Source organism: Agelaius phoeniceus, chromosome 10 (assembly GCF_051311805.1).
Source record: "Agelaius phoeniceus isolate bAgePho1 chromosome 10, bAgePho1.hap1, whole genome shotgun sequence".
In the NCBI taxonomy this organism is placed as follows: domain Eukaryota; kingdom Metazoa; phylum Chordata; class Aves; order Passeriformes; family Icteridae; genus Agelaius; species Agelaius phoeniceus.
Genome location: NC_135274.1, coordinates 23,101,755 through 23,240,910, shown reverse-complemented (window position 1 = coordinate 23,240,910; position 139,156 = coordinate 23,101,755). Strand labels below are relative to the sequence as shown.

Below are 139,156 nucleotides of genomic sequence, written 5' to 3'. Positions count from 1 at the left end.
GCTGACTCAGAACCCTCGTGCCAGGAGCTGCTGCCAAGGGAAGGTAAGGGAAGAGTGGCCTGGTCCAGCACCAGGTTTGCTGCCCTCATCTTTCCCAGCCACATGCATCACACCATGCTCTCCACAGCTCTCTCCATCCTCTCTCTCCTGCTCTGTCCCTTCCATTCATCCTTTGACTTTGACCCCTCATATCTGGGGCAAGGGAATTCAGCCTTGCCCACACAGCTGGGAATCCCTCAGCTGGCACTGATGCTGTGCTGCTTGTGCCAAACATCTGTGTCACCCACTAATTTGATGTTGACTTTCTTTACAGCCAGGTGATCCACAGAGCCACAGGGACTGGCTTTAGGGCCAGACAAAATCCTTCAGAACAGACTGCACACACAATGGGCTGGAAGGACCATTCCCCAGGGAATGCCTGCCTGACCTGGAGGGGCTGCACACTTGGCAGGACAAGGCCAGGTTCAAAGCCAGGTTGGACAGGGCTTGGAGCAACCTGGGAGAGGGGAAGGCAGGGGGCTGGAACTGGATGAGCTTTAAAGACCCTTTGAACCCAAATCACTCTAGGATTCTGTGATAGTCTTGCAAGGGCTAGTGCTGGATGAGCTGGTTGTGTGCAGAGCTGTGTGACAGCCCCTGTTGTCACTGATTTATTATAGCTGTAAGAATTCCAACCTCTGCATATTCCAGCATGAGCAGCTAAACATGAACTATAGAATTCGAAACCATATCCTTTTTTTCAAAGCCAGAATTTACATTACCTCCTATTAAATAGTAGTGACAACAAGTAGATTTTTCCAACTACTAAGTCATATTGAATATGCATTTTGAATTCCATAAAAAGCAAGACTTATAGATCTATTGCACAAAATGTACATTTATACACACAGTGCAGATACTTTTAACACTCAGATATCAAGTTACTTCTTTTAAAATGGAGCTACACAAATGCAAACTTAACTTTCAGTCTCTATTACAAGATACTAGACTGATAGAGAAGATTTTCAGCCTGAAAAATTCTTTTTGGTTGAACTTCTGCCAGGATTAATCCCCTTTCAGTTAATCATTTACATGAATGGACAATCTGCAGAGTTCATGCAAGGCCTGCAAACTATATTAATTACTAGAAACCTAATTACAAATCAACAGAGTCATAGGATGAGTGTTACCTCCATACGGTACCATCTGGTACAATGGAGCTGGATAGTTCAGCAAAACTCCCCACTCCATTCTGTGGAACCTCAACCTGAATGTGTGTTGCCAGAGAGAGCAAATTTATACAGATATAAGAGCTGGTTATAAAGCATTTTTAGGGCCATCTTTAATGACAGCATCCAATCCCTGTATTCTGGTTGCTGTTTCAAAAGTTACTTCCAAAAAAGTATCTGTTCAACACTTTTCTTTTTGAATGTGATACCAATGCTGTCATAACTTGCCTTTCCACATCCAAAAATACCCTAAATCCATACAAAAGGTAATGAAAAAAATCACTAAACAAGAAAATATGAAAACATGTCTACCATAAAAAGCTTTCATTAAAGGTATTATATGTACTGTGATTTGCTTCACTAATTATTACTCCAATTTAAAAGCTATGTCCAGAAATTCCAAAAATGACAGGAACATGGCACAGTGCAGCCTCTATTAAAATTTAATTTTGCCAATACATTTTCTCTTTCAGCAAATGGTCAGTTTGAAAGTTTTGACCAAAACCTATCAATCTCATTTTATACCATGTAGCCATACAAAAATTCAGGTCTTTGAAATCTCAACCTGTATGGGTTTATATCCAGACCTTCAAAACTATTTTGATCCAAGGTCACATAAAATCCAGCATTCTTTCCACAAACAATGATTGGTCAATTGACTTTTCAAAGGAATTCAAATGAAATTTTCAAGAGTTAGCTATATTTCACCCCTGAGGTTCACTCATTGGAATTGAGATTAGCCACACTAAGTAAAATTGAGTAGTTTTGTCCAAAGTTTGGCTCCAGTTCTCCCTGATTAATTCCCAGATTTCCCTTGGGAATGAGAATGCTATGTAATCCACCTTGTCTCTCCAAATTCTCTCAAGAACAGTAGTAAATGTAATGCTTTTCCACTGAACAACCAATCATGTTGCAACCTGGTCCCTTTGCAGTGTCTGTTGACCTTGTCAGTGTGAATCCAGTACAGGGCAACACCAAAGGTGGGCACTTTTCAGTGTCCTGCAACTCAGGACAGAGCAAAATAACCTGCAGCCAAGGGGCTGGGGGAAAAATTAATTCCCAAGGAGTGTTCCAGCCTGAAGGACATTCTGCACAGCCAGTCCATTACAGTGACACTCACACAGCTTTGCCTGTTCTCTTCTCTGGTTTTCATTTTCTTGTGGACCAAGACCCCATTTCTAAGGCAGTGTGTGAAGGTAAAGTCTGGTGTTTGTTTCTAATCCTAGGACAGAGCTTCTGTTCAAGTTCATTCTTGAACTGGTCCCAGACTCTCTAACCCATCCATCAGACCACCCCCTCTTTACTTTGCTTCTGACAACTGTGCTCTTCTAGATTAGACCTTTCTAGAGGAAACATGGAAGGAAGTGAGGTTTAGCTAAAGAATCTGATATGTCTGAACACAGATCTTATGTTGGAAAAAGACAGGCTGACCTGTGATAAATAAGCCATTTATCAAGTTCTGTCTCTGTCCATTTCATGGTATATCTCTATTAAAGTGGAGATAAGTAGATTTTCATCTTGCTCCAATAAACTTGATAAGAAGAAACAGGGATTATCACTCTTCCACAGATTCCTCACTTTGGACAGACAGCATTTAGAAAGAATGGATTAAAACCTGCTTAGGTTCTAGTTTAGCAGGTTCTCTACTTCTACAAATCCATTCCAGCACTGCATTTTGGTAACCAACATAATTCTTGAACTATTAATTATTAGACAATTATTAATTATAAGACAATAAAATTGTCTAATACAATTTTTACTTTCCATTTTTGAAGGCCATAAATCTCATCAGCTGAGCTATGTCTGCCATAGATTTTGTAAAAAGGGAACCAAAGGGCACATCCTGGTACTTCAGGAATTGAGAAAGATGGGTAGCGGTTGACATTTCGATGGAAATTAATTGAGATAATCTCCTTGCTCTTAATTCAGCTTTAGAGTAGTACCCAAACTGCCCCAAACTCATGAATTTCTGTTCAGAACTAATTTCCTCCATGTCTCTCTGTCCCTCCTTTGGTGCTGTGCCATTTTTCCTCAGGTGAAGATGCCCAGCAGCAGCAGGAATGCTGAGGGACACACAGACCCCCGTGTGATACAGAAATGCTCTCCTGCCTGATGCCTGCAACATCCAGGCAAGAACAACTTGCTCTTCCCTGGAGAGGAACCACTGAAGCATCTTCATGAACTGTGTTTGCCACAGTTCACTACAGCATGCAGCAATCCTGCTTCTGTGCCAGAATCCAAGGGCTACGTGCCAGAGATCTTGTGAAGCAGTGTTTCTCTCTCCAAATTCCCTCACTAAGTAAAACAGGAAAAAATAAATATATAACCTTATTATATTGCTGAGTTTGTTTCTACCTCAGGAAGTAACTTTTTCTGATATTGAACTTTTTGTGGTTTTCCTGAAATGGGATTCACATGGACTAAAACATCTGATGAAAAATGGGTGCTGAGGCAAGTTCTTACTTTTATTTATTTGGCCAACTCCACATCTTACACAGCATTCGCTTCAGCCTCACCCAGACAATCTTGAAAAAATTCCAGTAAAAAAAACTTTTTTCAAGGCTATCTACTCCTTACATTTCAAGTCACAGGCAGCTACAAATTGAGTGGACTGAACACAAGATGAAAATGGTCTTTAAACCTAAAATGCTCCTTTGCTTCCTTGTCTGCCTGTACATGCAAAGATTTGGACAAACACATGAAAACTATTCTCAGTCAATTTTAACTGGTCTCTAATAATTTAATTTTTTCAAAGAAGACCTAAAATTCTTTTGTAAAACCCAGTAGTGGGTTTCTAAAGCAATATTTCTGGGTGATTTTCTTCTCTATAAAGTCCAGGCAGCAACAAAATAGTCATAACTGGATTTGCAACAAAAATATTTAGAGTCACAGTGACTTCAAAAATTTTAAATAATTCCACATTAAAACCAATATATTTTGTGTTATAAAAAAGAATTTGTTTTCTGTGATGTTGTGCAGAGATAGAGCCGAATTACATCCCTTTGCTAATGATAACACCTCCCTGAGAGTGATTTTCTGTAGGAATGAGCCCATTTGCCCCAGGTTCAGGAACTGTGTTAGTGTTTTAGAGAGGGGCAATATTTTGTTGTTGCAGTGAGCACCTGATGAATTTTAGGCAGGTGATTAAGAATTAACAAACACCCACCAATTGACACAGATACTGGAAGAAATTAAGCACTCCCTGACATTTCCAAACTTGCCATTTCCAGGCATTGGTTCTGAGAGCCAGCTGATGGCCAGTGAGAATTAAAGAGTAAATTGCCGGCTTGAGCAGTATAACCAACTGATCCCTGTGTTAGCCTCACAATATGCTTAACAGGATTTCCACCTTGCAGCTCCCCCCAATCCCATCAGGCACACAGCTCTGGGGTATCACACTTCTGGGATGACTCCTTGCCAAGTCAGAAGTGCACCCTTTCTAAAAATCAGTATAAATAGGCAACACAAGAGGGGAGAGCCATGCAATTCCAATCCTCGTCTTGTATTTCTTGTTGGAACAGGAAGATTTTAAGTGAATGCATCAAGCATCTTAAAAGCTAACAACGGCTTAGCAGGTTAAATGTGAAATAGGTTTATCAGCTCAGTGTAGTGCTCTTCGTGTAATTATGTTTTTACAGCCTGGTTAGGGGATGGTATTGGAGAAGAGCTTGTGATGTCAGAGTGGGGAGGGCTTAGGAGCAGGGATGAGACTAATCAAGACAAGTTCAGTTTGTATTTAAAGTAAAGTCAGCGTTAGTTAAGGCAGTTTTTGACATGTTAATCTTGATGTGTTTTAAAAGCTGCCAAACACATTAGTGAGGCAGCCTGGAAGGAAGGCTCATAGAGAGGGGACACGCTTGGATGTTCATGGTGGCTTCACTGTACCCAAAACTAACGTCTGCACAATAGATGTAAGTATACATGAAATACAAAGTGCTGGGGTTTTTTATGTAAATGGTGATGGAACACCTGTTAAATAATACCAAAAGGTGCGTGATTTTTCAGGTTAAATAGGAACGATTTCTCACAGCAGAAATGGAGCAGATCAAAGCAAACTTGTTTGTGGTGACTTAATTGAAGAGCAGCACTTGAGCGCACAGAGAAAAGTTAGGAATAGGCAGGGTGGTATAGAAGTGTAAATATGTGGTCAAGTCTATTCTGATTTCTCAGCAATCTGCTAGAGGTACTCTTATGGGTAAATAATTCTGCATGTTCAGGTGCAAATACCATATTTTTTATGACATAACTTGAAAATTTTAGAAATATTTTAAGATCTGTTTCGCAAACAGAGGATTTTATTTTGGGAAGGCTTGTCCTTGCATACTCAATATTTTTCTAGAAGACTTTAGATTCAGATTGTATTGCTTGTTATATATGTACAAATGTTTCCCTGTCTTGTCTGTCCATAAAGACGAAATATTCTTAAAAGCTAAGTGGTTGTTAATATATTTATCCTAATCTTTGTGCTAACTTATCTTTTAAAGTGAAACAGAAAAATCTCAATATTTTATAGTTATTTCCTGGTGCAGCGGATTTTCCAAATTAGCATGCAATCAGAAGTAATCAAGGCCATCATCACAAGATATATTTGGCTGCTTTAGTCTGATGTAACAATATTAGATTTAGCCAGTGAAAATTTTGGCTATATGTGTGTAGACATCATAACAAACTCCAGTGCTGGCAGCTTTGTGGAACGCTAATGTACACAGTGGGACAGATTTTTAAAAAATATCTTAAGGTAATAAGGATTCCTTACATTTTGTTATTATCTGACTATGTGGGCAGAATTAGCTGTAGACTGAGAAAGGCTTGGGCACTATTGCATTGTGTATGGACTGAAAAATTCAAGTTCCTTAGTTAGAGAACATGTAAATTTCCAGTCCTCCACAGTGCAGCAGAACATGGAAAGAGTAAGAGAGGGAGGCAATCCTAACCCAAGTAATTCTCTCATGGTCTGATACTTCAGACTGGAGCTGAAGATGTTCAGTCTGTTTGAGATGCTGATTTCTGAGCCTGTTCACAGGGTCAGTGTGCAATCTTGCATGCTAATCTCACAAGGGGCAGAAGTTGGTATTAAAACCTGTGACTTTATACCTGAATTTGGCTAATAATAGTGGGTTTAGTATCTGACATCTGTTACATATATATATTCTAACATACCGGCAAATATTTTTTAAGATGTGTATGGGCTGTATTTTGCTTTTTAATAAAGCAACCTGACCTGAAATGATTAATGATGGAAACCCACATCATCTTGATTTACCTTAATGGGAAGACTCATCAAATGTAAGGTTTTGGAAAATGCAAGGGATATTGCTGCAGTATTTAATATCCTAACTGAAAAGGGCAGGTACCAATGATTCAGTACAAATTTTCTAGAATCAAACTCCGAGTTAGCCAGTTAAGTTAAAGAATTGCTAAATTAAAATAATTTTAAATAGTCTAACTAAAACTCATTCCTCTTTCCACTACCTGGTTACTTTTGACATTGAGAGAGTTGTCATTTGCACTGACATTTCATGTAAAAGTGAGACACAAATCCCACTAAAATTCAACTGTGATTCATTTGGAAATACCAGCCTGGCCCTCCAATGATCAGAAAGCTTTCTGTCCCACAGTTTCCATTTCCAGCATTCAAAAATAAAATTAAAAAGCAACACATTTATTTGTAATGCTTTAAAAGTAATAATTATCAAAAAGTAAATACCATAGAGTTTAGTTTCCTTTTAACTGACCCCGCTTTTGCCATATTTTGCAATCTCTAGGCTTTTGAAAGAGTCTAAGAAAGAGGATAATGTTTCAAGTGTCATCCCTAATTATGAAATAAATCCACAAGGAAAACAAATTACATCATGCTTTTATCTCTGTGTATATAACTGATGTAATAGGAAGACCCATCCCTTGTAAACATCTCCCTGTGCCAGTTTGCCAGGATCCAGGGTGGGTGCACAGCGTTCTGAGTGCATGCATACACTTTCTACACTATTTTCATTCGTTCTTGCTTAGCTATTGTACTTAGTTTTTTAACAGGAGTTGTTAAAGCCCTCAGAATGATCCCAGAGGATCCTTTGGGTGCTGACACAAACACAAATAAATGTCAGCCCTGTGCTGTGCAGCGAGCAGTCCCGTGGTCACAGTGCTGAGCTGGGAGGGAGAAGCGCCTGCACAGTTCCCACCTCAGCTATGGACTGTCCTGGACCTCTGTGCTTCCAGTGCCACATCAAAGAGCAGGAATTCAGCTCCCTTTTCCTCCACCGTCTGTCTCTGTCCCCTCTGAGGCTTTGCAGGCCCTCCCTGTGTGTTTGTGCTCAGCACAAAGCATCTCCACCTCTGCGTTTAGCCCATGCTCAGCCTGAGTGCTGCCTTAGTGGCACACAGAATAAGTCTCCCCTTGCCCACAGCCATTCCAAGGGGAACAAGATGAGCTTTTGTTATGAACCCAGCTTTGTTCCTGAAGGATTGAGTGTGCCAGCACTAAGCCTTGACTACTGCCTGAGAACAGTGTGTTTAAAAAAAAGAGTGACTTGCTGCTCACCATTTTACCAATCAGTGGCTCCAGAACGGGCAGGTCTGTGTCTCCCAGCCAGTGTGAAGGCATGCAACACAAACTCTGCTGGCTGACACTCACTGTATAAATAGAGTTATTTTCCTGTCTTTAGGGAATGTATCGTTCTCAATCCAGTTTTAGGATTACACTCTAATCTCAGTCTCTGAGCAGTCTGGGCCCACATATCTAGGATTAGAATTCAGCCCCACAGCCTCTCCAATGGCACCTTACTCCAATTAAGACATATTTCATACTCCTATATGATGTAATGCCAGCATAATTGCCTTTTTCCTTTCCAAAAGTTATTTATTTTGCTGACTGTGGATTCTGGAACAATTACAATCTCTAGTTTTATGACCCTCAGCATAGATTCAGAGCAAGAACCCTTGATCCAATAACTATTAACATTAAGATTATTATAAATATTGGAATATTTATCTATTTTTTAAAACAGTATCTCATTTCTCAAGCAATCAGGTCAGCTTTTTCTAAAAGGGAAGCCAATGAAAATGCAAATGAGATTATGTATGTCTTCATTCACAGGTTTCTCTCATAAGCATGAATACATGTTCATATTGTGTGTTTGACTGATTTAGCAGATACAAATTTATCTGAGCATTTTAGACAATACTCAGCTTCTTCCAGTCTGTGGAGACACTGCTGTAGTTCACTAAACATGGACTTTAAAGAATGATAATTCCACGTGTTTGATGTAAATAAAAGCAGTATTTGCAAATGAAATCTCAATGCATTTAACTAAAAAAACAAGTCTTCCAACAAGTCTATATTATATATGACTAAACCATATTTTGCCAATGCAATTGATATCATCAACACATAGACTGCTATAGACATTTTGAAATTGTTGCATGATTAGATTTGCAAATGCTCCTGGTTCATAAAGTTCGTGTCTTGCCACTTCTCATCTAATAAATTGAGACAGAATTAGTCCTGGGTGAGTGGTTCTGCCTGCTGTCAAGAAGGGTTTGCTAAGGGTAAGACTCTAAAGGCAGAGATTAACTTGTCTTCATCCCTGTAATGTGCTGTACAGCCAGGATTTGTGCAATAGGATCAGAGCAGAGCCATATATGAATCTAACGCTGGACAGCTGGTGTGTATGAATTTGTATGAATCCTGATGCCAGATTTTGAGCTCCTCTCAAATCCCAGCTAATAAATGTATCAGAAGTGTACTTTCCCTGTTCCCTCACAGATCCTCCTCAGCTGGTGTGGTTTCTAATATGTGACTTGTTATGAAAATAGTATGAACCTAAACTACCCTAAATTTGACCTGCAGGTCAGAACCTCAGCTAAGTAACTGAAAAAGATGTTGTTCCAAATGGACTAACATGGATTAGTCAGGTTCAGTACTTCCTCCTGACACAGAGTTACATCCAAATCTTTATATTAGGTTATTAAGCTATTTATCCCACCTGATCATTTCAATACTTCACTAACAGGAAATTCAGGGAAATAAAGAAGTAATTTAATACAGATAACACACACACATACAAAACATGTCCTTTAAACTAAGTTCGAACCATATGGATATTTTGCCATTCAATTGCAGAAAGATTAGAATTCTGGTGGAAATAACATCTCAGCTTTACATCACAAATACCACAGTTATTTTTATGTATCTGAGAAGAAATTCAAGATAAGTTAGATAGGATTGATTGGCACACTAATGAAAAAACCAGAATGATTTCATGAAGCAGCTCCAGTGAAAACCTCACAAAGGAATCAAACCTTCCTTTTGGCTTATGATGATTCAAAACCTGGGTCAGTGGAAGCAGTAAGCTACAGCTTTAGTGGAAGAAGATCTCAAAGAACTTTTAAATCATATTATTCCATGAGTTTTTCAATACTAGATCTTTTCCTTGTGAAACCAAAAGACCACATTGTCTATCCCTTTGCAAGGATAAGTTGTTTATCTGATGCATATTGTCTGAAATGGTGGCCTGTGAATCTTGATCATCTGGTGGATAATGATTATCAGTAAATATGGATCACTTCACTGGGGATGCTGCTGTTATCAGTACCCTACATTCTGGGGAAAATGCCAACATTTAAAAGAAAACCTCATATTTAAATAGAAGTTTTAAAGAAAGTTGTTACATAGTTTCTGCTTAATCTCAGAAAGGAGGCAGTGTTAGACTGCCTGTCAACAGCCACTGGATCATCCTTCACATCCAACACAAAATCCAGACTTATTTTGGGAACAACAGACTACACAGAGCACACCACAGTGATACTGGTGCTACTGGTTTCTAACCACTTATTGCTGCTTGCTTTTGGATGGATGCCTGTCAGAACAGGCAGGGTATATGGGATCCCACAGGAGGGATTTGGGCCAGAACAGATGGCTCTTTTCCCACCAGGTTTTCCATGATTCTACAATTTAAAGTTGCATCATATAATTTCAGTCACCAGTGTGATTTTAGGGGGAAGCATAGAAGTTCTGGAAGGCCTGATGAAGAAAGTGTCTTTTACTTGTGTGTCTTTTTCCCACAAAGGGACATTTCTCTGGAAAAGAAACCACATTCATGACTTTGATTTAAACAGGAAACTGGCACATTCTAGCAGTTCCTAAAATGCAAAAGTGGTACAACGTGTCAATCATCTGAGAGACAAAAATGTGTCAGTATTAAAACTCACTATTAATTTTATTTTTTCCCTGATTTACTAGAATAAAAGGGTTTAAACTTCCTGGGTCTTTTTTCCATTATGCTATCTGAACCTCTAATGGTTTCTTTGCACCTTCACAGAATCACAGAACAGTTTGGAATGGAAGGGACCTTTAAGGCCATCTAGTCCAATGCCCCTGCAACAAGCACTGACATCTTCAGGTAGACCAGGTTTCTCCAGAAAAAAAGGGCCAGATAAAGGCCAAAGGCCAGGCAGTAAGAAGGGCAGCATGAAGTTTAACATTGCAGTTTGTTTTGCAGATTATTCAATACAGAGTCTCTATCCAAAAACAAAAAACACCTAAATGGCTCACTGAACAATATGGTATGGCAAATACCATCATCCCAGTTACCTATTTTTTTGAGCTGTTGAAAAGTTTAGTCCAGCACTAAATCGCTTTAGTCCTGAGCTTTAAAATGCTTTAGCAGCTCAGAAGCACTTTGGCAGCTCAAATGGTCTTCATGAGGCACCCAGCAGCCTAAATCGCTTTAAGTCTAAAGTGTCCTAAAAAAAAAGCCAATGGAAACATGTTCAGATACAAATGTCAAGAACAAAGGCCATGGTGCTAGTCTGGGATTTGACAGACTTGTCTGTTGCCAGGAAGACCTGAGTCTTGGCCAGCACAGAATCCAACATCTACTCTTACAAATGTTAAGCACTTTTTATTTTGAGGGAACACTGCTGGTATAGTCCAAGTTCAGCCTCTACTTTCAGTGTAAACTGAAATTACTCACTTGTTAGCTTTTGGTAAACTCATTCTGAGACCAAGCATCTCCCTCACACCACAGAAATGGTAAATTTCTTAGGCATGTGAATTAGATTGATATCTATCACTTAAATTATTTTAAACTCCTCAATTGGTCAAAGGCAATAAACAAAGTTATAATGATACATCTAATTTATAAATGGCTTGGGTAATGAAACACAGGACTTCACTTTTATCTCATTTTTGGATAAGGAACGTTGTTTCTGTCTTTGCATTTCCCTCACTGTTACCTCTACCAAATGCTGGCTGAACTCCTGGAGCTGTAACTCTCTATCTGCAGGATGAGAACACTTCAGCAGTACATTTTTCTTCTTTCAGAAGACAGAAAGAATCCACTTCATCAGAGCTAAATGGGGATGGAAATTCAACTTACTTAAAAAAAAAATTTAAATCTAATCATTTGCTGTGCAAGTCTAGTGTGAGATGAATGTGCAGATGCTCCTGATGCTGCCTTTGGAGCCAGCCTGCTCCTTCTGCCAACTCCTCAACTCAAAGCATTCCATACAGGATAGCTTTTTAACATCTTGGCTCTGGGTTACAGGACTTGCTTCCTTAACAATTATTAATTATGCATATATTGATTGCATATATTAATTTAATAATTAATATAAACATATAATTAATCTGAGTGTTACTGGTTTTATCACTGTTTTCATCACTACAAAGCATGTTCTTTTACCTTTTTAACTTCAATTTGGCAGCCTTAAGGGGCTGATGTCATTTGGAACAGATAATTTCTACAATTTATTTCCATCTGCTTCACTTAGTTTACAGTAGACAGGGCTCCAAACTGCTACAATTCTGAAATTAAACCAAAGACACCTGCCTTCCTAAGTATGAGCACATCACTGCTCTCAGACACACCAGGGGCTAAAGGAAAAGGCTTGGGCTTAATTACCTCCTTTTGAGCAGGTGTGATTTTCCAGCATCCTGATTTTCCTTGCATTGTAGGATCCAACAAGTCAGTGTAAGCAAGGGCAATATTTGCCTTGTCCTGAAAACTGGAAATTTCTACATGGAAAACAACCCACGGGCGTGGAAGGATCCAGCTGTGACCTGCTCAGCTGGGAAACAACCTGCATAACCTTCTCTGCTTCTCATTGTTGAATGTCTTATTCCTGTCTTTGGTGCTGCTGCTTTGGTTCTTTCCAGCAGCAGAGTTGTTGCTGTCTCCCTGCAGCATGACTCCCCGGGAGCACATGAGGAAGATGTCCATGCTGGGGGAACAGGGATCCCTGGAGGAAAAGCACCTGTACCGGCTGGCAGGCGGCATGGCAGCAGGAGGTGAGCAGCAAGGAACCCCACTGACTGTGGCTACAGCATTGCTGGCATCTACCACCTACAAGAAACAGCCAGCAGCGCATTTGATGTCTTTAAAAGGTTATTTCAAATTTATCTTAGGAGTAACTGCAGAAGTATTTGGTTAAGGTAATTAAAATTAACACAGAGGGCTCTTGGAATTCAGTATTTGATTAAGAGATGTTGAGCATCTGGAAGACAAGTAAATGGCACACAAGAACTCAGAACAAAACCCACAGCTGGACATTATGATGTTCTGGTTCACCATTGGGCTTTTTTTTCCAGAGCTGCTTTCTCATGACAATGCAGGTTCCACCTAGTATGATTTTTCTCAAAATGAACCCATATTGGAAATTAAAACCCTCTCAAGCAGAGAACTGAACATCCATGGCTATCTTCTGTTTCACAGTATTATGTAAATTATTATTCATTGTAATTTGTCCTTTGATACACTTGACTGAGCACATCCTATTTATTTTTACTGCAGTTTGATTGAATAAATCTACATTATTTAAACAAAGTCGTTCAGGTGCCAGTGAAAACATGTTTTCTGTTGCTGCTATTAAAAAAGGTGTGAATTGCACTAGAGGAAACAAAACAAAACCTTTTTTTTTCTGGTAAGGTTATACCGCAGCCAGAATCACTTCCTAACCTACCCCTCTGAGAGCAGAACCGTGTGTGCTTTGCAGAACTGCGGCAGCGGCAGGAGATGCTGATGAGGAACCAGCTGATGGCAGTAAACCCGCAGCTGATGGGGCCGGGCCAGCAGAGGATGCAGGCGATCCCCGCCCAGTTTGAGCCGCGACTGGTGGACAGGTACCGGGCACCGGTTTCTGTTCCAGCACTGCAGTTAATCACTGTGTGTGCTGTCCCCGAGGTTGTAAGGACCTTTGGTTATTCTTAACTAAACGATATCCTCTGCATATCTGAATGGGTTTTCTTCCTCTCAGAGATCTGCTACCTTCAACTGAAATGATGGCCTCAGCTGACCCCAGACAAATCCACATAGCATCCCACCTGGGACCCACAGTCCCACAGCACCCCAACATGCCAAACCTGCTGTCCAACCGTGTCTACCCAGGCCCAGGTAACAAAGCACCCTCTGCATCCTGAAAAGTGGGACCATGTGGATCAGAAAGCCAGCTGTACCTGCTAGTTTTCCATAGGTTTATTGGTAGAGTCAATAACAGTTTATTTTATTTAGAAGTCTCACTAAAAGGAGGCAGCCTGTGCCAGTTTAGGTCTAAGCATGTCCATTTTATCCTTTGTTAAATACAGTTCTCAGTCTTTTGCATGTTTTTGTTCCCTCCTTTTATTTTTGTATTTTCTAAGCACTTTAACACCCAAACAAAAGGCTATAGCTAAAAAAAATAGCTCCTCATCAACACTTTTACACTACAGTTTACTCTTGCTCCTATATGAGTATTGGCTGCTTTATACTGATCATATTCTCTAATGATAATACCACATGCCACTTAATTCATGTAGGGCAAATACAAGTCCTTTCAAATAAAGGCTCAAAATTAGAGGGCACAACTCCAAGGGGAAGGCTGGACATCACAACAATGGCATTTATGTCATGCTGCACAAAAATTTACATTTTACTTTATACATAATGAGCTCAAGAGTTTTTCTTTGAGATGAGTGAATGTATTTTCAATGTCACATCAATACACCAAGAAAAATTTCTGATTTCAGCTTCTTTCCCTGCCTTAACATGGATCTCAAGAGGAAATGTAATTTAAAATTACACAGCCTCCAGGCAAAGCAGTCTTGAAGGAGCAGGTTTGCTTTGCTCAACAGAGGGCTATTATTTTCTGGGCAGTTATATGTACTTCAAAGGCATATGGCACCAAATAAAACCACCCTTTGTGGTTAATGGCAGGTATTCCTAACTACAGATCTGATGCTTAAAACACCTGATGATGGACTTCATGTTCTTTCTACATATTGCCACCAAAACAATGACAACAAATAGGATTTAATTTGAAATCCTATCAATTTCCTGGTGAAGCCCACAGTTGAAGATTTACAAAGTTTTTAAAAGTGTCTCTGCACTGCTTTAGGGGTTGTGCATTTGCATGAGGAAACCAATGAATTTTAAAGATTTTTTTATTCCACTTCCTTCTAAGGATACAGCTTTCTGCAGCCAGAATCCATGGAAGCTGTGGCCAGAAGACAAGAACTGGTTCAAAAGCAAAATATTGCCAGGTAATCAATAGCAAGCTTTGCTCTGAGGTGCATGCCAGGATGAAAGCAGCAAAGTGATTGAGATTGTTTTTCAAGTCGCCCAAAGAAGCAGAGGGCCCTTATCAATTAAGGCCTGAAGCTACTACTTTCTGCTCACCTTATTTTGCTTTTATTCTTAAAATGATGTAACAAAAATAAACAAACCCCTCGGCTTGGTTAAGGAAAAGAACAAGCCACAGCCACAGCCCTTGAAGTGCAGATCCAAACATCCTGAAGTTACAAAAGTTCAGAAACAAATTCAAACTTTGCAGCTGTGTGATATCACACACAACACTTCAGGCCTGTAGCTGGGCCCTTGGGACAAGCAGCTGTGTCTCCACCCAAGCAGGGTGGGCAGCTTTCCTAGTTTGACCAAAGAGTTGGAATAGCAGAGTGACTGTAGAAAGTCCAGTTATTTGTACCAGTTTCAGTGTAGTCTGTAGCTGGTTAAAAGACCAGCAGTGCCCTTCCTCATGGCCTCACCATTTCCACAGAGGAGCTCTAACCTCAGCCACTCCTGCACTGAGCTACACTACTCAGTGGAAGTGTCCCTCACACAGTGAGAGTAAGAGCAAAGAACAGCCAAGTTCTGTACATTCATCTGAAAAAAAATTATGATGGAAGTGTTTTGAGCTCTTTAGTCAGCAAAGCTTGATTACTGAACTCCTCCAAGCACAAGATTTGCATCAGCAATGCATTTCCCATAGCTCTTGCCACTTGGCAAAAACCCTGAGAAAAACAAATGAAACAACAAGCAGCAAACATGGCCATGTCATACACCCACAGCCACATCAGAGCTGGTCCTACCTGTTCAAGCTCTTCCCTCAGCCCACTAAACAGCAAAACTCCAACATGAAACAGCTCACCTACAACTTAAAAACTTTTTACCCCAGCTTTCTGCCACTTTGACAATTTCCACTGTGTTCACACAGCTCTCTGAACCACAGGTCCCCTTTAGGGCTGCACTTGCTCCTTTCAGCTCTTCCAGAAACCCCATGCTGACAATCTCCTGCACTTGGTGCAGCTGTGTTGCTGAGCACCTGGGTTCAAATTCTTGTTCTCCAAGGGACTCTGCCTCATCCCAAAGCTCTTTTTGCTGGTCCTGACAGGAACACACTATCTCAGCTGGAGGAGGAGGCAGGAATGTAATGCTTTCTGCTGTTTATTGTCACCTCAAAAGCTGGGTGGGAGTAATGACAATCGGCAAAACGTACAAGGACACGGTACATAGACAAAACACTTCCTCTGTATCTCTGAAAGCAGAAAGTCAATGAGTTGGAGGTTGTTTCAAAGATTAAAAGAAGACAGAGAAAAAGCCCTGAATGATGTGATCAAATAATTCCTCCTCATACCAAAAATCTGTATAGATAGCTTTTGCCCAAATTGTTTTCCTGACAAATTTACACTCTCCTGAAGATCAGGCTCTCTGTGACCTGTTATACTCATTGCAGTGTTAAGAAAGCTATCTTAATGCACTTTAAAGTGCTTTACTTCACAGGCTCTTTTCCAAAGATGCAAAAATCCCACTGAAAGCTCCTCAAAGCTCCTCTAGGAGCTTTACCTTTCTGTTTGATCACTGGCCTGGCTCCAGAGAAAGGTGATGCCAGCAAAGGTTGCTACAGCAGAGACAAATACTAGTATTACAAATACAATACAAATACTTGTATTCTTTGTATCCCACTGGCAAGCCCTCCCATCCACTATGACAGGAGCAGGAAGCTGGCACAGACTCTGGAGCATTCATCCAGAAGGAAGGAGATCAGTTGAACACTTCCCACCAGGATCTCACCCTTTCACACTCTCAGGCACCATGCTCAGGTGCCAGGCACTGTGGAGGGCTACTCAAGAGACTTAGCATTAGCTTACTCTGAATAGATGCATAGGTTCCATAGATAATGTCATTCTTGTTCTTTATAATTTACAATATCACTGGGATTCTGCAGTTTTTGGTACAAATTTCTGATAATATAAATCAATTATTTTCTTTAGTTTTCAACCCCTAGACTCTGGAGACTATTTTCCAAATGTGAATATAGTCCTCATGTCTGGATTGCCAATATGTAAATAACACTTTTTTGTCTGAAGTGTTTTCCAGAGCCATGACATGGAAGATGTGTTTTCCCTTTCTTTTAGCTTACTATCTGTATCTGACAGCACATTAAATACAGCCAGGTTTGCCATTCCATCTGCAGTTTGCACCCTCTCACACACAGCAATATAGAGGAGAGACAGAACAAGCAGTACTCTTGCCCATTCATTTATCTGAGTTTTATTCTGCTGCTGAAATAAAATAAGGTGATGAAGGAACCGAGCTGCCCTAACTGCTCATGCTCTGTGTGTCTCTTAGAATGGAAATGGAGATGAGTGCTATTTTTCAGCAAAAGGAAATGGAGAAAGCCCATCGGAAAGGACTCCTGGGCCTGGAAGCCCCTTTCCTTTACCACGGGATGCCAGCGAGTCCCATTGCTTTCCGTGGCAGGCACAGGCTCCCTGAAGGGCACCTTGCCAACGACCTGTACGTCCACAGGACCACCCTGGACGAGATCCATGGCAACAGCATGCTGATGGCAGGCAGCCCCTACCCGCCGGTCACCACCCTGCAAAGGGAGAGGGGGCGCCGCCCAGGGAGGAGAGCTGGAAATCACAAAACTGCCGAGGGCAGCGCCAACGGCACAAAGAACCAGGCAGACGACAAATCCACCGACTCTGCCTCAGCTGCAGTGGATGAGGAGAAAGAGGACAAGAAGGAAGTAGAGGTGGAGACACCAAACAAACACGAGCAGAGCAAAAACCAGACTGAGCCAGCAGTAGTTGCCAAGAACTGCAAAGAGTTTGAACAAGGCTTGAGAAAAAACTGTGCTACTCATGACATTCCTACTGAAAGCACCAGCTGCAGCAACACAAACGAGAAGGAAGCCAACAGCTCCTGTGCTGCTTTTGATGACAAGTACCTGTACCCTTCTGCAATCCCATTCTCAGCATTACCATATGGATTTCCACTGCCCAACAACCCATTGCTACCTTCAGGTTTGTCAGTTCTCCAAATTAGAGTCATATATTGATATAATCTGGTTTTATTGATTTGGTCTCTCAATTCTTCCCTCTGTTTTAAGTGAATTTTTGGTAGAGTCATTGCAACTAAAAGTAGAATTCTAATGCTGCAAACAGTAATATCTGTATTCAGTTCATGTCTTAAAAAGGAATTTCAATTTAAAAAAACAAAATTGCTGAATGAAGTTGTGAGCTAGCCTGTCTTTTCAGCCCACAACTATTCTCTATGTCCTAACTCACAGTAGGCACCACAGACTAGCAAAGACTTGGATCTGTTCTACTGAAATATTAGTCAAATTATAGTAACAGTAAAGTCCAAAGAAGAAAAAGCACTGAATAATGCACCCATTAGAGGAAGTCCTGCAGCATGGTTTGTATGTGTAGTGACTGGTAGGTACAGTGCCAGCAGTAAACAAAAGAAGACACATAAAAAGCCCCTTCAGAACCAGATTCTTCTCATTACCTGGTGATTTTGTGTCTAGGACTCCTGTATCTGCAAGTGGCAACACCCTGCTGTTAATACATTAGGTTCTGAAAAGGTGTAAAAATTATCATGACAACAATAATTTCCTCCTCATTTGCCAGCAAAATTTTTCCAAGATTACTTCTGTGTTTCCTCCTAAAAAGGAGCCCATGGCCTGATCCTGAATGGAGAAGACATTTCTTCTGTCGAAGACATTCGCAAGTGGACAGTTGATGATGTGCACAACTTCATTGTCAGCCTCCCAGGCTGCTCAGATTATGCCCAGGTGATTATAAACATTCACCACATTTTCAGGTCTTTAGGGCCATCTAGATTTAAATGTCAGCAAGGAAATGTAAATGTAGGAGGGTAGTTGATTGTCCCTAAAGTTACGAGTATAGTTTTCTTTGTGCATTAGAAGATAAATACAAAGATAAAGCAATAAAATTATTATTTCTTCTTTTTATTGTTTATACCTCAGGGTTAAGTATGAAAAATAACAACCAAAGTCAATTTTAGCACACTATGATGTGTTTTATCATTTCATCAGATATTTAAAGACCATGCTATTGATGGAGAAACCCTTCCACTGCTAACAGAGGAACATCTCCTGGATACAATGGGATTAAAACTCGGACCAGCATTAAAAATCCGCTCTCAGGTACGATCATTAAATGTATGCCAAGATGGTGAGTCACAGAGGCATGGAAGTGCCAGAAGATGGCAGGAGGGAATTTTTGCAAACTAAAGCACTTTTTTTTCACTGGTAAATGCCACAATATTGGGAGAAAATAAATCACTCCAGCAAAGTTTTCTTTTGCTTCCCTGCATGTTACCATGGCACACAGAGAGACAGTAAGGAATATGACATTTTTCAGTAACAGACTCTCCCTTGCTGTTTGCAGTTTTCTGCCCTTAATTTCATCCACTAATATAAACTCTCTCTGTGTTTCTATTGTTGCTCGTTCTTTTTCTTTTTCTTAACCCCTTGTACTCTCTTACTCTTCCCTCATTCCAACCACTTGCCCCACTCCTGGCTGGCAGTTTGCCTCCCCTCTGCCCCTGGGTGCTGCAGCACCCTGGGAGCAGGAGGATCCTGCTGGCAGGCCCAACAGCCCTAAGCTGGGTATTGACAAGCTCCTTCCACAACCTGGGCCTAGAAAAATATAAGAGAGTGAAAATGGAAAAGATTTTTTTCACAAGAATTTGCTAACCCTTTGGCATGCCTGGGATGTCCCTGGTGCTGCTGCACCAGAGTCAGGCCTGATGTTTAATGGCTTTAACAGCAAGAAGTAATTGCTGCAATCGTGCCTTTGTCTTTAAAGGTGTCCCGACGTCTGGGCAATGTGTTCTACATGATGAATGTCCCTCTGTCCGTGCCCCTGCCTCCTGCTGCAGGGAAACCCTCAGAGCAGCCTTCTGACATGGCCTCCCCTCTGCACTGCAACAGCAGCGGTGACACCCTGGACAGTCCCTGCTCCCAGGACCCAGAAACCTCCCAAGCAGTGGAACAGATGGTTTCAGAAAGCAGGGAAAATCCATGTGACACAGCTGGATCCCAGGCTGAATTCCAGATGATTGCTTTCCAGAAAAGTTGAGCTAAATCCAGGACATAACATGTTTTTAATAATCCAGGAACCTCTAGTTACAAAGTGTTTAAGAAGAAGCTACAGCCTGAAACCTCTGTAAGGCTGGGGCTGAAGGAAATAAGTTGCCAATGCAGCCTACAAGTGCTGTATCTGAAAGGCATTCAGAAGTGCAGCTATAGGTTAGTGCAATTACTTTCAAGTGCAATTCATTGAAAAGAATACCAATAGAGTTAACAGGTAAATTGAATTTTTCATTGAAGTCCAGGGTTATCACTGAAAGATGTCAGAGACTCAGAGTGCACTGTATGTTGTACAATGTGTTCCAGTGGGCAGCTGAGAAACTGCTGAGAAAGGTCACAGCTTCCAAACATATCTGACTTCTGCTTCTGTTGAACAAAATTTATACAGAACATTCATATGGAATTCATTGGGACAGTATGGAACTGCCTACAGAATATAGACAAATATACCCCAGACTCAGCAGTTTGAGTTAATCCATTGCTGCTCCAGAGCTAAGCCTTTTGAAGTGCCTGGCAAGGGTATACAGCTTATAAAGACACACAGATTGAACATGAAAATACCATGTGTGACAGCAATTTTAATTATTCCAAAGCACTCTTATCACCAAGGCTGGACTTTGCTTTTCGTGACTGCAAGCTGAGGTGAGTCACCAGCCTCAGCCACCAAGGCCAGTCAAGGGACAGTGACACTGCTCAAAGCCACCTGGCTCCTGCCAGCCTCTGCCAGAGCACCCTTCCCATCAGCTCACCTGGGTGAGCATGGAAAGCCCTTCCCTCAGCAGCACCTTCAGTGTTCTTCACTCTGAGAGAGGCCATCAGTTTAGCCTGAGAGCTCCCTGTTCTCTGGAAGAATATGGTTTCCTCTCACCTCTGCTACTGATGAGTCATTATCTCACAGCAAAGAAGGACATGAAATAGAGCTTTTAGCTAAGGACAAATCCTCAGCATTTATTGTGATTCCTGTTGTGACCTATCCTTGCTCCCTTTTTAGGGGTTTGGTCCTACACTGGTTTTCCATGCAGACTTTGGAAGTTGGTACACTTCCACTCTCTTCCCTCAAGAACTCTTCTTTACTCCAGAGGACACACAAATATCTTTGACAAAATCTCGTTCTGAAATTGAGGGTTGGTAGATTGTGGACCTGCTGTATGTTGCTACTTTAGATTCTCTCCCCTTAGTTTAGTTTGTGAGGCCTCAAGTACTGAAACTCCAAGAGGTATGAAGCTGTTTAGATGGTGAGTGGCTAAACACAAGGAGGGGAATTATTTCCATATTCTATTTTTTTTACTTTAGCCAGAGAGAAATTGTTTTATGTCTTTGTTATATTTGTGCACTAGATCATGTGTGATGTTTGCAACAGCAACATTAGATGTCCATCTTACCATGCTGTCCAGACTTTGCAGCCTTTGGAGAAATGGCAAATATCTATATTCTTTTTAGCATATGAAAACAATTTCTAACTTATCTTTTGTACAATTGACAATCATGTTGACAATGTCACTTATCTGATTAAACAGAGGTAATGACTTGGTTTTCTAATGGCATCCTACCTCCTCTCTGTGTGAAATATTCGACTCAATCCACATGAGAACTTCTCCCCCCTGGGAGAGGAATCTCTGACACTGTTCAGGGGAATCAGGCCAGGAGATGTCGCTGCAAAGCCACTCGGTCACCCGCTGTCCCTCTGAAGGAAACGCAGCACACCTGAAGTACCAGGGACGTGTTAAGGGCAACGATATGAAGAAACTTTACTTGTTTTCCTAAAGTCACAGCAGAAAATATTGACTTCAAGTCCCATATGCCAGGGAGGAAGGATTGAAATGTGGTTCTGAAGGGTGTGATTATTTTTGTAAATGGGCCAGACATGAACAATGCCAAAAATTGAGCAAGTTGGAATGAAAAGTTTGCAGTCTTGCATTACTTCTGCAATTAAAAAAAAAAAACAAAAAACACACCAAACATACGATCCTTTGCACATACTGCCCAAAATGACAAAAGGAATTACTTCATAGCTTCCTGTACTGGGGGAGATGTGCTGCAGCAGCCAAAATGCAATAAGCCCTGAACAGTAAACAGCTGTGAAGTGAAATAGGAAGGAAAGGGATTTGCCTAAACAGACATAATTCTATTTCTAATGGAGGAAATACCACTGGTAATGAATGTTTCCTCCCCTACAAACACTTCAGAGAGAATGAAAATAAAAGGTAAAAATAATTAAAAAGTACACAGAATCAGTAGACAGACCAGTATTTCCAGAGGTTGATGTGTTTTCAGGAATTGTGTTTATAAGTAAACATTGAAGCCTTACTGATTCTCATGTTCTTTTTGGACATTTATTGTTTATTCCAGCTGCAAGGGGGTTCAGGTGGCAATCACAAGTACCTAAAAAAGCTAGCAGAACTCTGCTTCCTAATACCTTTCTGGTGCCTGTGCCACCACTGCATTAATTTTTTCTGCAATGCAACTAAAATCACAATGGGATGGAGATGATGTGTTTTAATACATGTTGCATCATTAGAAATGTTTCATTTAACATCTATTGCTGTATTAGTCCATAGCAGTGAGGCAGTTAACAGAGAAGAGAATGTTTTGAAGAGGTATTGTAGAAGTTCCTGATTTTGTCTGTATCTACAGTAAATGTCTGGCCTCCTAGGGATAGAGACTTCCATTTAAATTTATTTTTTTTTAATAGTGCCAACGTTAAAGACAAGATTAATAAAAAGCTATAACAAACATATTGCAAAATGGTCCTGTATCATAAAAACAGATTTAGAAAATTCCTGAAGAGGAAGAAATGGCTTGTCTTTCCTACAACAATCTGGGTTTCTGGTCTCATGTAGGTTGCAGATGATTATGATGTGGAATACAACTCACATGGACCTAAATAGATAATTCTCTGATCAATTTCCCAGGTGAATAATCTCTAAAATATTCTATAATATTACAAAAGTCATGCAGAATTCTCACCAGGTCCAAGTCAGACAGTCACTTTAATCCAGCACACAAACAAAAGAACAGGCACAGTTTCCCAAGGTGATGGTATTTCAAACTGACCCATGCCCATGCCACCAGCTACTTTATAAAAGTTTATATTCCAAGACTTTATACAATTGTGATTCTGCCAAAGAACAGTTTTCAGAATGTTAAATTATCCTTTGAATGTGAAACAGAAAAAATAACCCGCTCTGGTTTTTAAAATCAACTCTAGTTTTTAAACTCTCTAAAAATTCTTTGTATTTTCAATTTTCCAATTACCCTCATACAATGTTGATTGGTTGTGCAGTGTTTTGAGTCACCTTCAACATCAGAAATTTTACAGGAAATCATCCAAAACTAGATACAGCTCTTGTTTTGGTACCTTGCCATGGTAATGTTCTACCCAAGCCCTTTATTATTCACTGGAAAATAACAAGTCTCCTTTATGAGGCTGAGTGTTCATAGAATTACAGAATGTTTTGAGTTGAAAGCGACCTTAAAGATCACCCAGTTCCAAACTCCAGTGTTCATCAGGGTTCAGCTGCCTCTGATGGTTGGTTTTGATTAGCTCTCCATGCTATAATAAATAGCTGTAGCTTTATTGCTATGGCAATTTCAGTATAATATTATTTGCTATATTGAGAGAAAAGCTCACCTCTCCTTTCTCCTTTGTTTAGGCTTTGGGGGGTTACTGCAGTTGCCAGACTCCTCTCTTTCTTTGGGAAGGCTTTGCTCCCCCTACCACCTGTACTGAGGCCACAAGAATGACTCTGTTGATTTGGCCCTTATGCTGCCCTTTCCTTTGTCCATTCCCAAGTTTACCCAAGTCTGGTTTTTTCCAGACAGACATTAGTTCTGCTACTATTCCCAAACTTCCTGAACCACTAATTTCCCTGTGGATAAGGATGCAAATCTTTAATTCAGTCCAGAGTAAAGAAGAACCTGTTGTCTGTGTTATATGGAGAATCATGCAGTATTTTTCCCTACAGCACAGCAAAGGCTTGAAGAGACATTTTGATTTATCAAAATTTAAAACCACATACAGTGTCTGTGTGTGTGAATTACTGACATACAGATCAACCAACCAAAATGGCAAAACAGAAAAAGCACCACTGACCATGGAAAAAAAAGAAAGCACCAAACCAACCTGGTTCTTTGCTGCAGCCTTGGCTCATCAGCCAATCTTTGCTGATAATCTTTCTATTCCAAGGTTCCAACAGCTTTGCTGGAGGAGCAGCTGGGATTTGTGGGACTCCAGCAGTCCCTGAGCACTCTGCAGTGGAAGGTGCTCTGTAAAGCACTCACTGGCTTCCAGTTCAGCCTGTTAAATGGAGGGATGTAAACTCAAAACTTGCGTCCTTACATAAAAAAATATTTTTAACTCAAACACTTGCAATCATAACAACAAAATTATGATTTTATAAGACAATAACAGGTAGGTTTTTTAAGGCTATACCTTAAATATTGTAATTCTTATATTCTCCTCCTGCCACTGGCAAAAACAGATATAAGCTGGTTCTTCCAGAAAATATATAGATGTATTTTTCATTCAAGTGTCCATGTACATCCTCACTGACTCCAGCAGGGTCTGATTGACAGTGGTCTTTAGAAAGAGCTGATGTGCCAGCTCATATCAGGAGAGATGTATCCAGTTACTCACCAGTTACTGCTTAAATGAAATTATATTCTTACAGTGAACAAATCTGATATTAGAAATAGGTGCAAATTACAAAGAACCAGAGAAATTAGTTTTTAGTTCAATTAGAATTTTTGTCAGTTATATGTACCTAATAATTCTGGGTTGTACAGAAAGGAAAAGGAACTTGCAAGAGTGGAAGTATTTAAGAACTTTCTTAGTGAAAGATAATTATGGACATTTGTCTAATAAACCTTTGTTGTTCTGCTAAATTAAAAACAAAGTGGCTAACTAAATATTTATAAGCTTTTGAGATGGAAGTGACTCAGGATATGTCTACATTGGAATATGTTTCTGAGTTATGACTCACGTATTTGTGGGTGGATTTTATCTGAACCTTTCTTGACAGTATGTGATGCTGTGCAGTACAAAGCCCATATTCTTCATATTCTGAGCCCATTCAGTGTTGAAGCTGACTGGATGAAAAGGGAGGTCACTCCAGAGCCTGCAGCATGCTACCATCTGTAGACAATTGAGGAAAAGGCTCCTCACAGATTGCTGGGGAATTTCCTTCCTTTCCTTCTTTTCCTTCCTTTCCAAGGTGCATTCTCCCCTCCCTCCCCCAAATCCTTAAGGATAATCTGTGTGTCCAGAGGAGAAGCTCCTTGCAAGTTTGTTTGTTCAGAACTGACACTTGCTTTGCCTTTGAATGTCTCTCCAGTCTGTTTTGCAGAAGGCCCTGTAATTAGTGACATGCTTACCAGCAATTCCATTGCCAACACATGGCCTTGTCTTTCTGGTGTAGCTGTAGCTGAGGTAACCCCACATCATTTTTCTGGATCCAGGATGATTGAACCCAAAGCAATTAGACATAGCACAAAGGCAAGAAAATTGACAGAAGTGAATATAAGGGTATAAGAAAATATGTACCACAAAGAGTAAAACCTAACTCAGTGTCCTGCCCCAGAGGCCAAGAGAAGGTACCTAAATTAGAGCACAGGAACAAAGCAATAACGAATTTAGGATAATTCCTTTATTTCCAGGGTTCTACCTCCTAGGCAAACAGAGGTGATGTCTATATTTAATGGTAGTTCATTAAGTATTTTTGTTCCATCAGTGTATCCAGCTGGTTTTTGAGCCAAGCTTACAGCATCCATCCTGCTGTATTAGATCACACAGCTGGGGTGAAGAAGAGGGAAAAGGAGTTAATGAAATTCTGTTGGTTTGGCTTCAGTTGAAAGAGGAAACCACTCCACTTGTATGCAACATCCTTCTCAACAGTAATTCTGAATCTGTGATCATCACAATGGCAGTTGGCCTTTTATGGGCTGTGTCTTCACTGCCTAGTTCTGCAATGTTTCTTTTTGCAGCCTGCCCCACAGCTGAGACACACTAACATTAAACACAAGCTGTAAGAACCTTCACTTCCACTCCATGGCTTTCTTGGAATTCAGCCACTTGCTTCTCTCCTGCTCTGCCATCCTGATGACTGAAAGAATAAACTTGTTCCATGTGTGACTCAGTCATGATCTGCTCTGTACTCCAGAGTGGTTAAAATTCACCATCCAGAGCCTTACATGTTCCCTTGCCCATTTTCCATCCCTCAGTCCTTTCTTAGAGATCTGTTTGAAGTCATGGGTTTGCTCCCTGTGCTGCTCCATGCCCAGCTGTCCTGGGAAGAGCTCCTGCAATTTACTGTTTCAAAAAGGTGAATTAAAATTTCTATAGGGAAAAAAAAAAAGAGACATTAACCAGATATCCAAGGTGCTTTTCTGGCAGCAAATAGCTTGATGTACTGCAGATAACACACCATGCCAAAAAAAACCCCTGCAAAATGAATAGCTGAGCATTAAAGGTGTGTTTGTGAATCAGCAATAGATTCAAAGAGACAGAGGGCATAGAGGAGTAAGACCTAAGACTTTAAAAGAGCCCAAGAGTAGAAGTATGAGGGATGATGACCCATCAGGTGATTGCAGCCTTCAGGAGGAGGCCAGAGTGCATCTCCCATGGAGCAGGGAGAGTTTTACAGCTGAGGCTCTGCTTGTGCCTGTGCAGGGAGAGCAGAGGGGTCAGAGCTGCACCATGCCAAAGCCCTTACTGCAGCCATCGTGTAAGATTAGCATCTGTAAGTTACAGATGGCTAAAACTTCTTCTGCAAGAAAGCCTCCATGTCAGATGTGCTTTATATTACTGTAAGTCAAGCACATGAAATCACTGTTAAAATTATTGCCAACTTAAAGCATGTATTTTTTAATAAATGCAGTCTGCCTGCTTTTTATGAGGCATTGTTTTATTGTAACCATAAAAACTTCAGTTCCCTCTACCTAGAAGTTCATCTTTTGAATTACACTTTTCCAGTTCACTTACTCTGCAGTCAGTCAGCTTAATTTGTAACTTGTATAGATTTTCTGCCCAGCAACAGCAAAAGGAAAACATTCAACAGAAAAAGATGTCGTACCAGAAAGAGCACAAAACCTGGCACTGAAACTGAGGGGCAAATATGCTGCTGGAAGCTTTTTTAGGTTCTTAGTTGCCCAGTTTTCAATCTGAGAGTTCCAAATCACAGGAACAGAAAGGGGCAACAAGGTTTGAGGGGACTGGACAAGACAATGCAGCACTGTACATACTTTTCCATCCCAAAGTGCCAGGGTGTGGTTTGGAAACAAGAGCCAGGATAAATGATTATACGCTTTGCTAACTCCAGTGACCTCATAGCACAAGTATGTGGGACAACCTCTGGCAAAAGGCCCTTCTGCTTTATATAGGTTGCTTTCTGAATCTAATTCTGTAAGTATATGGGGTCTGAGTAATGAGTTTGTTCAAATAAGTACCAGTTAACAAAGGTGCTGTATTGAGCATCTTTAAGGCTTTACATCCTATTTCAGTGTATCAAAACTTAAACAGATTTTTACAGCCAGAGCTGGAGCAAGGCCAAGGGCTGAGGGGGGAGAGGGGCTGAGGAGCTCTCAGTGGTGCCCTGTGACAGGACAAGGAGCAATGGCCATCAAATAAAAGACGAGAAGTTCTACCTCAACATGAGGATTAATTTCTTCACATTGAAGGTGGCAGAACACTCGAACAGGCTGTCCGGGCAGTTTGTGGAGCGTCCCTCTGTAGAGACATTCCAAACTCACCTGGACACGTTCCTGTGTCACCTGCTCTGGGTGCCCGTGCCTTGGCAGGGGAGTTGGACTGGATGATGTCCAGAGTCCCTTTCGGCTCTAACAATCCTGTGGTTGTGTGAAGGGGGGTCGGTGAGGGGCTGAGGAACCGAGGCGAGGTGGTGAGGGCTGAGGGAGGTGGCGGGGGGTTGAGGTGGGATTAGGGCTGGGGGAGGCGCTGGGGCGGCATGAGGAGAACGAGGGACCGAGGAGGGATGGAGGGGACAGAGTCGGGGCGCTGCGGGGCGGTGATGGACCGAGGCGCTGAGGCGTGATAAGGCGCTGAGGGACCGGGGTAGAATGAGGCTTTGAGGGGACAGAGGGGAGCCAAGACGGGTCGCTGAGGGACCGAGGCGGGTCGCTGAGGAGCTGACAGACAGAGAGGGCACTGTGAGGCACCGAGGGGCTCGCCGAGGCACGCAGACGGCTCGCTGAGGGACCGGGGCGGGTGGCCGAGGGGCGGGGGGCGGTGACGGGCTGAGGCGCTGCGGGCGCGCCCCCTTCCCGCCCCTCCGCTCGCTCCCGCCGCCTCTCGCGAGGCCGCCGCCCCCCCCCCCGCGCGCGTCACCGGCGGAGCGGACGGGGACAACATGGCGGAGCGGCGGAGGCACAGGAAGCGCGTCCAGGTACCCGAGACTCCCCCTCCTCTCTATCTCTCCCTCCCCGCCCGGTGGCTCCCCTTCTCCGTGCTCAGAGCGGCTTCCCCTGCGGCCTTCCCGCCCGACGCTGTTGCGAGGTGGCGGCTGCGGGCGGCCCGCGGTGAGAGCGCCTCAGTCTCGGGGCGCCGGGAGCCCCTCAGGCCGGGGCCGGAGCCCAGGCTGGCAGGTTCTCCTCAGAATTTTCTAGCAGATTGGTAAACACTGTGAAAGCAGAATGGTGGAGCTCAAGTAGGAGCGTTTCGGGGCTGAGGGGCAGCCAGCGGGGCCCCCGGCACATCCGAGGCGCCCCCGCTTCATCCCCGTGGGCTCTGCGCCCTCAGAAGTTCTTCGTCTCTCCATGGCCAAAAAATTACACATGGAGCTGTTCCCAGTTTTTAATCGCCGTGTTATACTCAGAATCTTCCCGGTTACCAGTGTCGAACAATAGCTTAGCGAGGGTAACACCAAAAACACCCGGGAGCTGCTCCTTCACCCAGCGTGTCCGGCCCAGGGATCGTAAGCAGAAGCCGTGGGACAGATGGTAAAAGCATCTTAAAAGCAAACGTGCCCCAAGCAGGAAATGATGCGGGAAGGCAAGGAAAGGAAATTTGTGTCTGGAAAACATAAACAGGCACACCTATAAATAGACCTAATCAGCTTTGAGATCGTGTTAAAATGTAGTGATAATTGTGTGGTGGCACTGAGAGACAAACTGAGGGCTGCTTTGGTGTTTTCACTTACCTGGGAGCCTGGTATGTCGAGGTGTAATTTTTACATGGAGTTTTACAGAGTTTTTAAATGCATGTTTGGGGCGTACTTACAGTATCAGTGACCATAACACTCGTTACTGTTATGTGTTATCAACACTCGGCTAAATAGTGTTTGTTTGGGCTTTATTGCTCTGCTGTAAGAGCAGATAATATTCACGGGAGAGATCACAGAGCCATTCAACAATGCAAGCTTCATATGTCACCCTTCTGTTTGGCTGCCCCCTCTCCTTTCTCAGCCTTTCCTTTCCCAGCCCACTTTCCCTTCCCCCAGGAAGATGGAGATCTGCCTATACCTGTAAAAGTTCCTTTTTTTCCCTTTAATTCCAATTAGCGAGGCAGGGGGAGAAATGCAAGGAGTCATTAATCAAAATCTTGTTGAACGAGCCCTATCCATCACAGCATTCAATGAATTATTGCAAAACATCACATAATTATTCTCCTTTTAAGATTTTTATAGGTTGTCCCTTTCCAAGAATGACAAAGCACCCATCAAACCAAATTTAAACGTAATTTAATGTTTGTATAACACCCAAAGCCGTGGTCTTGCAGGTAGTTAAGCACATACTTAATTTCCAGCTTGTTAGCAGTAAAAGTATTTCCCAGATTGTTAGTAATTAAATCGATGTCTGGGTTTTAAAACTTAAAGTCGTGGCCTAAATTTGTGATATAATTATGCAAATAAATGTGTATCATCATAGGTTCCTAGTGCAGGTCAACAACAATGGGAAGACAAGACAGTGGACAAAGAATACTGGTGAATGCCCAAGGGGTGTTCTTAAGTGGTCAGTGAATAAAACAACTCATGGGTTTTGGATTTAATTTTTCTTAAGCTTTTTGAACTTTACTGGCATATTTGCAGTATGATTATCACGTTTTTCAGGCTCATGCTGCAAGTGTCTTCTTTTAAAATCAAGTGTGGGATTTTTATTCGTAGGTGCTTCAAGTGTTTTAGCAGTGTGTACTTAATTTAAGGTGATGTTGCCCCCCTAAAGAGATTATTTATTGTGCTGCACACAAGTCTGACATCAGAATACCCTGTATTTCTTGACAGGAGTGAGGTTCTTGGGAAAAATCAGTGGTTTTAGCTGTGGATGAGGCTGATGTAATGGAGTTCAATTAGAAAAACCATGGGCACAGAGCCTGGGTTCGGAATGAATTTTTGTAGGATTTCCTGCCTGCCATCAAGATTAGAATCATGGTAGTTATGTCAGATAGCTAGACATGAAAAAAGGCTCAAAAATAGTTCAAAGTTCTGTCTAGGCTGCTCCACATTTCCCATCGGAAGCAGTCACAGGAAGGATGTGTTTCATGGAATGCACTTTCAACAAAAGACACATTGCCCAATGTGTGTTGCATAGCTTAGACTCTTCCTCTGAAAGTTACAAAAGTTGCAAAAATTTTAACTTCGGAAGTTTGAACAAAGATATTTCAGAGGTAAAACTCTCCCAGTGTCATTCCTGATGGTAATTTAATTGTAATCAACAGGGAGATTAATTCAGACATGCAGGAGTGAAGGGAGGCTGGTCTGTAGGATGCAGATTGCTTCCCAGTGGCTCCCACGTGATTCAGATGTCTGAAATCAAGAATGCTTGCTGTGTATAAAGGACTTACTGACAGAAAAACAACATATGTTGTCTAATGGCTAGTTTAATCTTTTTATTTTGGACAAAATACATCTCAAAAGATGGGAGATGCCTTTGAATGCCTGCTACTCCAGCAACCTGATCAAAACTACTTCATGTCTTGGAACTATATTTTTTTCCATATGTGTCCTGAAATATTCACTTAACCACAGAGGTTCAGTGTTGTTTCCTTTGGGCCGGGTAACACGTGGCACTGTGCTGGCAGCTCTGCAGTTTGACTGTTAAATAGGCATTAAGTTTTCATTTCCTTGGCTGCATTCCACGGGCACGGTTTTAGTCTGCCCGTGTCAGGTTTTGGGCTGATCTTTGCGTTGGGATTAACAGCGCTTGGCATCGCACCTTGTTGCTATGTCCTGCACTCCAGAAATGTTAATGCACGTAAATACTGCTCCTGGAAGGAGAGAAAACAGCTCCTGGGCACTTTGGGGGTCAATGTCTCACTGCAAATTGATGGCTGAGGTGGCATCGGTGCCATTAATGACAGGTACTTTCCTTGTTGACTTTTTTCTTTGATTCGAGTTCTGAGATTCTCCTGATGAAGGACATCTACTAATCATTAACTCTTGTAGCCTACAGCTGGCTCCTGTTATGATTTGGGTTCTGCTGGAAGGAAAATGCACAGCTGCAGAGCTGCACTGCTGCTCCTGTGCTGCAGTTTTGTGTGAATGACTCTGAAAAGGATCTGCAGAAAGGACAATGCAATGGTTTTCCAGTAACGCATATTTTACTCCAGCTTGGTCATTTGGCTTGATTTTCTTCATAAATTCTAGTAAAGATGAGTGGGATGATAACAAAGGAGACTGGTTAAATTATGTCTTTGAAAGCTGGGTGGTATCAGCTGATAGAGGAGGAAGAAACAAAGATCAAAGGGGCAAAACAAAGCTGATAAATGGGAATGAAAAGCAGCAGCCTGAGTTGTCATTAAAACAAGAATCAGTCTTTTGGAAATCTTGAGTTACATTTTTGGAGGTGGGAAGGGAAAAAGTCAGAACAGCTGGCCTGGGGTTGGAAGGGGACTGAAGCTGGTGTGTTTTGGCTTCAAAACACTGTACATTGCTCCTTGGATCTGTTTTAGAACTCTGTATGTTTACAGAGTTCTGTATGTTTTGCTCAAAAAAATTAGTGGTTAAAAAGAAAGAGGGAAGAAAACAGATACTTCTGTTTTCATAGGATATGGACTGCAAAACATCTGCTAATCTTTTTCTGTAAAGAAAAGTTAATGTTTTGTGGCCAGCGCATGGCCACGGTAATCCAGAAGAACTGGTTTCTCCACATGGCTCTGCCACAGTTTCTTTTAAGAGACCTGGGGCTGTCCTTGTACTGGTCATCAGTGCAGGAGTCGGACAAGTCTGTGTTTGTTAGTCACTGAAGAAAGCTGGCATGTCCTAAGAGCAAGTCCTAGCACCCTCCTGGTGTGTTTGTTTCCCCCTCCCCACTCCCATCATGCCAATTTCTGCTTTTTCTTTGTCTATGGCGCGTCGGTTTATTTCAGGCAAAGTACAAATATCTCAGCAGCACCCAGTAACCTGCCACAGAACATCCCCTCTGAGATCCTGACAGTCCACAGGGAAGGGGAAAAGATAATCCTGCAGTTCAGCCCAAGCTGTGATGTGCTCAGCACTGTCAGAGTAGGCTGATGCAGCTGTAGGGTCTCTACAATGAGGGGTGTGGAATGGAACCTGGCCTGACACAGTGGCACTTTTGATGTAGCCTCTCAGCTTGAAAAACAGGCACCACATGATAAATGTGCTTAAATTTCTTCTTTTCTTTATCTGAAAACTGTATCAACTATTAGGCTTCAGCAGCCTGCTTTGAGGGATGGTGTTCTGAAAATCTAAGAGCAAAGAAATCAACTAGATATTGTTTCATTGAAATAAAAGAATTTTGATGACCTTTTTGAAACAGAGGAGCATAAATCCTTGTAATGCATTTGGCTGCATATGGAATAACTTGTCTTGCTAATGACACTCATCATTTACTCTCTTCTGATTTTCCAGAAACCCTGTTTATGTTACCAGGTTGTGGAAGGAAATTGGCCTGTCTTGGGTCTTACCTGTCTTCTTGCAACTGTGATGCAAAGAGGGGTTAAAATGATTGCAGTTTTCAAACCAGAAATGTGCTCTGCCCTTTTGTCATCCACTGAGTGTTCCAGGAGTAGGAAAACCTGAATAAATCATGCTTGGGTAGAGCTGAGGGGGAGAATTCAATGTCTCAGTTCTGATGTTATTCTGATGTGTTCAGGCCTCTCTGGTGCTGCAGTCCCAGCTGGGGGTTGAATTATGAATCCATGCACTGAAGTCCAGCAGGGACTGTGCTGTACTTTGATTTGGGAGATAATGGTAAGTTTGATTAGGACTTTCCCTTCACTTCAGTGAGTCTGGAAGGTCCCTGGGTTTGATTGTCCTTTTATGAATTCATATAGGACAGAATTGTGATTGAGAATTATTCTTAAAAATTTAAAATGTCTTTGCATTTCTAGCAAGTCACTAGGCTGAGCACTGCTTTTCCTGTCAGTAGGTGGAGTTCTGTCTAGACAAGTAAGAAATTTGGTTTGATTTTATTTTTAATGGCCAGAGTTTGTAAATCACCACAGATTGTAAATCTCTGAATCTTACATGCTGTCTGGTGACAACACAGGCTACTTTTAAAAATGAATACAACATTTGGTTGAACTGCAACTTTTAAAAGTTGTGCCTAGGGTAATGAACTTACCATTGCTTTGGTTGATTTCATTTATTGATGGAATATGTTATTTTCTGTCAGTCATTTATTTTCACATTTTAATGGAAGCCTGGCTCTGCAAACAAAGCAATGAAAAATGGGGATTAAATTGCAGGGGACACTTTCTCAGAATGAGCTCAGTTAAACTGTGGCAATCTCTCTCACTGGGAAGCTTTTTTTGTTAGGCTGTTATGAAACTACCCCTCACAAAGCAATAGAGAGAAAGGAGCAATAAAAAAAAGTCTCCTGGTGCCAGCCCCTGCCTGTGTAGTGCATCACATGACCCAGCAGGATCATAAATATTTTAGGAAGAAGGGGAAAAACCACCTTAGCAGAGGAATTAGCACTGATGAGAATATCTGCAGTTTCTCTGTCTCACTGTCCGTGCTCTGAAGAACATTTGCCCTGTGAATTGTTCCAAATTTCATTTGCTGACAGGAATTACTAGAAAAGCAGCGTTTCACACACAGCTGCTGCCTGCAGTTCCCAGTCTGCTGGTGCCTTATCCCATTGGCAATGATGGGACACAGTCACTTGTTTTATTTCAGTGCACTGGAGCCCCTTTTGTTGCTGTTCAATTACTCTGGTACCAAGTTTGGTGGCTTGGTTTGATTTACAGTTACTGGTACAGCTGTACCATGTCAGAGGACCTGAAACCACAGAACATAAATTATCTGCATACATGGCACTGTCAGGGAATAGTTTTCTTATCTGATGTTCAATGCAGATTTTTAAAATTTAAAAATTAAGAATATGGATTGAACATGCAGCAGGAGGTAATATCCATTTGAGGACTGTTAGGATCATCTGGCCTAATTTGGGTACATTTTTGAAACTACCTGGTGAGTGAGCATATTTCTTCTTCATATGGAGGATTTTTAAAAAAGTCTCAGAACTAAGGGCTATGGAGTCTTTTGGTCATTTGGATACCTTGTGTCTGCATTATTCTCTTTAAAATTCTCCTCAGACAGGAAAAGCAACAATCTCCTCTAGAGGGATACTCATTAACCAGTTGGTTTTGAAAGTTAGCTGTTGAAAATTAACAACTCCTACCGTCTGAAGCTTTTATTCTGGTGTAAACACAGCTATTTCACCTTGCATTTCCATTTAACATGCTGCTTGTGATATTATGATTATACACCTTAAAAGCAGTCATGGAGGTTGTATATGTTTATTGACCTTTAGGAATATTAGGTCTTTAAACAGACTCTGAAACTTTTATTCCTGTAAATGACCAGTCTGATTTGTGGGTGATACAATCTATTTCTTCAGGCAACACCAGAGGAGCAGGCACAGAAAAGGCACTGCACTGTGGAAAGCTGTCCTGTGTTCCTGTGCTCCTGAGCCACAAGTAGCAGAGGGGGTTGGACAAACCTTATGGATTAAAAGAATTTACAGAAAAGTATTTTGAAGAAGTTAGCATAAGTCAGTTTAATATCCCAACCTATGGGTTTCTTCAGATATGTTTTTGTGAAGCATGAACATTAGGAAGTTCTTCCATTCCCTGCTTGCAAATATTAGATCTAAATTTTACATAATGAAAATGCCCATCTCCATCCTTCTGCCTTACACATCTCAGAGTTCTCTTACCTCTCTGCAAGGTGGTAAAAGCACAGAATTTGTGAATGTGTGCAGACTAAGGGCTCCCTTCTCATCAAACATTGGTTTTGGTGTTTAAATTTCATCCTGCTGTGCTTTTATCCTGATGTTCTACTCTGTAGATGGGCAGAATCTCCTCAAGGGTACTCTGAAGTCTCATGCTGTAGTCAAAGTGGGCAAAGAAATTTTCTAGCCAAATCTTTCAGCTTCTTTTCAACTTGGTTTTCTCCTTCTCACATGAAATCTGAGCTGCTCTGTCAGAGTGCCTACATTGCTGTCATTTCATACACACTCATTCCTCACTCTGCTGTGTCTTTATTCCCAGCTTCACAACTGTTTCCATCCCAGCTGTGTACCTTAAGCAGCTTCCCATGTGCTGCTTTCCTCTTAGGCCTTCCTTTAGTTTGCTCTTTCTACAGGTCTGCTAAAGGAGTTTGTCCTCCTTACCTTCAGTTCATCCAACTTGAGATTTGCTGCTTTTTTGCTGCCTGTAGACAGAAAGTTCTCAGGAAAAATGACTTGACCTATTTTCATATCCTTTATATTTTATTTGTTTAATGTGCCATTAAATAATGAAGACAAGACTTTGCAGTATCTGATTTTTAAGCCCAAATGGGTGATTTTCTTATCTGTTTAAAACTGTATTAACAACTTTTGACTTCTCCCACTGTAGGAAGTTGGTGAGCCATTCAAGGAAGAGAAGGCTGTTGCTAAATACTTGCGCTTCAACTGTCCAACAAAATCCACCAACATGATGGGCCACCGAGTTGATTATTTTATTGGTAGGGTTGCTTTTAACCAGAGAATTCTGGTTTCTTCTAACATTGCACTTGGAGGGTGGGAGAGGCTGTTTTATTTTTATTAATAGTACTTTATCTAATAAGTACTGATCCTACAGTTTGGTTTTGAAAACTTAGCTAGGTATTAGGAAGCCATAAAATTAATCTCACTAGCCTGGAGTAAATGCAATCAACTTTTCACGCTGTGGTTTAAAGGTGTGGGATGTCAAGAGGAATATATTTCAGAATAGTGACTAGTTTTACTTGAAAGATTAAAAGGATGTGGAACATCACCAGAACAGACTGGTTATTGTTATTCAAGGAATATAGACTAAATGTTAAAAATAATGTTAATTTGAATGCATTTTTAATTCATTTTTCCCCTCCAGCTTCCAAAGCTGTGGATTGCCTCCTGGATTCTAAATGGGCGAAGGCGAAGAAAGGAGAGGAGGCTCTCTTTACAACCCGGGAGTCTGTAGTTGATTACTGCAACAGGTACGACCCAGGCTGCTTCTTCAGTGTCATCAATGGCTGCAGTTGTCCAGATGTCACAGTTATTTAGGAACCAATGTAGCTCGGGCTTTGTGCATCCTAGAACTTCAGGATGTATGCAAAAACAATGATTGTAATGATTTATATTGCTGTGTTTGAGGGTGGAAATGATGCAGTTTCATTATTTTTGTTCCCAGAACTCTCCCAGGCTTTCACTGCGCTGCTTGGGGCAGCAAGGTGAACCAAAGCAATTTCCTGAATTTTGCCAATATTTGAAGTGAGTAGGGTCAGTGCTCTCAAATCTCTGTCCCTGCTGTCTGAGGAGCAGGATTCTCTGCTGCTCTTCCTGTTGGGAATTTGGCTGTGCTCCTTTGAAGGATGTTTCTAGTTGGTGACAACCTTAAGAATACCAAGTACTACATCCTGGTGCCCTGCTTGCCATATATTTATATCTTTATATCTCCATACATAAATAGATACTACATGCACTTGCAAGAAGGTCTGTTTGTAGCTGACAGGAAGGGAAGACTTGGCATAGGTACCATAATTTCAACAGAGTCATTCTGTTCATTGTGCATCACTTACCAGAGACCTTGATGAGCTGTATGTCCACTTCCTTATTTTTGCTATGAAATACATTGACATGAACTTGAAAATAAATAGTGCAGGAATTGCATTAATGGGAAAGATAATTAAATGGATCTGGTGGGTTGCTGTATCCTACATCTTGTGTGTTCATTTAAATCTGCAAAATGCTGCCTCAGAAAAGTACAGTTTTTACCCAGTTTTGAACAGATGAACCAAAAAAAGCAAAGCAACAGGCAAGACATGGGATAAGTAGGTCTGGTGTGTGTAGCTGTAAATAGAGCAGATGATTGTGACCTTGCCTTTCAGTCATGCTGGTCATGATCATGTTAGAAAGATAATCTAGAATGGTGTCTGATAACATAATTGAGTGTAAATGTTGTTCTCCCAGCTGCACTTAAATGAATCATTTAACTTATTTCATTTTAAGACTCCTGAAAAAACAGTTCTTTCATCGAGCCTTGAAAGTGATGAAAATGAAACCTGACAAGGATACAAAGAAAGAAAAGGAAAAAGGAAAGGCTGAGAGTGGAAAAGAAGAGGAGAAAAAGAGCAAGAAGGAAAGTGGCAAAGATGAAAAAACAAAGAAGGAGAAAGAAAAGGAAAAGAAAAAGGATGGTGAAAAAGATGAGTGTAAGAAGGTAAGTACTGTGTGCAAGAGAAGAGACAGACCTGTAACAAATACCTCAACAGATTTTTAACATTGCACTGGCTCAGAAGTTGATTATTCTAAAATATGCCATGCCTTATTTTCCTGTTTCCATCTCTAAATTATGCTGCTTTTTTTTTTGTTGTTGTTACCTTTTGAATTTGTCTTATCTTGGTCTAGATCAAAAAAGAGGCTTCAGCTGGCCTTTGTGTACCTTGTCATCTTTGAATGTGGGCTGAGTTAATCAGAACCTGTTTGTCTCCAGGGGCAGCAGGCAGGGAGGCTGTGTAGATCAGCCACCATAGAATGACACATGTACATGTGACCAAACATCCAAAGCAGTGCAGCTGCAGCAGTGAAACAAAAGAGTTGTGCAGAGTTTGGTAACAGGAATGTTTGGAATGCCACATTCGGTATGTGGGGCCTGTAACCGGCTGTGTGACAGCCTCCATGACTGCCTGCATCCTGCTTCCTTGCACTTGAGCTTCCAAGTTTAAACTACAACTGTGGTACAGGTTCTAATGTGGTTTGGGTTTGTTTTCACTCCTGATTGGTTTTATTACATATTTATTATTAGCAGAACAGAATTTCTAAAGGAGAAACTTGATGAGTGAATATGGTGTTCCTTTTACAATCAGTGCTCTGAATAGTGAGAGTTAGTAGGATAGTGGGCCAAAGTAACTCCCATTCAAACATTCCTAAGTGAAATAATGGCACATCTAGTGAGAGTTACAGTCTGTCTACAAAGGTTTGGCTGTCCAGAGAAGCATAAATGGTGAAAAAAGGGTTATAAACAGGACAATCCCACTGCAGTCCCAGCCCAGTGTAAGATAACCCAATCCCTGAGGTACTGCAAAATGCTGATTATGAAAGTAACAAACTCCTCCATTCCACTGTCATCAGGGGAGGTACATTATTAAATGTATGTTAATTTTTAAACTAATCATTATTTATTGAACAGATATTTAGTGTATTATGTAAGCCAGTGGGTAGGAACTTGAATGAAACACAGGACCAAAACCACAAAGTTAATTTCTCACAATGAAGTAGGCAAAGAGAAGCAAACAGGAGACAGAGAAGAGGAAGCAAAAGACCCAAAAAAGAGATTGAGGAGGACAAAGAATAAATGGGCAGAAACTGATTCTGCCAGGATGTCCATTTGGTAAATATGGCACTAAAATAGCAAATAATTCTACCAAAGTCAGTGATGGTGAAGTGTTGTTCCCTATTCTTGATCCCTGTACAGACTTCCTGTATCAGCCCAGCTTTGCCAGGCATTTGATGCCACAGTGTAATCCTGAAGTCAGAGACTAGTCCTTAGGCACTAAAAATGAGATTTCTCTTTACTTACAATTTTCCTTGATTTTTAAGGTACCCAGTTGATAATAAATAAGAACAGGAGGAATTAAAGTATCTTTAAAAAAAACCCAAGAAGTGTGAACATGATCTTAAGTTTGTGAAAAGTGACCAGATTAAATATATTAACAGATACTATAAATTAAATTAAAATATGTTGTAAAGATCATGTACAATATGAAATATAAAAAATAAAACATTAGATTTTTGTAATTTTAATATATAATGGTTTGTATATGTATTTTAAATATAAAATATAGATAAAATATTTATGTTTGTCCTTAGGATGACACCCCAGGAACACCCAAGAAAAAGGAAACTAAGAGGAAATTTAAACTTGAGCCACATGAAGACCAGGTTTTCTTGGATGGAAATGAGGTAAGATTTAGAGGTGCTTTTCAACTCTAGGTGTCACCATGCTATTGTCAGACAATACTGTAATTTACTGGATTTCTGCAAACTCCTTCTTGACATGTTGAAAGAAAAATTAATGGCAATGTGATGGCTGATCTTGAAAGCAGATTTTCAGATACTTCAAGGAGGTAAAAGACAGGTAAATAGAGGATAGTAACTTAAAAAAAAAGAACCCAAAGAAAACTTCCTTACCAGTAGTTGAGGCTTTGGTAGCCATGAGGTGAAGTGTTTGTCCTCAGGGTGGATTCAGGGGCCGGTGGAGCTGACCCTGCCTGGGACAGGAGGGTGGGACAAAGACTCCTGAAGTCCCTCCAGCCCAGCTTATCCCACAGCCACTGCCTTGCCAAAATTGTTCTAAGCCAAACCAGCCTTCCAGGCCACCATGTTCAGAGACAGCAGGGGAAATAAAAAATACCTGCCTGGCTCTGTGATCTGAGCAGACAGGTGATCCTTTGGCATTCCTGAATGCTCATCCTGGCTTTGCCACTGAAATTGTGGCCTTAAATACTTCTGTGTGCTTTGCTGTTCTGGAAGACCAAGAATTTAATCATTTACCAGCTCTGTAATGTACAGAGTCACATTTGTGCTTCTCAAGTTTGGGATAAGTGGTAAGTTCTGCTGTGCTGTGTTGATGCTGCGTGTGGCTGTACTGGAATCTCCCCAGAATTCTTGTGTTCCTTTGGTTATAAAACATACATGGCAGCAAATTCTGTAAATAAATCACTTGTACAGAAAATGTGTTTCTCCTTTGTATCTTGATTTTACTTTTCTCAGTTCTTCTACACTTACTTTGCTCTGTTTCATCCCATCTCATGTGGAATCACATCCAGCTCTGATCCTCCCTGTTGTCTTCACATGAGGTGCCCATTCCAAATGAGGCTGCAGCACAGTATCTGCAATACCACAGTATTTACTGCTTGTCCTGACATCAGTTTATTAATGAGCTGACATTTTTTAGCAACTGTAATCCACAAAAGCTTTTTTTAAAGGAGTAGCTAATTTAGAGCCAATTCTTGTGTATTTGCATTAGAGCTGGGTTTTTCCCTTGCCCTCATTATTTTGCACTTACAAAGCTGGATATCACACACTTATTGCCAGTCACCATCTTCAGCTTGCCTGGGCTCCCAGAACAGCTGTCTGGCAGCAGCTGCACCTGAATACAGTCAGCTTTGGCACCCTGTGGGAAGCAGAATGTGAAATATTTATTGCATCACACGGAATCACCACTGCCTCCCAGGTGCCCTTCTGGTAGTTGGTATTGACACATCTGCAATGAGGGTTGCTGGTTTCCAGTAACCAGCAGCTTCTTCTCATAGTTAAAGCTCGGATTCAAACTCTTTAGTTTGCTAAGAAAAAAATCACAGATTTTCTAGTTCAGAAAACCCTGCACTTTACCAAGGAGTTTTTCATTTATGGCTGAGCAGCTCAGATTCAAATGGATCCACAGCTCTCACACAAACATTTGGCTTTGAGAGTTGCAACTGTAGATGTAGAGCTAACAGTGCTGTGGGCCAGAGGGTGCAGGGCCACTGATCTGAGCCCAGCACAGGGCCTGCACTGAGCATTCCAGCTGCCTCCCTTGTTCCAGGTGTGCAGTTTCTCTGTTTTCCTTTCAAAACTCAAAAGACTTTTTGTTTCCACTTAGTGGACTTGGGAAACTTTTTATTTTTTTGCCTTTTTTTTTGGCTTCATGCTGAACAACATTAATGAATAAAGAAAGATACAACCAAACCTTGATTCCAGAAATCTTTCATTTTCCCATCAGTTCTGCTGTCTGATTGTTTTCCTCAGGATTACATCACCTGTCAGTTACCCTTCCTAGGAATCAGGACCCCTTGCCCTGCCCGGGTGCTGACCAGGAGGCCTTTTGCTCAGCACCAAGCATTGCAGCCTGGCAGTGAGTGTTTGGGGAGGGAATACACGAGATGTTTATCAGAGAGCTTGTTCTGAGTGTAAACCTCATCATTTGTGTTGTAGGTCTACGTGTGGATCTATGACCCTGTTCACTTTAAGACTTTTGCCATGGGACTCGTACTCGGTAAGTCAGAGTATACACAAGTTGTTTATTTCTGTTGCCTTTAAGCTAACCAGTGAGTTGTCCAGTGGGCAAATGTGGGTTATGTAAAAATATGAAATATGTTACAAGTGATGCATTTCTAACCCTAGAACTTGTGTAGAATAAAACAAATCAGCTAATTTTATTTTTGAAAATCTAAAATAGTATAGATGTTAACTGAATCTAAGGCACTACTTTGAATGAGCAGTAAGCCTGGAACCTCTGTACATGTACCAGGAGAAACTAATGATGCTTCTCGTGCCTCTGTCCTGCCCTCCCTGCCCAGTGATTGCCGTTATCGCCGCCACCCTGTTCCCGCTGTGGCCAGCCGAGATGCGCGTCGGTGTTTATTACCTCAGCGTGGGCGCCGGCTGCTTTGTCGCCAGTATTCTGCTCCTCGCCGTCGGTGAGTGTGGGCAGGCGGGTCCGAGAGGCCGGAGGCGCAGCCCAGCTCCTCCCCGAGCTCGGGCTGGGCGGTGCCGCTTCCCGGGACGCTGTTCGGCCGCAGCCGGGCGGGTCCTGTGTGCGCTTCCCTGCGGCCAGCGGGTGTCACAGTTGTGCCACGGGAAGAGAGAGAGCTCAGGCTCGTGTCACCTGTCGGTGTTCCTTGTGTAGTGCAGATTCGTTTACTGCCTGTGTTTAAACAAATAAGTGCGGAACAACTGCACACAGAAAGATACTAAGAGGTGAGAGTGGTGTCACCAGGATTTTAAAGCTTTCTGTGGCAGAGGGTTTAAAAGTTAAATGTGAGATAAGATCCATGGTTAGTGGGGTGGAGGAGAGGTGGGAAGAACAAACTCCTCCACACAGCTATTGTGGAATGAGGGGTTTCCCCCCAGCATCCCCCAGTCCCTGGCTGGGGGTGGGCATTAGCAGTGACCATCTCTTACAGCGTGGTTGTACACTGTATGTGTCTGTAACAAAATCCAAACTTTCCCTTGTTTTCACACAGCTCGCTGCATCCTTTTCCTTATCATCTGGCTCATCACTGGAGGAAGGCATCACTTCTGGTTCCTGCCAAACCTTACAGCAGATGTGGGATTCATTGACTCCTTCAGGCCCCTGTACACACACGAATACAAAGGACCAAAAGCAGACTTAAAGAAAGAGGAAAAAGCAGAATCCAAAAAGCAGCAAAAATACGACAGCGAGGAGAAATCAGACAGTGAGAAGAAGGAAGAGGAGGATGGAAAGACAGAAGGCACAAGGAACTCAGGAACAGACGGCTCAGGAGGAGAGCGACATTCAGACACTGACAGTGACAGGCGCGAAGATGACAGGTCCCAGCACAGTAGTGGCAATGGAAACGACTTTGAAATGATCACAAAAGAGGAACTGGAACAGCAAACAGATGAAGGGGATTGTGAGGAGGAAGAGGAGGAAGATACCGAAAGTGGGCCTTCACATGGAAAATCATAACTCACTGTGGTTTGGGACTAAGTATGTGCAAATGGTTGGATTTTCTTTGTTGGCTGATCACCAAAACATAGACCATACAGTAGCATCTTTGTTTGCTGAAATATCCGTATTACCAGTTTTTTATCTAGTTCCTTCATTTTTTTAACCATTAACTCGATTACTCGGTACTATGTTAATCATTAATCTCCATTTACGGAAGTTTTATCAATTTGACAGGTTTTTTATTGATTGATAGGTTGCCCAGATTGTCCTCAAACATACTGAACAACATCATTTTCTGGTACTTGCATAACTGGTCAATTAGTTTAGCTTCTCAAACTTGCTTTTGTAAACCAGGTAAAAGTTGAATGACCAAATCTCAGATTATTCCTGGTTATCCTCATCTGATAGTTAGGTAAAGCCCTTCTTAGCCCACAGCCTTCTTGATATTTTTCTTGATTTTGTTTTCAAAAGATTGTGAGAACTTTCCTGAGAAAACTAGTTTTAGCAGAAGTATTTTGCTGACAGTAGAGGAGCTGGTAGTGCTGAATTTGGCTGCAGTGTTCTCTGTTTCTCCAGCCTGTGTGCCAGCAACTGAGGAAATCCAAACTGGTTTTGTTCATCCAGTGCAGAGAGAGATGTCATCTCCAGCAGGTGAAGGAAGCAGCATGGTTTGGAAATGATGGCTGTTTTCTTTCTCCTGCTCCATCATAATTTAAAAACAAATGTATTCTGTACATAATTTACAAATAAAGCAAACCATTTACTTTAACTGCTACTTATTATTTAGAGATTTGATCCAGCATTCAGTTTGTATTATTGAAGCCATGTTGTGGTGTATCTATCAGAGAAATGCAAGTCAAGAGGACCTCACGGAGTATTTGTGTATGATTGGTAGCTGTTCCACAGAAGCTTTAGTTTTGTGCCAACATTCCATGTATTTGAGTAAATTGATCTTTATTAAATGAAAGCAAACACCAGAGCTGTATGGATGCCTTAATGTTAAACCTCTCTGTACTCTGGAACTGGAGTAGTTTTAAGCAGAAGAGGCAGGAGAGTGTTGCTCTGCTCGCAGAGCTGCTGTGAGATGACCATTAATGTTTGTAAACCCCTCGGAGGAGCCGCTGCCTCTGGGCAGGATGGACTGGAGCTCTTGGCTCACTGAGCATGGAAGAAGTTACAACTCAGCCTCTTTCCTCTCAAGGACTTTATAGATTTGATTGTCTTCCCAGCCCACTCAGAGAAGATGAGGGTAAGAGAATTTTTTTTCCTATCCTAAATTGCTTCCCATCCTTCCAGCGTCGGCATTTTGGATGAAGATACCAATTTTTCAGATTGTGCAAATACATACATCATCATGGTTGCATTGACAAACAGTTCATGGATATGGTGTATTTACTTCTTAAATCCTGAATAGTTACTCCATAAGGAAACAGATAAATTGGATCACTTTTTTATTAATATAGCAAAAAAATTAAAGGACCCATTAACTAAACAGATTGACTCCTGGCCACTTGTGTGTTATCACTGATTAAAGAGCTAACAAAGTCCTGTTGTACCTGAGTGGGGCGTGCACAATGTCATGGGGAGAGCAGAGCCTGCACTGGGGCATGACAGGGCAGCCAAGCCCTCAGCAGGATTTTAAGAAGTTAATGCAGTGGTTTGCAGTTATTTCAAGTATGTTTCCTCCTCCAAGTGAAATAACAGGGCCATGCTGAGCAAATCAATTGGAAATGGTCAAATAAAAACTCTAATATTGCTATTTGCTCCCTGTTCATGGGGTGTGTGCCACCTGCCAGCACTGCCCACCTGGAGAGAGGTGTCTGGGTCTCAGAATTAACCATCAGACACTCGTGCTGTCACCTCGACAGAGTTCCAGGCTCCTGCAGCCTAGAAATTGAATTGGCCTTAACTCCTCACTTGATCTGCTGTGAACAGCTCTGATCTCTGAGGTGGGGTAAGAGAGATCTGCTCAGTGGTTAAGGAAAGAACTTCATGACTCATTACTGTACTTGTTTTCCTAGAAATATCCCCCAAGTACTTCTGAAGCAATTTGGAATAACTTAATGAAAGAACATTATGACAGAACAACATGCCAGTAAAATTATGAGTGTGCTCAAGGTATCACGACAAACACTTCCTGTCCAAAGAGGAATCACAAAAGAACTTGGCCACCTTTAGATTTTTGTATCAGGCATTTCAAAGTTCTTCTTAATAATTTTGATTTTTAACTTTGAGAGTCTGTGGTGACCTCATGAGAACAAATTAACATATATTTAATGAAAAATTACTCAAATAACTACACTACCAAAATGTCCTTCCTGCAATAAAATTTAATAGTGGTCTTACTGATATTCCTCCCAGTATAATTTTCTGGGTTTTTTTCTTTGCAAGAGGGTATGATTACTCCTATATATTCTTTAAAACTAAATAATTACAGGTAAAACACAAATGAGTATTAATGCAGATCAGTATTTAGTAGAGATGTTACACTCAAGTGTGCTCTGCTCTGGTACAGGTACAGGAACCTCAGCTTACCTGTTGGGTTCTGGGGTCCTTAAACAGCAGATCTTTCTCTAGTAATTAAGAAACAAGTAAAAATTACTGTTTGATAAACTTGCTTATTTCTCTATCTGTGGAAAAGTTACAGTAGTGGGGAGATGATAAACAATTCTCAAACAGTAAAGTTTGTTCATAGTAGCAGATCAGGGGAAGAATTTCTGTTCTACTGGATCATGCAGCAGATTTTTCTGGTGTTTCATATAAAAATAGGATAGATAGATAGATAGATAGATAGATAGATAGATAGATAGATAGATAGATAATAGTTCATTTAGGCCTTTTTCTGTTTGGAATAACACTGGGTGAAGCTCTTGGAGCATCATGCTGCAGGAAGAAGGGCAGATAAAGAGAACTGGAGATGTCTCAGTTCCTCAGTTTGCTCTCATTACACTTTCCCAGGAATCAGGAAGGGTGGCAGAAGCATCTGCCCTGTGTAAACACTGAATGTAGACAATGTAAAATGAACTGGAGAAATGGAAAACACCTGCCAGGCTTAGGTTTATGTTCCTTCCTGCAACCCCCGGCAGTTCTCACTGTGGCACTGAGCCCTCAGAGCCTTGCCCGGGCTCTCTGCAGCTCCTCTGAGGATGTAATTCTCTCCCAATGGGGTCACAGGGACAGCAAAGCAATGTTCCAGCCTCACAGCTGGCATAGAAAGCCCTGGACAACAGAAAAACCTCTTCCAGCTGCAGGTGATTGACTGGCAGCAGTTGGAAGTCCTGCCAGAATCCCTCCTGGACCTGTTGGCAGAATCAGTTCGAGTCAGCTCAGTTTGAAGAACAATCCCATTTCCTCTCCTTACCTCCCTCAGGCAGCTGCTGAGCTGGCCACCCCTTGCAGTCTCCTTGCCAAAATTTCTATATCCCCCTCCAAACATAAGCAATTTACAAAATAAAATATACCTAAAAAAAAACACCTGGAAAAAATACAACTGTGGAAAGAGTGTCAGTATGTGCACACCTGTTTCCCTCCCTGGAGAGGCCATGGTGAGGACAAAGACACCTTTTAGGCTCTGGGACACCTCAATGAGCTCTTGGTCCTGATAGGCTGGACTGTAGATGACACAGCCCAGGTGTCTGAAACGGGGACTGATCCTTCCCCTCCCTCACATCCCCAAAATTTGCCTTATCCTGACTTAGCTCAAATATTCCAACAGGGGAGTTCTATCTGTAGGATTCCCTTGAGTTCTAGAAAGGTTGTGTTTGCCTTACTTATATTTGAGTCTAGACTCTTCAAGGAGTTGTACTGGGATAAATTCAGAGTAGATTCACAAATCTGAGCCACCACAAAACCAGAGCAGGAGACAGAATCTGGAGATAATTTCCTGCTCACACTCAGTGCTCAGGACCTGCATGTCCACCCTCTGCTCCTTCTACCCTTTCCCAGCTATTCCTTTCCCAGCAGCAGTGGGAAGGGAGGGCTGTATCCCTTACTCCTTGGCTGACATTTCATCCAGCTACTTCTGAACCATTTTTAAAACCAAACCTTGAATCGTGCACGTTTGAACACCATTCTTTATTACATTCTTTGTATAAGAAAGTCTGTATCAAACATTTCCCAAGATCCAAAGCAGTTGAGATGCAACTTTACAGTGGTTTTCATGCAAGGCTTAGCACAGACAATAGTGCTGGACTCACCTTTTAGCTCTTGCTAGGAATTACAGTCTGTCCTGGGAAAGAGTCTCCACCTACTCACCAGCACTGCTGTGATAGATGTGTTGACTTTTAAATACAGCAGAGACAGATCAATTCTCATGGAGACCTTTAGTGAAGGAGTTGGTGACATTTAACTCTGCAGCCAGGCTGAGCCCAGCTCACTCCAGGGCATTCCTCAGGCTGCTGAGGTATTTTGTCTAATGAGAAGGACTCACTGATTTGATTCCCAACCTTTCTAATCAACCCCTCTCTACAGAATCAGAATAAACCAGGAGATTTTTAGCTGGTTTATTACTTTCAGGACAAGCTGATGTTTGCAAAACACTCAGATGCAAGGCTTGGGACTCTGGTTTCTAGCAAACTTCTTCAAGTCCAAGGTACTGAATTGTTGAGCATCATTTATTAGTGACTGACCAAATCCTCCCCAGGGAGAGAGAGCAGGGTGGTGTGAGGTGGTCCAAGGCACTGTGCCCTTCTCACCCAGAGCACAAGGAGAAGGGGGGAACAATCCTGTCAGTGTACGTGAACTGAGACTGAAGCAGCTGCTGAATGTTTTCAATAGACTTCCTGGTAATGGCTGGTACAATTTCATTAGGGCTTCTCATTTTATTTAATAAAGCATTGGATTATTTTATTTGTAATTCAGCAACAGGTGCAGGAAAACAAAAGGAACATTTCCTGATAGTGTCCACAAAGAGTCCATTACTGCCTGCCTGACACAGAGGCATTTGCTTTGCCATGTGTAATTTTTTTTTGTATGGGAAAATAATGATCACAGAAAAAAGAAATGTTTTGTGATAAAAGACTTTTGAGAGACAAATTACTTTAGAGTTAGCAACAGCACTGTGCAAACGGTTTCAGTGCAAGTTGAAGTAAGGAGGGAACAGTCCTGGGTAAACATTGATCCTGCTTCAGATAATGATCAAAGATTTTCTGCAGGTGGTAACAACCATTAATCCTCATCATGTACAACAGGCAAACACAGAAAAGGCTCAGCTTGTGATCCCTGGAAGTCCCCTGGAGCCTGGATCTAGTGAGGGATGGAGGTGCTTAGGAGGGAGAAACTGGCAGTTTATCTTTGCTAATCAATAAAAACGCAGAGCAGAGCCCCAGGTGACTCTCACTGGCCTTCACAGTAAATTCTTATTTTCTCTTTCTGACCTGTGAGTATTCAACCAGTAATTAGGCTGTTTGTAGGGAGTCAGAAGATGGAGTTTTGAATTCTTCACACTGAAGGTGAGATTGAAATTAAATTTCCCCCCTTTTTAGCTTCCTTTTAAATTTAAGTGCCACAACAAAATTTGCTTAAAATTGAAGTCTACCAAGAAATACTAATATACTAAAAGGTTACAAAATATTTTCAGCTCTGCTTTGGTGTTTGTGAGCAACACAAAGAGAGTTTGATCATGCCCTGCACTCCACGTTTGCTTCAGTCTTAATTTTAGTTTTGTGTTACAGTGACCAGTAAACCACAAACTGGGGTTTTTTAATTACTGGTCCATGCAATGCAGTTTTTAGGGCCTTGTTTTTACCATCTTTTTTTCAGTTCCTTGAAAAAACATTTGTATCAAAGACAAAAACCCACCTACACTGCAGTGACATCATGAGCAGCAGGAAAGGGGACACCTTGTGCAGTGACAGCACACAGCAGGGACATAAACCAAGGAAACACCACTCCTTGAAAATCCAGCAGGGCTGACACCAGCTCTGTACTGCATTTTCTGGATTTTCTCTGAATAAGCACAATTAGAATTCTGTTTTTAAAAAGCCTTCAAATTAAAATTACTATGGAAATGTGTTTGTTGTTCCTCAACAAGATCTTCCTAAGAACAAACTTCTTGCTTTTAAGATGAGCACCTCGAGTGATCAAAATGAAGATCCACCACATACTGTCTATTCTTTTAAAAGGTTCTGGAAAAATAAAACATCTTGCAAATGGTACATCAGTAAAGCATTTTTCTCTTTAGAAGTAAAGTTTGTTAAAAATAAACTTGGTTAAACAGTTTAGTGGTTACATATTCTATTAGTTAAATATTCTATTAAAATTGTAAAATCTTCATAAACTCTGTCTCTCTGAGCCACGCAGCCTTTCAGGACCAGCAGCCCCACAACCACTGCAAAACTCGGGTTGCTAATCCAGTGCTGACAAGGCACAAACCCTACCAGGGCATCAAACAGGCTCAGCCGGGCTCCACCCAGTTAAAGGCACAGCCAGGGAAAAGGGAGCCTGCAGGCCAGGCTGGCAGACTGGCACTCACCCCACAGACAAATGTGCCCCAGAGAACATTCCAAAGGGACATCCCAGTGCCCACTGCCCCCGGCCGTGGGGCCATGCTCCTCCAGAGAGAGTCACCCCCAGCCCCTCACTGGGAGAGGGAATGTTCATCATCATCATCATCATCATCATCATCATCATCATCATCATCTCTGCAGGAGTTCACAGTGTGCAGCTTTCCCCACACCTGACACCAAAATGCATAAAGAAGCATTTATCTCCCTGTCTTTGCCCACAGGGCCTGAGGTGTCCAAGATGCCAACAGAAATTGCTTGAAATGCACAGAGGTGAGGTTTAAATTTCCTCCTCTGCTCAACACAATAAAGGGACTGGTGACAATGAACTTCTAAAGCCCAGCACATCTCAAACAGGAAGAGCAGGGGGAAAGTAAAGCCTGAGCTCTAGCTGCACAGGAAGCACAGCCCACACCTCCTTGTAAAGGCGTTTATTCATTATTTGCACCTACCCCTGTCTGAAGGAAACCTCCTGTTTCAGGCAGCAGCAACATGTGGGGACTCTGCTGGTCCCTGCTGCTCTTCCTCAGAGACTTCAGATACCCATGGGGCTGCAGTGCTGAGCTCCAGCACAGCAGGGAGGACAGGGTAGAGCCCAACACCCGCTCAGTGAGGAGAGTTTGTTCAGTCACTGCTTCTTTCAGAAAATTATTGTTAGATTTGAAATTAGAGGTCGTTGTGGTGCGTTTTTATATTTTGTAATATTTTGAAGTAGTTTTTTTTTTGTATTCCCATATTTTTCCCAAATGGTTTATCCCAAACTGTACCCCCCTCCCTTTACCTGTGTTATCCCTCTCCCGGGATGAGATCATCCCCAAACCCCCACCCTGGCTCTCTGTCAATCACTCAGATCCCATCCCCTCCATGCAGAAGTTTCGGTCCAAGTCGTCCAGTGATCAGCCAGAGGCCAGGGGTCAGCCCCCAAGCCTTGCCCCATACGCTGTCCTAAATGTCCATCCCCCAGTGCCCATCCCTTAGGGTCACTTAATGGTTGGTAAAATGTTATCTACTTTGGGTTTCCACCTCCCCTTTAAATGTGACCTTGGCACATCTCCCGGGGCTCTCGGCAGGAGCCCCCTGAGGTGCAGGAGCTGCTTTGGGATCTTAATAAAACCTTGGATTAACCCCTGCTAAGAGTCGGCCCTTTCTCTTCTACCGATGTCTCTGGTGTCTCTTGTGCTGCACAGGCGCCCAGCCCAGGTGCCCTCAGCACCCTCGGGGCACACACAGAGAGTGTCTCCCTGCCAGCCCAGGTGCCCTCAGCACCCTCGGGGTACAGAGAGTGTCTCCCCCCAGCCCAGGTGCCCTCAGCACCCTTGGGGCACACACAGTGAGTGTCTCCCTGCCAGCCCAGGTGCCCTCAGTACCCTCGGGGCACAGAGAGTGTCTCCCTGCTGTCAGCCCAGGTGCCCTCAGCACCCTTGGGGCACACACAGAGAGTGTCTCCCTGCCAGCCCAGGTGCCCTCAGTACCCTCGGGGCACACACAGACAGTGTCTCCCTGCCAGCCCAGGTGCCCTCAGCACCCTCGGGGCACACACAGAGAGTGTCTCCCCCCAGCCCAGGTGCCCTCAGTACCCTCGGGGCACACACAGAGAGTGTCTGCCCCCAGCCCAGGTGCCCTCAGCACCCTCGGGGCACACACAGAGAGTGTCTCCCTGCCAGCCCAGGTGCCCTCAGTACCCTCGGGGCACTAAAAGTGTCTCCCCACCGTGTCGGGGCTGCCCCCCGGTCTCTGCCCACTCGGGACTGGCCCAGGGCTCCTGAGAGGCTCTCAGAGGGACTGAGACAAGAGGTGATCCTTTTTTCTTGTTGCTTTCCCCTAAGGAAAGGACCAGCAGGAAACAGGAAAGCTTCTTTCCATTGAGTTGAACAACAGAACCCAAAATGTGAGCAATCAGCAGCAGGAAACAGCCCTGAAGAAGGAAGGAAGCCTCGATGGAAATATCTTGAACACACAACACAGAACCACTGCATGAGCTTTTAACACACAGCTTTTACAAGAGATTCTTTGTATTATTTCATGTACCCCCCTCCTCAAGGAGGAATCTCCTGTCTTGTTTTTACACACAGCTGCCTCCATGCAAATAAACACTAATTCCTTAAAGCTTTGTATTGCTGCTCATGGAGAGAAATGCAGCCTCTTTAACCAAGCAGGATGGCTCAAGACATTATTTAGCACATGGTGCTTGTCAAGTACCTGCAAGTTTTCCTGTGAATGAAGAGGCAGCCATTATCCAACGTGAAGTGAGCTCCTGACTTAGCAAGGACCTGCCAGCACCAAGCCCTGTATTTGATTTCCAGGATATCCCATCTTGTAGCATCATTTCTCTGGGATGGAAGATGAGATACAGCACTCAGGAGCAGAAAACAAGAGTCATCAGTGAGTTAAAAGCAAACTTTCTAGCAAGCCCAAGGTTGTGGAGGAGAAAAGGGAAGCTGAGAAGGAGACATAACACAAAAAGGGGATGTAATGTGGGCAGAACTGTGCTCTGTGGTCCCCACTGAGGAACTCTCCTAGAAGGTTCACTGAGCACAGAGCTGACACAGTCTGGAGGTCACACACTCATTAGAATTTTTATCAGCAGAAAAAATGGCTAAACTGTCCCTGTCCCTCCTGGTTCCCCCTTCCCAACATCCAGGCATCTCCTCACACAGGCCTGTGCAGCAGTCAGAAAGAGAGACATGAACAGAAACAAACCCAGACGTCCAAACAGTTCATTTGCTCCCACTTTCATTGCTTTGCCCTGGGTTAGAACTAAGAAGAAAACAACTATGAAAGCATCAGTGTTCAGATATTGTGGGTAGACTGGGTGCTCAGAAGTTGCAATACCTCTGTCAGGTGTAAACATTTTCTTATTATACTCCAATTTGTGCAACAGTCCTAATAAACACTGTGTGGATAAACAACTATGGTCAGCATGAATGCTGCTGAAGATTACTTTAAGATGTCAGGTTTTACAGAGTACTGATCATCTTGTTTTTCCATAAAAAACCCCAAACCTAACAAACTGCAGAACTTTTTTCCCCTTCAAGTTCTTTAAACCTTAAGATGAACCATGGAAGGGGAGAGGAGAAGGGCAAGAAAAAACATAGGGGGAAAAAAAATCACAGCTTACATCTGAATTTCATTCTACAGAGTTAGTTGGTTTTGGAAATCCTGCCAGCCACTTGATTCTTTTGTACACACAGCTACATCAAACAACACCCACTGTGTGGGCACAGGGCTTCCCAGAGAGAGCATCCTGTGTTCCCTGCCATGCTGGGGGACCCAAGGGCTCCTGCTGAATTGCCATCATGCCCCTCCATCACCTTTTCTCCCCACACACATTGTACATTTAGAAACCAAATATTTATCTGCCACTTTTACAAGGATCTGGGCATCCCACCGTACTGCTCTCAGCACTGGGGCACCACGAGGCTGCTTCAGCTCCCATTGCTAGGGGATCAAACACAACACACAGAACCTGCTCCCCAGGGCAGTTATTTTGTGTTATATGTACTGTGTGTCATACAAGCTCTGTGTGTTATATGTGTTATTTATGGGTGCTAAATGTTATGTGTTCCATGTGCTGTGTGTTATATGTGTTATGTTTATGTGTGCTATATGTTATGTGTTATATGTTATGTGTATTATATATTTTCTTAATAGCTGTTACATATTATATATGCTCTGTTTTCTTCTCTAAGAAGAAAACAACTATGAAAACATCAGTATTCAGATACTTGTGGGTGGACTGTGTGCTCAGAAGTTGCAATATCTCCGTTTCAGGTGTAAATATTTTCTTATTATACTCCAATTTGTGCAACAGTCCTAATTGTATACAGCCCACTGTTACGTGTGCTATATGTGTTATACATATACGGTGTTACCAGTGTTACGCCCTGTTTCCCTCCACGCGAGCCCGCACCGCCGCTCCCCGCCCGGTCCCGCCCGGTCCCGCCCGGTCCCCGCGCTGGGGCGGGCGGAGGTGGCGGCCCCGCCGGGCGGGAGCGCGGAGCGGCGGCCGCAGGTGGGTGCCGGGCCCGGGCGGGGACAGCCCGGGCGTCCCCTCGGAGCCCCCCGGGCCGCCTCCCTCCCTCCGGCTCCGGAGAGGAGCAGGAACCCGCCGGGAGCCGCGCCGGGAGCGGCCGGGACGAGGAGCGGGAGGGACCGGCAGCCGCGGGGTCGTCCATGCGCAGGATGGGGGCTGTGCCCGCACGGCCCAGGACAGGTGATTCCGCCTTGCTATTATTATTATTGTTATTATTATTAGTAGTAGTAGTAATTATTCTTACTGAATGGGACCCTGTTTGCGTGCAGGCTCCCTCCTCTCTGCGTGCCCGAGTGCAGCATCCAGCACATGAAGACAAAACACCGGAATTAAGGCGTACTGTAAAGACAGATCAGGTTTCAGAGGATGCACTTGTGCAAATGAAGAGTGAAGCGGCCAGCCCAGGTAGGCTTGTAAACAAACTCCATGGATGCTTCTGAGGTTGTGCTGCCAAGGACCTGTAGCTGCTCTAACTCTGCTCTCAGGACACACGAACTCAAACGTGCACTAACACAAGGTGTCTGCTTAAACGGAAACAATTTGCTGTTAACACACAGCCTAAGAGTCAGTTCCCTTTTACAGCTGCCTTGGCTCCTCAACTCTTCTTTGCTCTCACTGGGAGCACAGACACCACCCTGATTCTTTAAGGAAAGAGAGAAGAAATCAGATGAAACTGTCCGTGCTGTCTTGCTGACATACACAGAACCACCCTATGCTCGTTTTCCTTAGGAATTAATATTTGGAAAAGAGTTATCATAAAGAAACTTGTGGAGGTCTGAAGGGAAAACCAGCTGCTCTGAGGTCTCTGTCATTGTAGTACTTAGAGATGAACAAAAAAGCCCAATTCACTAATGAAGCCCTTGTGCTTTGGATTGCCTCGGAGTTCCAGGATTTTTCCACCAAAAAAGGAGGTGATTCTCGATGCTTTTTCTGCTTTCAAGATATTTCTGCGGTCTAGATTTCCTACAGATTCTATGAGCATAATGAACTGTGTGGCTGTGCTGCAGCATCTCCTGCAGTGTCTTGTGCGATTTCTGTCCTGTAATTTTTTCAGAATCTGCAGGAGCTCTGAAACCCCCATCCCTCTGGCCAGCTGGACAGAAAGACCTCTCCATGCCTTCGAAAGGAAAGGAACATCGTCAACCTTTTTTCCTAAACCTTTCCTTGGGTCATTAGCTAGAAAGTAAATTATGTTGACCTTTTAACTCTCAATAATGTAATTCAAAGAAAACAAAATTTAGGCAGTTGTTGATAATTTAATGATGAGTTAGTGATGCTCTTTACTCTTCATTCAGGAGCCTGAAAAATTCAGACAAATTGCGTAGTTGCTATGATGGAACTAATTGGTAGAGCTACACAGAAATAAATTTCTACAAATGTTTTTTTTTCTTTTCAGAGATGAATCACTGTGCCCTGTGATATTTATTTTTGCTGTTTTCACCACTGGAGGATGGCTGCCAGGCTCTGTGAAAATGGCTCTGGTCAGTACCACTGCACCCACACCAGCCAACGTCTTGAAATCAGCTACATACTGGTCCTGATTATGCTTGGAAAAGTCTTCCTTGATTTCTTCATGTTGCAAAATAAGCCAAGAGCTGTGAAAGTCAGTTTTATGGGATACTTCTGCGTTTCAGTGGCACTTCTTGATTTCACACTGCTGCTGAGCCTGTGTTTCATTTTCTGTTTTGAGGACTTTGCGCTCTGGGGCGTGCGATTCACAGAGTACCACATCTGCCTCTTCACCCAGATCTGCTCTCTGACCTACGGCCTTGTGCCTTTCCCAGTGTACCTGCTGGCTGCTCTGGATTATTACAGCACCGTCTCCCACACATCCCAGCTCCCTACAAGAGCTCGGAAGTTACTTTATGGATTTGCCGTGGTGGTTATATGGATTTCTGGGTTTTTTTGCACTGTCCGAGTTCCTGCTGTCTCTGAAGAGCTGCAGATGCAGAACAGTGTTTCCCCTTCCCAGTGCCCTGTCTCTGGCAGCTGGCAGAGCTCCTTGGTGTCGTGGGTCATGGTGCTGCTGCTGGGCACGGCTCTCCTGGCTTGCTGGAAGGAGGTGACAGCCATGCTGCTGTCTGCCAGGCTCCTCTCCTTTTCCAGCCAGCCCGTGCTGATGTTCCCCTATGAGCCTAACACCAGCACTTGCTATAAGTGGCAGCTCCTGAGCAGGCTCCTCCTGTGCTTCCTTGGCACTTGGGCACCGCTTGTTGTTCTGCAGGTGGTGGTTCTGCTCCTGGGTGTGCAGATCCCAGCCTATGTGGAGATGAACGTGCCCTGGCTGTGCTTCATCAACAGCTTCCTCCTGGCAGCAGCCTACTGGTGCCGGTGCCACGATGTGGAGCTGACAGAGGAGGGCTGGTGCACAGACCCCTTTGTCAGCTGGAAATTCTGCTTTATGCCCTTCAACAATGAAAGCACAAAGCCAGCTGATAAGCCAGGCACAGTAATTGTCATCTGTTGATGAAAGGGCTGCAAAGAAGCAGAACTCTGATGTTGGGTGGCCAGGTCCTTGCAGACAACACAAGGAAACATCTGCAGAGCTTCACTCCATAGAAACAAGGCCAGTGTCCAGCAATACTCCAGTGAATATTGTACTGCAAGCACTGCCAGGCCAGGGAATTCAACTTCAAATTACATATTTAAAAAAACACTGCTTATATAGGGACAAGTTTTCAGTCATTTTTCTGACTAGAATTCTACACTTCCTTTAAATGGAATTATCTCAGGTTTTACAGTACAAAATGCAGTAACATCTTGAAGGCTGGAGTTAGATACAGATGCTGACCTAAGGTTCAAACGACTTTTAGAAGTGTGTTTTGTTGTTAAAATGTGGATTTTTGTCAGCTGGATGGAAGGTAAGATGTGCTGTCTGTTTAACAAGAAATAACTTGTTTTAGTTAAAGTTACAACTCCTACAGGAATAGAAATTTTTATAAAATTGTACAAAACCAGTGCAAGATGTGCACCTTCCACAACCTCAGAAGAGGTGCTGTTTCATTCTTTCTTTGCTGCTGCTCCTCTAAGATACATGAACATATTAATAATTAAATAATTAAAGCAACAAGCATCAAGGTTAGCTGCTAGACATAAATGCATGCCCAAGGTTCAAGAATGTTTCAAATTAAAAAATAGCTTATTTTGATGCCAAAATTACTTTAAAATAGTTAAGTATGAAGTGGGACTACTTCAGCAGGGAAAGAATTAGTCAGGCTTCTAGCAAAAATACTCTCAATTTTCAAATTCTTAGAGTTTTACAACGGACTTGATTTGATTTTGTATAAGATAAATAAATGATACACAACCAAAGCAGACAAATGAAATTAGCATTTATTTCTGAAGCACTAAACTCACAATACAATGTTGTATTGAAAGAGAAACTAAGTAAATGATGCTGTAGGTTGGTTAACTGTCCCCCAGACCCACAGGGAACAATGATTTCACACAAGAATACTCATTAAGAAAACTCTGCAGATAACAAAAGGTGCAATTACAAGCAAGTTTAAGCAGCATAGTATAAGGTGCTTTGTTTCAGCATTTGTAGGATGGATTCACCCATTAACAGACAGATTGAAGAAATGTCACTTTTACAGATCATAAATGAGAGAATCTAAAATTCATTCACATGCTAGTTGGTAATAGGAAAGTGCTTCTTAAAAAATGATTCACAAAGTGAAGATCATAGTTTTACATAGCTCATTGTGTGCTCTTCAACTGTAAAATTTAAATTTTGGGTAATAATTTATTTTATTATATATCAATTACAGAGATAGATTTAATTGCAGAATTTAATACTACATGGGTTAAATTTTCTTATAAAAGAATATTCCAGTATTTCACTCCATAAGAATACACAATAACATCTCGATCATAAATTAATCTTTGATTTCTGAAACATACCAAATCTGATTATTTTGATTTATTACTTCACCCCACATAGTGCTTCTTTCACCCACAATCTGTGGTAAATTTCTTTGAGGTTTCTGTGATCAAAAGGGGACAAGCATTTTTCAGCAGTAGAAAATGGTTTTGGGGGAAATCCTGGTTAAAAGGCCATCAAAAGCACAGTAAATGATCGAAAACTGAATTTTAAAACTAGTGCAATAAGAGGAGGCAATGCTTAGCAATATAGTTTGAAGTGTTTGGCACCACAAATTATTTCATTTTTTATGCTGGAAAATGTACTTGGAGGAAATGCTATTTCCATGTTAAAAGTAGGAAAACACATGCAATGTTAACTGGAAAAACAGCCCTAAGCAGTCTCTTCCTGCTCCCTCAAACTGTAATTGCTGTTAGTTAGTGCTGGAGATGCTATAGGATAAACCATGGCTAAACACAGGGGTTTGACACAGCATTTCTTCAGGTTTTATAGAAACTGGACACCCACTGAAATGGGGCTGAAAAAATATTTACAAAACCTAATTCCATTTAAAAATCAGCAAATACATCAACTATAGGAATGCACCAGGCATTTCAGAATCATGAAATAACTAATTCCTACTGACTCGGCAGGCAGGGGGAAATTCCTCTTTTAAAGTTCATTCAATGGCAGATGAAGGAAAAGCTATTTTCAAGTTCATTTCAGGTGTGTTTTGCATGGTAAGTCTCACCCTTCTGAATCACTAACATGCAAAGAGCTGGAACTGCAACCAGTTGGGTGAGGCTGCTGACATGTTTTATTTATCAGTGTGGTTCAGCTTCCCAAGGCCTAATTAAAGTTTACACAACCCCATCTGCCCTAACGTGCCAGAATTCCTGTAGCTGCTGCAGTGCTCCTAAAGCCACTTGAAGTTTTTAACATTTTTTACAGGGAACCCACAACATGCAGCCAAAGCAAATAGTAATGGATTGATGTTACATCACTGTATCACTTGTCAAATTTATTCTTACTTTTTGTGGAAAAGTGCCAAAAAGCATCAACTTTTAGGCTGTCACCTCCATCAAGGAGGCAACAGTGGCACTGCAGGTCTCCAGCAACATCCAACTGCGGTGCCTGAGCCTGCCAAAATGACTGTTTGAAAATATATTAATGGTAACTCTCTTTGCCCACTTTTATCCTTGGCATTCGTGGAGGGAGACACCAGCTGTGCAGTGATCTCCATTCTACTGCCTTCCTAGCAATTGTTTCTTTTCCTCTGCATTTTTTTAATCTGATCCTTCTGGACAGTCCCAACACTGGTGCCTGAACCATCCCTCTCTAGAACACTGTGACAGTTTCACTGCCAGAGAGGACAGAAGCTGTGCCAGGAAGTTGGAAATATCTGAAATAAAAGAACTACAGATAACCACTGCTACATCTCCTCTGTACATCACTTCTTGTGCTGTGCCAGCAACTAATGGCATTACACCACTCAAATACCTTACAGTATTGATACTAATGCTAACAGCAGCTAAAGTGTTAAACTTTTATGGGAGACTTCTGTACTTTCATCATTTAAAGAATCTCTTACAAGTCAACATTGATTTTAGTGAGATATTCTATGTGTTTTCAACTCTGAACAGAGTATTTGGCACTCAATGATAAAACCCTTCATCTTTACACACATCAGTACTGGCTTGTTCATTCTATAACACAAAGACCACTTGGAAAGGAAGTTGGGTGTGCAGAATCCCTCATTGTTCTTTCCAAAATTGAATTTGCAAAAAGCTGCCAGAGGATGGAAGCGTGCTGGCTGGGTGGTGGAGGACACCACAAGGCTTCCACAGGCTGCTTCACTCACAAAGCAGATCTACCTCACGAATCAAAGACATTTGTGCTTCAAGCCTAATCCCATAATCAGCACAGATACCCTGATTATTACCCAGCAACAACACCACAAGCCTGTCAACAACCCCATGTACCCAAGCAGTGCTTCATAAACACAATTAAATGCTCCTTCAGTGTTATGCATTGCACTGAAACAGTGTTTATGATCACAATTCTACAAATGCACAACTGTGCTCAAGTTACAATTACTTCTAGACGGAAAAAAAATCCTTTAAAATCTTGTTTTTCTAGCTCCTTACTCTACAGAGTTATCTGGATAATTTAACAGGAATACTTGCTGGAAATGTAAAAAACTTTAACTTGAAATCTGTTCATTACACTGGCTCCCAGAACTGTGCTTCAGAAAAGTTAAATCCATGGCTACAAAAGCTGGACTATGAGCTTACTCCATATACCTGCAATTACCAGCATATTCATATCTCTGAACTTTGCTTTTATGATTCCACTTTGCTGTAAGAGATTAGAAAATACTGTGCAACCTTCAAGTGAATGAGCAGGTGTGTGTTTTATTGCAGGGGTTACACAAACATGCACAGCAGCTTAGGGTGGGGCCTGGAGCACACGTGGAAGTGCTGACCTTGAGAGCCAGGGGATAAGGCAGGACACAAAACTGCCCAGCCCCCAGAGCTGACACCCAAGGGTGCAAAATGCCACTTTCAGAAGTGGGGAAGGAAATGTCAGATTTCCCAGGAGATGAAGATGGTAAAAACAAACCAGGCTGATTCTCATGGGTTAGGGAACTGTGTGCTCACTGCCTTGGTGCTCAGTCTGTGGCCCAGGCCCTGACTCCATCAGCTCAGACCAGGGACAGCTTCCTGAAAAACCCACACAGCTGGCACTGGAGCATCACTACTGTCTCTTTTTCAAATGTCACCATTTGCAAAGCCACCCAGGTACGTAACTACATAGAACCTTTCAGGTCTAAATAATTTCTCATGACTAAAGGCAAATTCTTTTAAAATTAATTTAATTTAGGCTCATCTTAAATGAACTAAAAATTAAATGAATTTAAAATTTCTTTCTCCTTACAGCATTTCCTGTCTGAAACTACAGCTCACTATGCAAGAGTGACTTGAAAATTAATTCACTATGAACAATTAACACTTTACAGTGAAATTATTCATTGATAGCTCTGCTCATACCTGTTCAACTCAGCACTGAATAGGAACAGGGTATTTAAAACAAAATACTAAAATATTAGCTTCTCTCCATCTCTAATAAACTAATTCAGGTGCATATTAAAAAACTACCCTAGACTGATTGTTTTGCACAGCCATTATCTGGCAGACTAGAACAATCAATGAGGAAATACCTGGTTAATGATGACAAATATATTTCTAAGTATATGCTAACAGGACATTTCTATACAATACTGGTGAGAAAATAACACTGCAAGCTTTTATACATGCTGAGTTTTAATATGAGCAGTCTCAGTACAATCAGAACTACTCATGTTCTAAATTATGGGGATGTCTAATTATTTGCAAAACCAGGACTCAACACAGCTGTCACTGAATTCTTTGATCACTCAGAGCTGTGGATTTGTCACTGTGTAAGAAATCTGTTGAGCTCTTGAGGTGGAAGTTTCTGCATGGATATTGTGATATTAGAATGACAATATCCATCTGAAACTGGCATTAGCTGTAGCTGCCATGCCAGGCAGTGACACACCACACCCAGCCCAGTCTCACAATGAACTTCCATTCAAATTACACTTCGGTGGTTTTGTACCTGAATATTTCCTTCCTCTTCAAGATACAGAAATGATGCAAAAGCTATCACAGATCTGCCTAAACAGTTGGTTTTACCCTTTAATCCTTTCCTCTTCCTGGCACATCTGCAGTTACAAAGGAATTCAATCAGTTCTATCCAAAAGGCTGGATTCCTTTTTGGACAAAGCACAGGTGGAAGTCAAGGGGTAAATACCTGCTTTCACAGGAAAAAAATGAGGAAATAGATGCTTGCAGGACTCAAATCTTGTATTTGAAATGTCTCGTTGACAAAAATCTAGCAAAGGTTTACCCTCCATCAAGAACTTCATTTCTGGAAAAAGTATGATGGGTTAATGGGTAAAGAATAGATTTACAATGCAGCCTGTTTAAAACCCCTTCAGACACTCTCTGGGGAGCCAGAACAACTGGCACTTTAAGTCAGTGGAGGCAGCCAAGCTTCCTCAGAGGAGTGCCCCACTCTTGCTACAAAGCAGGGATGCTGGTACAAGCCAGATGGATCAGGGGAGGCTGCACACCCCTTCTGATCATTCATGAGCCATTCTTTCAAACCCTAAACAAACCCTGAAGCTGAGACAAGTGTCACAGTTCTATTCTATTGGATGAACTCTTGGCAGACACCTTCAGCCCAGTGCTCTGCAAAAGGGCCTTGCCCTGAGCTAGTGCTGCAGTTTGCATTAAGGAGTAGGGTAGGATGGAGAGAGATGGAGAAAAAGGAAGGGAAAAAGCCATGGAATGTATCTCCCTTCTGACCTATTCCTACAGAAGCTGAAAAACTGCAAACATTACTGTGAGGGGTAGCCTGCAACACCAGAAGTCTGAATACAGAAAGCAAAATCCCAGGAAATAAAGAGAATAAAAAAGATTTCTTGTAGACATATCCTGTGGGAACAAGTGTTAAAATACACTTCAAATCTTTAAAACTTCTTCTTTTGCAAGAGGGTACAGGGTACTAACATGTAGGAAAGCCATGGGAAATAGCAGTATAAGCCTGGGAAAACCTCACCTATCTGAACAGCAAGTGGCCAGTACATAAAATGGTTCTGGAGGACTGTTACTCTAAGTATTATATTGCTTTTTGGAGAAAATTCATAAGCTTCCCAAGTAGACTTCAGCTGCACTTGGAAATTTTTCAGCCTACTTTCACATACAAGTGTGATTTTTAAAAAAAATTATTTTATTGACACAGCTACACTGGCAAACACTCCTGCACAAGTGCACTTCTATCAGTAGAGGATGGTATAGCTATGTCCACTTTTAAGTTCCAGTTAATTGCCAAAATCACTTAAGAATAAAAAAACCCTTTCAATATGCATAAGGCCCACACTCTAAGCTGTTGCACTTATGAATATTTAAAGCATAACTCATTAATTGTGGCTCTCCCAAACCCACAGGGAATGTTACATACCAGATGAACAGGACCAGATGTGCCTTACTGGGGTCTGCTCTGAGCTCCTGGCACCTGGCAGTGATTCTGGCTGAGCTGGACACAAACACTAGCTGGAGAAGCTCTCCTGAAAACTGTCTAATAAAGCAAAATGAAAGCAGCCATGAAATTCTCATGCATGTAACACTGATTAACTACAGGTCTGAACAAGACCCCTAAGTCCACATTTTCTAGTACACCTTAAGCCATTATCAAACCACATTTATGTATCCCTACTTTTTACATTGCCTAAGAACAGTACAATCAGAAGACAGATTAAAAATTAGCCAGTGAGATTTCTGTATAAAAATAATAAAACTTTAAGACAAAAGCCAAAGGATAAATATCTAAGTTATCTTTAGTCTTCAGTTAGCTCATCAAAACAGAACATATCCTTTAGAACATATGTTACAGATATGCTACACTGTGTATCTTACAGAAATGCTACAAATGGGAACTCACTGTCTCCATCATTTGAGTGTCTTTCAAATGAACATTAGCAAACATTGTAACTTCAACTAAGAAGTTTATTTTACAACAGTAACCAAAAATAGAAAAAAAAAACAAAACCAAAACCAAATTAGAAAGTGCTTAGCAACTTCCTTCCAAAATAAACCCAGGCATCAATTCATCCTCTAAAGCTTTGGTGCCATTTGGGCAGGGGTTCTCACCACATACCAGCGTGCAACTGCAATGTGTTGTCCTAACTTGCAGCTTCAGTGGTTAATAAAAACATTAATAACATCTGCTATTAGCAAGCTCAAATAGCTGTAATTAAGAACAATGATTCTAATGTTGATCTCCAGAAGGTAATGGTAGAAAATCTGTTAGTGGAAACAAAGCAATAGTCTAATTAAAGGAAAATGAAGCACAGATTTTTCTGTAATTCAAATTTACTCTTTAAGGTCATCAGTTAAATAATATACATATTAATCTGTCTGTCACAAACCTGCCTTTTAGCCAGTGTATGTGCATTGACTCCTTTTGATCTAGGGCAGCAGTTCTCAAACTTTAGGTCATTTCCTCTTTACTTCAGGAATACTGTACAGCCCCCTGAATACCTCCCTACACAATCATATATTATGCATTAATTTGCATAAAATACAAAAAAATACATTATTTGCAGACACATACACATATTTAATTCAAATATACACAATGACTATCAGCACACGTACCCTTCTTTCCCTAAACAAGAGCTTAAGGATCCAGGTCTGTACATAAGGGGGAGTGGAGCTGCAAAAGGGAGGGAACAGAAGGACAAAATACATCCATGAACATCTGTGCACAGGTGGTGGGGAAGCAAAGGCCAAGAAGGTGCTGCTGCCTCAGAGCCCAGGCAGCTTCCAAGAGCATCAGTAACTGGAGAAATGTATTTGTTCCACAGAGTGTGAGAGAGGGAAGATGGGGGGAGACACTAAAATCCCACCCCTTGGGTCTGCAGCATCCAAGGCAAAATCTCCTGCCAGAGGGACAAAGCAGGGCCCCTGGATATTTCTCTGTCCTGGTCCTCCCAAATTTGCCCTAAACCAGGACATTATCCCAGAGTTGCCAACACTGGCATTCCTCCTGCTGACCTGCAGCTCCAGGCTCCCTCGTGGCAGCAGCAGCTGCTCCTGCACAAGCTCTGAGGGGGCCTCACTGCTCCTTCCTCAGAGTACTGCAAGCACAGCTCACACTGGCCACTGGACAAGGAAAAGGTGCTTGGAAGCTTCCAGTGAGGCAATGGGAATGCACTACAGAAAAAGATGTTAGAAGAGGTATCAAGAAAAAGAACATCTGAGTTATGCTGTCCCTTCTTTAACCCCAGTCTCTAAAGCAACTTGTCTCAACATGAGCTGGTCCTGGCTGCAGTTTTCAGCCCCTCACACCCAGGCATTTGGGAACCTGAACCCCAAGAACTCACACTCTTCCTCAGGGTCCACTCTGAACCCCCATTTGAGAACTGCTGGTTTAGCTTAACTAGCAGCATGTGAAACTACAAATCTAACACTTAATGCCCCCTTAGTGCATAGCAGCATTCAAAGAGTAAAGTAACATGTGCTTCAGTTACCTCTGGCAGGAGTGTCAGTAGCCTGATCATGAGGATTTTGATGAGACATCTACATGGTTTATAGTATTTTACAGACTTCAAGAAAATACTATAGTGGCAGAGATGAGGGTAAGCCTACATGAGGAAAACCAGCTGCCAACCTACCCCTTACAAACAATTTGCTCAAGACTAAAACAAACTCAGAGAGCACAACTAAATGCATAGCATTTTACTGGTACTAGTGCTTCCACAGGGCCTGTGGACACTTCTGTTAGTTCAGTCCAAACACTGCTGTATGTGGCAAAAATCTTTCAGAATACAGCAACACGATTTAAATGGTGTCTAGATTGGGGTGGGGACTGGGGTGCTAATCATAACTCATAAAATGAAGTACATGTTGGGGAATATCTAACCTACCACAGCATATTTCACTTCATGTTTTTCCATGAAAAATTTCAACTCAAAGCATTACTCAGGCTTTACTACAAACTTATTAGTTGTTGAAAACTACAGAGGACTCCTGGTATAATCAAAGGAACATTTTAAAGTCTTTATGTGGGGAGAGTCCCACCTACTTAACAAAACATCACAGTAACACTCATGCCACAGTGAAGATGTTGGCATATTACTGTTGGTTCTGTCAGTGAGAAACTGTTGGTTAAACCTTCATGTTCACCTCCTAGGATTCTTTCAAGGAATTGATGCGTGCACAGATTTTCAATGCAGGTCCAAGCTTAATATTCATTGCACTCATAAGGTGATCCTCCTTCAACAAAAGGAGAGCTTGTCCATCAATTTCTTGTGCTCTAAATTCATCTGCAATATCTTGACAACCTAAAGGCAATAAAAAATATGATTACTGGTTTAGAAATGTCCATTCTTAGATCCAATGTCCACAGCAGATTTTGTCCACACCAGAGCCTTTCAGCAACACATTTTCCAGTGCTCATCCCTTAAGCTTGTTGAACCTAAATTACATGCAAGAGTTCAGTATCATGATGGGAATTCTGAAATAATATGAAAATAATTTTTACTACAGCCTCTAATTACACTATATTTACTGGAGAACTACTCATTGGGAATTTCAAGACCCAGCAAAGACAGAATTTTCATTTCATTAAGAGGAACAACCTCTCATCATTGGAAGAGATTGGGAAAACAGCACTGAAATAGCAATCAGGAACATAATTCAAGTGGGTTCTTTCCAGCAATAAAAAGATACTATTATCTAATGCTATAAATGATAACTATATTATACTGCTCTGTACAGTGAGAACATCCAAATAGCTACAATTTCCAAAAGGAGTTAATTCCATCTGAGTGTTACACCACTGAGCTAAGGAAACAAAGTTTTGATGTATGGGATTTGGCACAACCACCTCATTAAGATATTTATCATTAGTTATCAGAGTGAATATTCTACACACAGCAGTAACTGACTTCACAAGTGCAACTTGAAACTAGTTGGATCTTTTTTCCCCAAGTTAAACTCATTTTCTCATCATGAAATACCAGTTTCAGGTAACTGAAGATCACAACATTAAAAGAAAGACTCTACATGGGTTGGACTGTCCCAAGTAACTGAGGGCCCCTTTCCACTGAAGAACACTGTGGAAATAAAGGTTCCTCCAAAGATGTTCTGGATATGTGCTGAGCAGGATCAGCCAGTTATGCCTGGCTCTATGGCAGCTCTGTTAGATGGATAAATGTCTTCTCACAATGTCCATGAGAGCACTCATTGTCAGTTGTTTATTTGAAGCTTCATTCCCCCAGCCATGCTTTTAATGGGGTTTTTTAATACATTTGTGTTCTCAACCCAGCAGTCTGTCCATCTGTCTCAGAGCCTTTCAGACACACTTGAATTTGTGCTCCATCTTCCATTCCTGATGTCAATTATTCCTCAAGTAAGCTTATTTTTTGGCATTTCTACATTTTTCCTTTAAAAAGCACACTATTATAGAGATATGAAATTACTGTGAAGAACTTTTCTACCTAGATGACAGCAACTCATTTAATATTCTCTTATGTGTTCAGATTTAAATTCCATAAAGAACAGATAGCCTAATTTCCTGATGGATTTACAAATGTATACAAGGCAAATGAAAAGGAAATGTGGAAGGAAGTATCAACATCCAAAAATGAATTCATTTGGATTCTTACTGTGTGAAGGTTGTAACATTCAAGGATGGAAAAAGTTAGCTTTTCACAAATAAGGCACATTTTTTTCCTTAATGATTTGTTAAACAGACCTCATGCAACAATCAGGTCTGACACCATCATAAAGGTTTCCTTATTGAAGTGCTGACAACAGATAAATGATCTGTAAGTCAAGTATTGAGTATTTCTGGGAAATGGCATGTCTGATTTGAGACCTCAATATCATGATTGTCAGATCTCTGAGAGATCATGAGAAGTTCTTACATTTAGGAACAAAACTGGTCCTACTGAAATAGGAAACTGGATGTTTGTTGTTGCCAGCTTTTTTCCTTTAAGCAATTTCCATGCGACTTCTTAAATACTTTTTATCAAAGTCATTTTTGGAAAAGTAGAGCATGGAAGTTGAAGGTATTGCAGTTCCCACATCCAAGCCCATCTGGATATATTCTTAAGCACTTTTGCAATTGCTTGTTGTGCAATAACTTGGCCAAAAGAAAAGGGTGGAGAGCAGGTGAAAGGTCATTTATCTTGCAGCTGAAGACAGAAAGGAGAACAGTTCTGCTCAGCTTAAGTTGTTCTGTCTCTTCCCCCAGAAGAAGCAGCCAACAGGGCAAAAAAGTGTCCTGGACATTGACTTCTCCAAAAGGCTGCAGAGGAACTCAGAAAAGCCTGACAAGGACACAAGTTCATTTCAGCTACAGACTGTGCAGAAAGCTGTAAATGAAAACAGATGTTCCTAATGTTTATGGAAAAGTGACAAATCACCATTTCCTACAGCATGGCAGATGGTCTGCGCAGACTGCACCAAGTAGATATATAATATAAAATGCCATAAGGAAAATCATCTGTATTATTTCCTGCATTAATCAATCTTGGAAGTATATCATAAAATATTTTTTCAAGAGAGTGACTTGAGAATATACTGGAAAGAATAAACCCCAAAATTACCCAAACACCCAAATGCAGCAACATAGCAACAAAAATTCTGGCAGGTTGTGAATATAACTTTAAATATCTATTGAACTTCTTTTTTAAAAAGGTATTTGAGAAACTAGGCCTTCATATGGAGAGGAATGAGTAATTATAATAAACTTCCATTACATACAAATAAATATAAGTTTGTTTAAAATCAAAGATCACCTTGTCTATAGAATCCAAAAAATGAAACCAGATTCAGCAGCTGGTGAAATATTGTAAAAGTAATGGTTTCAAAACAGAAACCACATTTTAAGAATAAAAGTTTTGGTTTCATACTTGCAAGTGAATTGTGTTTATGTGGCACTTCAGTTATTCAAGCACAGGAAGTACCATTTATTGAGAACCTAGGATTAGTTATTGAATTAACCAGAGTCTTGAATCCATAAAAACAGTAACTGAAAACAGCAGTGACAGAGCTACACTCCATAACACAGCTCAAGTACAGAAACAGGAATCACCACATCCCAAACCTAAGGAGCTTTGCTTGTTTCTACAGCCATCACTGCAGGTTCCCAGAAGCAGTGTTACTGAATTGCAATAAACTATCAGAAGAAAAATACTTCAAGGATGACTTTTGCCAATTTTAAACATCTCTTACACAATTCTTTGCCTGACCTACTACAAAAGACTGTCTGTCATAATGCATGTGTATGACTTAGCAGTGAAGATATATATATTCCTTACAGGCTAATAGTCTAATGGGATTCACAAAAAATGATATAGCATCCCAGAAAAAGTAGAAAACTAGAAACAAACATAGCCTGGGTTTTAATGGGTAAGCAACAAAAATTCTGGTATGACTGCTACTGTGGAGATCTGCCTTGTTAACTGTAGGGGTTACAGTGTCTGATTGCATAAAATGGCATCCTTGGGAAAAGGTGGGGAGTGAAGCTTTAAAGGTTATGAGAGTTAGGAAATTATAAATGTCAAATAACCTGAAGTTGACATAAAGGTAACGGTGAATATTGATCTAAAGGAAAGGTTTGTGAACAAGGAAAACCATATTATTTTTTCTGAGAACAAACTGAGACCAGCAGTATGCTGAGTTTCTAGGCAGAAGACCTCTGAGCAAAGCTGCAAAACAAATTTTAACTTTATAGCAGAAACTTGCTTATTCTTTTTTAATGGCTTGTATCATGACAGGTTGTTTCAAACTTTTCAGTTGTATCAAGGGAAGGAACACTACTCTTGCTTTTTCTACTGAATAAGCAGCAAGGAAGGAAGAAAGAGAAGAAGGAAGTGAGAAAGGAAGAGAAGAAAGCAGTGTAACAGGGAGGAGGCGTGTCTGATCTCTCTACTGACCTCTTGAGAGAAGTCAGACTGAAGGAAGGAACAGCTCTAATCTCCATCAGGTGGGATGCAACAGCAGAAGTGGGACTAGTTCTATCAACATGGGATTTGTGCTGAAGGAACAAGCAAGAGGAAACAAATCACATTCCAGTCTCTATCACCAGCTAACACTGCTCCTGTTACCACACCACCTCCTCATCACAGTGCTGCTATAAAACAAGGAACTTCACTGTTAAAACCAACAGAACAAGTTATTGCCCCTTCCATACCAGGCAGAGAATGTATAAAGGCCCAAACTTCATCGACAGTCCATACTGAGGGGTCAGTCTGCACCACTGGTAAGAGGTCGATGCTCTCTGGCATCTTCCTCATCCTCAGCTCCCGAAGCTCCCGCTCCCTCTCCCTCTCACTCTGCCTCCGCAGGCGCGTGGTCATGGCCGTTGGAACAGCGTCTTCATGAGGAGCCAGATCTTCTTCTGCAGATGGATAAGTAATTGGAAGCTGGAAAACGTAGCAACTCCAGTATTAGGCTTTATTTGCAATTCCCAAAGCAGTGCCATAGTTTTAAGCAAATGTTCCACAGACCTGTCTAAGAAAATGATCTCGTGACGCCCCCTCAGGGCCGCTCGGCCGACGCCCGCGTCGCCCAAGACTTTGGCTATCTGACTTCCGATTCCAACGACTGGTCTTGTCTGATGGAAACAGCCCAAATTTCTTAGTGCAACTAAGGCTGTGCCTAAAGAAGTAAGATATATTCAATAATGCACTAGTAGTTTTTTGGACTGAATTTAATCAAGTAACCATAAAATCACAGTGTTGTAGAAATGCTGCTTAATTACAACAACAGCTGTCACAGAAATACAAGAGAAAGGTATCTCAAAGGCCATTTCATCAAAACCCTCATCTCCTTGTGGGATCAAGTACATCCAGATTACCCCTGGAAGATGTCTGTCCTTCCCATTCTTAGAAATACTTTTACATTTTATTGCATAGTACAGTTCTGCTCTGAAATGTCCACCAAAAACCTAAAATCACATTGTATTTTCTGGTTCCATTTTCTCTACCTAGCTGATACCCAGTCAAAGGAGGACAGAAGCAAAAATCCCATGTTAAGATTAAAGGACTAAATCTCTTTAAGATTATTTTGCTGGTGGTGTCCCAAGAAATACCAAATTAAACATATATATTCCCACTACCTAAATGGGAACATAGCAGATATATGAGAAAGATCATGTCCAGACACACTGATGCCAAAAAAGAGCTAAGTGGTGACTAGAAATGGGAAACTATTCCCCATTTCTAAAACTTATGGTATTAAACATCAACTTTCCAGTTGTTATAATGGAAGATTTTGCATTCAGATGTTGACTCTGAATTCTTGCTCTCTTAACCAGGAGAGATTAATCCATTAGCCAGATAATTATAAACAATAACTACATAAAGTTACCTTTTGGCACAGGATGTGGAGCAGAATCTTTTTGACCGCAGAAACTTATTGGGATATCCCATTTTTCCACAAAATTCACACTTCAGAAGATCATTTTCAATTTCATCCAGTCCCTCTAAAGAAGGAATGAGGAATAAAGTCAGTTTCAATGACATGAAATTATGTTCACATCTCTCACCTCAAGCAGGCAAAAGATCTTCAAATATTTAACACATTCAATTAAATACTTTGATTAACAGACAATTATGCAAAGCTAAGCAAGTCATAGATTTCATTCTGTCTAGAAAAGATCTTGAGCAAACTGAACCTTAATGAACCCTCAATTACGTTTTTTCAATGAACTTAATCAGTTTTTTGTTGAATTTCAAGCCACCCATGAGCAGGTCTGCCCTCAAACATAGCAAGCAATTAAAAAAGAAGGGTAACATTGCTCATGAATTGCTTCATAAAGAGTTCATTAAGAGAATCAGGCCTTCCACAGTAAAAATGCAAACTCTCTGTAACAGCATAATGAATTAACCTTTTAAAGTACTTTCTTTGAAGAAGCAGCTGCTAACAACCAAAGGGACTTGTGAAAGCAAAGAAAACATTGAATGCTGTATATATGTAACATTCAATCTATGAAAAAGATTGAAATCTATGAATTGAATCTATTGAATCTATGAAAAAGCTGCGTGCAACAAAGAAAAGGATTATTGCATCTGCGAATTTACAGCTCATTGTTACAGAGAATTTTTCTCTTATTGATGAGATGAGATGGCCCTTTTCCTGCTCTACAAAAAGCACTAGTGCAGCAAAGAGCTGCAAATACTGAGAAGGGGATTTCTGCCACACACACAATCATACCCTGACTTACTATCAGAAAATCTCCTCTACTCACGTGATGTGTACGTGGATGTGTCTCGATGTTGGATGTTACCTACCAGCTCATCTAATGAGTAGTTACAAATTCTCTACATAAACCTAACACCTGCTGTAAGGAGCTAAACCAAAACTAAACCCAAAACTATGAGTGTTTGGATAATTCCACAGAACAGACAGCTGTCTGAAATCTGAGACTCAGCATAGTGCTCATACTGAATTAACATCTAATGAAACAAATTATGGACAAAATGACTGCTGCAAACAGTTTTGATATGGAAGAAGGAATAGAAATCTTTTAAGAGAATTAAAGAAAGACTTGCATCGAGACTAAATTTAAGCAGATCACCAAAAACAGCTCTGATGCTATAAGGATACCAGCTGTGGGAAAGAAAACCCAGAGGTGGCTAAAAAATTCTGAACTTTCAAATCTTAGATGAATTTATACAAAAATGTGTGTTCACAGAATAACTTGGTTTTTCTGGGCCAGGCCACAGTTTGATTCCCATTTCATAGCACACAGAACTGGGAGGGGAAATGGGCATTTAAACAAAAACTACAAACCTTCTGCAATCATATCCTCTATCTCTGTGTCTGATGAGTTGTCTGCATGTTTTGTGTTCTGCAAGTCTGATTCAACACACACCACACTCATGATCTGACCCTCCACCAGCAATCTCTTCTCTGCAGGCTGTTCCACCAGCAAAGATGAACGACTGACCTAGTGCAATAAAAGCAAAGCAACAGTGGGTAATTAACATTATTCACAAGAATGAATTATTAAAAACAATATTTGTTTTCAATCTTCTCAGTAGAAGATGATCAGTTTCTACCTCATATCAATGAAGTGTAATTATGTCATAACAAAGCTAATTTCAAACAAATTAAGACTCACTCCTGCTCTGCAGAGTTTGCAATTATATTTAACAAAGGGAGAAACACATTATATCTACAGAAATGAAGGAATGGGGAAATGAGACACACATTAAATTAGAAAGACAGGCTTTAAATTGTCAGTTTGTGATTTAAAATTTTCAACAGTACTTCTTACCAGCCACCGCACTAATTACACCTAGCCCAGTGAAGAGCTTGCCAGTGCTTGAAACAACAAATTGTAGCATTTTAAAAATTTAACAGACTCAGCTCTGAGGTTCAAATTAAGGTATCAAATAGAGGGATCTAAGAGGCAGACATGTAAAAAGGTTATTCCAAATGGTAGCCTAAATCCACTCGCTGTAGTTATCTCCAGATATAGCTTACTACTCAAGTCACCCATCAGTGGAGAAAAGGTCAAAACCAACATCTGAAACATAATTCCAGATCTAAATATCAACTAACCACAAATAACATCATTCTTACAAAGAGTTAATTTCAAAGATTAGTAGGAAAAAATTCCTAGCAAATTTCGACTTACAGGGAATGGCTCCAACCCCTCCTGAATCACAAAGCCTTCGATGACGTGGGTCAGGATCTGGGGTTTAACAATAGCCTGTGGAGGTTTGTTTTCTAGGCTGGGAATGCTATTGGGCATGGATGTGCTGTTGCTCCTTGTTGTTGCTGCTGGAAGCAAAAGAGGGGGTGGTGGAATAGAGGCATGGGAAGGATCAGATGGAGATTTAATTACTGAGGCACTGACTGATGATGTCACTGAAGGCAGTCCCCCATGTTCTGCAAAAAATAACAAAATATGTTATGTTTTATCACTTATGTCCAACCATTGGCTCAGAATCAGGAAGTAAGAGGTGATAAATCCCCAAGACCCATCTCTGCACCCACCAACCCCTAACACAGGCTCTTTCCTAGGCTGTATAGATTCCACTTTTAAAACAAGATGGTTTATCTCAACAGACTATTCCACAAACACACCCTCCTCACGCAAACATTTTCCTTTACTCAGTACCTGCTAGCTACAAACATAGTTGGCCATTAATTCCTCACACAAATCACAAAAGCAAAAGCTATCTTAGTGTGGCATTTGTCCTCACCTGACAAAGGATCTTCTGAATTAAGAGCCTCTCCATTGCCCAAGGTTATGGCTGGTGGGGACAAGGTGGGTGGTGTAGGTGTTCTTGCCATGTGGACACAATCTGAGTCCTCGGGCATCTCCTCTTCACACACATTCTCCACTTGGTAAATCTGCATCCAACAAACTATTGCTTTAGAGAGATTTCCATTCTATCTTAACACCTTAAAAGAGTTGCATAAATACAGTTTTAAAAATAAATTACCAGGTCAAATATGTTCATCTTCTAATAAAATACTAGTTCCCAAAATGCATACCAAACAATAAACTCTGAGGACATCACAATATCTACGACAGCAAAATGGAAGTATTTTGTTACAAATAGCAATACATAAAGAAGCACAGTTCTCCAATCAAACAGAGCAGAGAACCTGTTTCAATATCTTATGTGTATAGTTTACTGTTCTTTTTATTTACACATACATTTGATGCTATTTAAATACATCTGCAAAATGCAAGTTTAATAATAAGTCTGCAAATCATTCTATCTTATAGCAAATTGTTCTATCTTATACAGCAGTGTAATCAAGCTGAGTATTTCAGAAGAGTACACCAAGACTATCAAGCATTAGTGGTTATAAGAGGTTTTAAGGTCTTTCCCTCAAAAGTATTGAAATAAATTTACATAAATTCCTGACAGCAGATTAAAATGTAAAACATCACCCTGTCAAAAGCAAACCTGGCTCCTACTCTTTTGTCCAATTTCTCCATGAAATACCAGAGTTGAGATTATTACCCTCTTTAAATAAATTGAAAATGAACAGCACACCTCCTTCCTTAACCTGTTGATAGCCTCAAAAAAGCCTACAAGAGCTGCTGATTCTTTTGCTCATCTTAATCTCATTAGCAATTTACCACTAAAGCCCAGCAACACCATCTTAAATGTCAGCCTTATTTGCATAACATTTTATTTTCCTGTACATCATTTTAATCTAGTGATTGAAGGTAAAACCCTCAATTACAAATTGCAGACATCTGAGACAAACACTGGACCAAATTAAATGATGGTGATGAGAATTGCCAAAACAGCATCAAAATTCCCCTATTCTTTTATGAAGAGGATATTTTTATGTTAGTACAAAATAAATAATCCAGAAACCTATCATCTTAATAACCTGATATGCACCTTCCACCTCATATAGATTGTTCTAATCAAAATCTATTTGTATTGAGGTAAAAGTTTACTGTCCTCATGTCACATTTACCAAAATTCTTTATGTAGCATTGTCATATGTTTACTTACCTTTTTAAACTTCAAATACATTGTAATTTCATTAAGAAACAAGATTTTAGATCTTAAATTTACATTTCCATGATTCCTGGTTGATATTCTTGACTGATGATCCATTACAAAAAAGCCAACAAAAAAACCCCAAACCAAAACATGAAACAGAAGGAAAATGTCTATGATTTTTCTTAAAACTCTGTTCTGTAATCAATAGGTTTCTTGTCCCCTGTCTAGCACCTGATTTAGGTCGCTTTGAAGTCAATGGGCCTGACTCAGGGAAAGAATAAAGGATGCAATGTTAGCACTCACCACTGGAGTTTCAATCGGAACTGACGGCTGCACCTGCAGATTTACTGCGACGGTCTGTGGCGGTGGAAGAGTCTGAAATGGCAGCTGGACCAGAGCCTCTGCAGCAGGAAGTTCCTCCTCAGAAACCAAAGTGTTTTGAACCAAAACCTGGCCCTGGGACAGAATTTCAGGCTGCACTTGTAAAGACTGCACAGACTGCAGGGGCAGCGGTTGAATCTGAGTTGAGGATGCCGAGAGCTGAGGCGGAGCTGCCAGAGGGATGGGAGCGGATTGCAGGGCTGGATACTGCTGGTGTGGCGTGGAGGACACGAGCTGCTGGCCCGGGGAAACCAAGCTGGGCGGCTCCACGGCCCCGATGTGCACGGCGGGCGAGGGCGGCAGCGGCAGGTGCTGCGGGAGGCTCAGCGGCTGCGATGGCCGCGCGGGGTTGGCGGCGGCCGCCTGGGGAGCGGCCGGCTCGGGCTGCAGAGCCGCTGGCACCAGGGAGCTGGCCTGGGACTGGATAAGGGCTTGAGGGTGAATAATTATGGTGGGTGACTGACTCGGGGAGTGGGACGGCGGAGGGGACACCACCACTGACTGCTGAGCTGACTGGGACGGGGTAGGGGAGAGCGTGAGAGGGGGAGGATGGATGTGGATAGGGGAGCAGTGGGACTGGGCGCTGCTGGGCGCCGGAGGCAGCGCGTGGCTGGGCAGGGGCAGACAGTGCTGGGATGGAGGCGGCTCCTGGCCCGGAGGAGTCTGAAGTGCAATCGGCTGGACTTGCTGCTGCTGCTGCTGCAGGATCAGCTGATGATGGGAAATCTTTGGAGGTGGTGAATGAAGTGGGATCTGCTGATGTTTTACTAGAGAATGAGGTTGCAATGGAGAATATGAAGCTGTGAGGGAAGGGAAAAAAGTATTTATTAAAATAAGTATTTATTTCTTCAAATTCTGAAAATATTGTAAAATACCTCAAAAATTCTCACCCTAAAGATCAGCACAATATTTTTAATACTTCCAATATTTGTTTAAAAATATCTTCTTTGACAGCACACAAGAACAATTTATTAGGGTAGTATATCAATTTCCAAAGCAAAATGCAGCAATGAACAAATGAATATGGCCATGCTTTTTACATATAGAAAGACACTTTCTATAAAGAAGTATCTAAATTTAGCTTTTTGCTGCTAGGTCTAAGATTATTGCTGATCCAGCCTTATTTAAGAATTTCACACAACTTTAAATGGATTTAACCTTTGCTTTGAAACAGACTGGAAGAGAAATGATAAGCCCAACAGGATTTGCTGATAACTGTTAGGTTAAAACTCAGATAATACCATGCTAAGAGACTAAATAAAATTCCAAGAGTTTAGTATAAATTTAAACCATTTGAAAGCATTTGCCTGAACTTGAACACAGCAACTGAGAGGCACAAACCTAAAAATAGTGCAGCTTCCAGAGAAATCATCACCTTTAAGCGAACCAGTGACTCACCAGCCATTTCTTACAGCACACAGACATTTTCCTCCACATGCAAACCTCTTCTTGCTTTGTTTTGTCCACTTGAGAAACAACTCATTTATGTAGGTTTTTTTTTTTTGTTCTGCTATAAAGTATGGGGCTTTTTCTTACTAACATGAGTTCTGAGAGCATTAGAGCTCAATACCTCCAGAATGTCTGCCTCCAAGTCCCACTCTTTCTCTAAAAGCTGTCATTAAACCAAGCTACATTCCACAGAATTCAGACCAATGGTCTAGCCTACCATCACTTTTTCAAAATAAGAAAGCTAAGATGCAAATATGCTGTATGCAGTGTAAGTGCCTCTCTAACCAAGTACAGGTTATTTTGATTTATCTTGATACAAAATACTGAAATTTTAGCATCGTTACCTCTGTGTTTATAAAAATACTTGATATAAGAACATTCTCATGACACAGACAACACAGAAAAAAGAAACAAACCACTAATAAAATGGATTTAGATGGGAGCAAGAGGCTTTAAGTGGTTTCAGCCCACATTTTGCTGCCCAGAGATGGGATGGCATGTCCTGACAATAAACGTACAGAGAGAGACCAAGAATGAGAATCATGTCTGTGCTGTGACTCAACAGGGTATTGCAGTTGCTATATTGTGCTTCTATTGTGATTTAAGAACATTCCTGCTTCTGCCTAATCAAAATCCTGTGCAACATCCAATACCAACAAATAAGTGAATTTACTAATAAAATTGGAACTCTGTTCAATAACACGGTCAGAGAACACTGAACTCTGACAGAACCATGGTTTCCCACAGCTCCACACTGATCCCACCTGGTGCAATGAGGTGGTGGATGCTGGATGTCCGTGTGACGGGCGTGCTGCGGCACTCTGGGGCGGGGCTCTCCCCTTTCCTGTTGCTCTCTGAGGCATCTGAGCTGCCCTTGGAGCTGCTGGCAGCCTTACTGGGGCACAGCGACTGGCTTTGGCTGCTGCTCTTTGGTGGGCCATTCTGTGAACTTGACAACACACCCAGCTTCTGACTGCGCACCGTCAAGTTCTGAACCTGGGAAATGAGCACAACGCGAAAAGACCCAAACTCTATAAATAGCTGTGATAATTATCAGGCAAAACCAGCCAAAAAAAAAATTACATTTTGTAATGCTTCTCATCCTATGTGATCACAAGAAGCTAAAAATCTGCATATCAAAGTATCTTTAAAGCCATAAAATTTAGAGGATAGCGATCTTTATTACTTCAGTGATAAATACAGAAGTCTTTTTTCCCTTTTGGATTTTTAAAAGAAATGGAAATTGTTAATTAATTTGAATTAAAACTTTCATTTTTCTCTTTTATTGTGCCTTCAAAGTAAGTAACACAAGGCATCTTAAGCAAAGGCAAATTTATTTTTACAGACACTGCAGAAGTGCAGTGGTTTGTGAGTGAGCTTCCAGACACCACCATAAACCAGAGCCTTTGGTGGTCAGTGGGACCAGAGTCTTCTCTGCTATCTGTGTGCTAACAAAACTGAGACCTTTGTTTCTGTATTAACCTCCAAATTAACCAATATTAACCTCCCTTCTCATCAAGACACCTCCAATGTAACATGAAACAAAAGGTTTGCTTTTTGAAATGTATTATCAGTCAGGGATCATTTTCACTGAAGGCTGTTACCACACCCAGATTCTGCACATAATGATCCCAGATCTCCAATGCTATGTGCTGAGCTAAAATTTCATTTTCAAGGGTAATGCCTACCCTTGTAGCACTAATTTACATCATCTTTTACAAAAAAAAGAGGACTAATTATTATCACTATTCCCTATTTTGATTACATAATCCCTGCTGCACTCAACAGTTAGTACCTGTGTAATGAACAGCCAGTTTACATTTCACTTCTCACTGCTCTGTGTGTCACCACAGGGCACATTCAAACCCAAGACAACAGTGCCTGCTTCCTCACTGGCATTCAGGAGGCATTTACAGCCATCCTGCCCCAGTGAGGACAAATCCTTCAGCACACCTTCCAAGGTAAGGTCACTCAGCTGGAGTTTGGCAGAGGCACCCCAGCAGCTCATCTGCTCTCTGGTCTGGGGTGAAAGTAAAGCAAGAAAAACTAAAGCACAACATTTCCTTACTTTTCAGTTTTGTCCCACTTGACAGGGCAGACCTTTAATAAGTTTAGACAAGCTCACCTGAGTAGCTGCAGACTGACAGGAAGATGAGGAGGATGAGGAGACAACAGGAATGTCAGACTGGACAGCAGCCACAGTGGTCGCAGGAGTAAAAATAAGCTGTTAAGCAAGAAAAAAATACTCATTAACAGACTGAAATGTTAAAAATCTGTGAAAGAAATGCTATATCTTAAAGAGATACATACTTCCACATACTGATGTACAGCTTCTAAGATTGACTTTTTTACTTTTAGATTAATTCATTTAAAGAACTATTTATCATGGTAATTTTAGTAAACCAAGAAAATAATAGAGAATAGAAACAAAGAAAACAAAAGAGAATATAATATAATATAATATAATATAATATAATATGATATAATATAATATAATATAATATAATATAATATAATATAATATAATATAATATATAATATATATAATTTATATTTGTTATAATACAATAAATATTTTATATAATATAATAATTATATATAATAATATATATAATAATATATTTGTTCTGCATGTTGAGAACATCTTTGAGATAAATAAACACACCTATGAACTTTCATACAAGCACATAAGAGGACTTTCCCTTCAATACTACAAATTACTGGAAAAATAAAAGACAAAGGAGCAGCCCAATATCTACTATACTTAAGAAAGAGAGCTTAGATCTTCCAACAGGGACAGATCAAAGGCAAACTTTGCAAGAATTGTAATCAAAACTTACCATCTGAGCTCGGAGATACATTTGAGCCTGGCTGGCACTCAGGGTGGGAGAGGTGCTGCCCAGCAACATCGTCTGTTGGGTGATGCTGCTGCTGGTGGTGTTGGAGGTCTGAGAACGGCTTATTATCTGTGCAGGTGTAGGAGAGGTGGAGAGGTTAATCTAAGGAAACAAAAATATTGCTTCTGTCATGGAAATTCCATCACCCTAAGGGCTAAAGCCAGAAAGCCCTTGACAAAAATGGCAGGGGCAGTTGGAGTCTCTGAACTGTGAAGATATCAAAAATATATTGAGCTAATCATCACAAAATTGGATTCTGGCAAGCTTGTATGTTTTTATTCTTAAACTGCAAGCAACCACTTTGCAGTAAATAATAATAAGCAGTTACAAGTATAAACAATGATATGAAGTCTGAAAAATATGTCTCATAGAAATACACATTTACTGAATATGTAGAATGAGATTTCAATATTTTAAGAAAAAACACCTGAACTTCAATATTTAAGATCTTTAAGTGTTTATATTAACTGCCTGGACTGGTATCTTCTATTATACAACCTAATCAGGACACTTTGTGCCACCACTTATGGACTTTCAATCCTCATTTCACATATGCACACTGAAAAATGACTGAGGACTAAAACCTTCTCCAATTTCCTATTAAATGCTCAAGAACCACTCTTTAGCATCTTCTTAAAAAAAATAAGCTGTTGTGTCTTTGCTTTTTCTCTTTTTCTCTAACCAGTCTAACAGAGTTAAGTGCCCAGCTCTTTTTCATCACTTACTTAAAAGATTTCCTTGAAAAACCCCAGCCCAATTAGTTTGTTAGTTTAACATCAGACATCTTAATAGAATTTACCTCCAAAATTCAATGAATAAATGGTTTTACTTTTAACAACTGTAAGCCAAGCCAAGCTATGAGAGCTTAAAAAAATACACAGTTAAATCACTGAAGCTATGCACTGGAGTCATGAACAGCTTGAGGGTGTGATTAATAAGCAGGATGTCTGTAGGACTAAAAAAATCCTACTTCAGACAGCTGTAAAACTGTACAGAAGATACTGTGCATGTCTGACAATGGCACTTAAAGAAATACAGCATGAACTGAACACAGAACTGCTCACAACTGAAACCTGAGCACATGCCTAGAACATGGGAAGTGAAACTGCAAAAAAGATGAATGATAAAAGATGATAATCAATAAAAGAATGAATACTATAAACATTTAATCAGTATCATAAACATATGTGAGCAATGACTTGGATTCTTTAGATTTACTGCTATTTAATCCCTGATACATAGTTATGATTTTCACCTACAGTAGTGCCCTGAATAAAGAAACTAACGTAGAAAATCCAGTAAGAAATCATGTAAGAGATGAGAGCTCAGGGAGTGATTTCTGCAGGAGTTTGTACAGCCACTGGTGCTTCTGGAGTGAGCAGCTGCCCCTCAGAGCATCAAGAGGGGTCTGGGACTTGGGAAGCCAACACTGGCCACCAACAATCACACACAGCACCCAGCACTTACTACAGAGTCATCATCCTGCTCACTGTGTCTGTAGCATTAATTTTAACAGTACAAACTGAAATGCTATTCATATTTTCTGGTTTTCCCTGTAGCCATAGAACAACCAAGCAGGGTTGGGAATGGAGGGAGGGCTTGGTGCAGTTACGTACCGAGGTCTGCGACATGCTTGACTGCTGAGTGACACTCCCAGTGGGGGAAGTACATTGCCTCCCACCTGACAGGCTTGCCTAAATAGCAAGAATATGTGTCAAACAGTGAAATCAGAAAGTGCTTAAGTGATGTTCATTTTATTGCATAAACCATCAGAAACAGCCCTCTCTACCCTTACCTTTCTGTGAGTTAACAGTAAGATGCTTTACTCAGTGGAAATAGAGTGCACTCTGCACCATGGAATGCTACCTGCAAGGTGCTAAGTTCCTTGAAGTCCTACCAAATTTCAGACATGTAACTCTTTCAGATCAAGACCTGAAGAAAAATGATCAGAGGTAAAGTCTGCCAAACTGCTAATGATGGAGCTAAGTGATCACTTCACTGCCTGTGGTGCTCAGAACTTAAAATGCAGTATCTAAAACTCATGTCATAATTTTATTGTGATTAGAATCTTCTAAAAATATATAAATGCTGTACAGAACAGCCTCATATTCTGGAATGGTAACTTATGTATGCACATCAAGTGTCTGTCACAGGATGCTATTCCAGCCCTTCAGATGAATAACAGGGACAGTGATTTAGGTTTCTGTATGAACAGAACCAAAACTTCTCAGCCTTTCCTGACCTGATTTTCTTTGCTCTGTCTCAGTAACTGTATATCCACATAGAAATCCATCACAACAAAAAAAACACAAATTAACATATTACCACAATCGAATGAAAAAGGTATAGAAGAAAAAGCCAGGAGCAAAAATGAGTCAGTCCAGCTCTGACAGCAAACAGCCATATCCCTTAGGTCCATAACTCCATTTAGCATTTCCCTGTGTAAAATCATTAACAACCACCTCTCTGCAAGATCATACTCTCAATCCAAGGCAAACTGAGTCAAAGGAAATCTTGCCACTGATTTAATTCAAAATGGGTCTCCTCCAGTGATCACTAATGTTAAAAGCTGGGTTTCAGATATGTAATGTCATTTACCTCCTACATTTTCACACTCAGGGTTAAAATTTAATTTTGCCATTACTTATAATGCAGCCAGATGTGAGGCAAAACACACTAAGATGCCAGATGTTCATTATTTTTTATTTCACTAAGATATAATGCCATTCATTGCTTCCCCCACCAACTTTTAGAGAAAATCATGGGATGAAGATTGAAGTAGTCTATTTTTAATATTTATTTTATTACTGCTTGATGATTTACATGATGCATTATAATGTATGCAATAAAGCATGGAATGGTTGCCTACTGGAGCATCTATACCGCTGGACAAAATCCTCCAAACAGTTTGGAGGATGATACAATTTAAAATAACAACATCATTAAAATATAACAGTGAATTATCACGAGGCATTAAGCTCAGGCACTTAAGCTGTTATAACGTTTGACAATGACTGTAGCCCTGCTCTAGACAATTCATGATTCTTTTTCAGCAATCTTCACTCTCACCTGTGGAACAGTTGCCAGACTCTGAAATTGGGTACTGCTTAAGTGCTGCTGCTGCAGAGCAGCAGTCTGCAGCATTAGATGCTGCTGCTGGGCTGCATACATCTGCTGGAGGTACTGAGCAGCTGAGCTAGGAGGACGATGCAAGGCCTGCTGAATAACCTGTGATGAATCAGTAGGTAATTAATTACAATTACAAAGCACTCACCATGCTGACATGATATTTAACTTTATCCTTACAAGGAAATAAAGCCAAATAAATTTTTTCACATCAATTAGGTCATACTGATCTTGCTCCCTCACTGTTCTTGACCAAGTCACAGAATATTGTCAACATCAACATATTCCCATTCTCAAGGACAGCCTGACAATACAGCATCATCCCCAACACATCATCTCAGCCTCTCAGCTGCTTGTCAACACATCCTACATCATGTTCTGCTTTTTAAGAGATCAGAGTAGTGTGTGAGAAACCCAATTATCAAACACAACAGAATGGACTGTACAGAGTTCAAGGAGACCTAATTTAAAGAACAGCAAGAAGGGGCTGGATCCCAAGCGGGACATATCCACACAAATACCTTGGATCCCTCTAATCAAAGTCAGTCAAACAAACAGCTTTATTTTGCAAAGGTTTATGTTAATAATCTGCCCCTCAGCAAATGGTGAACAAACTCAACTTTCTATCACAGCATTTCCCCTTCCCTATTTGGGAGACAGGCCTACCCTGAACTATCCCTAAGTGGTCTGAGGCCCTCCAGTAAACATCTCCTGAAAACCAGCAAGCCAGCTATGGAGAAGGACAACAGCAATAAGGAATGACAAGTTAACCCTGTGAAGTGCCCACAGTGCTCAGAGCTCTGTGCAGGACAGGGAGGCAGCCCCAGGCCCAGTACCTGGACAGCATGTCTGTCAGAGCCGCTGTAGACGGAGATCTGCGGCAGCGGCGTGCGCGAGGTGGAGGTGGTGGTGACGCTCGTGGTGGGTGCGGAACACGTCGTTGTGTTGGCTTCATTCTCCATAGCTGTGCAGCGTTTGTCCAGCCTGCTGGGAGTCACACAGAACTGGTTCACAAGCAAGGCCACAACGTGCTGATTTTAATGCAAAAAAATGTTTTCCTGAGAGGACTATTTCCAAAGGCAAGTGTCACAGAATCACAGAGTGGTTTGGGTTGGAGGGACCTTAAAGACCATTTTGTCCCACCCTCTGCCACGGCAGGGTCACCTTCCAACACACCAGATTGCTTCAATCCCTATCCAACCTGGCCTTGAACACTTGCAGAGATGAGGCAGCCACAACCTCCAAAGGGCCTCACCAATCCTATAGTAAAGAATTTCTTAATAACTAATCTTAGTTTGTAGCATTTGCTATTACTTGATGCAATCTCAAGAGATGTAGTTATAATCTAAGATCCATCAAAAGTAGCAATAAAGAACCAATTTAGGAATACATCCAAGATTTCCAGCCAGCTGCACAGGACAAGTAGCACCTTCCTCACCCCCACAGCCCAGGAATGAATATGCTGACTGACCCTGGACACTGAGCAAAACTTGCTCTTGGCAAAAATCACAACTGAAATGCTGTGTCTGGGGAGAGAGGGAAAGGATACAGGAAAAAATCCTTTTAACAGCAATTCCTCACACAATACGGCAAGAACCAAGGAAGAAATTACCTATTTAAGCACCTCAAATGATCCTCCCCAGCCTTATGCAGCTTCCCTCTGTTGCAGAGCACAAAATGTCATCTTTATAACTGAAATGAATCACAAACCTCAATGTATGTTATGGGGGTGTTTACTGCAGTTTCTTTTTCAGTCTTTGTATTACGATTAACAGGAAATCACATAGTAGCTGTTTATTGCTTTCCCAAGGATGCCAAAAAAAGGGAGGGTTGAGAAGATGTTTCCTTCTTACCATAAAGAGAGGTTCAGAGAAATAATCAAGAGAAAGCTGCAATGTCCTAGAAAAAAAGCAGCTTTGACAAGTTCTTAACAAACCGCCCATTGGACGCTGCATCAAATGGGAATATAATCAGGAGCTTCAACTCACACAGCTGGAAGCAGAACAGGACACTGCCAGGCTGCCACCCTCACCTCCCAAAACACAACTGCTCTGCAAGCAGAGGGCTGCACATGATGCTGCAGCTCCTGGGGACCTGCAACAACTAAACTGTAACACACACACGGCCACCTAAACACCTCTTGCCTACCCTTGTATTGGACACTCGCATGGACTTTGCCATGAAAGAAAATTTGTGGGAATCAAGGATGCTTTAAACACAGAGATGCCTGCTATTAGAACTGAAGAAAAAATAGGATTTGTTGTTAAAAATGCAGGTCTGTTGTGCATTGCTGATGCCACTCATGCACCTACATCAGGGCACAAGTTAACCCACTTGGGCTCCCACTCCAACTGCAATAAACACAGCATCATTTCTAAAACCACTTTACATTAATTTCACATAATGAAAAGTATATTAAAAAAAAATCCTGTCTCCTTCAGTGGACATTAAAAGCACCTCAAAATACTTACACCTACAACTAGTCTAGCTAGTTTTTGCAGAGTTATACAACCAGTTAAATTAGCTTAAAACAACATTAGATGTCTCATTTCCTTCATTCTCAGCCATGTTTTTGGTGTCTTATAAGCAAGATATGTAACATATCCCACTTATAACTATTCCATCACAAGTTTACTCCATGAGAGCTGTTAATCCTTTTGCTCAAAATTATTTAAAAAATAGTATTGTCATTGCTCAGGTTGTTGTCACAAAGGATGTACAATGAAAAAAGGATGTATAGTAAGGAGCTCCTAAGTTTTTGCTCAGCAGCTCCATCTCTCCTCTGACACCTCACCTTGCGCAGGCATCAGATGCTAAGTTGTAAGAAAATTAATTTTATTTAATGATGAAGACCTTGCAATGATGCTCCCTGAGCAACGTTAACTCAAAACAATCTCCATAATGCAAAGTAAGTTTAAGAAAACACACTAACTTGAAACAACCACCACACATTTAAGTGAGCCCAAAATACAAAGCACAACAGAAAACTCTATTGAAAATGTGTATTTATTCAAGCAGTAACAGTACAAGACACCACATAACTTCAAGTTACATTGTGCATAAGGTAGATAGTCCAAAGTTTTGTTTCTTTATATTTTTCTGGGTCAAAACACCACCTGAAGTAAAAAAAATACCTGCTGTCCTATACCAATTAACAAACTACCCTCATAGTGGACACACGAATGTCATTACTCATGTTTTGGAAAGTTTCAGTAAATGCCATGGTAATAACAAACCCCGCTGACAACCCACATCCACAACCACAACCATCCACACCACATGGTTTATTTTTTTTTTTTTTTTTTTCAATTCACAACCTCTCCCTGCAACTCCAAGAGAACAAACCACAAAAAACCCAAATTAAATAAAAATTTCCACCAAGCCTAACCCCTACATGTATTCCGGTATTTGACAGACAGCTCCGAAATAATAATAAAATAATAATAATAATAATAACGAAGGTTTGCTCTGTGGGAATACACCCCACGGCACGCGGAGCAGCGGCCCCGCGCTGAGAGGCCCCGGTGCCCCCTGGCCGGCCGCCCCCCGCCCAGGCCGGGCTGACCCACCCTCAGCCCCCGCCTCGCCCAGCCCGGCCCCGCCACCGCCCCCTCAGGAGAGCAAAGGCAGGCGGGCGGGAGGGGCCGGCCCGGCCCGGCGCCGGGGCGCGGTCAGGGCGCAGGTTCCCCGCCCCCGCGGCCGGCCGGGGCCCCGCGGCTGCCGCTGCCCGCGCTCCGCGCGCCCCGCCGGGACACTCGCCTGGGACGCGCCGCTCAAGGCGCCGCCGCCGCCGCCATTTTCTCGCCTCCCTCACGGGGGAGGTGCCGCGCGCGCGCGGGGCGCGGCCGCCGCCGCGCACGTGACGGCACCCGCCGCCATGTTGGCGGCGCCCGTGAGGGGCCGGGGCGGAGGGAGACCCGCGGCGGAGACGGGGAATTGAAATGTGCGGTGTTTTCAGCTCAAATAACCTATCGACTTCCCTGCGTAACAAAACAGGGAGCCTCTTTCAAGTGCCTCCTACGCTTAGCAGCTGTTGCTCAGACACTGTTAGCAGTGCATCCATCCTAATCACGGTGTGAGCATCTCTTTCCTTTCTGAGGCTTTGCTTCCATCCTTCCTGCCACTCAACAGCTCAAGGCATTGTGTGAATATGAGTTAATTACCGCTGGTCTCTCTTGCATCATGCCTTGTTGCTTTAGCACCTGATACATACACACCTACAAGTCTTTACTGTAAGTACAGAAAGTCTGTATTTGGATGACTTTGTGAAGTGCCTTCAGGCTAAATCCTCCATGCCTGCCATGCCTGAGAGAGTTCAAGAAGTGTCTGGACAATGCACTCACGCACATGGTGTGGCTCTTGGAGATGTTCTATGGAGGGTTAAAAGTTGCACCTGATGATCCTGATATTTCTTAGGCCATCACCACAGAAGCCAGCAGCAGGATCCCCATGGAAGGGTCAGGGCTGTGGAGGCCACACTGGGGGATCCCAGAATGGACTCTAGGAATTCCATTTGGAATGGAGATCCATTTGATGGAGTCTACACAGAGAAGCGGTGGAGTCCCCATCCCTGAAAGTGTTCAAGGAACAACTGGACATGACATTTAGGACTCTGTTCTGGTTGACAAGGTGGGGATTGATCAAAAGTTGGAACTCTGTGATCTTGGAGGTCTTTTCCAGCCTAAATGATTCTTTGGTTCTAAGAAGGGAGGGGGAAATTTGACAGATACCATAACAGCTAGTTGAGATAGCTAAGTTCTTTGCAAAGAAAAGAGACTCAGCACTGTCTAACAAAACTCAAATACCTGCCAAGGCATTAGAGATGAGCTTAAACTATTGACAGGTGAAACAGTTGCACTGAGCACAGGTGAGATGCCTGTGACAAGTAGTGACAACAGGTATAATGAGGATGCCTTCTTTCTATAAAATATGACATAATTCAGCAGGACAAAATGAGACTTTTCATAGGTTAAAAATAAAAGCGTGGGGAGAATGATGACCCATTTTGAATTACTCTTGGAAATCCTCTAGGATTGCTTGCAGTGATAAGGTGGCTTATGATTTGCAGCTTTAATAAAATACTTTTTGTTAACCATCCTGCTTCACCCCTAGTTGAAACACATCCTTCATATTACTTTCTTTAAAAACATCTCAGCCATTAGATAAAAGGGAACTAAAGCTTTGCCTGAAATTAACACATTGTCTTGTGGACAGTGCACATTGCAGGAAGTCTCCAGAATTCCCATGGAAAACACTTTGGTCAGCAGTCTTTGTAAGGAAGGCATTGCCATTGCCTCTGAACAGCTCCTCTTGCCCCTCAGCTCTGTGCTGGCTGCTAAAGGGCAGTGTTCTGCCTTTGCCATGGATTTGTGTTAAAATCCTGAATTTTCTATCGCCTCCCAAATTGGCTTGGCAGCAACCACAACAGTGGAGGAGTCATGGTGTGAACAGATAGCCAAGGTGCATAGTTGGATGTGTCTGGTGCTGTTTTTCCTAATGCTGGGATGGGTTTGGTTTTATCTAACAGCTCAGATGCAGAGCCTGGTCCTTGGGTGGACAGCATCTGCTTCCTAAGAACAACTACAATGGGCATCTCTGGTTCTTTCAGCCTTAAAACAAGGGCAGTTCCAGAATGGCTGGGCCTGGAAGGGCCCCAGATGCCATCCACTTCCAACCCCCTGCCATAGGCAGGGGCGCCTTCCACTGCCCAAGCCCCGTCCAACCTGGTGAGTCTGGGTGCTTCAAGGGATGGGGCAGCCACAGCTTCTCTGGGTAACGTGTGTCAGGGCCTCATCATCACCATCATGATCATCATAGGGAATAATTTCTTCCTAATATCTAATCTAACAATTCTCTCTTTAAATTTAAAGCCATTCTTTCTTGTTCTGTCACTCCATGTCCTTGTCCAAGTCCCTCGCCGGCTCTCTTGGAGACAACTTTAGGCACTGGAGGGGGCTCTAAGGTTTCCCTGGAGCCTTGCTGTCTCTGGGCTGAACAACCTCTCAGCCTGTCTCCAGAGCAGAGGAGCTCCGATTCTTGGACCCTCTCCTTTGCCTCCTCTGGACTCGCTCCAGCAGCAGCACATTCTTTTGTGGATGGAGCAGACCGCAGAGCAGGACCCCAGCACTGTAGGTGCTCAGTATGAGGTGGAGAATCCCCTGCTGCCCACGCTGCTGGGGAGCAGCCCCATCGCTACTTGGGTAGAACAAGTTTTCCTCCTTGGCTCCCTATCACGGCAGCCACCCGCGGCCGAGGCACCGCACAGCCCGCATCCCGCTCCGCTCCCGCCGCGCCGGCGCCGCGGCCGCCCGCAGCCCCGCCATGCTTCGCGCTGGGCCGTACCAACTGTGGGTGGGGGAGTGACACAGACCGCGGTGTTGCCCCGGTTCCGGACGCGGCGGCGGGAGCGGAGGGACCTGCGTGCGCCCTCTTACTCCCCTGACCGGGAGCGGCCGCTGCGGCGGCTCCGCTACGGGGCTGCCGGTTACCTGGGTGCCACCGCCGCCGCTGCCCCCCCTCCGTTGCGGCGTGGAGCATCCCGCTCCACAGGTGTGGAGTCCCGTCGGAGAGAGCCCATGTAGAGCGCAGGGGGACACGCACGGGACTGACAGCCGCATCCCGGGGCGGCGAAGCTGCCGCCCGGCGCTCTCCGGGCGCCTGCTCCGCCCCGTCGGGAGAAATCCTGCGCTGCCCTCCCGCGCCGCCTCGCCCCGCTCCGCTCCCCCTCTCCTTCTGCGCGGTCCCCTCCCGCCCCCGCGCGTGGTGCCGCCCGGCGCGGGCGGGGCGCGCTGGAGGCGCGGGGGTCGCGCAGCCGCCGCCCCGGCCCGCTCCGAGCCTGCGGCTCCCCCGCTCCGAGCCTGCGGCTGCCCCGGCCCGCCTCGGGGGCGATGCCGACACAGCGGGACGGCGGCGCCGGGAGCACCATGTCGGCTCCGGGCGGCCTTGGGGGCAGCCTCGGCGGAGACAGCGCCCACCAGGTCCGGGTGAAAGCCTACTACAAGGGGTGAGTGCGGGCGCCCAGCCCCCGGGGACGGCCGGGCGGAGAGCAGCGTTTGTTCGGGGCACCCGGGAATGCTCCTGGCTCAAGCCCTGGCTATGCCCTGACTTGTAGGGGTGGAGGGAAAGAGCGGAGGAAAAACACTCCACGACCAACCGGCCGTGCTGAAATGGGTGTCAAGTGCAGGGCTGGTGTCAGGGTTCGGGGGGAAGTCGGAGCCTCCCTTCTCCTGGAGTGGCCGTCCCGGTGAGCAAGGATGTGCTGCTGGAGCAGCCTCTGCCCTGCTCACCCTGCTTCCCTTCACCCCCAGGCCTCGGCTGCCCGTAATAAGTACATATCCCTTCATAACACACGCCAGGATGTTTGGGATCCAGCTTTCTCCTGGTCTTTCTATGTTAAGTGATGTTCAGGACTAAAGGAAGAGGATGTTTGTATGAAAATTTGTTTCATGGGTTTTTAGGCTGTTTGCCAGGGACCGAGCGATTTCCAGGGGAGTCTGTGAATGGTAACTCGGATGCCTCTACTGTCAATTATACTTCTGCTCTTAAAAAAACCCCAAAATACTAGACGGCTGTGAAATGGAAATCTGAATTTTTTGTGCTAATTCAGTGTCTCTCCAGCAATAACACACAGAGCAAAAGAAACGTTTCTGGCTTGGATTCACAGCCAGCTATTAAATAGTAACAGTTACAGGACTTAATAAGTTTCAGTGCAGGGGTTGCCAGTAGTTCATTGGGCCATTAAGTTTGAGGGGAGGTGATCTAAGCAGAAAACAATGTAGGTTGCATTTTTGGATTAAGTGTGAACACGATGCTCTTAATAGCTTCCTTCCAGTTATATGTGTTAAGCACAAGAAGAGGTGTAATAATTTTCAGTATTTACTCTCTGCTATCTCTAGCTGTGTAACTTTAAGGAGAGGTAGAGAAACTATGCTGAGCATCTGGTATTTGCTGCTGTGTTTGGTTTCTGGCTTGTGTCTGCTTTAGGGCTTTTCTTGACAGAAGTCTGTAGAAGTTACTGTAGAGACTGGCACAGTCGGTGGCTTTAAAGGACATGTGAGACACTGTCAAAGTATGTGAAATTCTGAGCTCTTTGTTTCACAGTCCCTTTAATCCACTTTTTCTTAAGGAAGCAAAGATGCCCCTGGCAATCAGCTGGTAGAGGTGTTCATTTGGTCAGACAGTGAACTAAAACCGGAACTCCTCTGGGTGAAAACCATTTATTTTTCTTCTGCTGGGTCACTTTTAATCTTGATCATTTCGACATGCAATCACATGGATTCTTGCTTTAGCACAGGGAGGAATCAGCCCAGGGCTGTGGGAGTGAGGAAAAAAATCTGCTACATTGGGCAGGAATGCTGGCTCATGACACTGGTAATAATTTCACAGGCACTGGAATGTTTCTTTTGAGTCTGTCCATTGACTTTTTATCTGTTAATGCAGTTATCAGTTTAATAATGGCATTGAGTCATAGAGGGTGTTGGTTAACCATTGTGAATACCAACAAACTAACAAGCTGAATGCCTTAGTCATGATTTATTTTGAGATGTTGGCAAATTATTCTCTCCACTTTCTTACAACAGAAAGTCTCAAGCCCCTTCTCAGACTTGCACTATCAAGTGGATATCAAAGCCAAACATTTTACCAGCACTTACCCTGAAATGACTCTGAGACTGAGAACTGAATGCTGATACCAAAGGCAGCTTTTTCCCCGTTCTTCAAATAAACTGTCTCAGAGCTGGGTCGAGGAATTAATGGGAAACAGTGTTAATCAGGAAGCGTTAATCTCTCCTAATTTCCTTTTAATGGAAGCATTTAAGTGGGTTGTAGAAGTTATTGGGAAAGTCTGGCTATGAAGGTCTTTTCATCTTCCAAAAAGAGTTTCTGGTTAAAAAGAAAAAGAAACAAAAAAACCACCAAGCCTACCCAACCCAGCCACTTAGAAGCACAGATTTGTTCTTGAAACGTTTGGGAATCTGATAGTCGGGATACTTCCCTGGGGCAAAGAGCCCAGCCTGAATCCCCAAAACTCGGCTGGCTCTGGCCGGGAGCCCAATTGCTTTTCTCAGCCAAGACAAAGACTTCACACAGGACCCTTTGAAGAGTCTTTGTTTCATTGAACCTTGCAGTGGTAATTCTTTATCTTAAATTCATGAAATATGTTAAAATAGGACGGGAAATTTTCCTAAAAATGAACACAGATCATGAGAATAAGGGGATGGGGAATTCCCAGAGACTTGGGAATTAGGGCATTGAGCTGAGCTTTTCCAGGTATTTTCTTCTCTCAGTTAAACTGTGCTTATCTTCCACATAGGATTGGTTGTTTAAAATTCTTAAAATAGTGTTACATATTTTAGAGAGTTACTGTGATCTGTGCAGTGTGTGTAACAGAGATTCCTGAGGGGGTTTTTAGGAATTCACTTTGTTACCCCAGAGGTGGATTTTTGTTGATACAATAACAAAATAGAGCAGCTCCGAGTGTATGGCACTAATCAGCATCTGTAATTACAACCATTTCGGCACTCTGATGATATTCAAAGTTTACCTTTTGTCTTACCTCGTTTGCTGGAGATGCTTTTCAGGTCACTACAAGAAGTTGTTATATCATTCATACGTCTGTTGTAGGAGTAGGGAACAGGTAGGAATAATTCACTGCTCGTGCTCAAGGAATCCTGCAGAATTCATGCTGATTTAAAAAACCAAACAGCTATAATAACCATTTTTCTGTCACGATTAGATCTGCTAGCATGTGTTGTTTCAGTGCCTGACATAGATTTTATGCTGGTTCTAGCTATGTAGGCTGTAATGTAGGTTAGATTTTTAATAAAAATGGGTTGATGCCAATGCTTTGCTCGCCTTCAGTTTGATTTGGTTCAAATGAAGAACACACCTGACTGTCCTCTCATGATACATGGTAAACCTGCTTCTTTTCTTAATTTTAATTACTTAATTACTTTTATTACATGAGTGGAAAAAGTGTGAGGAGAAAATATATTTTAATTGTAAAATCAAAATATACCTCCATGAAGATTTCCAGGGTATTAATTTCTTAAGGATTCTTGAATTTTGCATAATTTTTTTTTATTTTTCATTATCTTGGGCACTGTTTTTGATCAGTTTTTCAGTACAGCATCTTCTGTTGTCTGTTGGCAATCAAATTCTTTGTTGGAGAGCATTCAGTTTAAGAAAACTTTGAATTAAGCCTGTGAATACATTTTCCCCTCTTACTGTTTCAATATTTATTTATTTAGCTTTCTGACAATATATTTTTTTCCAGAAAAACAGACTTGCACAGGGGAAAGCAATACTTAAAATGGCTGTGAATGGCAGTGGCTGCACCTCACGGTACAGAAATGACCCTGACACAGCAGAATTTCCCAGGAGTCCTGTGGGGGGTCATTGTGGGGAGCTCTAATTAGACCTTTTCAAAGCCATAATGACTGGCCCAGGTGTGTGATGCATGTGTGGATATGTAGGTGAGATGTGTAATGTGTCTGTACATTCCCCCATACATAATATGGGATATGTGAGGCCGTCGGTGGAAAAGTCTAAAGTGGTAGTGTCTGTTCTTACAGGGTTGTTCTCTCACAGGAGTTCAAGATCAGAGTGAAAAATGAGGTACAGATATTGAATTGTGTTTAATTGTTGGCATTAGTTTTGAGATTTTTGTGTTGGATGGTTCTTTTTTTTTGGTTGAGGGACGTTTCAGATCTTGGATGATTTGTAAAAGAATGTGAGGAAAGCTGTTTGATCTCAGGAAAGGTGGAAAATATGGTCTTCTATATGTATTTAAAATATGTTCTCTAGTGTGTTTAGATTTACCATTTGCCTTTTCTCAGTCTTCCTAAGATTTATGTTTTACTGATTCTGGTTTTTGCAGGATATTGACTCCGACAGGCCTTCTAGTAGTATGAATAAATGATCTTTATTAATATTTATGAAAGATAGAAGTGATAGCATATGCAGTGAAAGTAATTCACGACAAGTTCTGTCTTGTATATTTGCATGTTTCCCACTCACAGGTCCCTGATTAAGACCAATTACAATAGCACTAAAACAAATTGTAAAAAGTCTGGTGCTTCCATAGTAAGAGTTAATTGGCACCTCCAGATGTGGTGGTGCAAAAGGTGTGCTTGAATCAGATTTTCTTCTGATTTCCTATGTGTGCCAAGAGGTGGCAAACAAAGGTATTTATTTCACCTTGGGATAGCTTTGTGACAAACATGCTTGTTCCAAGCAGTGTATAATCTTATCTTCATCACAAGGAAAGATATTGTCAAGAACATTTTCCCCACATCTCAGTAAAAGAAAACATTTTGTATCTTTAATGCAAGTCAGCAGGCTATGGTCCATATTCACTTTCCTTTGTCCCTTCATTTGGCCAACTAACTTTAATTTAAAATGCAAACTTTTTTCTCAATACAGTTTAGCTTCTTCTTGGCTTGAGTGAATGCAGCTTTTTCCTAAGGAAGGCATCACCAGTGCTGTGTTGGGGGCAAGAAGTGTGGAGACACCAAGGAGTGACAGCAGAACCATTGTGGAAGTGAGACCTGTGTCAGCAGAAGTGTCAGGGTCATCAGGGGAGTTCAAATGGCAAAATAAAGCAATAGAGAGACCTGTGACCTTTCAGTTCCTGTGTTATGTAGATACTGCTTGTGGAACCTTGTTTATACTTGACATCATCTTTCTCTTTTAATATTGCTGTTGGCTAGAGTTCTCTGAAAGACTGATTACTGTCTGCTATAGCAGAAGAGATATTCCAAATTGCTTTTTAACTCTTTGGTACATATCCTGCTAGAGGTATTAGAGTAGTAATTTAGAGAACATGCTTAAATTCTGAAATAATTAAACTCTTTTTTTCTGAAGGAAAACTGGTGTGCTACTTAAATTGCCAACAAGGAGTAAGAGTTTGGGGTTTTTTTCATTTGGTACTGGCTTTTACTTTAGAGATATGAAGAGATTCCAAGGCTGTTCAGTACATCTTAACATTGTGATTTTTCCTTTTTGCTGCAGTACAAATAAGTCTATTTTAAGTGAGCTTGAATCATCACATTTGAAAATGTGCTGAACAGATTTTCCTAATATATATATAATTTAATCTTCAGTTTTTGCTGAAGCATCAGTGATTAATCTCAAAAAGTGTGGTCTGTAACTTTCTGCTTTTCTGGCAGTAGCAGTCATTTAACAAACTCTACTGGCTAGTTCAATCCCAGAAAGCCCTGCAATGTAAATATATATAAATATAAATACTTTGGCTTCTCAGCACTCTTCAGAACTAATTTTTTTATTTAAGAATGTATTCTACAGTGAATATATCTGTGCTAAAATATGAATCAAGGAAGGGATGGTAAACTCAGTGAAGCTGCTAACTAAGCAGTGCCTGATTTCCTTCCCGGAAAAACAGGAAATACAGGTTAAGGCTTTGCCTGCTAATCCAGGCTTGCTGTGAGGTGGCTGCTGTGTGTCTGTGACAGTGACACACTGTCAGATCCTGTCAGATCCACCTTGTTGGCATTGGGCTCCCAGCTGGTGTTTTAGTAAAAGATGCAAAGAGAGGCCTTTGGGTCTGAGAGAAGAGTTGGCTGGGTTGGATGGATGTGACTGGGTCTTTCAAATAAAGCCCCATTTGCTGTAAGTGACTGTGCTGTGTCTAAATACCAGGGTCCACTTGTTGTTTGTTTTGCATTTTGTCTCACGTGGAAAGAACAGGAGCGATTCCTCTCCCAAATCCGTAGCAGCTTTTTGACTGCTTTATTCAGATTATTGAAGAGATGTTGTGTTTATCCTGGGCACACATCTGCTGTATTTCCTGGAGTCTGTCCCCTAACTAAACCTAGCCCAACTGATGATTCTCATGAATCCAGAAGCTGGCTCTCTGTTCTTACACAGTGCTTAGAAATTGCCAGTTGATTTTATTCCTGCTGCTGCTCTCAGAGGAGCCTCAGGCAAGCAGTTTGGTTTTTGTGTGCTCTCTGCCCCTCCTGAGCACTGTTCCGGTTCCATAACCACAGCATTTTATGTTAAGTCACCTTCTTGATCTCAATCTGCCCATGCACACGATGATTTAAAGATATTTAACTTGCTGCATGCTACACTTCAGTCTGGTAGGAACCTTGATGGGATTTCTGACCAGGTAAAAACTCTGTTGTTTCAATTATTTTTTTTTAGCTCCCCCAAGTAATCCTGGGCACTGGCACCCACCAGAGCAAATCCAGCTGGGGGAGGTTTTTATGGGAAGATTGAACTGGTAGCTCAAATATGGAGCTTTTATGCTATGTTTGAGGAGTGTGTTGTAAACAGCCTTCCTCTAACTGTGTCTCCCAACTCCTTTGGTTAAGGGTCTGAGCCCTGTCACCTGTACCCCTTTAAGGCCCAGCCAATACAGTGGGCCAGCATTTTTTGCTAACATACTAAAACCAGGCTAACTCACTTTTAGTTATCACAGAAATACCCATTCTGCATATGAGTAAAGCAGTACATTTCAATTCTAAGTATATGGCTCTCTGTCAGCCTTCCCCTTCATTGTGTGAAACACCACTCTTTTTAAAGGCATTTTGAATATTTGCACATGCCCCCAAATCTGCTAGGAAATCTGTTTAGTATTTGTCATTAATTCTTCATAACATCTACACAATCAAAATTTAGTTGGAGTAGATGTGTGTGTTTTTACATTTTGCTACTAATAACTAAATAACTGTTAAAGAGGAAGTAAAACCAGAAATATGTTAAACATTTGCAGCATTTCATTCTTGAGTTTCCACTGGTCTAAGAGATCTAATTTCTCTGTGTGGTTAATGTCTGCTGCAACTCACTCCATAGTTATGTATGGGCATAAAATCTGAGTTTTTCTGAGGCACATACCTGGAGGTTAAATGTCAAGTAATAAAAATCACTTGGAGCCCGACTTTGCTATAAGAAGGGAACTTAGGTACTTTATTTTTTGGTGGAAGATGCATTAGGGATGGGGTTAATATTTAATATTAGTGGTGTATGGAAGGTGTTGGAGATGATGATCAGTGTTATGTTTAGTGGAATAGTTTCTGAAGTTTATTTTTCTCTTTCCCAGGGACATCATGATAACCTATTTTGAGCCTTCCATCTCCTTTGAGGGCCTGTGCAGTGAAGTTCGAGACATGTGCTCCTTTGACAACGAGCAGCTTTTCACCATGAAGTGGATTGATGAGGAAGGTAAATCAGTGCTCATCAGTACATGGCTCAGCTTCCCAGCTTTTCTGTGCCTTTCATCTTTTCCTTTCCCTCTGCCTTCATAAGATAAGCTTATAAAACACAGAATTGACTCCAAAAATAAGTTATCCAATGCCTTCTTAAGTAGAGCTTAATGAAGAGGTATTTGTTTCACACTACTTAGTGTGTAGCTTGCTCTCTGTCTTTATAAACCAAACAAGACCTCAGTGACTACGAAAATGTTAATTAAATGTTAGATTTCTTATGAAGGCAACAGAAAGTACTCCTTTATAATGATGAAGATTCCCTTTATAGCCTATATTTTTGAAAGAGTTAAATGGACATTAAGTTATACAAATTGCAGTCTTTATCTAAAATATTGATATAATTTAATGTAATAGTTGAGTTGTATGTGTAACCAAAAACATTATATCTCAAGTGTTATTATCAGCTGTTACTTTAGCAACCTAAAATCTATTAACATATAGCTAATAATAAAACTTCTTCCAAATACTAATGATGTGTGGTAACTTTTCATCAAAGTGCAGTGACAGCCTTGACTGAGAACTCATCTTCAGTGCTTACATAATCCATCCTAAAGTTTACCTTGGATGAAAAACATCCAGAGTCTGTTCTCCCTGTTAACAGATGTCATCCATTGAGCTGTCTGTGTACAGTAGTAGTTTTTTTTAAGGTTATTTGTAGGTTCTGTTTTCTCAGTGGAATTAGTTCATCCCACACATAGGTTTTGAGCTACAGCTACAAGGAAGAGCCCTCTGAATTATGAGATTGCTGTGGAGTTATTTTAGCTGATGCAGTGCATAAAAGGCTGCAGTGTGCAGTGATTTGTTGGCTGTGGTTGGTGTTTGCATGCAGCCATCAGCATAAATGGTGCTTATGGAACTGTTTCCTCCCGTTTCAAATTGGGCCACTGCCAGTTCATTCAGCCTAAAGCTAAACGTGGAGCAAAGTTGACTTTTGGAAGTGCCATATAGGCAGGTGTGTTGAAGATTATATGGTCTTGGGAGTCTGAGCAGGTGGGGTTTTTTCTTCTCCTCGTCATTCCAAAGTTATTTATGTCAGGCAGATGCAGTACAGTAAAATGAACAGTGTTTATGGCTGAACTGTGCAGCAGAGCTACTGGGAGTTGAACATTTACTTTATAATATACTGGCTGTGTTGTTTTATCATCAGGAAGATAATGGACTCCTCACTGCAGTGGAGGAGTCTGAAGTGTCAGTCATAGCAGGAAATATATAGATATATTTTTAATAAACATTTTGTACTGATTCAGTAATTTACTTGAAGTCACAGTTTGTTCTGTCTCAATTTCGGCTCTTTAATTAGAGATTGGTTAATTTAAAAAAGGAAGGTTGTGGTTTGCCTGAACTATTTTCATCTGTAGGGTTTGATTTTCACAAGCAATCCATGTTTGCTTTAATCATTGACTTACTGTTTAATGTTAGTGGAGAAAAAGTTAATCTGCCAATAAGGAATGTGTTTAAAGCAAATCCTCCTGTCTTTATTGTGAATAATTCCTGCATGTACAATACATGGCTTCTTGCCAAGCTCCCTGCCTCTTCTCTCAGCACCACTCTGTAGTGTTTTCAGTTGATATTCTTTCTAGAAACTTGTTTTGCTTTACTGGAAAATGCCTCTATCACATCCTCTCCACCAACCTGAGGTTCACTGTTTAACAGTAGCATGAGGAAATGTGTGCTGTAGGCTGGTACTTGTTACACAACTGTTACTCATGGTTTTTATAGGCTGAGAGAAGATAAGGGGTCTGGGGCATCACTCCTTCCTGACTAAACTGGATTTACCTGGACACTGAGGTTTCGATTTGTCAAATACTAAATGTCTTTGCAAGATGAGGGCTTCACATGTAGCTACTCTGATTTCATAGAGGTAATGGCACACAAAGATTTAATTTGAGTGGAGTCATTTCCAAATCTTCAGATACAACTGGAAAATACAATGAACTTCATTTGATTTTAGACAAATTTCTATTTTTTCCATATATGGTCAGTTCAGCTTCACTCTGCCTTCTGAAACATCCTGTGGGTTGGACACTGGCCTTGTGTGTGTCTTCAGTCTGTTGTTTCTCACTATATAACTCAAAAGTAAATATTTTCCTATGTATCCCAAATTTGTACTACTCGAGCCTGTTGAGAGAGATGTCTGTAAACCTTCTGTTCTGAGTTTGCTTGTTCTTGAGACCCTCTTTTGCTTCTGCCAAAAGGAAACACAGAACTGTTTGCACAGGTGTCAGAAACAAATGAAGAAAAACTGGTTTGTTGATTCTCATAGTGAGTCTGAGTAAACACAATTGTTCCTTCTCCTCCCATCCTGCTCTGCACAGTGTAAGTTTGTGCTGTGGGTGGGCACTGTGGTGTCCAGGTGTCCAGCTCTAGGGGGAAGTGGTTTGGTGGAAAATGACTGGTGGCTTCAAAACTCATCTGGAGGATTTTGATGTGCAGGAAACAATAAAGACAGAACTCTGAAAATGGACCATTTACATTTATTATTTATATTTTTTGCAATAGCATAGAATGCACAGAACCACAGAATGGTTTGGGTTGGAAGGATGTTACAGATCATCTCATTCCACCCCCTGCCATGAGCAGGGACCCCTTCCACAATCCCAGGTTGCCCAGAGCCCCATCCTGTCTGGTCTTGGACACTTCAGAGATGGGGAGGCCACAGCTTCTGTGGGCACCCTGTGCCAGGGCCTCCCCACCCTCACAGGGAAGAATTTTTTCCCAATATATGATCTAAACCCATTCTCTGTCAGTGTGAAGCCATTCCCCCTGTCCTGTCAGTCCATCCCTTGTAGACAGTCTCTCTCTTCACATTCCTTGTTGGCTCCTTCAGGTCTTAGAAGGCCACAATTAGGTCACCCCAAAGCTGCTCCAGGCTGAGCAGTCCCAGCTGTCCCAGCCTTTCCTCATAGCTGAGTCCTCCATCCCTGTAATCAACTCGGTGACCTCCTCTGGGCTGGCTCCAACAGGTCCATGTCCTTTCTGTTCTGGGGGAAGATACATTGGAACAAATGCATTGTGATACATTAGAAACAAAACAAATTCTCTGGAAAAGCATCTGTGGGGTGAGTTGAAATACCTCCTGCTGCTGGGTGTGTGGTTGCACTGAAAAGCTTTAGCTGTGGCTGTATTAATTTAGATGCCTTGCAGTATAAAACACAAAGAGAATAGTTAATGGTCTGTTGCTTGTGAACTTTCTGACTGTGGCATTGACTGAGGACTCAAAGCAGTAAAACTTCCAGACTGGATCCAGTTTAGCTGGGATGGAAATTATTCTGCCTTCCTCCAGTTTGGTTACCCATAGCCAGTTTGCCACTTAAAGACATGGAAAGTATTATTTCTGTTGAAAATTAGGAATATGGAAAGGCAGACTTGCTGTATGATATTTGGGCTAAAAATGAGCTGCTCCTGCTGGAGGACAAGCAGGCAGCGATAAATCCCTTGTTCTTGCACAGAACATCTTGTGTAGATGAAGGGGGGGAAAAAGTTAAGCTAATAACTAGAAGTATTTTCTTTCTTTGGGGCAGTGATGATTGAGACTCAACATTGTTTCTAAAATGTTTCAGTTACAGTATTATTTTGGAAAAGGCTTATTCTTTTAGGGGGGTAATTTTTTAATAATGTTACTAATCTGCATCCGGCGCCAAAAAAAACCAGAAAAGTTTGAGAAACTTTATCATCAAGGATTTGGTATGTCATTTAGTCTGCACCATCACAAATGGTCAACAAAACTGCAGTTCTTTTATTAAAAAAATGAGAAACAAAGCCAGCCAACTCCCACCTTTCTTTTGCCTTGGTGTCCTTTCTTTAAGGAATTTTATTTCAAATAGTTGTGTGAGTGTGAAAGTAGTAGTTACAGATGAGAAAAACAGGGTGTTGCACTTAGATTATGTTTGTCAAAAGTTTCCCTTGAGGTTTGAGGAGAGACTTGAGCTCTAACTGCTTTTGCAGCTCCTGGTGCAAGTCATGGCAGTGCTGAAGCAGCTGTGAAAATAGAATTGACTCAGTTTTAATTAAAAATCCAAGAAATAAAAGGTAATCTTAGAAGGCTTTTAGGTGCTGGAATACAGCCTGCACCTCCTGTACTGAAACAATGTATAACCATTCTTGTAGCAATGATGTTTTGTTCTTATGATCGGCTTGCCTCTTGGGAATATCCCATATTTTTATTTTCCCTGAAACAATTCAATATTACTCTATTTTCAGATATACTCTTTGAACAGTGTTAAGAATAAATACTAACACATTTGAGAATATTGGATTTTTTCTACAACAATTATCCTGGAACCAACTGTGAACTACTGGAAACTACTGAATGGTATGGAATTACCTGGGTTGAGTTTTGTGATATTTTCTTTCCACAGGAGATCCATGTACTGTTTCCTCTCAGCTGGAGTTAGAAGAGGCCTTTAGGCTGTATGAACTAAACAAGGATTCAGAGCTTCTGATCCATGGTAGGTGAAATTTACTGAAATTTACTGCTGCTCATGTTTGTACCTGTGAATGAGTGGAATTCTTGCCTTCCATTCTGTGCCTTTCACACCGTTCTCCCCTCAGGCCTGTGGCCATCCTGTCAAGGGATGCTGACAACCATTCACTGTGCTTTTAGCTCTGCTTTTTTAAATTAAGGGAGAAAAAAATAATTTGCTGATAGTTTATTCATGAAATCCAGTCTCTGTTTCTTCATTCATTCAGCCTTCAGACACTTACTGGCAGTGAATGGTAGAAGTGAAAAAGTACAAGTTATTTATTTATTAGAGTTATACATTATCCTGAAGTTGATTATGAATAAGTGCTTTAGAGCAGCATCTCTATTAGGGAAAAAAGTTAATGAGCTCAATTTGTGATGGCAGATTAATCAAAAGTTCAACTTTTCTAAAATTAAGTACTTCAGTTTTAAACTTAATAATGTCATGCCCCTGTTTAATGTGTAGTTGCTCAATTTTTGTTGTTCAGGGTTATATGCCTATTTTGGCAGCTTCTCCAGAATATTTTTCTAGCTATTTGTAACTTTTTATCAGTAGAAGGTCAATCTTGGTTTATCAGAAATGAGAGCAGAAAAATCATCATTATGAAGTGTTGGTGTGTTACCCTACAGAATCTCAACAGGCTCCTTTTCTTAAAAATATACCAAATATCTAGTTTATCATCAGCCCATTTGAAAGGAAAAGACAGTTTTCCAGCTTCCCACAGAGAGTTTTAAAAAGGGGAAGAATATAATCCATTTGTAGATAGATTTCACCTGCTTTTGTGCAGGTCGAGTTTTTCATCTGCCCTTTCTCCGTTAATTTTTGTGTTGATAAGCTTCTGATTAAACTGGCACCAGGGCTGTCTGTCCAATTTATACTTCTCTCTGATGGCTGCTGAAGCCAAATAAATTGTAGAAGATGGGTAGTGTTACTGAAGCTAAATAAATTGTGAAAAAAAAATACTTACATAGTCAACATCCTCTGTAACAGTTAGGACACTGTCATATAAGACATTTATAGTACTTAGAAATCTTGACTGACTGTGAACATTGGCCACATGAAAAACCAAAATCATTACGTTTTCTAGTTACTGTCTTTAAGAAATAGCTTCGTTTATTCTGTTATTTGAGTGTATTTCTCATGTATGTCACTGCTATGCCCAGCAAAAGGGATTTGTGGTGGTTTGCAGCTCACCTGTTCTTAAAGAAGGTTTTGTTGAAGTGCAGTCAGTGCTGTTCTCTAGATGGTTGAATGTCTTTCAGGAGTGTTGTATTGAACCCAAATATTTATTTTCTATCTGAAATGAAAGCTAATCAGAAGTTAATGTCTTTCTTGCAGTGTTTCCTTGTGTCCCAGAGAGGCCTGGCATGCCTTGTCCAGGAGAAGATAGTAAGTAGACATTTCAGCTAAGAAATACAGAAAATCAGTTCAGATTTCCTGTCTTAGCAGATTTTGACGTTCTTTGGTTTGGCATCCCAGACTTATGAATATTAATAATGCAAATCTGTAAAAATCAAATATTTAAAAGGAAGAGGAAATCTTGCTAAACTTAACGTTTTTCACTTCTGAGTCATTGTTAATAAGCATTTCACATTCCTGTTAACTATCCACGTCACTCTGCTTTCCTTGCTTTTGCCTCTTCATTCATGACAGTTTTTTATCCTATTCCTGTCTTTTGGGGATTTGCCAGATTGCTGGCTGACAGTTGTGAGCAGAGGCTTGTAACAATGGTAATGACTTGTCATGTCACTATTTACACATCTGTGGTTAATTCATTTGAAATTGATGTTTAGGTGCTATCAGGAGGATTCTCCAAAAACTGCTAGTGTGTTAACTGTTCTAGACATTAAAGAGGTTATTTCCCCCCACTCTTAAAGTTTTATAAGAAAGGGTGTGTCTGTTATGCACACAAGCATCTGTCAGCTTGGTGTCCAAATCTCTGACCAATCCAATCTACAAATGCATGTTTAAAAGTTAACTTGGGCAGAATGGGTAATGCTGGTTATCTAAAAAATGAGGTTGCAGACAAAATCAGAAAGATATTTACAGCTCAGTGTAGTTTTTCATATCTCAGTTTTCAGTTTTGGTTTCTGACATGCCTCAAGTAATGAAAAATAAAGTAATAGCTAAAAAAAGAAAAAAATTATTAGTGGCAGCTGTGGATTTAAAACACTGGAGGATTTGTCAAGCAATCTTATAAATCAGGACATGCTCCCAATTCACCTCCCTTCCTCCTTTCCCTTCCCCACAGCTTCTCCCCAAGGTGAGCTGAGGTATGTGTATTCTTTGCACACAAGTGCTTGTATTGTTTGGATAATTTACCTTCTTTTGACTCACTGTTCCTTTTAACTTCAGAAAAATCAGAGTTAATTTTGAGTTGATCAGGATATTCTACTTCAAATGTTCTCCAAATCTTAAAAAAAAAAGGAAAAAGATACTTGGAGCATTCCTCTGTTTCTGTAAAGAGCAGGAGTGAAACTTTAGTCTGCAGGTTACTCTGCACAGAAACCTCCAGGAGAAGATGCTGTAGCTCTGTGTTTGTATTTGTCTGGATATAATCCTGTGTTTTTCCTCTTAGAGTCCATTTATCGCCGAGGCGCCCGCCGGTGGCGAAAGCTCTATTGTGCAAATGGTCACACTTTCCAAGCCAAACGATTTAACAGGGTGAGACTCTTGTTGGGTACTTAAAGCCATGATACAGGGATGTCTTATTTTCATAATGATGATGCCACTGCCTTGAAAAGTTATCAGGTAGTTTATTCTCATTTTTTGTTGTTTGTCTATACAATTCTGGTAATTCTGTATCTTTAGAAAACTTAAGCAATATTAAATCATCGGGAACTTGAATTTGAAAAAAAACCAAAAGAAATTGGTTGCAATTACATATACTCTGAAAGCATAATGTCAAAGCTCCTGTGTTCCATTAAAACCTTCCCAGAGGGCAAACTGGAATGTATTAGATGGCTAAAAGTAGATACTCAGTTTTTCAGCTTCTAGGAGTAAAATGGTCTGAACTTGCTTATGATGCATGGACTTTTCTTTCATGACTTTTAAAGGAGAAAGCTGAGATGTTTCTCCAGGCAGCCTGTTCCTGGTGCCATATAATCAACTGAAAATAACAAACCATTCGGAATGTTTTCAGGAAGCAAGGGTCACATATAATTAGCTAAGGACCAAGAAGGCTCTGCTGTGTTTAAAAACATCAACAGCAAAAACCAAACCCAAAATATTTGAGTAAGTCAGGTCCCTTGACAGCTTCAATAATCTTTCCTTCTTCTCTAAGCTTAGTGTATTGTGTGCTTAATGCTTGAGATCGTCTCCACTAAACTTCATCTTGAGCATCCTCATGTCTAACTTCAGCTTTTTTGTTCTTGTTTTTTGACCTCATCTGGGTTAAAGGCTGTCAAGGCACCACAATTAAATCAGTTAAATCTACTCTTGCCTCCATAGGCACCCTGTTTTCATGGATCTTTGGAGTTGTTTTGTGAATGTCCTTCAGCGAGTGGTGACCTTCCCATTCGCATTGGCTGGTTGTTGAAGCTTCTCCTCTCCTGCCTTGCTCTGTAAGGACTCACTACAGAGAAAACAGGAGATGAGCTTGGTTAATGCACATGTGGCTGGATCCTTTTATTCTTCAGTTTTGCTCTTGAGTGAGTTTGGTTGGTTTCTGGTTGCAGAGAGCTCACTGTGCCATCTGCACTGACCGGATATGGGGCCTGGGGCGCCAGGGCTACAAGTGCATCAACTGCAAACTCCTCGTTCACAAGAAGTGTCACAAACTTGTCAACATTGAATGTGGCCGACACACACTACAGCCAGTAAGTAAAACTGACCTGATAAATTGTCTCAAAAAAGAAGCAACCAACCAATCAAACAAATAACCCCCTCCCCTCATTTTATACTGTTGGTTGTCAAACTGCAGCCTGCAAATAATCGCAGTAGTTGAAACAGAATTTTTATGGTTACCATGACTTTTGCAAGAAAGTTTGGTTGTTCACCAAGCAAAATTGCAACTTCTAGCAAGACAGGAGCCTAATCTGACATTATTTCCCTTGTCACATATAAGGGACATTTAATCCCTCCTTCACAGGGATGTTGCATAGCCTGTATATATGTACACACTATTTTGCATCTTCAAAATGGATAGGTGGATTAAATTCTCTAAATATAGATTATTGGACTATTTCCCATTTACAGCAAAAGAATAGGAAGAGCAGAAATTTTGACTTTTCTCCCAAGAAATTCAATCATCTTCAATTCTTAAGTTCTGAGAAAAGTTGAGATTATTACTACTCCTGGTTTAATAAAGCAAACAGCTCTAAGTCTGTATTTTGGGAATTCTTTTGACTAATATATATACTGCTGAAGGACTTGAGTTTTTCTATCTCACTTCTCATATGCTGTATTTCTTTCTCTTTTGTCTCTTCTGCAGCTTCTGGAAACATATAATGACTTCTAGAAAAAAGGGAAAATAAAGAATGTGGTTGTTTATTTCATTGTGTATGTTTTAGTAACTATGTTGACTAATCAAGTTAAAAAGTAGCTAGATTATATTCCTCAGGGCTCATTAATTTCATTTTTTGATTCTAAAATAATGTGTCTGACACTTGGACAGTCTATTACAAAAATCCTGTTTATGTTTGCAGGAACCAATAATGCCTATGGATCCATCATCAGTGCATTCAGATAATGTAGAAACAGGTAAAATCAATAATGTTTTTCTTTAAATTACTATAAGTTGCTGAAAAGCGAATTTTGAAATAAAATTATTTTAAAAGCCCTTTTTTGCTTTTTTCATAGAATAAGAAAAGTAAGACAGCTTCTTAATCATAAGGGGGATATAAATAAAAAATTCCAGTTTTCCACATCTTACCAGTTTCAGAAACTTGACTAAACAAAGAAGAATTTATGCTGTCAGTTACATTTAGTAAGCATTAAAATGCCATGATCAGGCAAAAAAACCTAAAAACGAAACGTGTATTCTTGTGGCAGTCAGAGTGATTGTCCTAATGCCAACCCATCCATTTTGAATACTTGCAATAGAAGCATTTTAACTGTGTTTCTCTGACTAATGGAAGCATTTAAACTGTTTCTTTGACTGTGGAAATTTTAAGGCAGAAGAAAATCCTGTTGTGTTGCATCAGTCTAATAAATTTTTCTTGCACTTCCAGTGATACCATACAATCCCTCAAGTCATGAGAGCCTGGACCACGTTGGTGAAGAAAAAGAGGTAAAATATCTTATCCAAGCTAACTCTGTACATGGAATCACAGAGTATCTGAAGTTGGAAGGAGCCCATGAGGATTTTCAGAGATCTTAAAGCCTGTGTGTCTCAATTTCAACATTTCAGTAGTTTTATTTGCCACAAACTGAAAATTAGCACAGAGGGCACATTTGGGTTGCTCCTGAGATGTGTGCATGTGTGGCTTGCATGCTGCTTTATTTTGAAATAAAATAAAGTTGAGTTGAGATGTGCTTTGATTGAGAAAGTGTTCTAAATTCTCTCTGTTTGGTTTATTTCTTATCTGCCAAGACTCCTTTGCCTCCTTTGTTTCCCAGCACATTCCTTTCCAGGACAGTACAGTCTTAAGATAACAAGTGTTAATTGAATTGCTTGTTTATTTTAATTCTGAAATGTTGTTTGAAATGCTGACTTTTGCAGTTGCTGACACTAGCAAGGCTGCTTCCTCATTTCAATGCATCTTTATCCACAGGCAATGAGCATTAGGGAAAGTGGCAAAGCTTCCTCCAGTCTGGGCCTGCAGGATTTTGATTTGCTCCGGGTCATTGGAAGGGGCAGCTATGCCAAAGTGCTGCTGGTGCGGCTGAAGAAAACCGAGCGCATTTATGCCATGAAGGTGGTGAAGAAAGAGCTCGTCAACGATGATGAGGTGGGCAAGGTGTTCTCAGTCAATTGGGCAACTCTTCCAGACAGCTCCAGTGTCCCCCAGAGGTGGGAGCCAGGTCTGGGCTGCAGCACTCAGTGAGAATTCTACATGTGGCTTCTTGTACTGCTCTGTAGGAGGTTCACGAGGCAGGTCACCAGGTGCAGTCTGATTTTCATATGTTCAAGTCTGGGTTTTTGTCACAAAGAAATCTCACCATGTTATTTTAGTTGCTTGTTAAATCAGACCCCCATCTTAGCAATTTTTGCACAGTGATTAGTGCAAACATGTCAGAAATTGCACTATTAAACTGCTAAAAACTTCTTGATATCGAGGATTTGCCTTGGGTTTCTTTAGACTACTCTGAAAACATTGGAGTGACTGTGGCTTGCTGTCCAAGAGCTTCTGCATTTATTTCTCAGTCTACCATTAATTCTTTCCGTATTTCTTGGTACTACTTTACATTTCCCTGCACCAGTTTATTGTTTGTAGATTAGTGTTTTCATTCCCAAGGTGCTTCCACAGTGAGGCTAAGAGTAGAGGACATCCAGGAAATAAAAAGTATGCTATTGCTTCACATTTCAGAACTATAGAATATTTAATTTCTTGCAAGTAAAACAAGGACAGCAAAGCCCTTGAATGTCTTTCTGCTAATTGTCATTAATACTTGACCTAAGAAGTGCAACAATCCTTTTCTGAATGTCACTTTTCTTCAAAAAATAGGATATTGATTGGGTTCAGACAGAGAAACACGTCTTCGAACAGGCCTCAAATCATCCCTTTCTGGTCGGACTGCACTCTTGCTTCCAGACAGAAAGCAGGTAAAGGTCATAAATTAATAATAAATTAGTCTTATTAAAAACATTTCATCCTATCAGGCACTTCAAAGGCCTAAATTTACAGCATAAAGTGTTAGGTAGCAAAGTCAATTTGTAAGTTTTGTAAATCTTGGTAGTATTTTATGATCCAAGTGTCATGTGCATCTGAGGTTTTCAGATGGGGAAAATGTACAGTACTGGTAGATGTGGTGGGAAGGATTCTGGACAGGAAGAGAAGTGCACCTAGTAGGAAAAAAGGGATTGAGAATATGTGATAGAAGAGAATGTAGAATGGAAGGAAAAAAAGGCTTGAGGACATGAAAATCAAAAGTACAAAAACCAAGGAATAATTGTCTCAAACTTGCCTGGATTCTTTGAAGACAAATCTGTGAGCAAGACCCAGAAAATAGACTGTGAGTTTTCAAAAGGAAAACCAAGCAATAGAGAAGAAAACTATTCTTTTTCTATTCTGTACAGTAATAGAAACTGATGTGGCTCCATACAGCCATGTGTGTAGTAATGACAAGCAGTACCTGCAATGGATGAGGAATATGGGAACATTACATTCCTTTAGCAATGAAGGAATTATCTAGAGAAGCTTTGTATACTTGATTTTTAACTTTGGGAATTTATTCAAAGGTAAAACCAGCTGTGGTGCCAGAGATGGGAGGAGTGGAATGGGCATTGTTCTATAGCAGACCTGTAACATCTCCCACCTCTTTCAGCTGTGCACACAATCATTGGTAACAATCCTGTGTATTCCAGGTTATTCTTTGTTATAGAGTATGTCAATGGAGGAGATCTGATGTTCCATATGCAGAGGCAGAGGAAGCTGCCAGAGGAACATGCCAGGTGTGTCTCATTCCAGATTTCTTGCATCAAAACAGTGGTTTTCTGACAGAGTGCAGCAGTGCAGAGATTATAAGGGATGAGCCAGCAAATCCTCTCCAGATGTTAAGGATTTAAGAAATGTGAAACTGCATCCTCCTTTTGCTGCTGCAAGCCACCATGTTTTTGTTTCAAGAAGGAACTGTAGTAGGAAGCATTTAGATGCTGTTTGCACTGGCATTATTCTGTATGACTTCAGTCTGCTATTTTTTTCTAGAAGAACAGTTCTGTGGTATTTTTTTTTTCATATCTAATGATATCAATGTGTTTCTTGTACAACAACCACTACCAGCTGTCCAGGCAAATGCTGAGTTCTTGGTGCATATGCTTGATCTCAGATGGTGAGATAAAAGGGATGATTGCAGGAGACATTACTATTAACTAAAGACAACTTTCAAAGTGCATGGAAACATTTGTATGATTATAAACAATTTGCCACTTCTCTGTGTAAGAAGAATAAAATACTTAAGATTGTATAGAAAATATATTAAGATAGTATAGAAAATATCACACTACCGAGACTGTGTTATTGTGCTTTTGGGTTTTGATTACTTAATCAGTATTTCTTTCTACACTAGGTTTTATTCTGCTGAAATCAGTCTAGCACTGAACTATTTACATGAGCGAGGGATAATCTACAGGGATTTAAAACTGGATAACGTGCTCTTAGATTCTGAAGGGCATATTAAACTCACAGATTATGGCATGTGCAAGGTAAGATCTAGTTTCTTGCTAACAAGAAAAATCAACAATTAAGAAATTGTTATAAATTAAAAGATGAGGAGCCTTTTAAAGTGAAATTTCAATATCTCTCTTCGTACACAGTGCACACAGGCTGTATATTCATTTCACTTCCACATGTGGAGAAAAGGCAAATGCCAGAGTGCACAGGCTACACTTACATAAAGCTCCTGGATCAACTTGTCTGGGAGGGGTTGGCTGAAATAGTCAGGATAAGGTGATTTCAAAAGAGGTTGAAATGATCAGTCACTTGCTCCTGTTTGGATTCTGTGGCACTGCCCGTTTCCCCTGGGAAAACTTTTGTCACTACAAAGACACTGGAGCACGGCTTTGACTTTGCCAGGGAATTGCCATAATGCTGGTTATTCAAGACTTAATTAATTCAAAGTGAAGCTCTTAGCAGAGAAGTGTGGGATCTTCAGTTAACTGTAAAGTATTTTCTCCCCATGTTTTCCTAAAGGAGGGCCTGAGGCCTGGTGACACAACCAGCACGTTCTGTGGGACTCCAAACTATATTGCACCTGAAATTCTCCGCGGAGAGGATTACGGTAAATGGAATTTCTTGTAGCTACTTTCTAACTTTCACCTTATCTCTTCTTATTGGAGTTGTTTCAGCAGTAGAAAGTAAAAATCTCCATTAGACACATGATCAATCTTGATTCCACATGCTGTCTGAAAAAGTAAATAAAGCCTTCAAAGGAAGAACGGAAAACATCACACAAAGCAAATGAGATACTCTGCATTGCACATTTTAAATTCTTTTGAACAGTCTTGAAGAATAGCTTGAGTCTTCCAAATTTATTATTGTTTATAACTATTTTAGATACTACTGATGATATACTTGCAGTCTGGAATTGTATTTGGTTTTGGAGCTTTACATTTGGCAGCAATGATAGATTAGATACAAATTCATTGCAAAAAGGCCTAGATAGTAGATGTCCCTTTACGTTTTTTTTTTTTTTTTTTAATTTACCATCTTATTTCAATCAAATATTTCTTTCATGCTGGCTTCAGATACTCCTGCTTATCACAAGCTTTCTAGGCCAGCCAGACTGTATCAGCCCCAGCCTGGCTACTGGGGATTTCCTTTAGCAGTGAATAGTAGGGGAGATATGCTTTGCTCCATGAATGACTGACTTGCTGCTATTAAGACTCACACAGTTCCTCCTTGGCCTTATCTCTCACCCTGGATAATGCACTGTTGGTTAGTAATGATTAGGCTTAAATATTATCTAAACCTTGGTTAAGGGCTTAACACCAACCTTTAACCTCTTTGCATTTCCTCTGCAGAGCATCTCCTCCTGTTGTGTACATAATGATCCATGTAATGTCTGCTGCAGTCCTTATCTCCTTTATTCAGCTAATTGGAAAGACTGGCAATACTTAAATTTTTAACTTATTCTTCTCTGTTTTTAGCCCCAGAGGTGTTGGTATTTTCGTTGTGCAAAACTCCAGTGGTGTTTTCTCTCTTGAATTCCAGGCTTCAGCGTGGACTGGTGGGCCCTTGGTGTGCTGATGTTTGAGATGATGGCGGGCCGGTCACCGTTTGACATCGTCGGGAGTTCTGATAACCCTGACCAGAACACAGAGGATTATCTCTTCCAAGGTAAGTACCATCAGTGTTCCTGCACTTCAGTGCTTTGCTTCTACTTAGCCTTTAAACTAACTTCAAAGATGCAAAGGCTGATAGGAACCTTGTTTTCTTGCAGTAATTTTGGAAAAACAGATCCGAATTCCACGATCCCTCTCTGTGAAAGCAGCAGGTGTTCTAAAGAGTTTCCTTAACAAGGTAAGAGCTGATGTACTTTATCTGCCATATACAGAAACAGGGTAGAAAAGGTGAGAGCCTAAAGCAGAATTTTAGTGGGGTTGGGGGCCCTATTCTAGATATTTTTCATAAAATCTGAAGCTCCTGGTTCTCAAACTGGGATTATAAGTAAATTCCAAAGTGAAAGGCATAGAAATGCTCCAAGTGATTTCTTTAACCTGGAGAATTGAACAAATTTACCAGATTTAGTTTGGTTCTGAGAGAAGCAGCTGAGCAAATCATTTGGACAGCTTCTGATGACTACCTGGAGGGAGATGCAGAGGCAGGATGTGCTCACTGCTTGCAGGGGCCTCTCTAGCCTGAGAGCCAGAAGGTGCACGTGTGGTAGTGGATGATGTGCACTTGCTGGCTTTTAGTGAGTGTTATGTGAGTGGGAAGAAAGAGATACAGGAGAAACCAGTTTTGGATAAATTATTCTAAGGAAGTCACACCATTCACTGCACACTGTTACAGCTCCCTGGTAGTGTGTGCATGTTTGTACCTGGAGATGGAATTGTCTTGTTAAAATAAGCTTCTTTCCACAGTATTTACCAAGAGCTGCAGTGTGATCTCCTGGCATAATCTGTTCAGGGAAGAGCAAGGGAAGGTGGAGGGAAAGAATGAAATTTGTTAGTAATCTAACCAAGCCTGCTCTAAAACCTATGGCATGTTTAACAGGTCTGAATGAAAATGAAGAAAATCAGCATAGTCAGTTATATAAAATTCAGTTAAGGGCTTCCATATATTCCTCCCTATTTCAAAGGGTAAATTTGAGCAATTTCCAAAATAAATAATGCTAATTTAGTTCTCCAGCATTCCTTGTAACTCTGGTGTTTCATTTCTCATGGGATTTGTAACATTGGCATTTTATTCATGTGTAGGCTGTGGCATTCATTTGGAAATATTTTCTCCTTGCACAGGATCCAAAGGAACGCTTGGGCTGCCATCCTCAGACAGGGTTTGCAGATATCCAGGGCCATCCCTTCTTCCGCAACGTTGACTGGGATCTGGTATGTGAATGCCCCTGCCTTGCCTGAGGTTCTTTGCATGCAGTGACAAAGTTGTTTTGAGCTTGACAAAGTTGTTTTGAGCCTAAGAGAGGACCTTAAGCTCAAAAACATTAAGCTCTTAATTTATATTGTACCAAAATTACAATACACAATCTTTTTTCCCTTTTACACACAATAAGTGCAGTAGATTATTAGAAGGATTGTAGAAAGTATAAAAAATAAACTTAATAGTAATTTCTAGCCTTATTTAAAAATAATTCAATCGGTTGTAATTCATTGTCAGTGTGACTAAGTGCATTTATTCTTAGATGGAGCAAAAGCAAGTGGTGCCTCCATTTAAACCAAATATATCTGGAGAATTTGGTCTGGATAACTTTGATTCCCAATTTACCAATGAACCTGTGCAGCTCACTCCAGATGATGAGTAAGTAATGTGGAATTGAAGAAGTTCAGAGAGGAGAAGAAGCTTTTTTTTTAAACTTGTTTGGGTGTTTTATATTGATAGTAGTCAGGTGAGATTATCCTGGCTGAAAAGCCTTTATAAAATGCATGATAATGTGCTTGATTTTGGTAGTGGATTTGTGGTTCCTTACTCTTGAGAGGCCCTGATTTGGGATGGGGAGGGCAGGACCTTTCTAGTTTGATTGAACCGCTTGTTGTTCACATTTTAGGAATTTTTATAGGGTTTTATATAACATAGCATATAAATATATAGTATATAAATATAAACTGTGTATATTAAATGTTGCCTATGCACCTTAATCGGGTCTGAAATCCAACTTCTTCCTCATCCCTTTCTAAATGCAGACTGTACAAATTATGTTTAGAAAAGTTGCTGATGCAGGTGCAGCATCAATCACATCCTAATGTTTTCAGGTCCTTACAAAACTGACTGTTTAGGGCAAGTTTTGAAACTGCAAACCTTGCAGACTGCTTTGTGAGTTAGTGAGTGAAGCCCAGTCACTGCTTTTGAGGGGTTTTGTGTTTTGGTACCATTACTGGGGTTAAAAGAACCCAGTGGTAACTGTAAAGGTAGAGAGGGACAAAAGAGGGAAGGGAAATTTTCTCAATTGCAGTCTACTGAGCAGTTTAAATTTTAAGTCAAACTATCAGTTAATGTTATCTTTTTAATTTTGCTCAACTAATGATTGTTTTTTAATCCTAATAGTGATATTGTGAAGAAGATTGACCAGTCTGAATTTGAAGGCTTTGAATACATAAATCCTCTTTTGATGTCAGCTGAGGAATGTGTCTGAATTCTCCATTTCTGAACTGTGCCAATTGTTACTCCGTTTGTTTCTGCATGGATAAACATCTCTCCATTTGGATGCACTTGCATAAAATGAGTAACTCAACATCCTGCCCTTGCCACCACCTAGTGTGAATTTTCTTTTTGTATTGATTATTGTCCAGGACAGTTGTTAGGCTGAACCTTCAGCTGCCGGATTTAAAATGTTAGAACTTTCTAACAATTTTGCCAAATTTGAATTGTAATACAGGAGTTGGTCTCTGGGGCTCCTGACTGAACAAAGGGTCTGACTGTATAGTTTGCCAGTACAGTGTTCTGAGCAAGGAAAGGTTTTCAGTGCTTAATGAAAACAAATTGCATCAGGTGATGTAATAAATTATCCTTCAAGGATTTCAGATTTTTCAGCAAGATGAGAAAGAACTTATCACTTCTGTAGTTCCAAATCTCTTCTCTCTGAACATCTGATTTCCCTGTTCTAGACATAGAAATTAGAGCTTTATTTGTGCCCTTCAGACTGAAATGACAGCAAGGAGAGCAGATATTTACACTGAGTAGGTCAAGACTGGCTGCTTTCGTGGGGAATATTGATCCTACCCTGAAGGAGACTATTAACTCCATATCAGAATTGGTAGACTTTGCTCCAGCACTCACACTAGGAATTGTACACTGATACAGAGAGTGCCTTCCTAGCCTGGCCCTTCCAGCAAGGGTTGGGCACGGCATCAAGTGTCAGTTTAATGAAAGAATTCTGTTAACTCTTTGAGAAGTTAAAATCTGTACAGAGTAATTCAGCAGTAATGGGCAGCTAATACTGAACCTCACCCTATTTATTGCTTTTATACTTGCTGTCTTAACTGCATCAGAAGTGCACACGGTACAGCCACAGCCTGGAAAAGGGCATTGGTTCCTTTTTTATCTTACTGCCACTCTGCTGAGAATGAGTTCCACTTTGCCAGTGGAAAAAGCATATCTAGAATAAAATAGGTGCTGTCCACAATGACTCCCTTACTTCTGCCCTTAGAGATGGTGATTTGTACTCACAATCAGACCTGAAATGTTGGTAGCAGGCTCAAGGAAAGCAATTGAAAGAATGGGTGGAACTAGGACTAAGAGGTGTATTTCTTACATTTCATGTTAGTAAGCAGTGTAATATACAGCACAGATAATTCTTATTTTTAATGCTAAAGCAATAGTTATGAATGTGTTGAGCTGAAGAAATGCCAAATGTACCACTTTTTTTTTTAATTGTTATTATTTTGGGGAAAAGGGATTAAGAGACACTGAGGGAAGGAATCTGTGTTCTGTAAGAGCTGTAAGACAAGATAAGCGTCACTGAAAGCAGACCTGAGAATCTGTAAGCCCAAGTTGGCAAACATTATCTGAAGCTTTTAGTAGACTTTTGCTTGGCCAGTGTCTTTCTGTGAAAATCCTTGTATGGCAACACTAATTTCATAGCACAAGTTTTCTGGTGTATGTCTGTTCACTTCCATGTCAGCTGCAAGCAGAGAGATTGCACAAATCCACACTGGTGTCATGGTATGAGATTTAGTTCATGTTTTTCTTTGCAATGTGAATAGGAGACTCTTTAGTATTGGGCTGAGTTTCCAAAACTGAGAAGTGATTTGGGGGGCTTCAGTTTCAGGAAAGCATGTAACCTCCTCACTGCTAAAAATCAGGTTTCCTTAAATTCAAGTTGCATCTTTTCAAATTTAAAATATCAGAGTGAACCTTCCTTTAAAGAGCACCTAATGGAGTCAAGTGAACTGCTCAAAATGGTGATTGTTTGGCCTCTGACTCCTGTACCCACATGATCAGTTTAGACATTAGGGCATAACTGATACTAAACCTGGGAATCATTTAAGGCAAACAACAAAAGCCTTGTCTCTACAGTGGCATAATTTCCTACAAGGTATTAAGGGAAATGGCTTCATGTAAGGAAGGACATTTCTGCCATTCATCACAGAAGAGTAAAGCAAAAGTTAACTTTTTTTATAATGTCACAGAAAAAAAACCTTTTCTATTTGCATATCTAACCATTAAGAACGTTGCAAAGTGACAAATATCTTAAATTACAGTAAATCCATTTTTACACTTTAATTTTCTCCAAAGTGCCATGATATTAACTGTTATTTTTCATTGTTAAGCATACAGCAACTATCATAAATATTCAGAAGGGACATTGGGTGTAAACATTCCAGTGCAGTAGGTTTTGTTTTTTGGAGAACATGTCTGCATCAGAAGCATGATGTATTTATGTGGAGTAACCTCTTTTTTGTACACGAGTTGGATTCCTATGGGTGCTCTGCTAGTTAATATTGTCACTACTATTTTCCTGTTTCATGTGGAATATGGTCTTGAACGTTGTTGTGTAATCATTCCCTTTATTTGTGCACACTTTTTACTTTAAATAAAACATTTATATTAGACCTCTGTGTGTTAAAATCTCAGAGAAATACTGTGAAATGCTGGTCTTTTCTTGGGATCATCATCTGACCCTTTTAAACCATCCATATCCCATGGGAGTCTTGTTCTAATCTTTTCATTTCTTGTAGAAAATTGCACTGGGATGGGCCACAGCAACCTAAGAAATGCCTTTTTCACCCTGCATTTGCCAAACATGTCTGAGAATTCAGGTTTTGCTCCAGCGTCATTCCTCAGCCTTATGCTCATCTTGTCCTTTGGAAAAATACCATCCTTGTAGGTTCTGTCTTTTCCTTCCAACACCAGTGATGAGACTGGGAGGCATCAGTCCCCTGCACAGAGACAAAAATCTTAAAGGAAAACACAAAATGCTATAATACAAAATTCAGCCTGTTCATCCAAGGGCTCTTTCAGCTGGAACTCGTACAACGTCATCTTAACTGCCAGAGCTGGGATTTGGAGTTCAGAGCAATGCTCTCGTCTGCTGCACTTACTTCTGCATGATTTATTTCTTTGTTTCTGCAACTCCTCCCCTGCATTCTCACATTTCTGACACGGAGGGTGACGGCACTTAGCTCATACCCTGCCACAGATGCAGTGGTTTAATTTCTGTATTTCAGTCCCTTTTAAAAGAGATTTTGTCTTGCCTGTTAGCGCGGCTGTGCGTCGGCAGTCCTGGCGAGTGCTGCAGATGGCTGCATATCTTACATGCTAACCTCCCCCCACGCACGCTCCCTGTTTCTGTTCAGTTGGGTGCCCAGCTGCTCCTGCCTCAGTCTGAGCAATTGTTTATGCTGAGGCACTCTATGGAGGAAGCTAATAGCTTGGATAATCTATACATACACTTGGTAAGTGCTAAGCAGGCGTCCTCGCTCCAGCATGGATGGTGAAAGGCGTTGAAGCAACAGAGGTATCTGCAACTGGCCACAGAATAATGATGTTTTCCTGGGAAGAGAGAAGGTAGGCACTGGAACCCCTTTGAGGAAAAACAGATTTTACCACATCTTGCATTTTTTCGCAGAGAGATCCCCCATGGGTTTATTTTAATTTTTTTTTTTCTGCTTATAATAAAGGGATCTGGACTGAATGCTTGAAAGGTGGACCCTTACCATTTAGCCACGAATATTTGAAGGCAGAGCAGCATCTACATCCCAGGTCTGTGCAGCTTTTGTGAGAGGTGGTTTTTTTCAGGCATAAAACCAGGAATCTCTTGTGTCCACATTGGACTTCTAAGGATGAGTAAAGTGTCTGGGCTTATCTCCTCTTACAGCAGAGGAATAGTTCAAGTCCTCCAGGAGCTGAAGTGTTTTGTGCACTGTCCCCACTGTGACTTGTCCTGCAGGGTGTGGTGTCTGCCAAAATTTATCAACCTTTTGTGCTTAAAACACAACCTGTAATAGGATATCTATTTTACAAGAGTGATACCTCCTATGACAGTTTAGCTGAGAGTCTGAACTGTTACAACTTACTATTAAACATGACTTCCAAAGTGATCGTTTTTTTCTTTAAAAAGCACAATATAATCTCATCAGAGAAGAAAATGCACATCTTTGTTCACAGTTAAATTGTGCTCTCTAGGGCATAGTTTATAGTTAAATTGTGTATCTTCAGGGACTGTGTATCAGGGAAGTTTGTGAGCTTCCCCAGAGCCTCAGCACTTCTTGAAAATTCAGACACTTGATTAATCAAGATTCCTCCTGTGCTATTAGTGCACTTTATTACCTCTTGCAAAGGTCTGTAACTCAGGTTTTAATTGTGCAGTGTCTTCAGAACTGCTTTTCACAGTCCACAGTAGAAGTTGTAGGCAGAGCTAACACCTTTTTTTAGACAATTCTCTACCTACAAACTTTGTCTTCCACTGCCTGATTATTGTAGCTCTATAGCAACACTATCATTACAGCACAATAGTTACCAAGATCTGTAACCTGAAATGGAACATTTCTGCTGCAGAACCTGAAAAAAAAACCCCAACAAATTAAACAATGCCACTGAATCCAAAGCTTCCATGACATCAGGAGGTCTAATAAAAGATGGAATATCTGCCTACATATGTTGCCTTCCTCACAGACATTGATCAGTCCAGCTCCAATGTTAGACGTTACATTTTCTTCAGTAAATTTGAAAGGGATTATGACATAGTGCATTTCACTGATTGGTATTTGAAGACTTTTTTTTTTTTTTTAAATCAGGTCATAAAGTCCAAGAGGGTGAAGCAGACAGGAATGTCTGTAATGTCTAGACGATTCCCTCATAGGTTCATATCTTTCACAATCTGCTCCAAAAGCTGGTGGATTCAGAAATCTTGTTTAATTCTGCCATATTGTTGTGGCTTTTAAGCAGCTCTTATATCTGCTTAATAAATAAGTAGTGGGTGTTAGTATTCTTTGCAAAAATGTTTGCTTTTCTATAAAACCCTGATGACTTGGGTTGGAAGAGGCCTTAAAGATCACTCGGATCCAAAGAAATTGTAGATATTGTTGCAGATAGTGCAACTGATGTGGCGAGTTAAGAGGTGACTCGTGAAGCAGCTTTGCAGTGACGCTCAAGGGCCTCTCCATCAGCGAGCCAGCCCGGAGGAAACCTGAGCATATCAAAGGTGCGAAGTCAAGGATTAAAGAGCACCAAACGCCTCTCTCAGCAGCGAGGCAGGTTCTGTGGCTGTGCCATAATCCTCCTGGGACGGCTTTAGGGCAGCGCTGGCCGGTGCTAAGCGGTGCCTGGTGGTTGTACAACTGCCCCATTTTCATGTGCTGTGCTTTTGTGCTCACATCAAAATATGTAACTGTGTGGGATGAAAGGAAACGGCAAATTGGATTGCGCCGTAATCCCAGCTGAAGCGCTGTCTTCACAAAGATGTAAACTGAAAAGCTTTGGGCTTCTTGCAGGCAGAATAAACTTGTAATACATGAACGAGTTGTACAGCGACTAAGCTGTCCCTGAAGAGCATCTTCCCCGCCTCTCCGCGGTTTGATCATTTCGCTTCCCAAAACGTCTCCTGCGCTTCAGCATCTCCTGCGAGCCCGTGACTGGAGGAAGCGGTCTGAGGACACTGCGAAGGACACTGCTGCGGGGCCAGGCACCCTCACACTGTCCCGCCTTCCCCGCGTCTCCCTGTCCCCAGCAGTGGGGTGCCAGAGCACAGCCCACCCTGTGGGGGTGTCTCGTGGGGACAGGCACTCAAGGACTCTCACTGAGGGACCTTCTTTGAGGGACAGACAGAGGGGGACCCTCTTTGCGGGAGCCTCGCTGCGGGACAGTCACTGAGGCGCAGTCACGGAGAGCCCCTCGCTGGCGGCCTCTGCCCGCCGCCGCCGCCGTCGCGCCTCAGGCGAGCGACACGCCCGACAGCTCCCCGACAGCGCCTGGCTCTCCTCCAGCCCGGCTTTTCCCCTTCTGCCATGGCCGCTCTCCCTCCCCCGCCCCAGATGCCGCTCCGTCCCCGTCCCTCAGCCGGCCCCTCTCGGCCGCCGACGGGGGAACGGCGACAGGGCGGCGCGGGACAGGCTCTGACCGGGCGGGCTGAGGGGAACCCGGGCAGAAAGAACACTTTTCCATGTACATTCACTTTTTAGTATATATTACACATATATATTTATTTATTTTATTTTTAATTTATTTTCCTGCTCTTTCCCCGCGGGCGGCGGCGGTGGAGGGGGGGGAGGCCGGGCCGGGTTTCCCGGCGCTGAGGCGGCGGCGGGCGGGGGAGGGGCGGGCGGGCGCTCCCGCCGCTGCCCCAGACAGTGGGCGGGGCCGGCGCGCGCCGCCGGCGGGTTCGTGCCCGCGCGCCGCCGCCGCCGCCGTCTCGGTCTCCGCAGTGAGGTCACGGGTGGGCGGCGCGAGCGCGGCGCCTGTTCCGCTCCCCGCGGCCGCCGGAGCCCCCGCGGCGCCGGGTGAGCAGCCGGGGAACTTACTGCGAACGGCGGGGAGCGGGGCGGCGGAGCCGGGGGGGAAGGGCGGGAGCGCCCGCCGGGGGATGGGATGGGAGGGAGCGGCGGCTGCGGAGAGGCGGCGCGGGGGCGGTGGGGAGAGGGGGAGCGGGGTACCGGGGATGGGAGGGGGGCAGGGACACGGGGGCGGCGGAGCGGCGCGGTACGGCTGGGGACAGCGGGGAGCCGGGCAGGGCGGAGGGGCGAGCCCGGCGGCGGGAGGGGGAAGGGCTGAGCCGTGCCCGGAGCGGTGCCGGCGGGGCCGGGGTGAGTCACGGCGCGGGAGGGAGCGGCGGCGTGCGGCGTCCCGGGAGGGGCTGCGGGGCGAGGGGTCGGTGCCCGGGATGCGGGGGCCGGTGCCCGGCCCGCGGCTCGCCGGAGCGCCCGTCCTTTCGGGTGTGCACGCCGGGAGAGCCGCTCCGGACCGCCCCCTCCCCCGCCGGTAGCGCCCGTCGGTCGGGGCTTGTCGCGGTGTTCCGCGAGTTACTGGGGAACGCACCCTGCCTCTGGCAGGGAATCCCGGATGGTTGCAGAGGAGCCTTAAAGCTCATCTTCTTCTGACACCCCTCACCCCGCCATGGGCAGGGACGCCTTCCACTATCCCAGGCTGCTCCAAGCCCTGTCCAACCTGGCGTTGGACACTTCCAGGGATGGGGCAGCCACAGCTTCTCTGGGCAACCTGTGCCAGTACCTCACTGCTGTCACAGAGAATAATTTCTTCCTTGTATCAAATCAAAACCTTCCCTTCTCTCCGTTTAAAGCCATTCCTTCTTGTCCTGTGACTCCGGTCACGCTTCTGCCCTTGTCAAAATCCCTCTCCAGCTCTCTTGAAGCCCCTTTAGGTACAGAGCAGACTCTGGGATTGCTTGTGATGGCCTCTCTCTCTTTCACAGGTTATCAGAAAGGACGGGCAGAACTCTGTGCTAGCACACGGCATGCATTCAGCCCATGGCCTGGATCTCACCTCTATTGCTAATAACTTGGGCTGGGAAAATTGTGACACACTGCAGTGACATCTGTGCGAAAGGTGACTCTCTAGGGACGTTCAGTTTTTGCCGTCGCTCTGGATCAGCCTTTAATTTCAGGATTTATTTGTGAACTGCCATAGTAGCTGTCACGGTGGTGGTGGTGAAATCATAAAGCTGGCAGCACAATAAAGCAAGCCCTTAAGATTGTGTTTGATCTCTGGGAGCTGAAAGTGCTGAATAAAATTTTCACACAACTTAAAGTACGTTTCGTTAAGATTGACATTCTTCTAACTGAGCCCATTTTTCTATTTTAATATTTAAATAGAGACTTATTTGAAAAGACAGTATATTTTTTAAAGGAAAAAAACGAGGATGAACATGCATCAGCACATCGTTTTTTATTGAATTGCTGGACAAGACTACTGTGTAAAGTAGTGGCTAGGCTTTGAAGAAAACCTTTTGTATACATATTCCATTGGGGTTTTTATATTATAAAATTGAGCAAATAACTAAGAAAATAGTGTAACCTCTCCATTAGTAATTTTATGGTATTACGTGCAAAATGGGTTACAGTTTTTACTGTTGGATGCTGAAGAAGTAATGTTTTAATGAAAGGAGTGTGCAGCTTGGTGTACCTGAGGTAATCCAAGATCCCATGAAACTATTTTTTATATGAAAAGGCAAGAAAATGCACATTCAGGACTGGCTTAATTAAAGCTCAGTGTTAAGCAATGGAAAGCCCACAGATAAACTTCCCTCTAGGTCTGGTCTCAGACCAAAAAAGGAGCAGGATCCAAGAGGATGGGAGTCCTCCACTGAAAAAAGCAATGACAGAAATGCATGTAAATAACAAAGTACAGGTAGTAATAAATAAGTTGCCAACAATAAAGAAGGAAAACCTGGATGACTATGGCGAAACTCCGGTGGAGGCTGATGGGGAAACCACCAAGGCAAACAGTGCTTCACTATCTGAGCCTTTGAGTTTAAATCCAGGTTTGAAGCACACGTTGGCACAGTTCCACCTAAGCAGCCAGAGTTCGCTGGGTGGACCTGCAGCTTTTTCAGCTCGGTATTCCCAGGAGAGTATGTCACCCACTGTCTTCCTGCCTCTCCCATCACCACAAATCCTCTCTGGTCCACTGCTCATCCCTCCAGACAGCTCTACAGAACTCACGCAGACCCTGCTGGAGGGGGAATCCATCTCTTGTTTCAAAGTCGGAGGGGAAAAAAGACTTTGCCTGCCTCAAGTGTTGAATTCGGTTCTCCGAGACTTCTCCTTGCAGCAGATCAACACGGTGTGTGATGAGCTGTACATCTACTGCTCCAGGTGCACTTCTGACCAGCTTCACATTCTGAAGGTTTTGGGAATTCTTCCGTTCAACGCTCCGTCCTGCGGGCTCATCACGCTGACGGACGCTCAGAGACTATGCAACGCTTTACTGCGCCCTCGCACTTTTCCCCAAAGTGGCAGCTTCCTCCCTGGTAAGAACACCTTGGCCCAGCTGAAAGAGACTGGCAGTGCCTTTGAAGTAGAGCACGAATGCCTGGGCAAGTGCCAGGGGTTGTTTGCACCTCAGTTCTACCTTGCCCCGGATGATCCCTGTATCCAGTGCTTGGAATGCTACGGGATGTTCTCACCCCAGACCTTCGTGATGCATTCACACAGATCCCCTGACAAGAGGACCTGCCACTGGGGGTTTGAGTCGGCCAAGTGGCACTGCTACCTGCACATTAACCAAAAATACCTGGGCACGTCCGAGGAGAGAGAGCTGAAGCATCTCTTGGAGGAAATGAAGGAGAAATTCAGTGAGAAAAATCAGAAAAGAACTCGGTCCAAAGTAAGTTCACCTGGTGTAAAACTCCCAGATCTCTTTCTGCTCATACATAAGTACTTGTTTTAGAAGCACATTACTTGGCTTTTCTAAGTGGGAATACTTGTCACATCAAGCCTAAGTTAAATTTGTGAGAGCTTCACCATGGAAATAACATTTCTCATTAAGAGGGGTGGTAATTTCTTTCCTCTTTGGGCTGCAAGTAACCATTCGAGCTGGCTTGGCTTTGTTGGTTCTTGTTCTGTCCCAAGGTGTACAGACTCTGGAAAATTCAGGCTATTGTGAAAATTTTTGTTCTCCCATTTGACCTTTGAGTAGGTTTTATGCAGCGTGTGCTGCAGCAGCTGAGCAAAGCAGAAAGGAGCTTGAAAATCAAGTGTTACAAATGAATTCTTCATTTGTTATTTGTACTCCAGCATGCAACGTAGGCTGGATGGCGACCTGGCTTGCTGGCCACCCATCTCATGACTTGTGTGCAGGGTAATGGTGCTTTGCTAAATGGCTATTTAGAAGCCCAAAGTCTGCTTGTTCAGCAAGAGCTTTCTGTTTAAACCACTTGTGCAGTGAAATATGCCAAAAAGAGGGGGTTTTAAGCAGCCCAAGTAATGAGCTGTGGGCCGGTATCTTGACAATAGTTAATAATAGACATCTTATTTTTTCCTAAAATACTGCTGCAAGTCTGTGCTGTGGTTCCAAAATACAGAGCTTATTTGTCCCTTGGAGAGCTGCTACTTTAAATAATAGGACAAGCAGCAGAGAAACATTAATATCATAGATGTTCATAGAAAACACAATTTTGGGGTATAGACTTTAATAGGCTTTTAATGGTTTCTGCCCCATGACAGTTTCTTTTCCATGTATTCAGTGTTTCTGTCTGTTTGATGGCTGCTGGTTTGATAAATCCATGTTGCCTGTTGGATGTTTTGTGGTGGATTTCAAAATAGCAGCAGGAGCAGCACAGATGGTTGAGCCCAAAAAGGGGTGCTGTGAGCTGACACCTTTCAGCACAAATTTCTGAAAAGTTGGTGTTGCAGGAAGGCTGACTGTAGTAACAGGTATTGTTACAGTGGTGCCAGTCTGCAGGAAGAGATTTTACCAGCAGATTCCCATGGAAGTCTGCAGTATGGCATGCTTCCACATGCTGAATTATTTGAAGATGCAGTCTCCTAGCAAAGAGACTTTGCTTTTCAACTGATAAAGACATGTCAGTCTTTATTCTTGCAGTGCCAGTGTAAGAAAGGAGCTACAGCATGGTGGAATGCAGCAGTGGAAATACTCTTCTATGTTCACACCTATAAATGCTGCTTTTCTTCCCACAGCAGCAGATTTCAGACAATGAGATCTTTCAGTTTCATCTGTAGAGATGAAAAAAACCCAGCTGAAATGAGTAGTGGCAGTAATTTGGACTGGATTGGTGCACATGAAATTGTAAAACTTTCTGCAGGTCTTCATTGCAGACCTGTGTAGTTCTTTCTTACAAAGCAACGTGTGAAAACAGGGTCAGAAGCTGTGAAAACCTGAGCAAAGTACAATGATGAGGGAGGTTTTGGTTTTTTTTCATCCTGTGGATATTCATGTGGGAAGTAGAAAAGAGTAAAAAAGTTTAAGAGGGCAGTGGTGGATAAAATTTCCCTTTCCTTGTCCTGGGGGAGCTGAGGCTGCTTCAGAGAAGCACAGAATGGTTTAGGTTAGAAGGGACCTTAAAGATCATCTCATTCCCCCCCCCTGGCCTGGACAGGGACACCTTCCCCTAGCCCAGATTGCTCACAGCTCCATCCAGCCTGGCCTTGAACAGCTCCAGGGATGGAGCAGCCACCACTTCTTTTCCTCATTTCAGGTCTCAGGTACAACACGTAGACATTCCCTTTCCTTACACTCCTAAGGGAATTTATTGCAGGATGTTCTGTTTGCTGTTCTGTCACCTCCTCACCACCTTTGCTGAGTCAGTCCTCAAAAGTGCTGACACATCCTTTGTGCTTGTCTTGGAGGACCCAGGAAGAACAGTTGCCCTTGGCTAGGTCTTTCCCCATCTAGTAATAATGAATTAATTAAATCCCACAGTCCTTGGAGCATCCTGGATGCCATGCTTTGCCTTTCTCCTTAGCATTTCACTCTGAGTTTATTCACCTCACAGTGCAAATACACTTTTGTTTCAATATTTTAAGAGCAAAGTACTCTTGAGATTAATTCCTTTCTGTTCTTTGTGCTAACAAGAAAGCTGTAATCTGTGTGCTTGATTGTCACAATTTTCTGTGGAGTTCTAGGCTGCAGTGCAACATCCACCTGCTCTTCATGGAACAGCTGTCACCGAGTCTCTGCTGATTCCTGCACTGACAGATCCTTGTTCCCTTTGACTTTGCGACAGTTTCTCATCATCTCTGCACTAAAACTTTGCTTTCCTTCTCAGGCTGATTCCTTGAGCTGGTCACAGTGTGGGGGTTTTGTAAATCCAATCTCTGCTAAAACTACTGGCTTAATGATTACACTGAAACATTACTTAACTATGTATTTTTTTTTCCTTTAAGAACAGCTTTCTCCAATTAACCTTAAAGAAAAACAAGTAATTTTTCATGTAACCATTTTAACAGTTTGAGTAGAAGCAATTCAATTCAACTTATTGTGTTCATAGAATTATTTAAGAGCATCTAAAATAAACAAATTGTTGGGTAATGAAATGGATATATATATATAAAAATAGATGCCTTATTTCATTTACCTGAATGGTGAGGGAAGAATCCTGTTAGAAAAAGACCTCATTTATTTATGGTAACATTTCATTTTCTTTCCTAAGTAAAAAATTTGATTGCATGCTGTGAAATTCATTTGCAAGATTCACCTAATGGGTAGATAGTAAATTCAGTTTCCACTTGAAATAGGTAAAAAAAAAAAAGGCAAAAATCTGACCTAGTAATTTGAAAATAGAGATGACCTGATAATTTCATATGTAAATATATAAGCATGTTAAAATGTGAGTCCTGAAACATGGACAAATGTGATCTGAAGCTCAAATCAGATCACTGCATACTAGCTGCAGTATAAGTAGATTATATGTGATTATTTAAATTATTGGAATGATCTGAGTAAGTAGAAAAAACTTGCCAAGTGTCAGGATGAGGCCGTTTTTCTAGAGATTATTCAAATCTTTTTTATTTAAAGCCTTTTTATGACTTTACAACTCCAGAGCTTCTCTTCCTTGTTCCCTCCCTCCTTTCTGTCTGTGTTGGAAGTGATTTGAGGAACTGCAGGGCTTGAATTTCAGTTTCATTGTGAGAGCTGAGTTTCCTGGGGTGGGAGTTCTGGTCAGGATGGGGCAGGTGGGGTTTGGTCCCTGCCAGGATTGGGGATGTTGGGTTCTGCAGACCCTGGCTCAGCTCACACTGGTGTCACTGCCAGGGATGAAGTTCTCTAAAGGTCTATTCCAGGGTGGGAAAATACAAACTTCTCTGATTATATAGCACATAAGAAGTTGTGAAGATATTAGAACACTACATAAAGGTTTCAATACAGGATTATTTAACTTTATTAGCTGTTTTTTAATTGAGCAGCTTGTGAAAGGTACTGGATCTGGCTGGAATGGTGTTGACTTATTTTGTAGCAGCCTATGTGGTGCTGGGCTTTGGATTTGTGGCTAAAACTGTGGCTAACATGCCAATGTTCTGGCTACTGCAATAAAACCTGGGATAGAAGGAGGAGAAAGAGGGTTTGGCATCCAAGGTGGAGGCTGTTGGAGGGTGGCTGGGCAGTTGTCTGAGGGAGGGACTGAGCCATGCCCTTTGCTTCACTTGTGTTTTTCTCTTTCCTTCACCTCTTAAACCAGCTTTATCTTCATCCAGGAGCTCTCTTGCTCTTTTCCCTTCCGTGCCCCGAGGATGGTGCTGAGGGAGCAGCTCTGTGGGTGCCTGGCAGCTGCCTGGGGTCAGCCACCCACAGGCTGCTACCCCACCCAAAACCCCATGTCCCAAGGCTGTTCTAATACACTGAAATTACCAATCAATTTCTTAGCTCTGAGAATATTGTAAATATATGGTGAGACATCTTTCACTTGAAATTAAGAGCAACTTTGCAGGGGAACACAAAGTATCACCAGGAATTTCTAGTAAAGAGTAGTTCCAAAAATATTTCTCAAGACACACAGAACAACAATTGCTTTCCAAATGCAAAATACACAGAAGTTTTTAAGATTATATGTTCTGATGCACCTGAGTAAATTTTGTTTGCTACTGCAAAGGGAATGGCATTTTCATGCTACTGGGAGCAGCTTTGCCTACTTGTGTAATAAAAATTTGTGATGACTGAAGAAAGTTCTGTCCCTGGAACACCAGCACACTGTTCCATTTAATTTTGAAATAAAGTATCTGGCAGTTGCTTACTTTATATAGACACATTATTACAAAAGGCTCCTACAACCTTTTGGGAATCCTAGTTTCTGCTTTTCTCCCAGGCTTGTTTAGAAGAGTTTTGGAAACTCAGCAGAGCTTTTAGATAGGTCTGTAAAGACGTTTTTCTTTCATTTCATTGCTCTTTTGCTCACAGTGGTAAATTGGAGATCAAAGAATTCTGTGGGTTGCATCACCCTGCACCTTTGCCAAAGACACCCCATTTCCCAGTGCCCCAGTTTCTCTGGTGTACCTGTATTAATGGTGCAAATGCCATTTCTCTGAGGAGTGCTTATGAAAATGTAAATAATCTGTATCCATGTTTCAATTACCAGTTTATTTTACTTCCTTTAGGCAGAGCCACAGCAGAACCTGGAATTATCGCAGTGGTATCCAGTTATAAAGCAAGAAGCAGAAACTGATCCTCAACCACCTTCCTTTTTCCACCCCAGGTAACTGAGTTTCCTATATAGAACTATAAGCACTGTGAAGTGTTCAAATACTTTTGGCTATTTAGGTATAATTCAAACAGAAAAAATGTATTTGCAACTTGAACTGTTAGGAAAACTCTTCAGGTATCACACGGGAATAATTTAACCCTAAATTTTTATGCATTTCTTGTGTAAATACTAATGAACTGCTTATGAGTGTTTTTTGTTATAAGACTCAAGCTGTGACCTGTGGGTGTTCTTCAGCAGGCAATACAATTGAAATGTAATTAAAATTTCCCCTTTCTTAGTAGAAATGACAGAGGTAACTTGTATCTTTCATATGGTAATACAATACATACATGTGGAAAAGCTGCACAGGGCCTATTTACCATGAGGACCACTTAATTTCCTTCCAGAAAAGACTTCCAAGAGGTGTTTGAAGGCTTTCTCCCACTGTGGAACAAGGACTGCAGCTGCACTGTCTGTGGGCTGGTTTCCTAGTTTTAGAAACCAAGTGCATTTCCTTGACTTCTTACCCAATTTGTCACCTGCAGCAGTGAGGGAAATGGTTTTTCTTGATACTCCTCTTGCCCTCACCCCCTGTGGTTGCACAGGTCCTGAATTTGGGTCAGAGCAGACCCTTTTTGGTGCACACACATCACACTGGTTCCCACACAGAGAGGGGTGTGGAGGAACTTCTGTGATGGGCCCTTATGTTCTGTTTCTGCCAGTGCCTTCCTTCAGAACCAGGAGAAAGGGAAATGTTGAAGACAGCACTTGGAACTCCAGTGACACTGGTGATCTTGGCACTGACCTGAGCACACCTGGGGCTCTCTTCCCTCTGTACTAGGCTGAAGTGAAGGTGGGACACAGAGATGCTCCCAGGAGCTGTGAAAATCCAAATGGGCAGCTCAGTATACTGGGGAGGAAGGTCCAGCATTGGTCTCAGATGTGCCCCAGGACTGGCAGAACACAGCTTTGTTACTTAAGTGAGGTGCTCATTCCCTCTTCACTGATCACCTCCCCATCCTCCATTGCTGATATAAGGATTAGGAAAATGCTGGAGAGTCTGGATTCAGTGGCATTCTAATTTCACTCTTTGCATTTAAATGAAGCCTTCATATGATTTACTGTAATTTTTTTTTAAAATAAGCCATTTTGAAAAATCTACTTGTTTGATAACCTCAAAACTTTATCTAGATAATCTACTCAGTAAAGTTTAAGTGGGTTGTTAGGCTTTCCTTTTGCATAGGAAAAATTAAAAACTACATGCTTCTTTTTCATTGATGCTTTCACAGTTTGAACTCATGTTCAATTAAACTTTCTGCTCTCAACCAACCATCTTTTATTATGTCTTACCTCTGAAATTTACTTTTCTGCTGTTTTTTCAGTTACTACCTTTATATGTGTGATAAAGTGGTTGCCCCGAATGTGTCTCTTGCATCTCAATATAAGGATGTTGCAAAAACATCAGTAAAAGCTTCAGAAGTCAATAAATCCTCACCTGGGCAGTCAGAGAAGAAGCTCAGTAGTGGAAAGCACAAAAAAGCTGCCTCCTATCCAGAGCTTTCTCTTGAAGAGCAGGAAAAAATTGACTTGAAAACTGGGGTGGAGCAGCCAAATAAACGTTTAGGTGAGTAGTGAGAATTATATTGAGAGCTTTGATTTTTATACCACAGAATTTTGGAAAGCTTTACACCGAGCTAGAATTTTGTGATGTCACTTCAGGTTTCCAAAAATTCCCGCCACCTTTTTGTGATCTCAGTTTTCTTTGCATTTGTTTCACTCTGGAATTTGAACTTTGTGTGCTTCTTGTTCTCCTGTTTTCTCCTGTGTAGATCCTCCTGTGTCAACTCGTGCTGCGAGAGGTGCAAAGTGTGAGCGCATTTCTTCCAAAATCACCAGGGACTCTGGCCGTGCTGAGGGAGGTGCTGATGCACCAACCTTGTCCCCCACGCTCATGAAGGACATCAGCTGTGAGGATGACAAGGGAAGGATCATGGAAGAAGTCATGAAAACCTACATCAAGCAGCAGGAGAAGCTGAACACGATTTTGCGGAGGAAGCAGCAGCTCCAAATGGTACTGTGGCAGTCTGAGTGCCTTTCCCCCTGGGCAGCAGGGAGCTGCTGTGGGCTGGCTCCTCAGTCAGCATCACAGATTGCATCGTTTAGAAACACCAGAGCACACTGATCATCTTTGCCTCAGCTTAAATCCAGACACCAAATCTTCAGTGTCCCTTATGTTCATGAGTTTTGAGCCCACTAATAAGTGGTGCCTCTTCAGTTTGCAGCTGCTGGGTCCAAGGAGCTCTTGCTTTTGCTGTATCTTCTGAAATTTCTCAGTTTCAGGTTTTTAAAGATGCAGATATCAGTATTCTAGGAATGGTCTTATCACTGCCCTGTATAAAAAAGAATACCACTTTCCTATTCCCATTTGCTAAGCCATGCTTTTAGGGATTTTATTTTTAGTTTTTTCTTTAATAATGGATTATTTTAAAAGCTGGTGTTCATTTGTGACATTTCTGTTTTCTGAATTCAGTGCAATACTGTCTTTGCTTCTTACATCCATGGAACAGAGCTAATATTTTAATTTATTTTATTTTCATTTAAATGTTAATCTCAGAATCTAGGAGCTCAGATAAGGCCCTAGACCCTTTGCTACTTCAAAGTTGTTCTGCTGTTGGAGGTTAAGCTTGTAGATAAGTTTAAAAAAAATACGAGTTTAAAAATTTCAAAATGTCAGTGGACAAAGAAATCAAACACTTGATTTTGTTTTCTGGTGCTACACTTCTTGCATTTTCAAAGTATATTTTAGTGAATCAGTGGTTCTGCTTCCTGAGGTTCACTGCTGGAAGTGCAAATTTGTTTCTGAAAGCTTCATGTACTTGGAAGTAAAAGTAATTTCTTAAAAATTAGAATACATGTTACAGAATTCCATGCTGTCATTGATAAGTAGATAAATACCATTATCAGGCTGTTGTTATTGGTAGTTACAAATGGTCTTTTTGGCCTCATTGGTTCCAGAAACACTTTTAAATTGAGGTTTTTTTACTTTTCTGGTGTTAGAAGGAAGGAGTATGTGATCTTGATCTTTCTTTACAGGAAGTGGAAATGTTAAGCAACTCTAAAGCTATGAAGGAATTGACTGAAGAGCAGCAGAATTTACAAAAAGAACTCGAATGTTTGCAAGCAGAGCATGCACAAAGAATGGAAGAATTTTATTTTGAGCAGAGAGACTTGGAGAAGAAACTGGACCAAGTGATGAAGCAAAAATGTAGCTGTGACTCCAATTTGGAAAAAGATAAAGAAGCTGAATATGCAGCACAGGTGAGAAGGGAAGGTTTGTTTCAAACAAAACATGTTTAGTGTATCAGGAAATTGTGAAGGTGTTGTTCAGCCACCTTAAGGTTTCGTTTTCTCTGTTTGTTCTGACACCACAGACAGATACCAAAATAGGTCAGTGTCAGCAATATTTATTTTCCTGTTCCTTGATTGAAACTGAGGTAGAATGTGACTTACAGAAATATATATTATTGATGAAATATTAAACTTAAACCTGAGGTCTGTTCCACCCTCATTTAAAAGAAATTCTGTTTTTAATGTATATGGGCTTGCCCGTGATACAGACTTAAACATTATCATTACTTTATGTAAAAAAAATAATTCCAAACCTCTGAATCTTCTTTTTGTCAGAATAGCAGCATACCTTGCTGCTCTTCATGTTCCTTGGTGGTAGAACCTTCTGCAGTATCTGATGAGCCCCTTCTGGGCTCTGACAAAACATTTGGCCAAGACTTTTCTTGGAAGTGAAAATCATATTGGTGTCTCTCATTCTAGCCTCTTAGATTCATATGTCAAAACCTATGGAGTTGTTTTTTTCTCTCACTTTCCTTTTAGCTTTTAGTATTGCTTCCTTCTGTTGGAGGTTATTCCAATGGGAAAAAATATAGTTAATGACAAAGGGAACCTTGGAATGCCCCTTTAAAAAATCAGATGTAGTTATGATTAATTTTTTTTAATTTCGCACCATATCACAGAAAACTAATCCTAACAGGCTCATTTTTAAAGTGAACAAAATCTAAAGCTTGAGCTCAGTAAAGTTCTGTGGTCCTTTGTTCACAACTGTGTATTTCCTGTTCAGACTGACTCAAACTGAGAAACAGGCACTACTTGAGAGACAGGTTTTGGTATTTTTGGTGAGTAGGGCAGAGACTCGCATCGTAAATCCTTCTCATGAATTTAATTTCATGACGTCCCACTCCACTGATTCCTGGCCTTTGCTGCCAGAAATAATCCTCTCTGACTAAGGCCTGATTTACTAAACATCTGGTACAAGCCCTGTTAGTGCAAGTAACAACGTGTTCTAATTTATGGAGATCATCATGTACAGCATGTTTTATAGGGCTGGTGCAGCTCACTCCCTTTGGAGGGTGAAAACTGTGGATTGTTCCCCAAGGAGATTGGTTGTGTGTTCCTTTTGAAGTTAGACTTTGAAAACTACATACATTCCTTGTGTAAAAATTTACTCTGTTATTACCTCTATGGTGGATCTATTCACAATGTATAATTTGAACCTTTTTTACCATTTATCACATCTTGCAGTGGATTCTGGTTCCAAGAAGCACCAGAATTAAACAGAGGTCTTGGGAACAGAGAACTTTCCCAAGCTGTGTATACAGCATTCCAAAAAAGCCTTAATCTGATGTGTTCTTGAAGCAGTTGCCCAGGCTGCCTTTTCTGCCTCAGAACTGTGGACTGGGAGGAATCCTTGTGCACTAAACAGAATTAAGAATTTGGTATTTGCAGCTTGCTTAAAAGTCTCTTCTCCTTTCTAGGCCTGTCTGAATATGCACCGTCTTGCCCCCTTTTTTGACTTCCTTATTGAAATACTTGCTTCACCCTGTCAGTCACAGGAAGGCAGAATAACCAGTCCTGGAGCCTTTCCCTAGAGCTGGAAATCAAAGGCAGAGACATGTTGCAGCATGCAGGCAGTGGGCACTGTTGCACTGCAGCACTTCACTGCAGCACTTGTGCAGTCAGCACTTGCACTAACAGCCTGTTGTTGGCTAAGAACTGCTGAAATATTTCTGATTAAAGAAGTGGGGATGAAATGTGGTGTTTCTCTAAAACCAGCACAGCCATCCCTTTACCCAGCACATTCTGTAGCACTTGGTGAACACCATTAATACCCTGTATGTTCCTGCTCTTTCCTTTAAATGAGTTGTCTTCCTAATTCTCAGTGAGATGGATGCTTAGTGATAATGTTCATCAGGTACAGATGTACACCTATCATTACAAAGGCAGATGGGTTTTTTTAGATGGAATTAAATTATAATAAACTTAGATGGAATTAAATTATAAAAACATATAAATAAATTGGATGGTCTTTTAGTAAGAAATAAGCCCATGAATCAATGGGAGGGAGGATAGCTGTTTTCTAGTCTCCTCCCTGTTTTAACTGCTGGTAGTATACTATAAGCAATAAGGAACTTTCCCACACTTGAAAAGATGTTTCCAGATGTCACTGTAAATAACTTTGGTGACATTCTAGCAAGTTTGAACCTTGATTTATTCCAAAGAGGAAAAGAATACTTAATTTCTGTGTTTAAACACAAAATATATCACAAAAACGTCTGTGTGGACTCAGGTTTATATTTGAACACATACACACAGAGATGGTTATGCTCAAAATTTTCTGATTTCACTTATACTAAGGAATATTAGAAAACAGTGTTGGTGATTTTGTTTCTTCTAGAAATACACTCAGGCTTTGAAATAAGGAAGTAATATTTTGTCAGGTAAGGGAAATGGACCTGGGAAATGAAAAAATGCAGTCTGTTCTGGGACTTGTGGCACATCCAATGCAAACATCATCACAATTTTTCCCAACAGATTCTGTGTGTTATTGTACATATTGTATATATTGTGTATATACACTGTCTGGTGTGACAGTTCATATAGCTACAACTTATCTGCATTTAAAAATTAGATTTTCTCATTTTTTAAATTATAGTATGACGTTTATGCAGCTTTGCACATTGACATTGTTTGCTAATGGTGTAGCAGGTAAGTGATAACTTGAGAACTGCATAAGTCTGGTGGACTGAAATACTTGGATGCATAGAGTGGCCATCTGTGACCCTTTGATGTTTGCTAAAATTGACTCTGCCTCTGTGTGTCTTGTGTTTCCCAGCTGGCAGAGCTGAGGCAGAGGTTGGATCATGCAGAGGCAGATAGACAAGAGCTTCAGGATGAACTGAGACAGGAACGAGAGGCTCGGGAAAAGCTGGAGATGATGATAAAGGAATTGAAGCTACAGATCCTGAAATCTTCAAAAAACGGGAAAGGAAAATAGAAATTGGAAGAGGAAGCATGACTGTGTCCTTCAAACAGGGTGTTTTGGTTTTAATGATTGTGAACAATTTTTGTGTGCTGAGAAAAAGTGTTCTCTCTGGATTTCTATTTCCAGACAGGTCCAGATGAACATATACATAGATATAAATAAATAGAGATAGACATTTTTAGATTTTCCTAGCCAATGAAAATCTGCATTGATTTGTACTGGTGTTTTTCTCAAACGATGAAAAATACGAAACTCTTGATTTAGAGTGACCAGTTTCTGTCTATTTCTAATGCAGTCTTAAGGACTCTACACCTTTTAACATTGTCTGTTAAAACATGTGTGGGTATCTTTATTTTGCTATCAATTGCACATCCAGTTATAAAAGTACATTAAAAATATCCTCAATTCTTCAAGGTCTTAAATAGTTTGGGTTTCAGTGAGAATTAAATATTCTTGAACTGAGGAAAGTAAAGGCAGCTTTTTGTCTGTAAGACAGAGCTCAAAATTGCCACAACTGATTGATGATTGAGTATCAAAAGTGATTTACCAGCATGAGTTTTTCCCATAATTTCATTGTGTGAAGTCAGCTGATCTTTTCAGTATTGTCTATTTAACAACTCATTATCAGTCTAAGGAGTGTTAGAGCCAGCACTTGCTTGCTCTGCTGGAAAACATTAGGGGTTGGTTTTTTGTTTTGTTTTGGTTTTGTGAATTAAAAAAATTGCAGTTACAGTGGAATCTTGAGAAGTTAAAAATTCACAAGTTTTCTTCTGTTGTTTTCTGTCTAGTACATATGAAAGAAACATTATTAAAAGGCTTAAAGGTGGGGCTTTTCCTTTTAGAAACTGAGAAAGCTTGACTTAACTGTTTTTCAGATATTAACGCTTTCAAGAAAAAGAATATTTATTATAAAGAAATATGTATTAATTTCTTCAGTACCCTAAGCCTCCACACTTGGAGCTTCTTGCCAACTTGTGGATTTTTCTTTCATCACATAGAACAGGCCTTAACTGACATTGTGATCATAGCTTAAAATATAAAATTCTGAGGTATGGCACTTTGAAAAATCATTTTGATAGTCTCTGTATTTGAATGGCATGGTAGGGTTACCATGAATTAAGAAAATACAGCATGTTTGTTAAGCTATAACATTGGGAAATGTGTAATTGTACAGAATTACTGTTTTATGTATATATATAATGTCTGAGTACTTCTGAAGTCTGGTTCCTAGTGGGTTAAATGCATGGCTAAAGTTGGATGAACAAAAACTTTTTTTGCACTTCTCTCCAAAAAATTGGATGCAGCTGGCAGATGTCAGCTGATCATGTCAGTGATAGGAATATTTTAGTAATTCTAGTGTTTCACAACATAATTTTAACTTGTACTTTTAGTTTCTGGTTTGAGGTACTTAAGTTTAATATTCTCTTAATAATTCAGTTAATTTTGGATGAAACCACTAGTAAAAGCCTACACTGATCTTTTTTTTTCCCCTCAACTAGTAAAACTGAAAACTCCTTTTTTGTTTCTCTATTAGTGATATAACAAGACTAAATATCACAGAGAAAGATAAAATTGCACATATCTTTAAATTGAATGAGAAATGAGGTGGTAAATTAAATGACACAGAGTATTAGGATGATTTTTTTAATAACTGTACAATTTTGTTTATGAGCTCTGTGTCATATTTACACTGACAAGTAAAGCAAGTTAGATGAAAAAAAAATTTTTCTTTGTCAGTGTTGAGAATCATAGAATGGTTTGGGTTGGAAGGGATCTTAAAGATCATCTTCCACCCCCTGCTGGAAAAGAATACCAGGATTATATTTTTCTCTTCTTCAGCTCCCATCTCCAAATTTTTTTCTTTGGAAAGAAAACCAACAAAAAAAAAAGAAAGAAAAAAAAAAAGAAAAAAAACAAACTAGAAAGGAAAAGGCCTGTCTTTGCAGCTTGGTTTGGAGGGAAAGGAGCTGACTCAATGGTTCTGGTTGTGTGTGCACCACTTGCTTTAAAAGCACCAGGAATGTTTTGTTGTCCGGCCACCAGCCCCATGGGCACAGGGAGAGCAGGCAGGAGCATTGCTGGGGTGTGATGGCTGGGGGCAGAGCTTGAGCCTGCCCAGTGGGATGGGCAGATCCTGTGTTGGCTGAGCTGGGAACTGGGCAGTCCCACCTGGGTGCTGCTGAGGCATGGACAGAGTCCCTCTGTGCTGCCTCTCGGGGTGGTGGGGCCGGCTCAGGCCGTGGGTGTGGGTAAAGCCACAGCTCCTTCCACACCTGATGCACCACAGTATTTATAGCTGGGCTGTTGGGTGTTTGGAACCCTGCTGGATTATTCTATTAGTAGGATAGTGAATATTCCATTTCCATTCAGGTCTTGTCTGTGTTCTTGTCCTGCTCAGATGTTCCCCTTGGCCAGCAGTGGCCATGGAGGTGCAGCCCAGGTTCCTGTGCCTCAGCCAGCACTTGGGTCACTGCTGGAGGCTCTGGAAATGCTGTGGCCATCCTTTGTACCAATAAAAAGGTGGCCATCCTTTTTACCAAAATTTTCACTGTTGCAAGAACTCCATCAGCTATAGGAAGTTTCACCAATTCCAATTGCAGATAAGGCCCTCCTAATTATTTTTTGAACATCTGGCTGGTAAAGCCAATGGAACATTTATTAAAATGACCTTAAAAGTAGCTTTGTAAATATTCCATTTAGTTAATCTAAAGTTAGAATGCATTTTAAATTATTGTAATCCTCTTAAAATTCTTAAATACTACTTTCAGGCTCTTGACGTAACATAAACAATTTTCATATGTGTAGACTTAATTTTATACTGATTTTAAGTAATAATGTATACATAAATGTGCCATAGACCTTTGTGTGCTCACAGTCTCTGAAAGATAGTTTTCTAGTAAATTGTAAATAATGCTCTTAAGTTTTAGAAAAAATATATGTTGACCTTCTGTTTGCTACCTTATCCTAATTCTGTTGAATGGTTCATTTTACAGCCTGACATAGGAACTTGGAATGCACACTTGAGGGCCCTCACTTAAGTGCACACTTAATGGTAGAGACTAAATCAGTCATTAGATCTTTGCTTTTAGTCACAGCATGCTCATTTTATGTTTTATTTGGTTTGCCTTCAGTCATTGCTTGCTAACCTTTTCAGGCAAGAAGTAATTTTCCCAGGTAGTTGTGACATGAAACCTGTAGAACAAAGCCCTAAAATTGTCTATAATTTGAAAGTTGTGTTCTTAAACACCTACACCAAGATGGAAGTTGCCTAGTGCACCTTTTGGAATTAGTAGGATTGGGAGTGAATACTTAATTTGCTCCTATACTTTTATAAAAGAGAAATTTAACATGCTTTGTATATTTTAATCAATAAAATATGAGAGCTTAGGGTAAAACTCTTGTAATTTTGGCAGTCTGGAAACACCTCACTCAGAGTGTAACCAGGTGTCCCTCAACAAAAGAGATTTTTATCTAAATCTCCAAACTTAGTTAAGTCTGTGTTTTAGTTTTTGTAAAACATATCGTTCAGTTGGAGTATTTAGATGAATGTAGTTATGTTTCACATTCTTAAACTAATTTTATTCTGTATTTAATATATTGATAGCTTAGATGTAAAACCATCTGTACATAGTAAAGGCAAAATGCAATTAGTGATGTAGGAAAAGTTGGGTGGGAGCATAAAGCTACTGGTGGCCTGAAAAGAAATAATTCTTGGCCTGAATTTTAGAAGTCACAATGTTTTATTCATACATTCTTGTTTTGTACTGGGGGAGGGGATAGCTAGAATGTGTTATGAAATTTTTGGAAACCTTTCCTAGCATTAGTTGGGAAGTTGGCCTCGAAATGCTGTTGTGGTCAGCTTCCTAGAATTCACTTGTTTGTAGAGTATATATTTTGATTGTCAGTAAAGATAACAACTTTGTATTTTTTCTGCACTTAATTCGTGTAATTAATCCACACAACAGAGTTTTCTATAACATGGTGAAGTCTACAAAAGACGTAATTTCTCCTACCTATTAACCTGTGCTTGCAATATTTCGGTAATTTTATTTAAGCCATTGATAGTAAGCAGCAGAAAGCTGCAAATTTCAATTTTCTTTTTGCTCATTACATTTGTAGTGTGAGTGTTCATTGGTTTTCTTTACAGAAAGCTTGTAGAATTTTCTATTTGCTGCATATATCTATTTAAAAAATGCAGTCATTTTTTTAGCTTTTGTGAAAGCAGTTATTGCTTATGAATTGCACGATGATTTTATAGTGTGTCTCCATTACTTAGCAAATTGGTTTTTTCAGGGTTAGTGGTTCAGTTGGAAAATGCTTGAAAAATGAGTTTTAAGCACTTCATCAAGCACAGCAAACACGGTATAAAATTTTGCTATTTGAAAATTAATTAAGCGTAACGATATCAATTGAATTTTTTTTTTCTTCTAAGAGATACCTCACTTAAAGGAAAGCACAGCTGTACTGTATTTAAACGAATTCTAGGAAATAATAAAAAGTTGGTCTGAAATATTTCGTTGCCATCACGTTGCTTTCTGTGATTGACAGAACGTTTTTTGTGTTTTCATCCTCACTCTCTAAAGTATTTATTGCTGTTGACATGCCAGTATAATTCTCTCAAACGACAGAAAGTAGCTGCAAAACAGCTGAGTCCGTGTTAGCTCGAGGCAACAGGTTGAGTGACAATTCTGAAACCATAGAAAAGCCTGTGAAAAATGATCAGTGCATTCAACAATTCTTAATACTTTGCCAATGATGTACAGTCTTATTGTCAGCGTTGCTGTGGTTGCATCACATGACACACAAAACTGTCCTCTACCTCACGTGAGATTTAACAGATATTTTATATGGTTTTAGTAGACAAGATGCATCTATCTGGTCACTTAGTTTACAAATTTTGAATTATATTTATTGAAACATGACATACTGTGCTCTTAGCTTATACCTCAATTGTATTTTGTGCTGTTATCCATTTCCATGCCTTGTAAATACCTGTATAGATCGTGGACTCAAAAACAAATAAAGAACTGCAATGTCAGAACACTTGTCTCTGTCATATTTTTGAGCACTGACTTCTAAACTTGGCTCTTTGAGGGTGTTTAACTCTGCTTTTCCAAGGACAGAGCCTTCCTTGCTTTGATTACAGTAAATTTAAAATCTGATTACACCAAAACTTGTTAGAGCTCCCACAGCCTGTGGCAGGTCCCCAGTTCTCTAAAAGGTATTTTAAGCAAAATCTACAAGATCAAAACCATCCCTCTCTGTGGATCCACTTCCTAAAGCTCTTAAGATTCTGTAAAAGTATTGGCACCAAGCTTTTTATGTATCTTGGCATAAATTTGGTGTTTATACCTGAAAATAGAACTCCTTGCATACTTGGCAAGTTCTCTGGTGCCCAGCTTTGTTGCTGCATCACTGCTCAAGCAATGTGTGAGTTGTTCACAACTCTCTTCCATAGCTCAATAATAAATGAGATTAAAAACACACATTGCCAGATCAAATGCTGAGATTATCCAAAGTTAAAATTAGAAATGAGAATTTTGCTGTTTTTGCTGAAAAAATAGTTACTGGTGATGGTGAGTGACTCTCAGGAGTTCTTAGTTTTTGTAAACCATGTGATTATATTACCTTAACTTTTGCTACAAATAATATTTTGGAGATTTTCTGGGGGATTTTATTCATACTGAGAAGATTTTCT

General features: G+C 41.4%; 6 protein-coding genes across 14 annotated transcripts; 5 read left to right on the top strand and 1 right to left on the bottom strand.

The window, feature by feature from the left end:
- Positions 1-12,389: 12,389 nt before the first annotated feature.
- On the top strand, positions 12,390-22,447 carry SAMD7 (sterile alpha motif domain containing 7). The gene is made up of 8 exons (XM_054639719.2): positions 12,390-12,492; positions 13,197-13,323; positions 13,458-13,594; positions 14,640-14,718; positions 17,084-17,763; positions 18,415-18,536; positions 18,801-18,911; positions 19,576-22,447. The coding sequence occupies exons 1-8, from the start codon at positions 12,390-12,392 to the stop codon at positions 19,846-19,848; spliced, it is 1,632 nt and encodes a 543-aa protein (XP_054495694.2). The 3' UTR covers positions 19,849-22,447.
- A 5,658-nt stretch (positions 22,448-28,105) lies between these two features.
- On the top strand, positions 28,106-44,227 carry SEC62 (SEC62 preprotein translocation factor). Its single transcript, XM_054639316.2, has 8 exons — positions 28,106-28,258; positions 35,677-35,785; positions 36,172-36,277; positions 37,290-37,500; positions 39,150-39,242; positions 41,256-41,316; positions 41,621-41,740; positions 42,287-44,227. The coding sequence occupies exons 1-8, from the start codon at positions 28,223-28,225 to the stop codon at positions 42,751-42,753; spliced, it is 1,203 nt and encodes a 400-aa protein (XP_054495291.1). The 5' UTR covers positions 28,106-28,222; the 3' UTR covers positions 42,754-44,227.
- Positions 44,228-53,267: 9,040 nt separating this feature from the next.
- GPR160 (G protein-coupled receptor 160) lies at positions 53,268-56,583 on the top strand. The gene is made up of 3 exons (XM_054639640.2): positions 53,268-53,451; positions 53,541-53,676; positions 54,668-56,583. Exon 3 carries the CDS (start codon positions 54,722-54,724, stop codon positions 55,736-55,738), a length of 1,017 nt encoding a protein of 338 aa, XP_054495615.2. The 5' UTR covers positions 53,268-53,451; positions 53,541-53,676; positions 54,668-54,721; the 3' UTR covers positions 55,739-56,583.
- A 3-nt stretch (positions 56,584-56,586) lies between these two features.
- PHC3 (polyhomeotic homolog 3) lies at positions 56,587-88,997 on the bottom strand. 8 transcript variants are annotated; one of them, XR_013183702.1, is made up of 16 exons: positions 88,561-88,997; positions 82,909-83,059; positions 82,016-82,174; positions 80,563-80,640; positions 78,890-79,048; positions 78,175-78,273; positions 76,814-77,045; positions 74,523-75,400; positions 72,948-73,098; positions 72,377-72,630; positions 71,527-71,683; positions 70,102-70,216; positions 69,240-69,390; positions 68,924-69,155; positions 68,667-68,767; positions 64,930-65,063 (listed from the first exon to the last, which is right to left on the bottom strand). XR_013183702.1 is itself a non-coding variant. In XM_077184155.1 (15 exons), the coding sequence occupies exons 1-15, from the start codon at positions 88,995-88,997 to the stop codon at positions 64,909-64,911; spliced, it is 3,408 nt and encodes a 1,135-aa protein (XP_077040270.1). In that variant the 3' UTR covers positions 56,587-64,908. The 8 variants fall into 8 exon arrangements, 7 of the variants coding, with proteins under 7 accessions (XP_077040270.1, XP_077040271.1, XP_054495303.2 ...); XM_077184155.1 differs by lacking the exon at positions 68,667-68,767 and having other exon boundaries at positions 56,587-65,063; XM_077184156.1 differs by lacking the exon at positions 68,667-68,767 and having other exon boundaries at positions 56,587-65,063; positions 78,890-79,015.
- PRKCI (protein kinase C iota) lies at positions 88,942-115,587 on the top strand. Of its 2 annotated transcripts, XM_054639528.2 has the most exons (18): positions 88,942-89,075; positions 96,135-96,256; positions 100,659-100,748; positions 102,102-102,152; positions 103,342-103,427; positions 104,441-104,581; positions 105,410-105,464; positions 105,935-105,993; positions 106,478-106,654; positions 107,372-107,469; positions 108,232-108,318; positions 108,933-109,068; positions 109,556-109,643; positions 110,576-110,701; positions 110,805-110,884; positions 111,823-111,912; positions 112,221-112,336; positions 113,081-115,587. In XM_054639528.2, exons 1-18 carry the CDS (start codon positions 88,960-88,962, stop codon positions 113,166-113,168), a joined length of 1,806 nt encoding a protein of 601 aa, XP_054495503.1. In that variant the 5' UTR covers positions 88,942-88,959; the 3' UTR covers positions 113,169-115,587. The 2 variants fall into 2 exon arrangements, with proteins under 2 accessions (XP_054495503.1, XP_077040276.1); XM_077184161.1 differs by lacking the exons at positions 88,942-89,075; positions 103,342-103,427 and having other exon boundaries at positions 96,209-96,256.
- Positions 115,588-119,333: 3,746 nt separating this feature from the next.
- On the top strand, positions 119,334-138,499 carry SKIL (SKI like proto-oncogene). The gene is made up of 7 exons (XM_054639464.2): positions 119,334-119,472; positions 120,402-122,314; positions 127,039-127,136; positions 128,507-128,748; positions 128,954-129,195; positions 130,218-130,442; positions 133,309-138,499. The coding sequence occupies exons 2-7, from the start codon at positions 121,208-121,210 to the stop codon at positions 133,468-133,470; spliced, it is 2,076 nt and encodes a 691-aa protein (XP_054495439.2). The 5' UTR covers positions 119,334-119,472; positions 120,402-121,207; the 3' UTR covers positions 133,471-138,499.
- Positions 138,500-139,156: the final 657 nt, after the last annotated feature.

Coding starts and splice junctions, on each gene's coding strand:
- PHC3 (XM_077184155.1), bottom strand. CDS start 88,997: ATGGTGCTCCCGGCGCCGCCGTCCCGCTGTGTCGGCATCGCCCCCGAG. Junction 82,175..82,908: donor CTGACAGACATGCTGTCCAG/GTACTGGGCCTG, acceptor GATTCATCACAG/GTTATTCAGCAGGCCTTGCA. Junction 69,156..69,239: donor GAGATCATTTTCTTAGACAG/GTCTGTGGAACA, acceptor TACGTTTTCCAG/CTTCCAATTACTTATCCATC.
- SAMD7 (XM_054639719.2), top strand. CDS start 12,390: ATGACTCCCCGGGAGCACATGAGGAAGATGTCCATGCTGGGGGAACAG. Junction 14,719..17,083: donor CAAAAGCAAAATATTGCCAG/GTAATCAATAGC, acceptor TGTGTCTCTTAG/AATGGAAATGGAGATGAGTG. Junction 18,537..18,800: donor GCTGCTCAGATTATGCCCAG/GTGATTATAAAC, acceptor TCATTTCATCAG/ATATTTAAAGACCATGCTAT.
- SKIL (XM_054639464.2), top strand. CDS start 121,208: ATGGAAAGCCCACAGATAAACTTCCCTCTAGGTCTGGTCTCAGACCAA. Junction 122,315..127,038: donor AGAAAAGAACTCGGTCCAAA/GTAAGTTCACCT, acceptor TACTTCCTTTAG/GCAGAGCCACAGCAGAACCT. Junction 128,749..128,953: donor GCAGCCAAATAAACGTTTAG/GTGAGTAGTGAG, acceptor TCTCCTGTGTAG/ATCCTCCTGTGTCAACTCGT.
- SEC62 (XM_054639316.2), top strand. CDS start 28,223: ATGGCGGAGCGGCGGAGGCACAGGAAGCGCGTCCAG. Junction 28,259..35,676: donor GGCACAGGAAGCGCGTCCAG/GTACCCGAGACT, acceptor CTCCCACTGTAG/GAAGTTGGTGAGCCATTCAA. Junction 35,786..36,171: donor CCGAGTTGATTATTTTATTG/GTAGGGTTGCTT, acceptor TTTCCCCTCCAG/CTTCCAAAGCTGTGGATTGC.
- PRKCI (XM_054639528.2), top strand. CDS start 88,960: ATGCCGACACAGCGGGACGGCGGCGCCGGGAGCACCATGTCGGCTCCG. Junction 89,076..96,134: donor GTGAAAGCCTACTACAAGGG/GTGAGTGCGGGC, acceptor TCTCTTTCCCAG/GGACATCATGATAACCTATT. Junction 109,644..110,575: donor TCTCCGCGGAGAGGATTACG/GTAAATGGAATT, acceptor CTTGAATTCCAG/GCTTCAGCGTGGACTGGTGG.
- GPR160 (XM_054639640.2), top strand. CDS start 54,722: ATGGCTGCCAGGCTCTGTGAAAATGGCTCTGGTCAGTACCACTGCACC.